The sequence below is a fragment of the Talpa europaea genome, assembly GCF_964194135.1.
Source record: "Talpa europaea genome assembly, chromosome: 11".
NCBI classification, from domain to species: domain Eukaryota; kingdom Metazoa; phylum Chordata; class Mammalia; order Eulipotyphla; family Talpidae; genus Talpa; species Talpa europaea.
In genome coordinates this window covers 77,186,923-77,330,548 of record NC_140078.1, presented here as the reverse complement: position 1 = coordinate 77,330,548, position 143,626 = coordinate 77,186,923, and the positions used below count along the sequence as shown (strand labels likewise).

At 44.8% G+C, this 143,626-nt stretch overlaps 4 protein-coding genes across 9 annotated transcripts; 2 read left to right on the top strand and 2 right to left on the bottom strand.

Annotated features, from left to right (window-relative positions):
* Positions 1–48,247: 48,247 nt before the first annotated feature.
* On the top strand, positions 48,248–87,418 carry WDR48 (WD repeat domain 48; the record flags this gene model as incomplete). Of its 5 annotated transcripts, none has more annotated exons than XM_084246999.1 (19): positions 48,248–48,295; positions 59,584–59,724; positions 61,950–62,028; positions 62,614–62,669; positions 62,784–62,913; positions 64,857–64,945; positions 65,286–65,387; positions 71,129–71,353; positions 72,121–72,195; positions 73,015–73,117; positions 73,931–74,028; positions 77,807–77,914; positions 78,465–78,561; positions 78,995–79,090; positions 81,288–81,393; positions 82,351–82,438; positions 84,844–84,920; positions 86,509–86,701; positions 87,323–87,418. In XM_084246999.1, 19 exons carry the CDS (start codon positions 48,248–48,250, stop codon positions 87,416–87,418), a joined length of 2,007 nt encoding a protein of 668 aa, XP_084103125.1. The 5 variants fall into 5 exon arrangements, with proteins under 5 accessions (XP_084103125.1, XP_084103126.1, XP_084103124.1 ...); XM_084247000.1 differs by having other exon boundaries at positions 62,587–62,669; positions 77,807–77,872; XM_084246998.1 differs by having other exon boundaries at positions 62,587–62,669.
* Positions 87,419–90,982: 3,564 nt separating this feature from the next.
* Positions 90,983–100,086, bottom strand: GORASP1 (golgi reassembly stacking protein 1). 2 transcript variants are annotated; one of them, XM_084248099.1, is made up of 9 exons: positions 99,944–100,086; positions 95,649–95,729; positions 94,920–95,123; positions 93,647–93,733; positions 93,387–93,517; positions 92,893–93,130; positions 92,068–92,227; positions 91,489–91,641; positions 90,983–91,262 (listed from the first exon to the last, which is right to left on the bottom strand). In XM_084248099.1, exons 1-9 carry the CDS (start codon positions 100,004–100,006, stop codon positions 91,012–91,014), a joined length of 1,368 nt encoding a protein of 455 aa, XP_084104225.1. In that variant the 5' UTR covers positions 100,007–100,086; the 3' UTR covers positions 90,983–91,011. The 2 variants fall into 2 exon arrangements, with proteins under 2 accessions (XP_084104225.1, XP_084104226.1); XM_084248100.1 differs by lacking the exons at positions 94,920–95,123; positions 95,649–95,729.
* TTC21A (tetratricopeptide repeat domain 21A) lies at positions 100,005–131,152 on the top strand (the record flags this gene model as incomplete). The annotated part of the gene is made up of 30 exons (XM_084247799.1): positions 100,005–100,085; positions 100,167–100,331; positions 101,601–101,730; positions 102,770–102,880; positions 103,549–103,715; positions 104,243–104,365; positions 106,221–106,378; positions 109,249–109,333; positions 110,387–110,485; positions 111,866–112,058; positions 115,620–115,717; positions 115,897–116,097; positions 116,750–116,879; positions 118,563–118,720; positions 118,917–119,129; positions 123,017–123,255; positions 124,033–124,105; positions 124,214–124,324; positions 124,601–124,739; positions 124,907–125,010; positions 126,103–126,291; positions 127,226–127,336; positions 127,980–128,061; positions 128,885–129,035; positions 129,282–129,443; positions 129,548–129,740; positions 129,823–130,047; positions 130,619–130,739; positions 130,905–130,972; positions 131,075–131,152. 30 exons carry the CDS (start codon positions 100,005–100,007, stop codon positions 131,150–131,152), a joined length of 4,158 nt encoding a protein of 1,385 aa, XP_084103925.1.
* Positions 131,153–135,241: 4,089 nt separating this feature from the next.
* Positions 135,242–139,426, bottom strand: CSRNP1 (cysteine and serine rich nuclear protein 1; the record flags this gene model as incomplete). The annotated part of the gene is made up of 4 exons (XM_084246551.1): positions 139,202–139,426; positions 137,133–137,392; positions 136,318–136,632; positions 135,242–136,222 (listed from the first exon to the last, which is right to left on the bottom strand). The coding sequence occupies exons 1-4, from the start codon at positions 139,401–139,403 to the stop codon at positions 135,242–135,244; spliced, it is 1,758 nt and encodes a 585-aa protein (XP_084102677.1). The 5' UTR covers positions 139,404–139,426.
* Between the last annotated feature and the right edge of the window lie 4,200 nt (positions 139,427–143,626).

Sequence of the window (143,626 nt, the reverse complement as noted above, 5' to 3'; positions counted from 1 at the left end):
GCTTAATAACTATTTGTGAATGAACAGAACTGCTAACCTCCACAGTCCTAGTTCTGGAAAGTCTTAACAGGTCCTCCTTTATAAGATCACAGTCTTCATTCCCACACTCCCATCTTTCATTTCTAGCCCTCCCCTCCTAAAACAAGCCCTTCTTGCCACCACCACTCCCCTACCCTGTCTGTCATATCCAGTGCACCATCTGACCCAGGCCTTTCCTGGTAGACTGTCCACTGCCCTGCCCAGGCCTGCACCCACTCTGAGTACTGCTAAAGCTGCCCTTCTCTTGCTCATTTTGTTTTGTTTGATTTCCTCCAAAAGCATTAGACAAAACTTTGGTGTAAGAGTTTATTTGGAGAGTGATAACAGGAAATATCCTCACTTCCTCACAGTAGTGAGGGAGAGAGGAATAGAAGGCTAGGAAGGAGGAGAAACCAATACACTTGAGATGATTAGTGTTGTGGCAAAATGGGGCTCAGACTCTCTGGAGACCCTCGTACAACCATGCAGAATGTATTTGAGAATTAAGAGGTTGGACATTTATCCTCTGGCTTAGATCCCTTATCGATTAAGGCTTGTCCACAGGGGCATGATGGTAATCAGCCTCTAAAATGGCCCAAATGACCTGTATCTCTGCGATTCATGTTCTTGTGTAGTCCCATCCCAAACTGAAAATATGCAGCCAATACAATATTGCAGAAGTGACATTGTGTGATTTCTGAGGCTCAGACACAAAGGGCAATGTGATTTCTTCCTTGTTCTCTTAGCTTGCCACTCAGGAGGAAATGAACCACCATACTGTAAGGACACTCAAGCAGCCCTAGGGATTCTATGTGAGGAATTGCTGAGGCCTCTTGCCAATAACCAGAACCAACTCATCAGCCAACTTACTAAGCTCAGTTAGGAATTAACTTCCCTCCACCTCCAGACTCTGGGCTATCCCTGCTCATGGGCTGAGAGAGAAACTTTGGAGAAAGCTCTAAAACAGCAAAGCCAAGAGAAGTATGAGAACTCTTGTGACACAACAGTGAAAACTGCTCCATTCTCTTCCACAGTTCATTTTTTATATCTATGTTCCTTGAACTTCAACAGTTCATTCCTTGCACCTATATTTAGCACTTAGTTCACTCTACTTCACTTTCTGGTATGTTCTTTCAGTTGCAAGTAACAAGATCCTAACACTAGCATACAGTACAAGCAAAAAAGAGAATTTATTGGCAGGAAATAGGGGTGTCATATAGAATCCAAGAGAAGAGAGGCTGCCAGCTCTCATGGAATAGAACCAAAAACTGAAGACTAGCAGGAAACTCAGGAAGACTTATCTCTCCTCATCTCTTTTTTGCTGTTATTTTGTCTTTTTGTTCTCTTTTCTTACTATGCACTGACTTTTCTAGACGACCTGATAGAAAATAACCATTCTCCACCACTGAGTTTACATGCTGATCCCTTTCATTTTCAGATACAAAAATCCTGGGGAAGGAATTTGACTCTGAACCAATCAGTAAAAGTCAGGGAACAGGAGGTCAGGCAGCTCCCACTGTCAAGCTGCAGAGGAGTCAGGGAGAAGTGATTCCTTAAGAATTCTCAAATGCGGATAACACCAACATGGGAGTGTTCGAAAGAGTAAACAAGGCAGAACGTGTAAACATCCATTTGTACACTTAACTACATACAAAGGTACAACTTTATTGTTATTTGGAAACCAGTATAATGTAGAGGGGAAACACACAGACACAGACACACACACACACACACACACCACACGAGAGACTTAGCTACCTAATAGCTATGTGATCGCTTTTGAAAGTTTCTCTGCATCTCCGTTTCTTTATCCAGAAGTGGCAATGCTAACACCTGCTATGCCAAGAATTCATAAGATTTAAATTATGAGAGGTTAACACTTTGTAAGCCGTAATGTACAAGCTAAAATAAATGTAAGCTGTTATATTAAGAATTTACACGTGTGGTCTTCCACTACCTAAGTTGTTTCTACCCCAACACAGACATAAATACACACATGCTCCAAATCCTTTATACCCCCCACAGTCCCCACCATATTTAAGCTCCAGCCAGTTGTAGCTCAGTAGGTTGCTGACCTATTTGTTCAGGGGGGAGAGAGGGAGGGAGAAAGGCAGGGAACGAACAGGCAGGCAGATAGGCATGCCGCCAGTCTGAGGCTGGGATAGGTGGCCAAGTCTATATGGAACCCAGCAAAGGGACTGGCTGGAAGTCAAAAAGGATATAATTAACTTAAGTATCACAATAAACTTGTAGTCACGCTTAATAGGTTTCAAATATTTTCTCAATTTATCCTGGCTTCATTCTTCTAGGCTTGCCCTGATTGGGGAGGAAGGGAAGAGAAAGAGACAAGAAAAATCTTAAAGGGGCAGCACCGCCACACGTGGTAAAAGCAGTTTAGATTTGGAATAAAAACACAGCGGCCTGCCCAGACTTCAGATATCAGTGGTGCCACTCTTTAAGGCCACAGAGAGGAAGGGAGTTGAGCTGTAGCAGCAGAAAGAAACACATTTGACCTGGTATGAAGCTGCCTTCCCTGACCCCCTCACCATCATCCTTCCCTATGGTCCCTTAGAGGATGCAGGTGTGGCCCAGGGGCTGCAGCTCAGTATCCCCTGAGGAGGAACACACAGTTGTTTGGTCATTTTGGCTTTCATTTTTGCTTTTTCCTTACTAGGCAGAAAGTGGATGTTAGTATTCCTGGAGCAAACTTTGAGACATCTAGAATTGAATTCACAAGTGCATAGAAGAGACACAATGTCTATTATCTGAAGTTCAGGTTTAGAACGAGAATAATTCTTTGTCAGGAGAAATCAGAAGTGTTTCCACCTGGGTTCCACATGTGACTTTTGTTGTTTCATGCCAAAGCTTAAACTCATGACATTCACCTGTCTGAGCCCCAAAACCTCCCCTGGTTGCTACCCCAAGGGTACTTGGATCCATGACCATCTGTTACCATTAAGAGATGTGTCTTTTTTTTTTTAAAGATTTATTTATTTATGCATACAAGAGCTGGGGTACAGGCCAGAGATGCGGGGGTGAGAGGATCCACCAGAGACAGAGTGGGGAACAGAACAGGCAGACTGACTGAAATACACTGCTGAGGGGAGCAGCGGGCGAGACAGGAGAGGTCTGCTGCACCATGTGGGTTTTTCTCTGGCCGGCCAGGGATCGAACTCTGCGGATTGCTTAACCCCTTGCGCCACCAGGAAGGCCCAAGAGATGTGTCCTTTGATCCATCGCACAGATGTTACCTTCCTGTGTCTCTGCTGTCACTTATATCTGTGCCTGCTGCCCCTCACTCTGGTCCTGAGGGGGGAGTATGGGGAGTCTCTCTTGGCCATTACCAATTCCACCAGACATTTGGTTATTTCTATTCACCTCAACTTCCTACCATTTTTCCTCTTGGGAATGAGGCAAATTTCTTTCAATGCCTTAAACATAACAGTTTCAAAAATGCTCCCTTTTACTTTTTGGCACTTGGGGACTTACCCTCTATCTTAGGCAATTAATCTGAGTATTTTTCTCTAAAAAAAAAGTCCCTTCACAAAAGACATTTTAGTGAAGTGAAGAAATGTGTCTTCACCTCATTGAATTAGCATAATTTGGAGTTAAAAGTAATATTGTCTTATTTAGCTTGATGTCAATTTTATATCAAATTGTTAAAATTAAAAGCAGGTACTGGAAATCTTTATTTTTTTGGTTCCATGTATTTTTTAAATTTGTTTATATATACTTTATATCATTTTTCATTTTTTTTTAAACAAAGTTTGCTTTCTTTTCTCAGGTGTAGTCTCCATAGACTTTCCACTACCAGTTCACACGTGCACCATCACTATGGCTCCATCTTCCCTCTCTCGTTTTTTCTTTTTTTTTTTTTAAGATTATTTATTTATTTATTTATTTATACAAGCACTGGGTACAGTCAGAAGTGTGGGAGGGTGAGAGAATTCACCAGAGCCAGAGCGGGGAGCAGAGCAGGCAGAAGGACCGAAGTACACTGCTGAGGGGAGCAGCGGGCGGCAGGAGAGGTCTGCGCGCCATGTGGGACATTCACCGGGTGGCCGGGGATCGAACCGGCGCTGCAGAGGCTGTGGGCAGCTTCGCAACCCAGCGCTCAACTGCTGCGCCACTGGGGAGGCCCCCCTCTCTCATTTTGATCCCTTTCCCTCCTCTCCCCGGCACAATATCTCTTATTTATAGTTGTTTGTTTATTTTTATTTTGTTTTTTATTGTTATTTTTTCCCTAATGCCTTATTTGGCTCCCTTATATTCCTCCTATAAGTGAAATCATTTGATATTTTTCTTTTTCCTTCTGATTTATTTCACTGAGCATAATGGAAATCTTAATGTTTCTTGGGACCTGCTTTTTAAGACATTTTAGTACTTTAGTTTGGAGAAAACTTGAAGTGTGTACATGCCCCTAGGTGGCTGGAGAGTCAGACCATTGGGTTCTGGCAGATTCTCCAGTCCAGCCTGTTGTCACCTTGGGTCCTCGGAAGGCCAGTGAAACCTCTTCCCTGCAGCACCCGGCAGGGTGTTTCCTTCCAAGAACGGGTTAACACTGGGGCTATAGGCATGCCTGACCTCGGGGACCTTAATTAAGAAGAAAGGCCAGTGAGGGGGCTCCCTCATCGTAGGTTCTCCTACCTTTGCAAGATTGTGCCCTCCTCCTCCACCATCAGGGATCCAAAAAGGACTTAAGGTAGGAGCAGAGCTACCAGAGTTTCAGCTGGGGGACCCAAGTTCTCACAGCCTTTATGAGTTAAAACTATGACCCCTGCTACCCCAGTTGTTATTATTACCTCAGCCCCAAATACAGAAACAAAAGTGTCTGATGAGAGCCCCTAGAGCCCAGCTGTGTACTCACACTCACTCCATCTCTCTCTCTCTCTCTCTCTCTCTCTCTCTCTCACACACACACACACACACACACACACACACACACACACACACACCCCTGCAGAATAGAGACATGAAAGCAAATGACCCAGAAAATCTAAAACTTCACCTGATTTCCTCTATAAGGTCAAGCTTCCCACACCCCCACCCCAAAAAAACACTGAGGCTAATAAAAGGAGGCTCACAAGCCAGGTGATTCCAAAAAGGAGGGAAACTAGCAAGCGGGCAAAGGACCCCCACTAGCCAGTACTGACTTGGTTAAGGATCACCTCCCTGACTTCATCTCGCCTGCCCTCATGCCAAATGGAGGCTCATGTCCAAATTCACATCTGTGTTCCTGCCAGATCCCAGCATGGGCTGCCCTCTCCTTTTCTTCCTCCCCAAATCCACATCAACATTTAGAACTCAGTTCGAGTCCTCTCCTCCAGGATACTCGTCTTAATTCACTGACATTAACAAATAAATTTAGTCCCCTTCTTCCTCCCCTGAGCATTTCATGTTGGAGAAGCCTCCTGTCCTCAGGTTGAAAGCTTGTCCAAGGTAAAGATTCTATCCTGTTTCCCTGTATATCTCAGCACCAGCCTGGAATTCATGCTCATAAATTAACATTCATGTTGCCTATTAAATGGGATGAAGGACGGGAGATAGGAGATGGCGCAGCAGCTTCCAGAAAGACACTGTGCCTCAAAGCTCCAAGAAGGCAGGAGGGAGGGGAGGGAGGAAGGGAAGCACTCACTAAAAGCTTATGGAATACACAGAAGAGCTGAGCATCAGAACACAGACTCACTTAAAAGGGCAAAGGAAACACTAGATGGCTGTTAATGGTGAACTGATATGATAAATTATTACTTAAATCACTCAGTTTCACTCCTTGTTGTTATGCACAGTTAATTGGAGAGGGGAAAATGCTAGACCTCTTTGAATGAGGGTGGAAGGTAGGTGCACTCTCAGACTTGTAGCTTCTCCAGGACCACAGAGCCATCGTGTAGGGCTAACAAGCATTGGGCCAACCTCATTCCCCAGCCTTCTGGGTGGCCTGGTTGCATTCACTCACATTCCAGGTTGTGGAACTTGACAGCCAGGTGGCTGAAGAGAAAGAGAATTATAGGGGTAGTTGAGTGGCAGGAGGTCACCTAATGACTCCTTAGGTTCTGACACCAACCTTACATCCCTCTTGGCCCCACTCAGCTGTCTCTCACCCTTAAGGAAGCCAGGTGGCCTCTATAGCAGATTCAATCTCTGTTCAGAAACTTTGATCTTGACTTAACAGTCAAGATTTCTTTCCTATCCTATTTACTATATATCCTGAATGCCTACTAAATTACAAAGCACTTGGGGAAGAGAGGTCAAAGGAGACATAGAGATGAGTAAGAAACAACTTCTGCTTTCACTCCATGGGGAAGACAGACATAAGCACATATTAACTGCATAGAAAAAAAATCCCTCTAATCCTTAATTTAAGACATGAATGGGTTAGAGTCTGGGATTTTATTAATAATCCTGTGGCCAAAAGGAGAAGAGGCAAGTAAGGCAAACCTGATAACACCATCAGCAAAGACAGAAATTTAAAAACATAGAGCTGTTAACAACAAAGATTTAACAAGTAGTGTTTATGTGACCATTAATTAGCCAGCCTTGACAAGTTATGGTTATACGATAAGGGAGCCAACATTCAAATGGGGAACCCACATGTCTACAAGGTAGTTTAACAAACACTACCAGAAAACATTTTTATGATTACAGAAATAGAAAGAGAAAGTGGTAAGATACAGTTGTATAGATGTCAGTTTGCAGACCATTTCTCTTTTCCTAAGCACAACTTTCAATTTATATTTAATCTTATGTTTAAAGACTATTTTCAACTTTCAGTTTTATTGCAAGAAAAAATTTTAATTGCTATACTCCTTTCAGTGAAGCTTCTGGGTAACTAAACATTACCTCAGGAGAAAAAGCTTTTTCACAAGTCTGTTAATTAGTAGCTCATAGCTTCTCCTTGCAGTTAGTACCAAACATATATTTACTTCTTTATTTCTCTGATTTTATACATATATACACACACAGCGGGTACTCAAATAGTGTTGTTTTGTTCAAAGTTGTTTTGTTATCACAGAGATGAGGGGAAAAAATCAATTTCCAGCGGGGCCACTGTGTGTGGAGTTTACAGGTTCTCCTCTTGAGTCTGCATGGATTTCCTCCAAGTACTTTGGCTGCCTCCCACTGTCCAAAAAGGTGCACATGAGGTAGCTGTGTCTGATTTGTGTTAGTCTGAGTGTGTTTCTCTGTGTGTGGGGTTGGGGGTTAGTGTGCCCTGTGAAGGAAGGGCATCATGTCCAGGGTGGGTTCCTGTTTCCACCTTGAGCCCTGAGCTTCCAGGATGGGTTCTGACCACCCTAAGATCTGGAGGAAACAGGTTGGAAATGAATGAATGAATGAATGAGTCAATAGAAATTAGTGTTTAATACTGGAAGTATTTTGGACCTTTGTTTAAAAGTTTGGTGATGTTTTTGTGATTGTATTTATACCCCAGAGACTTCACACTTGTATTAATTACCCTATAGTAACACTGGTTTCATTATACATCATTTCTCCTAAAACAGCAGTTTCCAAGGACCTATGACGGAATGAAATTACCTATATCTGATAGGTGATGCACATGATATAATCTATCAGAATCAAAATGCTAACATAGAAAAGAATATGGGATACTGGTTTTAATATTAGGAAATGAGGAGCTTAAACAGCCTGAGTAACATTTCCATTGGTATGGTGAATTTACATACGTTCATAACCCTCACAGTCAAAACAACTTAAAAAGATAAAAAAATTAAAATATTTAAAAATCTTTGAGGACTCTTAAGGTAAAGAGGAAAAAAAAACCAAACCCCTGGATGGAAAAGGTGAAGAGGATATCACCTGACAAGCTCCATGCTAACTTACACATTCCTAAGAAAGGCTCACCAGCCAAGAAGACAGAGAAGCACAGTGGCAAACCTTTGAAAGCAAAGGGCAGAAACAAAGGCATCCTGAATGGGGAGAAATTCCAAATCACTCAAAAAGCACTTGAAGATGCCTAACACCAAAATGAAGCAGATGACTCCTGAATATGACCAATGGCACTCAGAAGATAAACCAAACCCCACAAATTCTGGGGAACACCTCCAGGTCTTCAGTGAAGCTAGATGCTGTTAATCTGCATCTATTCTACATCATAAATATCTGCATCCTGCTGCCCCACACCTTATTGCCCACTCCAAAGGAAACAAAGGCAGGGAAGACGCATATACCATAGCATTTATATGATAAAGTCTGCTTTATTTTGCCCTATCTCCTCCCTCAGCTCATTCTCTCCTTCGAGAAGTTGGGTTAGAGACACTTCAGAGCCAGCAGTGTGTTAATGGGGAAGGGGCATCCCCCGGCCTGCCCAAGTGGCTAGTTCTACCTTCTCCATCTATATCCACCTCCTTTCATCCCATTCTGGCCTCAGACTAGGAACTCCCTGAGTACTTGAATCTTAGCAGTCAATGTCGGAGTGAGAGGAGGGAAGAAGTTCAGACAGTCCCTTCCCACAAGTAGTCTAGTGCTAGTAGTTACACGTATGCAAGACCTTATGTCCTTTACCATTTACAGTAGATTTGGATAAAAATAAAAACAGGGTTGAACTTTCATTTCTGTCAGGTTTGAATTTGGAAAGTTGAGTACCTAAGCTCTTACGTACCTATAAATCAAGGGAAAAGGAGTCAGTCAAGGGAATTCCAACTCATAGACCCGAAAATAACACCTCTTAATATTAACCTTCAAGGTATGATCCTTCAAGGTGTGATTTCTATTGTCCTTTTAGCCCAAGGACTGGGAATTTTCTCCAGTGACTGGTGGATAGGTTTACTGTCCCCTCTCCCAGAGGATTGGATTGAGCACTGCCATGACAATTTCATCATCCCAGCTGCCAACACCTCCCCCTGCCTCTTATCCTAGAGCCAGTCAGAGTTCTGTGTGTCCGCTTCCATGACACATGAATTATTTGTTGTTTTTTAAATTGTATTTAAGGAGGAAGTGCCCCCTTAAAGGGTAGACTTGTAATAAATTGGAATTTCAAATAAACATTATATGCTTATAAAGAAAAAAAATAATAATAATATTTGTTATTGTTATGTGTTGAAGTTCCTGCCTCCATGGTCTTATGTGAGTGAGCTGGCTCAGATCTACAGAGAATGGACATGGAAATGACAGTATCTTGAGGACTCAGAAATTTCAGAAAGCTTGATTCTCAAAAACTTGTGAGCAATGTGACTTGCTGTGCCTCTGTGGTACCAGGAAGCAGTCTGGTCTCATAGGAGAAAGTGTGAAGAATCTCCCACACCACATCATTACATTGGAAAGATAGACATTGAGTAGGAAAGAGAAAATTTATACCACTAGGAACTGTAGGACTTTCCTACCTTGTATTGCAAAAATCCAGGAATAATTCATATACTCACTCATCCATTCATCAAATACTATTAAGTGCCTATGGTGTGTCAGGCACCATGCTTGATTCTGGAAATTCAATGGTGAGCAAAGCCAGGAGTGGTCATAACCCTGGTGCAACTAATAAAATATGAGGGAGTGACAGATGTTATCTGATCCTAAATACATGGAACACTGCCACAGGATAAGTGCTAAGGAGAGACCCACAGGACTCCAAAGCCTGGGCATGGGAGGATTTGGCACAATTGGAGGGATTTGTGAAGATTTTCAATATCTTACATTGATATTTGAGGAACTGGAAGGAATTTAAGTAAGCTAAGAGGGTAGGGAAGAGGGTTCTTGAACAAGGGAACAGCACATACAAATATCCAGTGGCTGCAGGAGGCACGGCAAGCCCTAAGGACAGAAAGACAGTTGTGGGCAGAATGGAAAGGACAACGGGATGAAAGAAGGGAAATGAGGCTCGAGGGGTCAGGGCTAGACCATGCCAGGTCTGTGAGTCACGGTCATTACATTTAAAGTCTAATAGCATCTTATTGTCTTTACTGTATCATTTATTTTAGGGTTATTTCCTCTTACTGGCAAGTATTGTTTTTAATGGATTAATTAATACAGAATTTTTAGAAGAATATACTTAAGATTAAAACTTAACTTGATTTAAATAAAGATAGTAAGCTAATAGTTACACAGATGGTGGGCAAACCTGGCAACAATTGCAAATATAGCACTGAAACAAATCTCAAGGAGGCAGAGTAGATGCTGAAGGAAACAGGCCTGATTGAAAGTTATGTGGGCCACCTCCTGCCCCCCAGCTCTGTGACCTTGGCACCGAATAGCAATGATGGTGAATGTTTTATATGGGTGGTGATGATAAATTACAAAATATTGTAGAAGCTTCTAACTGCTTGGCACATCATGGGCAATTGGTGAAGAGTCTCCAAAGAGGAAAAGAATTATCTAGAAGTACCAAGGATAGTAATGTGTGTGGAGAGAAGCTGAGGGTGGTTTTACTGTTCAAATATTCCTGGCAAGAAGTGACACAGATTTGATATAGGATGGTAGCAACAGGAGAAAAAACATGGAGAGAAGAAACATCCAGGCTATGCTTTTAAAAATGCTTTACTTTTAAAAATCCCCATTTACTGTGGTGTATATATACAAAGGAATACCACTCAGTGATCAAAAAAGATAAACTCATGCCATTTGTGGCAACATGGATGGAGCTGGAAGGGATTGTGCTAAGCAAAATAAGTCAGAAGGAAAAAGATAAATATTGGATGGTTTTACTTAAATGTGGAATACAGAGAAACCAAACAAAGGGTCAAGAAAAAGACTAAACTAGGGCCTCCCCGGTGGTGCAGTGGTTGAGCGCTCGGTTGCGAAGCTGCCCGCAGCCTCTGCAGTGCCGGTTCGATCTCTGGCAAGTGTCCCACATGGCGCACAGACCTCTCCTGCTGCCTGCTGCTCCCCTTGGCAGTGTACTTTGTCAGTCTGCCTGCTCTGCTCCCTGCTCTGGCTCTGGTGAATTCTTTCACCCTCCTGTGCTTCTGACTGTACCCAGTGCTTGTATAATAAATAATAAAAAAACTTAAAAAAAATAAATAAATAGTGGCAATATTGTAGACAAATTATGATAGCCAGACTAGACTGGTGGAAATTCATCAGAGTAGAGAAGAAACTCACTCTTTTTTTTTTTTTTGAGTAATCACCATGTGCTTAGCAACAGTAATTTCTCTTATGTTTTCTCTTTTATTTAACACAAATGAACATGGATCTAAATCCACTATCAGAGGTCTGACTAAAAGGATCTGAAGAAAGGCTTTCCAGAGGGTCTGCCTCTCACTCCTGGCTAGGAACCACCCCTCTTGAACGATCCACACTAGGCAGTGTCAGATATTAAATTACTTTCCTGGCTCCTTCTATATCTCCATGTAATGATAAATCACTACCTTTTGAGGAGGACAGCTCTTGTTAGGTAAAAGGCCTGCATTTGAGAAGAGGGGCCAGAGGAAGCTGAATTGTCCTCCATGAAAAATGGTAGAATTGAAGACCCTGAGTGCAAGCGAGGAAAAGTGCAAGGGAGAGGGGTGATGCAAAAAAGGAGAGACCAGGGGCAACATGTGAGGCATGGGCTTTGGGGACTGTTAAGATCAAGAGTGCACAAGTTTTGCTTTCAATGCTTTCTGTTTCTGTGGAAACACTCAGAGAAACAGGCAACCCCAGCTGCTCAGTGCACATATACACTGAAGGAGGCACCCTTCACACACAACTCCATGGATGTGAATACAAGCATCTCTTTCTGCTTTCCTGGAGGGGAAATAAATGACCAAGTTGCCTTGAAAAGAACAGAACCATTTACTTTACGTGGATCCTGGAAAACCCATGGAGTGTGGCACATAGAGAAGAATGGAGGAAACAAGGGGGATCGCTCCAGAGGTAAAGTGGCTTTTAAAACATCTTTGCAGGAAAGGAAATTAATGGGTGAACAGTGCAACAAAAGATCGAGAACCACTGCAGGCAAGTGTGGTTCAGTGATCTCAGTCATTAACGGGAGTTAGGAGTTGCAGCTACCACACGCTCACTGTGGAGCCCAAGCAGACCACTTTCCTCTCCAAGTCTGTACAGCAGTCCCCACTTTCCTCAGGGGATTTATTCCAAGACCTCCCAATGTCTGAATGTCTGAAACCATGGATAGTCCCAAGCCCACTTTTCCCCTATACATCCATACAAAGTTTAATTTGTAACAGGTACAGTAATAGATGGGCAACAATAATAATAAAACAGAACAATTATTTTCAGACGGTGGCTGACCTCAGGTAACTAACAGAAAGCAAACCCGCGGTCAGAGAGGTACTAGATAACATGGAAGTTGTAAACTAAAGGCACTAGAAGAGGCAGGTAGATGAGAAGAGAGGCAGGTAGATGAGAAGAGAGGTCTTAATAGGCTATTGCAAATGGTAACCAAGCTCAAGTATACCTGAGCCTTCAACAGATTTGGAGGCTTTTCAAGTTTCCAGTAAGTGACTGGGTCTGGCTGAGAGTTCAAGAATGAGTCAGATCAGACCCAGAAGCTTGTCCTCAGCTTTTATGGTCAGAAATGTCTCATTTATTTAACAAATAAATGAATTTTCCATGACTGCCATTCAGAGCAGCCTCTTCCCAGCATCAGGATTCCAGGGAAGCCAGATTAATAATCAAAGGTTTACTCACTGCGGATGGAGGCTGAGCCAAAGGGGACAGACAGTCGTAGACATGTCATGTTTATTTTCACTTTTAACCAAAAGTTCAAAGGTCTCTGAAATTTATGATGCAGTGTAGAACTGCTCCACCATAAAACAAAGGTGAGCTATGCCAGAATGCCAGCCATTGTGTCTCACCCCCTTAGTCACAGATAAACCTTGACACTGGTTTCCTCCTTTGCCTGTCCTATCAATAGACTTCCATGCTCCCGCCTGAGACTGTCATTAGCACATCACGGTTTCCAAGGTTACAGGTAGTTTTATGTGGCTCCTTATTTTACTCATTTGTTAAAACCCTAATCTCATCAACCATGTGTTTATAAGCCTTCTCTGGAGTTGAGCTTCCCATCTATTATGGAAATTGTTATTATTCAGGAATATCACTTCCTGATCTGATGGATACATGCAGAGAGTACAACTGTATCCTCTTGTAACTTAATTACATTTCCAAGAAGTATTCAGAAACACTGGGCTTAAGGTTGACTCCCATACCAATAAGAGCTCTGTCAGCTGAGAAGGACTGAAAACCAAAGCCAAGGGAACCAGTGTCCTCCTGGGCCCAGCCCTATGGCGATGTCTTCATGATCAGTCTTCAGTATTTTTTTTTTTGTCCTCTTATCCATGATCTCTATAAAGGGGACAGATCATCTGATTTTCAAGACCAAATACCATTGTGGATAATCCAAGCTATCATATGACCCAGCAATTCCACTCCTAGGAATCTGCCCAAAGAACACAAAAACATTAATTTGAAAGGATACCTGCACCCCTATGTTTTATTGGTAAATAGTTTCCAAATCTTACAGTAGGTAAGATTTGGGTAAACAACCCAAATGCCCAAAAATAGATGACTGGATCAAGAAGATGTGGTATATATACAATGGAATACTATTCAGTGATCAAAAAAGATAAACTCATGCCATCCGCAGCAATATGGTTGGAACTGGAAGGGATTACTATTTAAAAAAAAAAAAAAACACAAGGCCCCATTCGATATCAGGTTTTCCAGTGAGTGGGATGACTCTGACAAGGAATGCAAAGTGAGACAGTATTAACTCAGAAACATGGGTATGAGTGTTAGACAAAAATACAACCGAAGCCAACATGAAGCCCTTGTGAGCTGTAAGGGCAGCATGCTCAGGGCAGCCATGCTGCCTTCTCTGCTAGACAACACCTGGACCAGCTTAGGATGCAGAATTCCTGGAACTTTTAATGGGCATAAGGGGCATTTTCCACAGAGCAAGAGGAAATTAACCTCACTCCCAACAAAGTGCACAAATCATCTTGGCCCACTAAAGTGTCATTTTTCTTAATGGTTTAATGGGCCTTGAGTAAGCAGTAGGTGAGCCCCTGGCTTAAGTGGAAAAGTCTGAGTTTATAGAATACAGCCCTGCAGAGCTGAAGATGTAAGAGTTAACGAGGCTACTACTAAGCAGATTCAAGTGCCCCCACCTCTTTTTCTCTCTCTCTCTGTCACACACACCGAAAGAGAGAGAGAGAGAGACAAAGAGAGAGAGAGAGAGAGAGAGAGAAGGAGGGAGAGAGAGAAAGAGAGAGAGAGTGACACACACACACACCTCTGTCAAGTCTTTTTAGCAGTTACTCTGCAAGAATGGCTAATGGCCAGGCATGCCTGGGGCCATGTTCCTAACTTACAGTTTCTTCCAGAAGCCACAGGGTCTCTCCCATTACCTGAAACCTTTCAGGGACTCCTCCAAAGAAAGCAGGTTGAATATTGGGAAAGATAACCTCCCAAGAGACTGCCTCTCCCAAGGTGACCCAAGAGTCACCTCCCAAGAGCAGGATGCATAGGAAGGAAGCAGCTGTCTGAAGAGCTGTAACTTTACTCCCAAGATGGTCAATCTGGGCGCCAACTCACTCTAGGACACAAATTCTGCCATTGGCTCTCAAGATTTAGCAACTGCCCTGCCTATGGAACCAGTACCCAGTGCAAATAGGACTGCAAGGCCCCCACACATATATTATTAAGAATTTCAGGGCCTCCCTGGTGGTGCAAGGGGTTAAGATGCAACCTATGAAGCTATCTGCAGCCGCTGCAGCACAAGTTCAATTCCTGGCCAGCCAGGGAGCAACCCACATGGCACAGCAGACCTCTCCCGACTCACCCTCTGCTCCCCTCAGCAGTATATTTCAGGCAGTCTGCCTGTTCTGCTCCCCACTCTGTCTCTGGTGAATCCTTTCACCCCCACACCTCTGGCCTGTACCCCAGTTCTTGTATGCATGAATAAAAATAAATCTTTAAAAAAAAAAAGAATTTCAAAACAGTGACAATGCAGTATGAAACTAAGCACGGGTGGCATACACAGGAAGCCAGCTCTTCCTACCTGTTACTTCCCCTAAGTCCACAGCCTGGACACTTGCCATTGATATTCATCTCATCAGTTTCCCTAGATGCGCTGAACCACAGGACTCTGAAGGAGAATTAGTCCTCCTGTCTCTATTTATTGCCCATCTCTCACTCTCTGCTTAAGGAATTCTACCCTCCCACGCCCCTGGCCAGATACACAGCCTACCTGTTTCCATCACCAAAGTTTCTGGACGATCCCATTCTCCCTTTTTATAGTTCTCTTCCTTTCTTGGGCTGCAGTAGCATTCCTGTAGCTCACACCTACCCTCTTAGGTTACCAGCCAGTCTCTTCCTTCTCAGGTAGTCCTCACACACACATCTCACCTCTGTACAACCCTACCCCATACCCCTTACCCCCGCCACCATTATTCTCTATGCCTTCTCTCCATTTTTCCTTTCATTATCACCAAGCTCTGACCAACAAAAGAGTTCTGCCTGCAGCCTGGGAATATTCCAATCCCTAATAATAGTCCTGCTCAGAGTTTTATAGAACAGCTATATTTTAAAGATATTTTATAGTGATATAGTGAATTTTTATTTTATTTGTTTTATTTATATCAATAAGTGTATTATCTAAAGGCTATTTATTTTGTATTATATTTCTCATTTTATAAAAATGAGAAAACAGAAATGGAGATGGATGAGGTGACTTGTCCAAGGTCACATGGCTAGTTAGTAGCAAAGGCAAGACAGGATTCCAGTACCTGCTGACTCCAACTATAATTCCTAAAGTAGTTAGGGACTAATGGGGTCACAAAGGAGTAAGGGCAGAAAGGGATAAGATAATATGGTGGTTTTTAGAAACAATGACACATATTCTCCAGCACTATTGAGAGGTGGGGATATGTGTCCCTTCCCTTGATTTTGGTCAAGGCTACAACTGCTTCAACCAATACAATAGAGTGGAAGTGATGACAAGTCCAAAGGTTCTGCCTTTTTCTCTTGGGATGTTCGGCCTGGGGGAAGCCTCCATATAAGAACACCAGGCACCATGAGACCACAGTGCAGGCAGGCCACATGTGATGTTCTCATCAACAGCTCCAGCAGGCCCCTGGCTGACAGCCAACATCAACTACCATCTTGATGAGCAATCTTGGGTGTCCAGTCAGTTGAACCCTTAGAGGATTCCAGGCCCTGCTGTCAAGTGCTCCCCTGCCTACATGTCTTCCAGGTGAGACCTCAGGCATGGCGCCTCCTCATGATTGCCCTATCTGACTACTTGAAGCACGAAATCTGTGACTATGATATGGTTGTTGGTATTGTCTCCTAGCAGCCATTTCACTTACAGTTTGGGGGTGATTCACTATACAGCAGTAAATGCAACAGACATGTGACTTGCACATCTGTCCACTGATGTTTAAGTCATAAATTTCATATGGCTTCTTCTAACAACTTTTCAAAATTCCCTTAACAGGCAATGAGAAGGTGCACTCTTGGAGAACGTGCTTAGAGGGAGCAGGCTTCCCCCATCCTCATCACACTTCTTACTCCAGCCAGGTCCGCTTTCTGAAAAGTAGTGGACAGGCTAGGATTTCAACTCCAGTGCCATATTAACCTCTCTGAACTTAAGTTCTTCTTCTATAAAATGAGACAGAAGGAGTAATTCTCACTTCATGGATCTGTTGAGGGAATCAGGAAAGCAGAGGTGAAAACATGCTGTAGGAACTCTTCAGCACATTCTAAGGATAATCATTAGGGCCACCTACAGGCTGTTTTGTGGTCCCCCTCTGGAACCCCTCCTCCTGCCTTGATGCCTGGTAGATATAGCCTGGCTCCATAGAAATAACTTTCACAGCCCAAGCCATTAGCTCCACAAAGCCTCACACAGCTGCCATCCTTCCCTCTAGTTTGCACCTTTCCAATAAAAGCATTGCCTCTTGATTACAGGAGAATTTGCCACTCTAATTGACTTTCAGGCATTAAAGTTTTACTGAGATGATCTCAGAGGCTCCCTGGGGAGAGAAGTGCCGAGCATTGCTGCCCTTAGGGCCCTGGTGCTAGAGAGAGTTTCTAAAACTGTCTGCTCTAAAATTTTGACAGGATACCTTCTGGAGAACATAAAGAGCAGCTCAAACAAGGGAAGTGCTTGATTTCCCTCTCACCTTAGCCACCCGAGGGTCCCAGGCATCCTATTGTATTTCAAAGACCTCTGCCACCCAAGCAGGGTAGATATGGGGGCTTCACACCTGCACTCTTGCCCCAATTCTTTCTGCAAAGCCTCTATAGGGACACAAAGTGTACCTGGCCTGACAGGTACGCGTGACTGATGTTGAGACAACACAAAGCAATATAATTAGGTGTCAAATATGTGGTATAATCAGCACGAAAAGAGGTAAACTGGAGGAGAAGAGAGAAGCAGGGGTTAGGGATAATTGAGGAGGGTTTCCTAGTAGAAAGGAAACAAGTGATAGACCTATGAAAACAATAGTAAAACCTCTCTATGACTTGCTTTGTGCCAAGTCCTTTATATACTTCAACATGTTCATTCGTTCCTCATAACAATCCTTGGAGACCGATTCTACTCTTAATCCCCTTTTGCAGATGAGAATATCAAGGCATGAAAAATTTGAGTAACTCAGCTAGTAAGTGGTACAGCCAAGAAGTGGAGTCAGAAAGTCTGATTCGGGGTCTGTGTTCTTCACCGCTGCCTTGCACTGCATTAGTGCAAGGAGATGAAGAGAAAGGCTTCCAAGAGGAGATGCCACAAAGGCACAGAGGTGGGATTCTGCTCTCCTTTCAATGACCAATCACATCTTTCCTTTATCACCTGGGGGGTGGGGAATCAAATATGCAGCTGTATAGGCCTAGAAAAAAATAAGTTGTCCTTGATTATCTCTTAGAAATGGAAATGGAAGGGAGTGGAGGGAAGAGAGAATTCTTACCTTTCATTTTATACTCTCCAAATGTTAGGAAATGATGCCTTGGGTCACTTTTACAATTCAATGTTGTATTGGATAAAATGAACAAAGGTGCCCCCACTACTCCCCCGAGGGAAACAGCTGTTAAGAGAAAAAAGCAAACCAGCCAGGGCCAGTCCTGGGGCTATAGGGAAGATGAATCTTTGCATCCAATTCTCCACACAGAAGGAGCAAGGGACCCACCTTCCCACCAGACAGTGGGGGGCCATCCTTCTGGTACAGAACCCCAAACTCACCCTATTTTCTCTTCTCTCTTCTCTGAGAGTCCCCAAATTTCCACTCAATATTGTGTGTCTGCAGAGATCACAAAAAGAGCTGCAGGCCCATGTTTTGCAATTGTTTTATTTAAATGAGAACCTAAAGGGCCTCCCCTGGTGGTGCAGCTGTTGAGCGCTGGGTTGTGAGGCTGCAGCGCCAGTTCGATCCCCGGCCACCGGCGAGGGTCCCACAATAAATAAATAAATAAATAAATAAATAAATAAATAAATAAATAAATAAATAAATAAATGAGAACCTAAAAAAAAATAAAAAATTGGGCCTCCCCAGTGGTGCAGCAGGTTGAGCGCAGCACTGTGAAGCTGTTTGCAGCCTCTGCAGCACGGGTTCCATTCCCGGCCGGCCAGGGAGATCCCATATGGTGCGGCAGACCTCTCCTGTCTCGCCCACTGCTCCTCTCAGCAGTGCTTTCAGTCCATCTGCCTGTTCTGCTCCCCACTCTGTCTCCGGTGAACTCTCTTACCCTCTCGCACCTCTAGCCTGTACCCCAGCTATTGTATAAATAAAAAATAAATATTTTTTAAAAAATCAAAAATTCCATATAAAAATTGGTATTTCTTTTGACCAAACCAAAAGATCTGGCCGTTCTAGGCATGCTTTCTCACCAGGAATCTGGAACCTGGGTTAAGGCTGCTACCCCTTTTGATAGACAGGACTTGCTTCCAACTTTATCCCTCCCTGTATTGTCACATTAAAGTCAAATGTAATTTACATTGCATCTAAGCTATTGTTTTTCTTACAACTGGACTTCTTCCTTAGCTCACTCACCTGCTGGGTCCTAGTGAGCAAGTGGTTGAATTTGTGGTGTGGGGTTTAGATTGCAAATAATTTCCAGTGGTTTCACAACTCCATACTCCCCAAGATTTTTTAGTGCAGGAACAAAGTCCAACACACCCTGTGCTTTCCATGCATCCTCTGTAAGTGAAGCTGTCCACTGAAAGTCTGATCCCAAACACAAACTCATCCATCATGGTTCAGTTATAGAGTGAAGACCTTGATTTCAATCAACCCAGGACTGGCTATGGTCAAATCAACCTTGTAGCTCAGTGCTCAATCCCTTTCAAGAACGTTCTGTGCTTTTCTGCCTCAGAACATTAATAGACAACATACTGCTCTCCCTTAGGGCTACAGTTTTACTAAATATAATGGCTGACTTCTGTTATCTGTCTTTACAGCTGCATCCCTCCAGCAGATCTATCTTCCACCACAGTCAACTTCCCATTATGTCTCTCTCCTACATGCATATTACATGAATGACTCATGTCAAAAGGGGAATCCCTTTCCTTCCACCTCATTCATTTTAAGTAGTAAAAATGTGCTACAGTCAATGTGCCATGATAAAACTCTTTCATGCCTTTAATCTCACTTCCTCCTTACAGCAACCCCATAGAAGGGGCCAGGTCCCTCAATCAGAGTTTAGGAAACTGATGCACAAAGTTAAGTGACTTGCAAAGAATTGCACAGCAAAGAATCCAGCTGGGACATGAATCTAATCCAGTATTTTTTCTTAATAACCAAGTACAAGGTAGAGTTTGATTCTCAGGAGCAATGTCAAATACTGCATGGGGTCTATGGAAAGAGGAAATGAAAATTTTATACTCCTGAGACACCTCATTATCTCAGATCACCCATAATTGTGTGTGTAGGAGGTGACTGTGACTTCCAAGTGCTTAAGGATCCACCTGAAATTCTCTGGGATGCTCACTAGAGCACAGGAACTTTTCTGAAGGCCCTTTTGAGGAGTAACAGATCGCAAACACAGGTCACCACCGTAGTCTTTCTCACTGAAGAATCCAGGATCAAGGCTATGGGGACTGACAAAAAGGGAACCCTACTAAAAATGAAGGTGACTTTACTTGGTTCAGTCAAGTTACACCATATTTAGGTGTCTCTGTTATCCTGAAGTCAGTTTGGGTTGCTATAATAAATACCATAGATTTATGGTATCTATAATTGCTTAAGCAATTTATTTCCCGCAGTTCTGGTGGCTGAGAAGTCCAAGTTCAAGGTGCCAGCAGACTGATTCAGTGTCTGGTGAGGACCTACTTCATGATGTGCAGATGGCTTTTCCTCACTGTTTCCTCACCATACTGGGGGAGAGGGAGATAGCAGAGAGATTTGGAGAGAGCAGAGAGAGTTCTCTCTGCTCTCTTCTTATAAGGGCATTAATCCCATCATGATAATCCGACTCTCATGATCTCATTCAAACCTAATTACCTCCCAAAGGCCCCATATCCAAATACCATCACACTGGAGTTTTGGCCTTCAACATATTGGGGGAAGGAGGTCACAATTAATCCATAAAACTGACCTTGATTGCCTTTTCCCCCACTCTAAAATGATTAGTTTTCAATCATATAATTTTATACTCAATAGGAGAGAAATATGTTTCACCACGAGGGAAAAAGTATGCATTGATCATAAAACTAGGCCAACAAAAGTTTCTAGTCACTGAACAAAATTTCATTAAATGAGAGGGAGTCACCATAAATCCAGAAGAACTAGAGGTCTGTGAAAAATCTGCACATTCAAAGAAAAAAAAACAAAAACAAGTGTAAATTACCTTGCAGAACACTGGCAGTTGAATTAAAAAGATTTAACAGTAAAGGTAGGTGTAAAATATATTTGAAAAGTCAAAATGCAAGAACAGGAATCCACTGCAGCCCTCATTACATTATAGCCTGACAGCACATATAGAAGAGAGTAGGGACTGGTCCACAAAGAAAATACACTTAAAAATCAGAGTCCAGCAGCACATATGCAGAATCACCCAGCGTATGGGGCATCTGGCAGATGGGATATTGGAAAGCATGTCCTTTTCAAGGATGGATGCTTCTTGCTGTCATGATCAGCCATCCAATTAGCCCTCACTCAGGAACCCCAGGTTTTAAGGTGAGGTGGCTTCCAGGAAAGAGAACCCAAGGAAGCTACCATAAAGACTCAGTTCTCTTGGCAGTTCTGTTTTTCACTGTAAATGAATAGATGAACATCAGTCTGCATGGGCTTTGAACTTAAAAACCTAAGCTTTGAGAAAATTGAACAGAACTTTCCAGAATCTGACAATTATTCTATCTGGTCTAGTTATTACTATCTACCTAGTTATTAGCATTGCCTGTATATTCACTGCCTTTCCTTCCTTCACTGCAAAGATGGCCTTAAATTCTCCCTCTCCTTTAATCCACATCTCATTGTATGTAACTATGCAGCTTCTTCCATCAAGAGGTAGTTTTAACCCTTAATTGATATGACTTGCTTTGGCCAGCAAGATATAGTAAATATGATGCACACTGAGGTGTGAGAGATATTTGCATATTGGGACATATCTTCTGTTGCTAGAGTTTGGATATCTGAGACCACCACATGAACAAGCTCTGGCTAGCCTCTCAGAGAGTATAAGAGGTCATATGGAGAACAACAGGGCTAGCCAGATAATTGCTAGCCAGACAATTGCCAGACACATGAGTGCCAAACATGATCTGAGATCATACAACTTCCACCCAACCCACCAGCGGACCATAGAAAGCCAAGAAAAGATCACTCAAGCCAGCCTAGTCAAGAAGAAACACCCTGATGAGCTGCTAAGCCACTAAGTTTTAGGGTGGGGTTTGTCAGGATACAAAAGGTAACCTACACTCCTCCTAGTAGGACTTTGAATGAACTGTCCATGGTCCTGACTCAAATCAGTGCCTCCACTGTGCACTCTCTTCTATATTTAGAGACATAGTTACATTCCTTTTTCCTCTTCTATATCAAAATGTTTCCCGTTTTAATTAATCATTCCTACATATTACATACTATTTATCTCATATTTAAAAAAAAAACCCTTCTTTTGACCTTACTTAACTGTCATTTCTGCCCCAATTCTCTACAAATTTGCAGCAAATCTCCTTAAAAGAGACATCGTAAATGATGCTTAGAATCCAACAATTTTTGCTATCTCCAATTCCTTTCCTCCTGTTCTCTCTGAACTCCATCCCAATCAGGCTTTTGCCTATACCTCTGTAACAAAACTTATGTCCAAGTCACCAGTAACATGCAAATTGTTAAACCCAGTCCACCTGTTAAACTCAGTGCACATCTTCCTCGAAAATCAGCAGCATTTGACAGTTCTCTCCTCTCATATCCACTTTGTTCCCTTGACTTACAGGTTACCATACTCTCCTAGTCCCCCTCCTTCCTCTCTGGCAGCTCCATCTCAGCCTGCATTTCTGGGTTCCCCTACTCCCCCCAAACCCCTAACCTAAGAATGCCCCTGGACTCCAACTGGGTCTTTTCTCTCTTTTCTCTTCTCAACAACTGCTGGTGGTCTCATCTGTCAAAGTCACTTAACTACCATCTATCTGCCAAAGACAATCAATTTATATCTCCAGTCTATAAATCTCTCCTAATCTGTAAACTCATTTTAACTGCCTATTCGATGTATCCATTGGAATGTCCAATAGAACATATCCAAAGCTAACTACTAAGATTTTTTTTCATGCACTAATCACAGTCTTTCTTTTGCCAGTTTGTGAAAACCCAATCCTTCCAGTAGCAAAAATCTAGCAAAAAACAAAACAAGCAAAAAATCTTCCCTTATCCCCTTCTTTGTTTTACCTCATCCAATACATCAGGATAAACACTGGGTTTACCTTCAAAGCCAATCATTTCTTAATACTTTTTTTGCCTTCACCTAAATTTCAGTGATGATCAATTCCCACCTTGGTTGTGGCAGTGGCCTCCTAACTGACCTCCCTGCATCCACCCTTGTCACCTAATTTGCAAAATAAATACATTGAATATCTATAAATGAGGGATGAAGAAGGAAGGGATTTTCACAATTCCCTTTCAAAAAGGAAGAACTCCTTGCTTCAACAATCTTGTCCCATTAAAAGAGGATTCTCTGCTTTTAAAATATGGACTTTCTTCTCCTTAGAATTGACTCATTTTATAAATATTTTATCTACATGTACTGCTTTTTAAGAAATGTGGTTGCAGTGTTAAAGGGAGGAAGAACAGTCAGTTATATCAGCAGCTGAGCTTCTCACAGACAGCAGCGCCTATGAGCTAGGCCTGGATTTCTATGATCCAAGCCTGGAGCAAGCAAATGCAGTTATCACAGGGAAACTTCACTCCTCTGTGGGTAAGGAGCAGGCCCAGTGATCTGTAGCCAGGTTCGCAATCTCCACTAACCAAAGCCACAGCATATCTAAGATGCCTACATACCTAGTGAGCCTGATAAGCTTTTATAGGGTTGAAAAGGAGTTCCTAAGAAAAAAAGGTTTTTGAGGATAATTGGTTCTCAGAAAAGGTCGCTTTAAGTGAATCCACTAAATGGGCAGCAATATCTTATAGCAAATAGATGAGGAAGAAGTGGCTCAGGGTTTTATATTAAAAATAACTTAAAACTGTGATGACAAATTAATTTTATTTTCTATTTAACAACATTTTGATTATAACTGAAACTATGGAATAATCCTTAGCACAAAAAAAAATAAATTAAGACTTGCTTTGAGCGTGTTTTTTCTGGAAAAAAATAAGATAGCAAAATTTGACATTTAATCTTCACAGAAAGGTTTTAAAGAAAGTAAATTTTGCAGAATTGTCAAGGGCTTCATCACTTTCCCCCAGAATCTCTCCTAATTTTTTGATTTTTCAGTAACCCTCTTCTGAAGCCCCCACTGTCACCATCTTTGCTGATTCTTTCTTTTTCAATAGTAACCAGACAAATTCTGCCAGCCTTACAGTTCTTAGAGGTTTTCTAATAATTATTACATCAGTCCTCCACCATTACTTAAATTATCTTAATAAAATCCTGTATCTTTTGTAAGGTTGACAATTTTACTTTACAATTGGTTTGACTTAGTAACCACAGTAAAAAAAAAAAAAAATCTGACATTAATGTTCAGTGGAGGTAGGTACCAGTATTAAGTCAGAAGGAGGTGTGGATGGGGTCTAACTATATAAGGATCTGTTTGTGAACATTTCATGTTGGGATGACCTTTGCTTTTCAACTTGTAATTATGGGTACTCCCAGTAGTAAATATTCTGATAATGAGGATCCTGTGCACTCAAAAACAGAAATTAGCATCATAGGCTCTCAGTGAAGGGACTCCACTGGGAGTAATGTGAAGGGTTCACCCAGTAAGGGTGATCAGCTGTAATCTATGCAGTGCTGTAAGGGAGTGACTAAGGACCCTCTAGTGCCTGGTTTCTACACCCTACATGTTTAAGTCCTAAGCTGTGTCCAACACTTAAAGCTATAATCCTGGGGGTAAAAAAAAAATCTACTTTGTGACTACTGCCATCTACTGAAATTAAACTTCACTTCAATTTTATTGTTTACTACATTATAACTGACTCTAGGGGGCAATGATTGCACCCTATGTTTTTTTTTTAATAAATTTTATTTTTATATTCCCCATACAATTGCAAACCCCTTATTTTGACCCCAATGCCTCCCCTTCCCGTCCTCCACCCCCCATAGAGTGTCTCTGGTTCATAGTTGTTTGTTGATTTTGATTTTCACTTTCTTATGTTATTCATTTTCCTGATCCCTTATTTAAGTTTTCTAGATTCCTGCTATGAGTGAGACCATCCGGTATTTTTCTTTTTCTTTCTGGCTTATTTCGCTGAGCATGATCCCTTCCAGCGCCATCCATGTTGCTGCAAATTGCATGTGTTTATCTTTTTTGAATGCTGAGTACTATTCCGTGGTGTATATGTACCACATCTTCTTGATCCAGTCATCTATTTTTGGGCATTTGGGTTGTTTCCATAGCTTAGCTATTGTAAATAGTGCTGCTATAAACGTAGGGGTGCAGGTGCTCTTTGGAATGGATGTTTCTGTGTCCTTTGGGTAAATACCTAGGAGTGGAATTGCTGGATCATACGGAAGCTCTATGTTTAGTAGGTCCAGAAATCTCCACACAGCTCTCCATAGTGGTTGGACCAGTTTGCACTCCCACCAACAGTGCAGAAGAGTTCCTTTTTCTCCACATCCTCGCCAATATTTGATGTTGCTAGTTTTTTTAATATGTGCCATTCTCACGGGTGTAAGATGATATCTCATGGTAGTTTTGATTTGCATTTCCCTGATTACAAGTGATGTTGAACATTTTTTCATATGCCTGTTGGCCATTTGCATTTCCTCTTCAGAGAAGTTTCTTTTTAGCTCTTCTGCCCATTTTTTGACTGGATTATTTTCTTTGTTTGTGTTGAGTCTCATCAACTCTTTGTAGATTTTTGTGATCAGTCCTTTATCATTAGTATTGTGTGCAAAAATGTTCTCCCAGTCGGTGGGGTTTCTCTTTGTTTTGTTATTGTCTCTTTTGCTGTGCAGAAGCTCTTTAATTTGTTGTAGTTCCAGCTGTTTATCTTTGCCTTCACTATCACTGCTTTGGGTGATGTGTCTGTAAAGATGTCTTTGATGTGCATATCACGTAGTGTTTCGCCTATATTTCCTTCTATGTATTTTATGGTTTCAGGTCTTATGTCTAGTTCTTTAATCCATTTTGAGTTGATTTTTGTGTATGGTGTGAGATAGTGGTCAAGCTTCATTCTTTTGCATGTAGCGACCCAGTTTTCCCAGCACCATTTATTGAACAAACTTTCTTTGCTCCAATGCATAGTCTTTGCTCCTTTGTCAAAGATTAGTTGACCGTAAATCTGTGGGTTATTTCTGGATTTTCTATTCTATTCCATTCGTCTGTATGTCTGTTCTTGTTCCAACACCATGCAGTTTTGATGATTATGGCTTTGTAGTATAGTTTGAAGTCTCGGATGCACCCTATGTCTTGAACAAGTTAGGTCTGCTCTGAAAAAATCAGAGGAGTTTTGCAAAGTCTAGCAAGACTTAAAATCCCTTTCTCCTGTTGAGATTCTGGATTTGTTTCTGGTTTGGACTGGACTAAGTGGAGTCTGGCTCTACAAATCTTGAAGACTTGTATAATAACAAAGAAATTTCATTCTTGAAATACAGCTATCTTCAATATCTGACTTTGCATGCATTCTTTATACTGCTGGTTCCACCCTACCTTTCCATTCAGCAAACTGTTATCCCTCAAAATCAAGTTCAAATGTCCCCTCTAGAAAGACCTTCTCAATGCTCCACAAGTTGATCTCCCTTTCTTCTTTGTTTCAAATAAGTTTTCTTAGTTAGGTTATAACACTCACCACACACAAATTAGTTATTTAATAGCCCATTTCCTCCTCTGGACTCAAGCTGTTCAGTTATAACCATCATGGTTTAATTTTATTAGCATGTGTTCTGCCCCCTGGCACACTGAAAATATTCATTAGACATTTGTTAAGTGAATGAATAAATACAATGACAGTCCAAACAACCAAGATTATATCAACTTCTTGAAATGTTTTTTTCTAATAAGGTAAAATTCACATATGAGATTCACCACTTAAAATGTTTTCTAGTGGATAATCAATGACTTTTAGTATATTGACAATGTCATGCACTGGAGCTATAGCCACCCTAGTGGATATGAAATGGTATCTCATTGTGGTTTTGATTTGCAGTTCTTTAATTACTAATGATGTTGGGCATCTTTTCATGTGCTTATTGATCATTTGCATGCAGGAGTTCAGAATATGTCACCCCAAAATGTATCACTTTGGCATACTGATTATTTTCAATTAAAGGTCCTTGGGTGCAGGGACCTACCATTGTCTCCCTAAAAAGGATTAGATAAATATTCCATAAAAATAAGCATCAGAAGGGGAAAAGGCACCCTTAACAACAGAAACAGGAAATCTAGGACCAAGAAGGCATTATGAACAAATCTTATTACTCTCTCACCATTTTACTACCCTTAGTCCAATCCCCTTTGTCTTTTTCTGCGGCGCAAACTTTTTGTTATATTTTCATATGGTAGAAGGAGCATAGGAACTACAGAAACTCTCTTGGGCCTCTTTTATAATGGCATTAATCTCATTTGTAAGGGCTCTGCCTATGACCAACTCCCAAAGACCATAGCTCTTAATGCCATCACATTGGGCCTAGGATTTCTATGCATGAGTTTGAAGGTTTCAGACCATAGCAAAGAATGTTTTTCCTTTATAAGCCTCTGAGCAGGAGACTGAAAGAACCTACCCTGGACAATCTGATTAACCCAAGAAAAAAGACCTAGTGTTACTGACACTGAGGTTTCTTTGACAAATAGCTCAGCTAGATCATCCTCTAGTGAAACTCACAGTTGGTATGTCCAGTCAGGGTTTTCATGTCACACCACTGTACAACCAAGAATCACAGGCATCCAGCATGAATTCACATGAGAGATGGAGACAGAAAAGCAGGTAAAAATTAAAATGAAGAAAAGAGATTCTGAAAGAAGAAAACAGAAAAAAAAATTAATATCCTCAGACTAAGACTACTACAAGATGTTATAACCATGGAACAAGATAAAAACACTATTTTTTTAGGTTTTTTAAAAACACTATTTTAAAAAAGAACATTCAAAGGACTTTAATGCTATTGCCAGAAAATTTTTTATTCAATAGAAAAATTGGAAAATTGAAACAAATTTCACAAAAGTAAAGCAAAAATAAAATAGACACAGGAAAAAACTGGGGGAGGAGAGAGGGAGGGACTTAGAGAACATCCCAGAAGGTCCAACATCTGAATAATGATTTAAGAAAGTTTCAGAAAGAAAGAGAAGATTAAAGTGAGAATATCATCAAAGGAGAAATTCAAGAAAATTTCCTAGAATGGAAATTTAACAGAAAACTGTTTTTCTACACTTACAGCACTTCTGACACCAAATGTGTGGGATTTTTCCTCACATGAAAAAATTCTAACACAATCTGGAGTTAGCACAGACCCCGCAGATTAAGAATTCAGTCCCACAAGACTCCCCCACTTCAGACAGTAATCACAAGTAGTAGGTCCCCAGGTTACTCACCTTCTGTCTGATTTGGTTACAAATTGGGGTTTCCCATAACCTTTTCCTCAAGTTCAATGATGATTTGCCATAATGGCTCACAGAACTCAGGGAAACACTTTAGTTCATATCATCAAAGTATTACAAAGGTTATTACAAAGACACCAATGAACAGCTAGATGAAGAGCTACAGTGTTAGGTCTGAAAGGGTCCAAAACATGCACGTTTCTTAGGCATTTTGGGTGCATCATGCTCTCAGCTTTGTCAACCAGGGCTTTTCCAAATCTCTTTATTTAGGGGTTTCAATGGAGACTCTATTAAATAAATATTGTTAATTAAATTACTGACATTGGTGACTAAGTGGAGTCCTAGCCTCTCTCCCCAACCTGTAAGTCAGGAGAGTGTGGCTGAAAGTTAGAACCTTCTAATTATTTGATTGTTTCCTCTAACAATCAGCAACCCATCCTACAAGAGTCACCAAATAGCATAAACTCAAGTACAGTTGAAAGGGGCTTTTTATGAATAACAAAAGATGCTCCTCTCACTCCTACCCTCAGGAAATTTCAAGGGGCTGAGCAGCTCTGTGCTAGAAACCAGGATGAAGACCAAATACGTATTTCTTATTATATAGTATAATATCAGAAAGACATGAATTTAATGGACCCAGGAAATGGCAGGACACTAGACTCATACCAAGATACACTGTCATGAAATTTCAGAACACTGGAAACAAACGGAAAATACTAAAAGTTCCCTGAGAGCAAAATAATAGGACCAGGAATCACAATGGCTTTTGACTTCTGAACAGCAACATAAGAAGCTAAAAGACAATGAAGCAATGCATGCAAAATAAAAGAATAGAATCTGAAAAATGGAATCGACGTAATACTATTCAGCAATCAAAAAAGATAAACTAATGCATTTGCAGCAACACTGATGGAGCTAGAAGAAATTATGCTCAGTGAAATAAGTCAGCAGGGAAAAAAATATTGGATGGTTTCACTTATAGGTGGAATATAAGGGAACCAAATAAGGCATCAGGGAAAAAACAATAACAATAAAAAACACAACAAAAATAAACAGACAACTATAAACCAGAGACATTTTGCACAGGAGGGAGAGAGAGAGGGATCAGAACGAGACAGGGAAGAGACAGGGAACTGTGGTGATGGTGCACGGGTGAATTGGTGGAGGAAATTCTGTGGGAACTACACCTGAGAATAGAAAGCAAACATTATTTAAAAATGAACAATGATGTAAAATACATATAAATAAATAGTTAGAAGCTTATGATTTAGAGACCACCATCATAGTAAATTTGGAATTTTAAGTTTTGAATTGAGAAGTGGAAAGCTATAATATGCACGTTCTTAACTAGAAGAGGGAACATAAGAAAATCAGAAGGGTGGGAGTGCTAAGGGGAGGTATGTGTGGTATGAAGAAAAACCACTGTTCATTTGAGAACCACTAATATTTATAGGAAGCAGTGAAGGTAGAGTCAAGAGGGTGGTTTGTGGTTCTGAATCTGCCGGTTGTTCATCTAACCAAATCACTTTGTCTCAACTTCCTATTAAATAAGAGGGCTGCACTTGATGGTCACTAAGATTACAATTAAATCTAAAAATTATTGTACCAATAATATTCTGAATTGCAAAGGCAGGTCAGACTGATCTAGACAAGGACATTCTCTTACGATTTAAAATGAAAATAAAGTTGCTTACTGATTTTGATTTTTACTTTGTTATAAATAGTCCTTTTCCTGGTCCCTTATTTAGGTTTTCTAAATTCCTGCTATGAGTGAGAACATCTGGTATTTTTCTTTTTCTCTCTGGCCTATTTCGCTGAGCATGATCCCGTCTAGCTCCATCCATGTTGCTGAAAATTGCATGAGTTTATTTTTTTTTGATTGCTGAGTAATATTCCATTGTGTATATGTACCGATCTTCTTGATCCAGTCATCTATTTTGGGGCATTTGGGTTGTTTCCAAAGCTTAGCTATTGTAAATAGTGCTGCTATAAACATAGGGGTGTAGGTGTCCTTTTGAATTAAAGTTTCTGTGTCCTTTGGGTAAATACCTAGGAGTGGAATTGCTGGATCATATGGAACCTCCATCTTTAGCAGGTTGAGGAATCTCCACACAGCTTTCCATAGTGGTAGGACCAGTTTGCACTCTCACCAGCAGGGCAGGAGAGTTCCTTTTTCTCCACATCCTCGCCAAGATTTGTTGTTGCTAGTTTTTTTAATATGTGCCATTCTCACGGTGTAAGATGATAAAGTAAAAATCAAAATCAACAAGCAACTATAAACCAGAGACACACTACTGGGGGGGGACGTAGGGGAGGGAGTAGGATCAAAACAAGGGGCGTGGGAATTGTATGGGGACTATAACCAAGATGAAAATGCACACATTGTGCAAAAATGAAAAATGATGTAAAAAATACATAAAATAAAAAACAAAAAAAAGAAAAGAAAAACATTTTTAAAACAAAATAATACAGCTGACCCTTGAAAAACACAGAGGTTATGAGCACGATTTCTGTCCCCCACTCCATGCAGCTGAAAATCCACATATAAATAACCCTTGACTCCCCCAAAACTTAGCTACCATTGTGCCTTGGTATCTGCAGAGGACTGATTTCAGGATCCCAGAAGATACCAGCATCTGCAAATGCTAAAATCCCTTATAGTTGGCTGTCCCACCTAATGGGCATTTTCCTTTGGGTGAATCCAGGCTGAAAAAAAATCCACATGTAAGTGGACGAGTGTAGTTCAAACCCATGTCAACTGCATTGGATTAGGAATCTGAGATTTACAAATCAAAAAATATATCTATTCGTTGACTAAAACTATTGTACTGAATAGCTTCCTTACATGCAAATGCTATGAAATTTTTTTAGGTTCCTTGCCAATAGCTTCCTTGCTTCACAAATTCTATTTAAGATGCTGTTTTCTCTTCCTGGTCTCTATGTAGCTAGAAAAAAAAAGGACGAATACTTAAGTAATAAGTGATAACATTCATTTCTATGGTTTCTACTGCAATTAAGTTTCTTTACTGAGGATGGCTAAAAATGTACCTGCAGCAAGAGCTTGTAAATGCAAGGTAAATGCTTCATTAGGTGCAATTAGGGACTCATGAAAATAAATAACCGGTGACAGTCTGCGCTGCACTATTCATCAAAGAGCACTAACAGAGGTGAGAGGGAGCATTCTTTTTTCTTGTTAAAAAATAACCAAATGAAGAAGAAATCTTCAATAATGGTACTGCTTTAGAGAAAACCACCTTTAATGGATTGCATCACTAACCAGTGTCTTCTGATCCTCTTTCTCAGCAGATATAGCCAACACAGTTATGCAGAGACACATTTCAAAGGCTTAGCACACACACCACACTTTCACATACAAAGAGTACATTAGCTTGGCTATAGAGGAGAAACATCCCAATGAAGAAAATGCCTAGAGTAGAGAGGAAGGGGAAGAAATTCCCTGTTTTTTTCCTTTCTTTTTTCTCTGGTCTCCCACTAGTACTGCTCACAGGCTGAATTCAGCCAGAAGCCAGGTTACATGACAGTCTGGAAACTAGCCTGCAAGGGGCAAATTCCAGTCAACAGGAAAAGAGACAGGCAAGGCATCAACAAGCACAGGATCAGCACAGTCCACCCCTTTTGCTACCCAGCATTCATTCCCATGAATGGATCCTCTTCTGTGCACACTTAATTCTCACAAAATAACTTGATACTTCTACCTAACACAAAACTGGAGTGTAAGCACCTGACATAAGCTTTTTGATTGTAGTTCAAAAGCCTGACATTTAGCTTTTGATTACTGAGATATCCATTTTAAAAGACATCCATCTTGAATAACATACTGACTGCTAGAAGATACTGCTGCTAGCAAAACAAGTAGATAAGGCCAAGTAGATGAGGCCACCCCCATCCATGTTGGTCCCTCTTTCAGAGAGCTCAGGATTACCTAGATAACTTAACACTTGAGGAGCCTGCTTAATTTCTACTCTTATACTTTAAATTAGCCAATAAAGAGTTAAGCCAGGAAATCCTGACACTCCACTCTTGGACCTCCATAATAGAGCTCAGATCCATATTCATTCTCTCCTCCTGCTCTCCTCCCTCCCAAGAGACCTCACAGTGTGGACCTCAGAAATGCCATGTGTTCTCCAGGACCCAGAAATAATAGTAGGTCTTGCTGTTAAGATTTGCTAGGTAAGACTTCAACAATGCTCATCTTTTGACCACTTAATTCCCATTATTGAGGCAGCACTTTTCTGAGTTCTTGACACAGTGCACAGTGAATCTGATTGGTGAGAAACGGGCACTATTCTTGGCTCATTGTGAGCGCTGTGCACTATTACCTCTCATCCCTTTGGGTGCTTCTTTTCTTGGCCTTACTGTTTCCTCACAAACACTCACTACATTCTGCCAAGTTCCTGAGAAGAACCCTCTACAGGTCTCTGGGTTTCTCTGTGTACAGTTCTCCTTGTTGGTCTGTCCTGAGAACTCCAGCTGTTTTTTTCTCCTCCAGACTCCAAGAATACTTCTCAACTTCACAGTCCACTGGACTCTGGTTTTCTGTCTCTGTACCAAGACCAGGAAACTCTCCTAAGGAAGGGCTCACCTCCTTTGTTTGCCATCAGGAATCTTTGTCCTTTGGGCTTGATATTAAGTGTACTGAAGAGTGTTGTTTTGTAGGTTTTCTCTGTTTTGGTTGTTCAAGCAGGTAGATACATGGAGTTCCTGTTACTCCATGTGAATGGAAGTCCTCTCTATTGACATTTTTATTAATTCTTCACTTCCTTTGTCCCAGATAATTTGTTCATTTCCTAACCTTTGAGTAGAATGTTTAATTCACATACTGTCACTCTTATTTATAATGATAATCCTTTTCATCAAAGCTTAGCCATAACTCGTAAATTTTGTCATGTACAATTTTTCTTCTTATTATTGCTTTAATTTTCCCTGTAGAGAAATTTTTTTATTCCCCAATGGCTGGGGTATTTATTGTTGGATCATTTACATCATTGTGATTCTTAACTTGCAGTTTTCCCACATTATGATTAAAGGCTGTGGGGAAGCATACCCCATAGTGGTTAACAGCTTGAATTCTGGAATCAGAGGGCTGGAGTTTAAATCCTGGCATCTTTTTTCTATATGACCTTGGGGAGAGTATAACTTAAGGCTCACTTTCTTCATTTATAAAACTGAATAATCCTACCTCAGATGATTGCCTTGAGAATTATATAAATTAACACATGTAAAACCTTTAGGACACAGGAATTATTTAAGTATTATTTAAAATTTCCACTTGGGGGAATTCATAGAGAACTTCTTATGCTCAACTTTGGGTTTTCAATTGGCATGTGCAAGAATTTAAAAAGGATTTTCTCTGTAGATGTAAAGTTCAATATGGCAGCACATGCTCTGTGTGAGACTTAGCCACTGTTCCTCCATCTTGTGTATAACCGCCATCTTAGTATTTCTTAGTATTTCAAGTTTTGCTTACTCAAGACTAAATAGCCTGCATTCCAAAGAGGGTTTATGACCCCCACCCCACTCTGGTCTTATCTCAGACGGCCAGTCACAGTGGAGCCGAGTAATGGGTCTAACTGGCCATAAAATAGAACCAAGCAATGCAGGCCACTAATGGGGTCAAACTAGCCATAAAATAACTGTGGACCCACCGTTGTTAACGAATGCACCTGTGTAATCAATGAATGATGTACCTATGTAACTAATGAATGATTGCCAACATGATTTAATTTTAGAAATCTACTTGTACCCCTATATAAGATCCCTGTTCCCTTTGTTCAGGGCTCCCGACCTCCACCGTTACATCGGTGCGTGTCGAGAGCCTGGTCTCGAGCCCATAATAAACTCCTTTGTGTTCTTACAGCGGCTGTCTGTGTGTCCTTGGGGGCTGCACTGGTTGACGCTGAGCACAACACTCTGGAGCCTGGCTCTATGTATGCCCTTTTGGCACCTCTGAGTTTGCCTGCAGCTACAGTAGACAGTATGCTACTATCCCCTCAGGAACCATGCATCCTCAGCTTCTCTGCCTGAAGATGACCAGCAGTATTGGTACTTAACACCCTTAGAGAAAATGCTCAACCAGTTTCCTCACAAACAGTCACTACATTCTGCCAAATTCCTGAGAAGAACCCTCTACAGGTCTCTGGGTTTCTCTGTGTACAGTTCTCCTTGTTGGTCTGTCCTGAGAACTCCAGCTGTCTTCTTCTCCTCCAGACTCCAAGAACGACAGGAGAAATGGATAAATACCTCAGCTTTGCCATCTCTCAAGATATGAAATCTAAATTGCATCCTATACTTTCCTCAGAGGATCCCAGGAAAAAGTGAGCTTCCATTACCCATAGGGGAAACTTACTCATTTATGCATATTAAATGGAGTTTTCCTCCTTGTTTCAGTGTCCCTGCTCTTTTACTTCTGCTTCCTGAGATTTCCTCTTAAATAACCATCTGAACCAAGACCTTGCCTCAGAATCTGCTTTCTGGAGGAACACAGATATATCTGTATTAGATTACCCAGGTAATTGTTTTGTTCACATCCTCTAAGCAGTGGTTCTCAATGTCCTTTCATACTATAATTAACTGGAGAAAATTTTATCAAAATTCTGAAGATTGTTAAATAAAACACAAATCCGATTTAAGAAAGAGAAACTTTGTTCAAAATGATTATTATAAAATGAAGGGTGAGGAGTGGGAGGAATGGTTGCACTAAGGGGAAGATTATTGTAGTAGGGAGAAGCTCTGACCAAAAGACCTCTAGGGTCAGACAAAAAGAACTTTTATTCTATAAAGAGGGGCAAACAAGACTAGAAAGAACCATCTGTGTGGAATTGGGAAGGAAGGACGACCTATAGGATACTCTACAGGAGAATGTTTTACCTTAAGGCCAGGTTTTTCTTAGGAAAGGTTGTTAAGGAGTTGTGTGTGCCTCTCATGATAAAGGTAGGCCAAGGCTCAGCCACCTGGAAGGGAGAATCTTAACCAAAGTTTGGTTAACAACCATTTTATTTTGCTTGATAAGTGGAAACAAGTAGCTAGCAGCCTACGTGTGATGAAAGCAAGAGCTTAAGAGATAATGTCTATTATAAGAAAATATCTTTGTTTCAACCTTGGGGTATCTTCATGGCAGCAGCTCTGTTCAGTGGTGGAGGAAGCAGAAGAGCTGCAGACCTCACAGAGATCTTTTTGATATGTTTACTCATTTTATTTCTCCTTTGTGCCCAAACTTCGCTAATTTTTCTCACATTTCATTATAAGAAAAATAAAACCTTTAACATGAGTTCATTTTATATCTGCATGAGAGTCATGATTTCACATTTTTTTTTAGAATTATTCTTTCACAGTGTTTAGTAAATGGGTTGAACATACAACTTATGGAAAACCAACTTTATTTCTGTCTCTCAATGCCCTGTGTGAAAAACTGTATGAATGTATCAAAAACTCATTTATTTGTCCCAGTTATCCTACAATGCATCAATGGATATTCTTTTACTTGTGTTTTTAAGTCAAATGTAATTACACTTGTAGGATGAATTCCTAGACAAGGAATTGCTCAATCACTCTCCAGAGAGGTTATACCAACATATTCTCCTACCAAGAGTATATAAAATAATGGTTCTTCCACATTATCAAACTTTCAGATCTTTTCCGTTCTGGTAGGTAAAAAACTGAATTCTTATTAAAGGATATATTCTCTTCATTATGAATGAGATTAAGTACATTTTCATAAAATGTAAGCCATTAATTTTCTTTTTCTATAAGCTACCTATATATATGCTTTGCCCATTATATTCTATTGTATTTTGGAACTTTTCCTATTAACTTGTAAGCTTTCTTCCTAACTACACAACTACATAAAGGTAGTTGGCCCCTTTTCATGTATGTTGTAAATGTATTTCCCATAGTGGGGCTGGGGTAACCATGAAGACATGGTGCCAGGCAAGCAGGGTACAAATCAGTGGGCTCAGAATGTAGCTGCAATTATAAAGACTGCATTCTCTCACATATCCTGCCCTCCAGATATGACTGAGTTGTTACCTTCTCATTCACAGCAGCTCAGCTATGAAGATCTAATTGAAGTGCAAGAAAAAGGGTACATTGAAGAGTCACCATGGAAACTGCCCCTCCCACAGCATTTACCATTCAAAGGTTTCTGCTGGCATTCATGTACAACAAATTAGCAAAGAAAGATTTCCGGACTCACAACCCTAATGTTGAGTGCAATTTGAAGGTGCTTAGAGGCATAGGGAATACCTGTGCTTTCTATAGGGAGATTACCAGAAAAAGAATTGTCTTCAGTTCCGGCTTTTTGTTGAGACATTAGAGTGTGTTTTGTTTTTGCTGTAATTCCCCTTCCTTCCCCACCTTCTGCTAATGATTACCAGTCCATAGTGCTTGCTGATCTCAGAGTGGCCTTAAACAGAAGCTATTTGAAGACTAGCTCTGGCCTTGCCTCAGTGAAAGCCTGCACTCACCGAAGAGGTTAAGCTATGAATCTGGGTGAGAAAGGGTGTGCAGGGGACAAAACAATTCTCCTAGGAGGGCAGAGAGCTCAATGAAAGCAGGAAGAGAGGCTCTGCAAGGAGTAAAGACCCATGGTCACTGTTAAAGGCACCCAAGTCAGGGACCAGGCCTGGTCAGTGACAGGAAGTGATCTTTAGGGAGGGAAAAACCTACCAGGATTTCCAATTATAAAAAAATTCCCATGGCACAAGGAGACCATAGGTTTGGCCACTTTCAAAGGACACTGGGCATATATGTCAGCCTTAACCACTGTGGGCTGAGGATTGTTGATACCTCCCAGCCTATGACCCCTGAAATCTATGAATGGATGAGGGTGGCCACAGAGTCTTAGCAATTACTAAGGCTATAACAAAACTATCCCTAAAATAAAAAGACACCCTGCTGAGTGGGAGAAAATGTTTGTATATCACACATCCAACAAGGGGTTAATTTCCAAAATATATAGACAACTTATACAACTCAACAAAAAGAAAATAAAAATTCCAATGAAAAAGTGGGCAGGAGAACTAAATAGACACTTCTCCAAAGAAGATACACTGGTGGCCCACCATATGAAAAAATGTTCATTGTCACTTATAATTATAAAAATACAAGTCAAAACCACAATGAAATACCAGCTCACCCAGTGAGAATGGTCCATGTCAAATAAATAAATAAATAAATAAAAGCATGGCCAAGAGTGTGAAGTAATAGGAACCTTCTGGGGGTTGCTGGTGGAATGCTGTGGGAATGTAGACTGGTCCAGCCTCTGTGAAAATCAGACAGAAGTTTCTCAAAATCTTAAAAATAGATCTACCATGAGATTCAGCAACTCCACACCTTAGCATCTATCCAAAGAATATAAGAACACTCACTTAAAAGGATATATAAACTTCTACTTTTGTTCATTGCACCACTATTTACAATAGCCAAATTATGGAAATGATACCGGAATTGTCAGGCCTAGTCTCCCAGCCAGGAACGGATCCCAGGCTGCAGGGCAGTGCTGAGCCCCAGCCACTAGACCCCCACGGGTTGGTGTCTCACGAAGCTGCAGCAGGAACTTCGCAGACGCTCAGGCAAGCAAGCGAGAAGAGGCAGGTTTGTTTATAGAAAGAAAAAGTTTATTGAGGAGAAAAAAAGCAGAAATAAAGTGGGACTCCCAGGCCAGGGAACCAGGCCTGGGAGGGGCAAGGAAGCCAAAGTGAAGTCTTGTCTCAGGGAATATATACTTTCTTTCCCTGATTATTCTAAAGCTCCACCAGTCTCTTTGTGATTGGTTAGTTCTCGGCTGTCTCACTTAATTTGCTACTGAGTGGGGGATCTTCACATTCCTTATCTAACAGGTTTGTCTTTCCCCATTTGTTATGCTTATGGCTTTATCTTTAGGGCCTGGTTCTCCGGGATGAGCATCTCTACATTGAAGTTAAACAGCTGCCCTTCTAAGTTGTCCATAAATTAAACCACTCTCCATTTCTCTAGTCTCTACCTCCCTTTACCACCTGAAGGAAACCAGGACTAGCATTAACAATGTTGTCCTTGGTCCTGGGATGTTTGTTTTTCCTAGTGGAATTGGTTACTTTCCCTGGGTTGTCCTTATCTCTGAAGCCTCCCTAAATTCTTCAGAGGTCCCCTCCTGCACTGTCCCTAAAACTGCCTAATTCCTAGCTTGCCCTGTTTCTCAGAAACAACCCAAGTACCCAAAGAAAGATAGGGAATTAAGAAGATGTGGTAAGTATACACAATTCAACAATTAAAAAAAGAAGAAATCTTTCCATTTGCAACTACGTGGATAGAACTAGAGAGAATTATGTTAAGCCAAACAAATCAGAAGGAGAAAGACAAATACAGGATGATTTTACTCATGTGTGGAAAATAAAGAAACAAAGCAAAAGAAGAGACAAAACCAAAACAAAACAAAAAATTGAGGTGGCCAGAAAGGGAAGGTTGGGTGTGGCGAGCAAAGTGGGGAGGAATCCCAAGGGACTATGGTAGAAGATTTGGGGAGCTTTGATAGTGGGTGTGGTATGGTAAAATACATTTGAAGTGATGTGAATCTCTACAGTGCTGTAAATCATATGCAGTGCTGTAAAACAATGTTACCTCAATAAAAAATGATACAATTTAAAAAATGCACTAAATGGTTAATTTTTTTTAATTAAAAAATAACAATGACTGAAGTTGACTTTTCCCTCATTCTGGCCAGCTGGAAGTTAAAAATTATAATTAATTTAATTTTAAAAATCTAGCATGACATCTTTACATGCCAGAGTGAGTGGCATAAGATTCACAACCATTGCACACATTTTGGGTCTAGTTTTTAAGAAAGCTTTAGTCAGTTAAGCTCTTATACAAAAATCTCAGCACCCAAAAGTAGTTTTTGGGTGCTGTGAACACACCTCTGAGCTTCCACTGGCCTCTGCATCTCACCCTTGCCCAGGCAGCTGTCAGCCATGGCTTCTGGCACTGCGCATATCAGAGAGCTGCCTCTTCAGGCTACCACTGTGGTGGAGGGCCACCTTCAAAGAGGTGAAGCTTTCCCATTAGGGAGGAAATGCGTGGTCCTTCTTTTCTACCCATTGGACTTCCTTCATCTTTGTGTGCTCCTTGAGATCATCGCTTTCAGGGAGCATACAGAGGCCTTCTGCAAACTAGGCTGTGAATTCTGGGGTTCTCTATGGACTCTCAGTTCACTCACCTGACTTGGACCAACAACCTCCCCACCCGACTCCACCCTGGAAGGAGGGAGCTGTAGGCCCCTGAACATGCCCTGCTGGCTGACATAACCAGAAACTTGTTCCACGATTATGCTGAAGAAGACAAGGGCATCACCTAAAGGGCCGTCCTTATCATCGATGACAAGGGTGTCCTTTGACAGATCACTATCAATGATTTGTCTGTGGGGTGTTCTTTGGTTGAGGCCTGCCACTGGTCAGGCCTTGTAGTACGCTAATGAGCATGGGGAAGTCTGTCCCCCTGGCTGGAAGCCAGGCAGAGACACATTCAAGCCCAATGTGGATGGCAGCAGGGAGTAAGCCTAAACACAACTTGACCAGTCGGTGGATGGCAGGTTTTGGCTCCTGGCCCACACCTGTGCTGATACAGGAAAGGCAAGACCTGCTCAATCCTCAAGTCTGTAACCCTGGAGGGGAGGCCAAGGTCTTCTCATGTCTCTATCTGGGAAATGGCAAATATTGACCCCTTCTTTGGCACTCACCTACGAGGGCACAGACCTATAGGTAACCAAAAAGGGTGGGGAGAAAAAAAGGATGGGGAGGAAAAAAAGTATGTCACTGTGTAGTATTTCTATTTCCAGAAAGCTTCCAATATACATAAATGAAGAGCAGGATGTTTCCTACCCTCAAAAAAAGTACATTTGTGGGCCTCCCCGGTGGCACAGTGGTTAAGCGCTGGGCTGCGAAGCTGCCCGCAGCCTCTGCAGCGCCGGTTCAATCCCCGGCCACCAGGCGAGGGTCCCACATGGCACACAGACCTCTCCTGCCGCCCACTGCTCCCCTCAGCAGTGTACTTCGTCAGTCTGCCTGGTCTACTCCCCGCTCTGGCTCTGGTGAATTCTCTCACCTTCCTGTGCCTCTGACTGTACCCAGTGCTTGTGTAAATAAATAAATAAATCTATAAAAAAAAAAAAAAAGTACATTTGTGATGTAATGTAATGATTTTTGTTTTGCCCAGTTAGGAAACGTTTATAAATGCATAAGCTTTGTTTTATTTCCTTTTAGTTTTATAATCAAGTATGAATTTTTATGGAGCAAATACATTTTCTGAAAAAGTACTTTCACTGTGACATTTTAACAGTAGGAATTAAGTCCTATGCTAAGTTTTAAGGTCTGACTTGTCACATTAGAGCCAATGAGCCAAAATCCTAGACGCTTCTCTACTGCCCTCCAGTGGGAAAGTTAGACAGAGGTTGAAACATGGAAAAGAAAAGGGACTAGTTTATATTTCTAATATAGATACATAAAAAAATATATAGATGAGAAATAAAAAAATTAAAATTAAGAGATTTCTTCCCAATATATTCAGAAATGACTGAACTAGTGAGCAATGAGTTCTTTAGTACCGTACCTTCTAAGACTGGATTTAACCAGAGGATTTGCTGACAACACATGAATAAGATAGCACACAACTTTCAACAAAACCATCTTAAGCATTCTGAGTCTCTATTTACTTATATAATCTTGTTTTACTAAGCATATACTTATTTAATTATGATCTTGTAGTCTAATATATATGACAACACCTTTATTTCTGAGTAGAGGATCATTAAAGAGTTATAAATTGTTACACAGTTTTTCCATGAATCTGATTGATTCATGACTTGCATTAAAAAGTTTATTCAGCACTTCTGCATTATTTATAAGCAGCTGCTAAGTTTTATTCTTTATTAAATACATCTTTCAAGATATCCAAATTAATACATTAAGCACTAGCAGGCAGTGGTAGTTGCAAACCAAAGCTTGTATTTTATTTTTTAACAAATATATTAATCAAGACATATTTATTCTTCTTAAATAATTAAAACAAACAATCAAAAACCCAGAAAAATATTCATGTCTCCCCTTTGGTGAACCAGATGGCAGGTATGGGGTATGGATGATAGGAAGACATACCTGGCACCTTCACCTCCTTCAGTAAATGGATTCATCATGAAACCAGAAATCATGTACTTAAGCACGGGGTCAATCTGTACAAAGGCCTCATCATATCATACATCTTTTTCCAAGCTATTGAGAAAAAGAGAAAGAAGAGAAATGAAATTTCAAGCTGGATTGAAATTTTTAAAAAAGTGATAGAGCTTACTCACGAGACAATCTATCCCAGGAAATTACACTTTGGCAATGTTTCCCAAGCAAGGTGATGATTAAAACAATACCTAAAATATATTGAAACATATCCCCTACATACCAGGTATTATGCTAAGATTATTTCATTTACCTTCATAAGAACCATATGAGAAGTACCATTGTTATTCCATTTTCAGATAAAGAAATTTTAGATGAAGTAAGTTAATTAACTTCCTTATATGACTGATATGAGTAAGGACCAATGAACCTCCAAATTTCTTAATTTGACTTACCACCACAAAATCTGACTTATTTGAAAGAAGCCTTTTAGAGCTCTTATTCACTTTTTAAATTTACTGCATTCTTGTTAGGATGTTAAATTTTTTTAAAGATTTATTTATTTATGTATACAAGAACTGGGGTACAGGCCAGAGGTGCAGGGGTGAGAGGATTCACCAGAGCCAGAATGGGGAACAGAACAGGTGGATCGACTGAAATACACTGCTGAGGGGAGCAGCAGGCTAGACAGGAGAGGTCTGCTGTGCCATGTGGGTCATATCCCTGGCCAGGGATCGAATTCCGGTTGCAGTGGCTATGGGTTGCTCCTTAATGCTTAGTGCTGCGTCTTAACCCCTTGCACAGCCAGGGAGGCCCCAGGATGTTAAATTTTTAATGTTGTCTAGGAATTTAGGCAGAGGTTTCAAAATATGAGAACAATAAATAAGCATCACATCCTCATACATCTTAAATAAAGATGCCGCTCTTCCCATGCAGGAAATGCTAAGAGATTGTTGAAGGAATCCTGCCTTACACAAGAGAATGCAAACAATGAAATGAAGATCGATGAGGCTGATCATGAGAAATCTTTGCAGAGTTGTGAAGGTGCTAGACATTTCCCCTCCCCATGGAGAAGGGAGAGTACTCTAGTTATCTACCGCTACATAACAAGTTATCCCACCCACATCTTAGGCACTGAAAATAAAAAACATTTAGTGTCTCACTTAGCACCCTCAGAGCAGAAATTTAGAAGCAGTTTAGCTGAATGATTCTGGTTCAACGTTTTTATGAGGTAGCTGTCAAGATGTCATCTGACATATCAAATTGAGGTCATATGAACAACCTCTTGTAAAAAAAAAAAAAAAAAAACAGGAAAAAAGTGAGTAACTGTCTTTCTCACTTTCTGTTGCGTAAGCAATGCTCGACATCACACCATCAAACTGCGCAGAATTTCCCAAACACAAAAAGAAGACTCAACTAATGATACACATAACAATACCACCAAAATTTCATATGTAAAGTCATCTCTTTGACTGCCCAACACAAATACAACCATTGTTTCCAATGCTTGTGCTTAAAAAAAAAATTGTCACTTAAAATATCACAATTATCTTCATCATCAAACATGCACACACACGGTCACTCTCCAAGAATCCAATGCTTCAATTACCACACACCCATCCATCTCTAAGTCTAGACTTCCAGTTGACATCCATTACTCTGCAACTGAAGGACTAAATAATACCACACTCTACATGCAACCGTGAAGTAAAATGTCAAGAAAGAAAATAAAAGTTAAAGCACATCATACATCAGGAAAGAAAATATAAGATGACAGTTCCTATTCCTTGGCCTCTTGATAACGAGACCTTCACTCCATTTATGATTTCCTTTCTCTACTAGTCTTTCTATATTCCATTCTTTCAACTAGTACCTTCATTTCTAAAGTGCATGATTGGGCCTCCCCGGTGGCGCAGCAGTTGAGCGCTGGGTTGTGAAGCTGCCCGCAGCCTGGGTGGCGCCGGTTCGATCCCCGGCTGCTCCCCGGCCACCGGAGGAGGGTCCCACATGGCGCGTCCCACATGGCAGGAGGGTCTCTCCTGCCGCCCGCTGCTCCCCTCAGCAGTGTCCTTCGGTCCTTCTGCCTGCTCTGCTCCCCGCTCTGGCTCTGGTGAATTCTCTCACCCTCCTGCGCTTCTGACTGTACCCAGTGCATGTATAAACAAACAAATAAATAAATAAAACATGCCTCTATAAAAAAAAAGTATAAGAAAACAAAAAATTTAAAAAAAAATAAAATAAAGTGCATGATTGATGGGCCTATGTGTTTAAAGATATACCAGCAAACCTATTTTTGTTTGATTATCAATGTTAATTGCTCCAGCCAATACCTAAACCACCTTCTTTTGCTTATCCATACAAAATAGTCACATAGCTGTCTCAGCTCCAAGTCAATTGAATCATTTTTCAGACTGTATTGGAAAAATTCCTCTCTTCGGTAATAAGTCTCTAAAAGAGCAATATCTAGAATTTCAGAGAATAGAAGTTAAAAATATTTTAAGTGGGGGTCATTAGGTATAATACCCCTTTGTTCCTAGACCCATTAACTTTGCCTATGGAAGTGTAGTGCTTTTAAAACATATTCAAAATTCTTTGACATTTCTCTCATTAAAAATATAAGGAGTCTCCTTTGATACAGCCAGCCTAAATGACTAAGTCATAATGAATTGAATGAGTTTTGAAGTGATACCAAATGACTTTCACTGTTAGTTTAGAAAAGGCATTAACATTTCCACCTAGATTTCGCTCTTTGGGGATGCATACCAAAGGAACACAGCAATTATGTTGTGAGGAACCAAAGAGGGTATGGGAAGGCCACGAATAGAGGTGTTCTGACAAAAGGACTTAGCCAGTACCAGCATCAGTTAAAGACATGTGAAGGAGTGAGTCTTTAGATGATTCCAGTACCCAACTTTCCAGCTGTCTTAGCTGGCATCAAGTAGGAAGTGGAACAGAAACAAGCTATGTCCACCAAATCCTGCACAATTTCAGATTTGTATGTAAAGTAAAAATTGTAATTATTTTAAGTGACTAAGAAGTTTGGCAATGGTTCAACTGCCAAGTCATGGAACCAACCCAAGTGTCTGTCAACAGATGAATGGATAATGAAATTCTGGAATAAATACTAAATGGAATACTTTTTTCACATCTGTGAAAAAAGATGAAATAGTGGCATTTGAGATGAAATGGATTAACCTCAAGGTGATTATGCTAAGTGAAATAAACCAAAAATCAAAGACAGGTGATTTCAACAGATCGATGATTTCACTGATTTGTTGACTATAAATAACAACAAAAACAAACAAACACACAATCAGGTAATTACAGGAATAAATCTTGAATTCAGTGACAGACTGCAATGGTTACCAGATGGATAAACAATGGGGAGGGAGGAAGATGGGATAGAAGCACAGGTGGTTGGGTGCAGGGTGAATGGAACATGTGCATATGGAGGAGGGAAAGTAAAAAAAAAATTTGGCAGTGGTTATACAGCAATAGGTAACAGGAACAGATGGAAAGAGCACCAAATAGTGGACATCTGATGTTCAGAGCATATACTGCATTCTATAAGAGTGCATCAAAAAGGGTTATCTCAGGCCTCCCTGGTGGCGCAAAAACTAGGCCTCCCTGGTGGGCACAGCACTATGAGGCAATTCGCAGCCTCTGCAGCATGAGTTCGATCCCCAGCCAGCCAAGGAGCAGCCCACATGGCGCAGCAGACCTCTCCTGTCTAACCCACTGCTCCCCTCAGCAGCATATTTCATTCAATCTCCCTGTTCTGTTCCCCACTCTGTCTCTGGTGAATCCTCTCACCCCCTGCACCTCTGGCCTATACCCTGGCTCTTGTATGCACAAATAAATAAATCTTTTTAAAAAAAAAAGAAATATTAAAAAAATGGGTTATCTCCCAGAAGGTATCAATAAGATCAGATGCTTCTTGGTGAAAGAATATACAATTAGAGCAATGAATTCTATGGGCATTAGCCCACTGCAAAACTTCTTTCATTAGAGTGAGTTTCTTTTTTTTTTTTTTTTTACGATTTATTTATTTATACAAGAACCGGGGTACAGGCTAGAGGCGCGGGAGGGTGAGAGGATTCACCAGAGACAGAGTGAGGAACAGAACAGGTAGACTGACTGAAATACACTGCTGAGGGGAGCAGCAGGCGAAACAGGAGAGGTCTGCCCCGCCATGTGGGACCCTCCCCGGCCGGCCGGCCAGGATCTGACCGGCGCTGCGGAGGCTGCCGACAGCTTCACAGCGCGGCGCTCAACCGCCTGAGCCACCAGGGGAGCCCTTGAGTGAGTTTCTTGATCAAGAGCACTGTGTGATCAGATACAAAGGCAGTGTATAAAGCATAAAGTTCCCAGATAGTGGTGCTGACAGAACCACAGCAAACAGAGAAAGTAAACCTAAAACTAGAGTAAGTGTATTCCAGAAGTGTATTCCCCACTCCCTAAATGAGCCAGGAAATTCAATGAAGTTGACTTACCTCCTAGTGGCTGGACGATTCTCTTGGAATATAGGGTATTACCAGCAACTCAGGATTAGTCACTGCTGCTGGCCACCTAAACACTCAGCAGACTTGGTGATCCCATGCATAACTCCAATCCTGTGATCATTGCCATTTTGTTCATGATTCCACTGAGCAAACACAGAACCCGGGAGAGGAAACTGCATCTCATCCACAGAGTAGCTCATTTTATCTATATGATTCTTAAGAGTCATTCTGCAAGGTCCGTCAACAAATCCCTTTCCACACCTTCCTTGTCACTAGTTCTCCAATCATGTTCTTTTCATGTCCTTGATCCACTGCACAAGCAACCTTGGACAACGGATTCTGACCATGAATTATCATCCAAGGTTATCTCTTTCAGGCAAAGTGAACCTTAAGACATATAGCTGGAAATTCTGCCCACGGAAAGAACTTCTGCCCATTGAAAGACCTTCACAAATTCAATGTTCTCCAGGTCCAAAGTGGGACTACAACTACATAACAATCGTGTATTGTGCAGATCAATAGTCTTGCATAGTACCCTGGCACATCATGGGCACTCAATAGATATTGTTGAATAGTTTCTTTTTTTAAGGCAGAATATATCCCTCCTCTGCTTAAATCTCTTCAGTAGCTTTCCATTGATCTAAAAGATCCTGCTGGACGTGTCATCTGCATACTTCTTCCCTTTGTTCTCTGTTTGTACTCAATACCTGTGGCCCTCAATTCCTGGCATGTTCTATGACCTCTCTGATTTAGTCTCTGATTTATAGTTGCCTGTTAATTTGTTGTTGTTGTTCCATAAGATCTTTACTCAAACTGTTACCCTTCCTTGCCTAGTTAACTCCTTCTTTCAGATCTTGACTCCAGGATCCTTTCCTGTCTCATCACCATCTTTCTTCACTATATTTATCTGTGCGTTTAGTTAATTCCTGGGACTCTATAGTCTATGACTATATACACTCACCCCTGGGTCCCCAGCACCTAATACAGTGTTTGGCACTTAATAGTGCTAAATAGTATTTTGTTGAAGTGAATGAATACATGAATGAATGGCTGTGTCTGCAACAAAATGCAGTATAGTTTATCTACAAAGTATCATTGACAATTTTACTTAAAAGCTCTCTGCCATCAATTTCTAGTCCTCTCATACACTTTTAATTTAAAAAAATTGGCTAGAAAGGAATTTTTCAAAGCATTAATTCTATACTAGCACTATACAATAGAAATATGTGAACCATGTATATAACTTTAATAATAGCCACATTATAAAAAATACAAAGGCATCAACCTTAATATTAATTATGAAAACCTTCAGTTTTACATAACTGAATACATCTAAAACATTATCATTTTAACATATAATCAATATGAAAATTATTGAGCTGTTACATTCTTTTCCTTACACTGTCTTCAAATTTTAGTAGGCTTTTTACAGTTGTATCATACCTCAACTTAAAGCAGCTGTAGTTTTAAGTGTTAACAGCTACAACGTGGCAGTGGATTCTGAACCAAATAAGGGATTGGGGGGGGAATAACAATAACAACAAATTAACAGGCAACCATAAATCAGAGACATTCTGCAGGGGAGGAGGAGGGAGAGGAATCGGGATCAAAACAGGGGCGGGAAGAGCACAAGAGACTATGGTGATGGTGCACTGGTGAACTGGTGGTGGGAATTCTATGGGGACTACACCCTAGGGGATAAAGCAAACATTGTATAAAAATGAACAATGATGTAAAAATATATAATTAGATAAATTACAATATACAGTCTTTCTATAAGAAAGAATCTGACCAATCTCAGCACCTATATAGTGTCAAGAAAACTACTTCAAGTCAAGCTTTCATCCAGAAGGTTCTAACCATCTCAGTATAAGATGATTTAAACCACACAATGCAGGAAGAACCAACTCCTTTGGGATTTGTAACTTACAAAGTTGTCTCTGGGAACAATTTTTCCTTGTGTGTGCTTTCACTTTCCTATAACATTTTTTTCTCTTACTTAAATGGATACTTTTTTCCTTGTGAATCTGGGGGCTACCACTTCCCAGAGATTTCTGTTTCTCCGTTTAAGTCAGCTTATAATCCTCTGCATTCTTAGGTACTACAACGGTAAATCTTTCAGCTTCCTTAACTGCCTAGTAAAGTTGGGGGTGGTGGGGTCCATTCAGTAGCTATGTCCAGCATTGTTTATCCTTTTCGGCTCGTTCCCTATGCCTGGGCCTCCAAAGCAGGCAAGCGGGAAAACTGCTGGCCAGGGTTTATGCTCCAACAGCTGGATTTGGATTGCCTCCTTGCCCTGGAAAGCGGTTCTCTGTCCGCCTGCATTATATGCACACACGGTTTTGTTTCAGGGTGCTTCTACCTCACCACAGAGCATCCGGTCACAGGGTTGCACACCGGCCAGCACCTGCCCTCAACCCTGCCACGCGCCCTCCGCCGAGTCGGGGAAGGCGGGACATCCGCCCGGCTCGGGCCGCTCCGGAAGTGACGTAGGAGTGTCAACATGCAAGATGGCGGCCCATCACCGGCAGAATACAGCAGGGCGGAGAAAAGTACAGGTATGGGAGACTGGCTGGTCGACCTCTCGGTCACGGCTGGCAATCCCGGGCCCACCTCCAGCGAGCAGACGCCTCGGGCCGCGGTCGGACGGGGTGGCGGCTTCGGGCGAGCGGGACAGGACACGATTGGCAGCGAGGGGTGGGGCCGCGGCGCTAACGGCTTGAGGAAGGGGCGGGGGTGGGATGGGGGCTGCCGACGGGGCCCTCCGGGGCCGGATCCCGGGTGCCTCAGAGGCAGGTTTGGAGCTGGAGGTTGCCGGCTGCCCGCTCTCGAGTAGGCTTGGTTTTGCGGGATCGGGATGGGCTTGATCCCCGCCCACCTGCCTCGGTCTTGCCTTGCCTTTCTCCACAGCGCTCTGCCCTAGCCGCGTCAGAGCGGAGGCCTCCCCGCGCTTCCCCTGCGGGCGGGCGGCGGCGGGGCGAGTGGGCCTGTGCGGGGGCGTGGCGGGGCTGCTGATTGCTGACTTCCCTGCGGGGTTTCTGCGGTGGATTCTGCACGTGGGAGCCCCCGTTGTCTTTTCTGCGGGAGCTTTCTCCCGGGTGAGGTGGAAGCGACGTGGGAGTGTACTGGTGTTAGTGGGGAAATGATAATTCCTTTGCATTGGGAATTTAACTCCCTCTTCGCCATTTCTGCATTTTCAAGGATGCAACCTTGAATCTGTACCGTTTCTATAATTTATTATCCTAGGGTAAAGAGTTATCTAACCTGTCCGTATGTGCTTTCTGCCTTTGTAAATCCACTTTTGCTTGGGGTACGTTTAAGAGTTATTACTACCTATTTTCAGTGATGCCGGGAGTGAAAGCTCTATTATAGGTGATTGCCTGCGGGTACACAGTGTATAGTAATGACGGTATGGTGCACTACTAATTCATTAAACATTTACTCAGCACTGGTTTGGGCCCAAAAATGTGCAGAGAATTCAGAGTCTAAGTAATACCCAGATTTTCTTTATAAAATATGCATTATAAGTAGTTCTACAGGTTGATATCAGTGATTGTTTGATAGTCAGGACAAAGGTTGCTTTTGCTTCAGTAAGGAAGTCCCAGCAAAAGACTGTAAACCATAAAGTTTTCTGGGCCGTTCATTTTATTTTATTGATCTCATTGGTAAGTACAAAGTACTGAACACTCACTATATATTTGTCGAATATATATAACAAAAGTAAAGTAACAAAAACTAAAATAGCTTACCCTGTTAGATGATTTTTAAGTGCTTTGTGTGAGAGGATTTAGGTAAACCCAGCGTCCAAGCCAGTGGTAAGAATGTCTGCTCCTGACTGAATTATGTTACAAAATTATAACTTCATTGTATTCTTGACTCTAGATTGCTACACACCTTACTTTAGTAGAGATAGCTAATCCAGCCTCTCAACTTCTTGTATTTAGACTCAAAAGTACAGAGTGGAGAATAATATGTACATTAAATTACACTGGGGGAAAAACTGTGTGTTTTAATAAGCTGAATGTGAACCATCTCGTGGAAAGTGAAAAAAATGATGATTACACTCTTGCCGGTCAGAATACAATACTCAGGGTTTGGGCCCTTAGCCCCTTGCTCCCAAAAGCATTCAGATAATCAGATTGGTGAAATGACTTAAGTTCCTATGAAAAGCATTCAAAAGATTAGCCAACTGAAGGGATGACTCAGTGAAAGTGTTTTATGTGGTTTTGTTTTTTTTTTTTTTAATCAGTGCGGGTTCTTTGCAAAAAAAAAAATAATAATAATAAAACCCAAAAAAATACAAAGTAAAAGTGATTTATTTTCAAGAAAACTGTGTACAGTGTGATATATAATCCTTCGCCAGGGTTTATCTTTCCTCTTTTTTTTTTAATTGAGTAAAAGTTGGTTTATATTACCATATTTGTTTTAAGGTTTATAGATTGAAACCTGTACAAATGTATGTTTCTACGCCAAGCCTGCCACCAGAGCCCCAGTAGTCTCCACCAGGCTCCATTGAACTCCTTCTGTCCACCCTGCTTCCCTTCCTTTCTGGTTGCCTCAGTTTTGCAGTCAGATGTCAAGGGTTTGTTATTTATGGCTTTGTTTTTGTCTGACCCTTTATTTTGTTTCTCTTTATTCCACATATAAATGGTACCATCTTCAATTTTTCTTTCTCTTGATTTATTTCACATAACATTGTTGTATCCAGTTCTACCCGTGTTTTCACAAATGGCAAGAATTGATCTTTCCATTTTTTATAGCTAAGTAGTATTCCATTGTGTGTATATACCACATTTTTCTGATCCACTTCTTCATCCTTGGACACTTAGGTTGTTGCCATAACTTGGCTATTGTAACTCTTCAATAGACATGTGATATATAGTTCTCTGCCACAATTTTCCAACCTGAGCACTATTGACATCTTGGGCTGTACAATTGTGGGGAAAAGGGAGAACAGAGAAGGGTGTTGTTCTGTGCATTGTAAGTTGTTTAGTTTCATTTCTGGGGCTTCTACCCATTGGATGTTAGCACCTCCCCGGTTGTGGTAGCCAAAATGACTTTCCTGTAGGGCAAAGTTTCCATTAGTTGAAAGCCACAGTTCTGTACCTCTTTGTCCATATGTATGTGATTTATGTGATTTTTTTAACTCTATGTGGAGTCGTATTATTCAGTTTTGTGTCTTACTGTTTGTCATAATTTTAAATATACATTACTGTTGACCCAGTTGACATCTTGTGATGGTCAGAAAGATAATCAATCAAGTGTCAATTTAGATATATAATGCATTTCCCAAGATATCAGAGCAAATCCTTCCACTTCCTTCTGATCCCTCAGTGTGATGATTTTCCAGCAACCTCAGTCTGTTGCTTGACTCTGTATCTTTCCTTCATTTATGGCCTTTTCCCTCATTTGCTTCAGAATTCTTGGAGAAAGCTTGGGCAAAAGTTACTTTTGTTCCAGGCTTAGGAATGGTAATATCATGCCCTACCATTCAGTAGTTAAAGAATAGAAATACTTGGCTTTCCATAATAGAAGAATTCTCTTGGTTGGAAATGACCCAAAATCCAACTTACCCAGGTTCACATAATGAAAGACATATTAGTTCACATAAATGAAAACTCAAAGAGGTAGTGCTAGTTTCATGAAAATTTTGAAACAACAGGCTCACTTTGACTCTATACCCTAAGAAAAGATGTAAAGAAAACTTCACCATTGGTCTGCCTACGGTTGTCCTGTTCATTCCCCAGTTCCAGATGTTCCCTTTTTAAGGCATGTGACTGCACCTATCCCAGACCTCATGTCTTTTCATGACACTATCCAGGGTAACAAAGAGTCTCTTAAGTAGCCCTTGAACAGTTTCTCCTGCTACTTGCTCATTTTGAGAAAAATATGGAGAGTGGGAGTGGGGAGTGGCAACCAGCAAACATCTTTTTGTCAATACGTATCCTTCCCTGCCAAATATCTGGTAATTCTAGACCTATTTAGAGCTCAGTATGGTTTTTCCCACTGATTCTAAGTCTCAGATCTGGGTTGGTTGGTTAATCTTTGAGACTTTTTAGGGAAATTAGAATAGTGCCAAATCCTGGCTTTTCAAGAGCAAGGAAAGACCCTTCTTTAACAAATTAGCCAAATGTCAAAGGTGACGATTTAAGTATAGACTGCGTCATAAAAAATTCAGTGCCATATGACACCTGTTAGAACGGGGGCCAACAAACTTTTTAGATAGTAAATGTTTTAGGCTTTTCAGGCCAATCTGTGTCATAACCACTCAGCTCTGCCATTATATTGTGAAACCAGCCACAGATGATACCTAAATGAGTAGGTGTGATCATGTTCCAATAAAACTCTTTACAAAAACAGGTCCTTGGGCTGGGTTTGCCTCACAGGAGGTTTTGGGTTTTGGTTTTTTTTTTTTAAGTCTCTGCTTTAGGAAAAGGTGAGGCTAGAATGTGTCCTATTTTTATTTACAATACTACTTTTTAGAATACTTCTTAAAATCAACACTCTTGAAATAACATATCAAAAAGTCATGGTCCACAAAATTCAACAGGATGTATAAATTATTGATATTTGGCCAGTTTTTCTTGGCCAAACTTAGCCTTTTTTTCTTGGCCAAAGTTAGCCTTATTTAGCTTTATACACATATATGATTCCACCTATAGAAAGTTATAAAACAGGCAAAACAAATCTGTGGTTTAAAACTAAATGAAAGGTCAGATCTAGATCGCCTGAGGGTGTTGTGTAGGGATTGAGAAGAGAATGGGAAACTCTAGATTAGAGAGAATGTCCTATATATCTTGGTAGGGTTTTATATTATACAGGTATATTCGTTTTTCACAAGTATGTTTGTACAGTTGACATGTGTACATTTCACTCTGCATTTTTTATCTTGAACAATGAACTCTGGTGATAATACATGCTGAAGTATGTATATCAACAAGTTGACATACAACTTGTTTTGAAAGACATGGAAAATAAGGTGTCTTATTTTTGTAATTAAGGTTACAGACCTTAAAATGGAGGTATTACCCTGGATTGGCCCAGTGATCATACAAACCCCTAGAAACAGAAAACTTTCTGCAGCTGGTGGCAGAAGTCAGACTTGAGATATAAGAGGAATCCTTCATTGCAGGAGAGGATCATAGAAAGCTCGAGAAGGAGTGCAGCCTTTAAGCATAAGCAGCAAGGAAACAGGGCACTCTGCCCTACAATCACTAGAAGCTGAATTCCACCCACAACCAACTTGGAAGCAGACTCTCCCAGAGGCTCCAGGAAGGAATGCATACCCCCTAATTCTTATTGATTTAAGCCTCCTGAGAGACCCTGAACAAATGGACCATCCTTGCCTCATTGGACTTCTGACCTTGTTAACTGTGAAATAAGAAATGGGAGGTGTTTTAAGTAACTAATTTGGGATAATTTATTATGGTAACAATAGAAAGATAATCTGATTATCTCTTGAAGTAATGGTAACGAAAGATATGTTTTTCTCCTTATTGCTTTTACTCTCTGGCACATTGCCAATAACTCTAGCAGCATTTCACCTTGAAATGTGATCATCACTTAAGTTCATTCCCACTATCTGATTTATTTGTTTTGAGTCCCAGGTAGTTGCTAGAGAAATTAAGCAAACAATGTTTTCTGTGCTACAAATACTAACAGTGTAACTTAAATATATGCTGCTGGAGGACTACTCTATTATTTTTCTACCTGTCAAAGTCCCTTCAGTTGGCTCTTCCAAAATGAATACCACTCTCTGCAAGTCTGTTTTTCCATCTCTTGCAGATTTCTTATTAACACCCTCTTCTCCTCTTTTAAAAAGGCAAATCAAGGCCATCAGATATGAGTTCTCAACTTCTCTGCCTTTGCTGCACTCTAGACTTGTCTAATTGCAAATTTTCCAGGACTGTGTGCACTCATTTATTGATCCTATAGCTAACACCTTTTACTTTTTTTTTCCCTTCATCTCTTCTGCCTACAAAGCTTCCCTAAATCTTAGTAAGAACCTTCATTTGCTGTCACTTCTAGTTATACTCTTTCCCCCATTAGAATGAAACCTCTGGGAGGACTGTTGTACTCACAAATGTATCAGCATTTGGAATGAAGTCTGACAACTGCTGGATGTGTAATCAATGTTTGTTAAAAAAATTAAATCCTGTGGGGGCCTCCCTGGCGGCGCAAGGGGTTAAGTGTCTTTAAAAAAATTAAATCCTGTCTTCCTTCTATTTTTATACAGCCAATTTTTCCCCTAGCAAGTTTTTAACATGTCTTGGAACATATCACTATACATAGTTAGCTCATCTTCATTCCTTAATGACCACTCAGAATTTATGTACCATAATTTAACCACTTCTTCATTGAAGATATTGCTTTTGTTTTTTCCATCATACTAAAATTTACTTTAAAAATAATAGCAGGGCCTCCCCTGTTGGCGCAGTGGTTGAGCGCTGGGCTGCAAGGCTGCCCGCAGCCTCTGCAGCTCCGGTTCTTTCCCCAGCCACCGGCAAGGGTCCCACAAAAAAAAATAATAATAATAGCAGAGGGGCCTCCCTGGTGCACAGGGGGTTGAGATGCAACCTATGAAGCTGTCCACAGCCACTGCAGCACGAGTTTGCTCCCCCGGCCTGCCAGGGAGCAACCCACATGGTAGACCTCACCTGGCTCGCCGCTGCTCCCCTCAGCAGTGTACTTCGGTCAGTCTTCCTGTTCTGTTCCCACTCTGTCTCTGGTGAATCCTCTCACAACCCTCCACCCCCTGCACCTCTGGCCTGTGCCCCAGCTCTTGTATGCATAAATAAATGGATTTTAAAAAAAATTTTAAATAATAGCAGAGTTATAAAATAGTAAAGGAAGTCTTACAAAACTAAACCATAGAACAGAGATAGATAATACAGAATGTGTAAAAGATGAAAGATAAGTTTGAACGTTCCAACAGCTGACTGATGGGAGTTTAGAAGGAACAAAGAAAACAGATGGTTATTAATAACTATATAAAAAAATTTTATATAAAAAAATTTCACAGAACTGCTGAAGTGCAACAATCTTCTTGATTTAAAGGGCATTTCTAAATATATAGCAAGATTGATAAAAGAATCAAATCAAGAAACATTGTAGCCCCAAGGGGGGGGGGGAGATTTTTAAGTTAGAGGGAGGGGAAAGGAGGACAGTGAAATGGGAGGTGTACAGGGAAGTATGAGAATGAGTTCACTTTAAAGTTTGATAAGGCAGAATAGCATTGAATTCAGTGACAGCACTGGATGCTAGAAGAAGTTAGAGCACTGCTTCCAAGTCTGTGTGTGCTCCATAGTCTCTATTAAAGGAAATGTGGGCCTCCCCGGTGGCGCAGCGGTTGAGTGCTGGGTTGCGAAGCTGCCCGCGGCCTCTGCAGCGCCGGTTTGATCCCCGGCTGCTCCCCGGCCACCGGAGGAGGGTCCCACATGGCACGCAGACCTCTCCTGCCGCCTGCTGCTCCCCTCAGCAGTGTACTTCGGTGCTCCTGCCTGCTCTGCTCCCCGCTCTGGCTCTGGTGAATTCTCTCACCCTCCCGCGCTTCTGACTGTACCCAGCTCTTGTATAAATAAATAAATAAATCTTAAAAAAAATAAAAATAAAAAAAATAAAGGAAATGTGTAACAAGAAAAACAGATAAATGGCCTTTTGAAGCCCCAGAGATTCAGAGAGACTGAAGTTAACATTGAAGCCAGCATGTTCCTGATAGCTTTTCAATGTCTGATTTTTGCAACAAATATTTATTAAATGTCTTTTATATGTCAGACATTATAATGAAGATAGAGTGGTAGGAGGAACAAGGTAGGCTCTCTGCTTGCCCTCTTACAGCTTTTATTTTTTTTTTAAAGATTTATTTATTTATTTATACAAGCACTGGGTACAGTCAGAAGTGCGGGAGGGTGAGAGAATTCACCAGAGCCAGAGCGGGGAGCAGAGCAGGCAGAAGGACCGAAGTACACTGCTGAGGGGAGCAGTGGGCGGCAGGAGAGGTCTGCGTGCCATGTGGGACCCTCCTCCGGTGGTGGGGAGCAGCCGGGGATCGAACCGGCACTGCAGAGGCTGTTGGCAGCTTCGCAACCCAGCGCTCAACCGCTGCGCCACCAGGGAGGCCCTTACAGCTTTTATTTTAATGGAGAAGAGTAATAACAACAAAGGTACATAGGCATATGGTAAGAACTGTGAGGGAAATTTGTAGGGTAAGTGGTTGGGAAGAATTTTTGTAAATGATCTGAAGGATGAGGTGAGCCATACAAAATAAAATCTGGGGGAAGACTATTCCTGTGGAGGATGGAGTGGTAGCGAATCTTCTTGACACAGGGAACTGTAAATTGGAAGATCCTTAGTGGGAACGAGTTTGATGTGTTTGAAGATCCAAGAGGAGTCTGGTGTAGATGTCATCAAAGAAACTGGGAAGTTAATTTGAAGTTAGTGTGAGGTTGCAGGGTAGAACCAAAGTGTGCAAGGGCTTTAGACTTTGAATGTTGTGAAAAACATCAGGAAGTTTTCAGCAAAGAAATACATGCTTTTATTTAAAAATTTTCTCTTATGAGTCATAACTGTATTTCCTGCCCTCAGGCTTTGTGAGATACCCTTATATTCTTATGTTAAATTCTTTTTTAAAAAGTTTAATTTAAAACTGGTTTGAGTAGTTTTCAGTTACAGTTGCTTGCATCCTAAAGACTAGGTTAAAACAGCATCCTTGTTTGTGGGTCGGTCATTTTCTTTTTAAAAGGTTTCCTTTTGGGGATCTTTGTTCCTCTTTCTGTTGGCAAGTTTGACATAATCTTTTTTTTTTAATATTTTATTTTATATAATTCTTACATCATTTTTCATCTTTGCACAATGTATGCATTTTCATTATGGTTGTAATCCCCATACAATTGCGCAAACCTCCCCCCCTTATTTTGACTCTGTTCCTTCCTCTCCGCCCCCCCCACCCCATAGTGTATCTTTGGTTTATAGTTGCTTGTTGATTTAGATTTTTACTTTGTATTGATTAGTCTTTTTCCTAGTCTCTTATTTAAGTTTTCTAAATTCCTGCTATGAGTGAGACCATCCGGTATTTTTCTTTTTCTTTCTGGCTTATTTCGCTGAGCATGATCCCTTCTAGCTCCATCCATGTTTCTGCAAACTGCATGTGTTTATCTTTTTTGATTGCTGAGTAATATTCCATTGTGTATATGTACCACATCTTCTTGATCCAGTCATCTATTTTTGGGCATTTGGGCTGTTTCCAAAGCTTAGCTATTGTAAATAGTGCTGCTATAAACATAGGGGTGCAGGTGCTCTTTGGAATTGATGTTTCTGTGTCCTTTGGGTAAAGACCTAGGAGTGGAATTGCTGGATCATATGGAAGCTCTATGTTTAGTAGGTCCAGAAATCTCCACACAGCTCTCCATAGTGGTTGGACCAGTTTGCGCTCCCACCAGCAGTGCAGGAGAGTTCCTTTTTCTCCACACCCTTGCCAACATTTGTTGTTGCTGGTTTTTTTAATATGTGCCATTCTCACTGATATAAAGAGCTGATGAGACTCAACAAAAACAAAGAAAATAATCCAGTCCAAAAATGGGCAGAAGAGCTAAAAAGAAACTTCACCGAAGAGGAAATGCAAATGGCCAACAGGCATATGAAAAAATGTTCAACATCACTTGTAATCAGGGAAATGCGAGTTTGACATATTCTTAATGTTTTATAAGGAGTCTGTGTGTTGTCAAGACAGACTTTTCTTGTTCATATTCATTAGTTTTCCAGTTAGATATTTGTCTTTTGAATTTATTGGTGTTATTTTTGACAACCAGAAGGGTTTTTTTAAAAATATCTTTTTTTTGGGGGGGGGGACCCTCACCGGTGGCTGGTGATTGAACTGGTGCTGCAGAGGCTGCGGGCAGCCTCGCAACCCAGCACTTAACCACTGCGCCCAGAGGAGGCCTTTTAATAATATCTTTATTGAGATAAAATTCACCTAAATTCACCCTGTTAGGTACAATTCAGTGATGTTTAGTATACTCACAAAGGTGTGTGCTGATCACCTCATTCCAGGACATTTTCATGACCCTAGAAAGAATCCCCATGCCTATTAGTACTTACTCCCAATTCTCCTCTCCAAACCCTCGCCAGCCATTAATCTACTTTCTGCCTCTCTGGATTTACATATTCTGAATATTTCATATAAGTAGAATCATAAAATCTGTGGCCTTTTGTAGCTGTCCTCCTTCACTTAGCATGCTGTTTTCAAGGTTCACCAGGCTACAGCATCTGTCAGTACTTCACTCCTTTTTCTAACTGCATCATCATATTCCATTGTGTGGCTGTACCACATTTCCCTTATCCTTTTGTTAGTTGATGAACATTGAGTTGGTTGTTTCCACTTTTTGGCTATTGTGAATAATTCTGCTCTGAACATTTGTGTACACGTATGAAAGATTTGACTTGTATTTGTTCAGATCAGATTTGTCTTTTCCTTTGCAAAGGTTGCTCTCTTGTCATGTTAGCAGAATCATCTCTATATAAAGATTTGTATATTCTCACCTGTGTATTTATGATTTAACTATTAAATTTCAACTTTTAATACATATAAAAATTAATTTTGGTTGAAGATTTGGAGAAAGAATATGCTATTTGGGGCCTCCCCTGGTGGCTCAGCTGTTGAGCTGGTTCATTCCCTTGCCACTGGCGAGGGTCCCACAAAAAAAAAAAAAAAAGAATATGCTTTTTCCCTATAGGATTACTAGGTAGTCCTTAATAATTTATTGAATAATTTAGTAATCCCTCATTGACTTGAAACACTTTATATCAAAACGGAATACTAATAGCAGGAAAATATGTTTCTGAATTTTGTTTTATTTGAATGATCCTTTTATGTATTTCTGTTGTGGTACTCCTTGGTAATTCTGATAACTTTGTGATACCTTTAAGTATCTTTAAGATCTTAAGAGAATATCCTTCCAGTTATCAACATCTTAAAAAAAATGACTGGATATTCCCCCCCAAAATTATTTATTTTGCCAACTTCTAGTCTAGGAAGAAATCTAGTAGGACTCTGAGTTAGCAAAGAATTGTTAATTTTGAATCTGCCTGTGTTGTGGTATAGCATCTCTCCTTCATTCAGGTTCTTCCTTTATGTACCTTGTTCTGTGGATTCCAGGTTTTCCTTGCAAGTTGTATCTCTAGGTATTTATTCTTATTGCTATTACATTTGGGCTTCCACAAACTCATTATATTCTTAATAGGTTATTTCATTGGAGTTGAAAAGTTTTGCTTTTGACTTCTAACCAGCTTGTTGGACTTTTCCTTAAATGTAAAGGAAGCATTTTATTTGATTCTGTTGGGTTTCACACAGAGCAGACTGAGTAGCAGTAACAATGTAGGGCAGAGTGCTCTGAAGCTGAGTGATACTATAGGAACTCAAAATTTCATTTTGCATGGCAGGTCAGGGAAAGCCTTTTTGAGAAAGCATCATTTAACAAAATCTAAAAACTGCAGTAGGAATTAGCCAGACAGAGTGGGAGGAAAAGCTTCCAAACAGAGGGAACCCGTATGTGTGATGTCTGGATGTACAGTATGTACAAAGAACAGGAGCAAAGGGAACAACATGAGTGGCAGAAGAGGTGAACAAGGCATATCTAGTAGAGTAAGCAACAGGTTTCTGAGCAGAAGTCAGAAACATTCCAATTTACATTTTTAAGAAATAGCTCCAGCTGCTTCGTCATTCCTCTCTGAAAAGTAGGTTTTATATTGTAAGACATGGGGTTTTGAATTTCATATGGACCACTAGTAGGATCCATATTGTTATTTCATGTTTGTAACTTCCTAAAAGGTACATCTTAACATTTGTCAGGTTTCCTATGTTATTCGAGATGAAGTGGAGAAGTACAATAGAAACGGAGTGAACGCCCTGCAGCTGGACCCAGCACTCAATAGACTTTTCACCGCCGGCCGAGACTCCATCATAAGAATATGGAGTGTCAATCAGCACAAGGTAAGGCATGGATTGAGTTTACATTTTAAATCTATACTTAGTAAACTTTGGTCTCAGCTTTCATAGTATCAGATTTAATGTCTTTGAGCACTGAATTATTTAGTACACTCTATAAAGAAACTGTAGGGCTTCCCTTGGTACTGCAGCGGTTGAGTGCTGGGCTGCGAAGCTCCCCGTAGCCTCTGCAGCACTGGTTCAATCCCCGGCCACTGGCGAGGGTCCCACATGGCACGCAGACCTCTCCTGCCGCCCGCTGCTCCCCTCAGCAGTGTATTTCGTCGGTTTGCCTATTCTGTTCTCCGCTCTGGATCTGGTGAATGCTCTCACCCTCCTGTGCTTCTGTCTGTACCCAGTGCTTGTATAAATAAATAAATAAATATTTTTAAATGAATAAATAAATAAAGATACTGTAACTAGAATTCTGTAACCTTGTGAGAAAAATATCCAGGGAAGTTTTATAAGTGTTTTTAGCTAAGAGATTCCATAAATTAGGTTTGTGATGAGAACTCTCTATAGGAACAAAGAATTGGTATATTAAGAGAATTACATTCAACAGTTTTTCTTCCTGTTTTATATGTTCCCAAAAAACTTCCTTGGCAACCCTTTTCAGTGCTATTAAGAGAAAGTTGAAAATGTTTTTACATTCAAAATTCATCTTGAACAAATATTTTACTCCTTCATTTGAAAGTGATTGGGGTGCCCACAAAACCCATAGGTCCTTATTAGACAATATTAAGGTTGGTATAAAAATAAGAAGACTACTCAGAGTCTTTATTCTGGAGAGTAAAAGTCTGCTTTCTGAAGCAGGGAAGGGTATTTAAATACATGTAAAGATAAATCCCCAAATGGAAAGAAACACTCTTTGTATTTGTTTGAATGCCTGTGTTGTGAATGACATAGCAAAGAAGATTCAGGGAAGGAAAATGAGCATTTATGAAGTTGTTAACTATGTACCAGACACTCTTGGAACTGTAATATCCAGTATGATTTTAACTCTCACAATAGATCTTCTATGCGACTGTAATGATCCATTTTCATAGCGGGGAAAACAGGCTCAGAGCAATCCATGGTGAAATAACTAGTAAATAGCAAACTATAAACGAGTCAACCCAAAACCCTGATGCTAAACCTTGTGTTTTTAAAAGTCCATGTCTTTTTAGCAACTATTTGAATACGATGTTCAATCTACAATAAAAAGCTACTGCTTTGCACAGTTGCTGGATAATATTTCTTTAAATGGATGTTGGTCCAGTGGGTTTTGAACATTGTAACCAGTGGAAACAGTGGTAACCCCATGTCAAAACATGAAAAGTAAAAAAAAAAATTACGACTTTGAAGTGCTTTTTGGAACTTATGTTTGAATTTGTATGTCACCTTTCTGGGAATTTACCTTATTTCAAACAAGTTAAACACTCATAAGAAGTAACCCAGAAGAATGTAGAAAGCTGGCTTTCATGCCCTCCTGAAACATCTTTATTCTGATCTTCATTTTATAACAAAATTGAATGGCATCATTTCTCAGACAGTCTTTTAGAGAATGTCTTAAAGTGCCTTGAACTTGCTTGTTTTAGGTGTAGAATGTAATTAATTCTGTTAAGGCCTCTCCTGGCAGTTAAGCCAGTGGAAAGGAATAGAAGAATCTTGAGTTACTGAATTGAAGTGGTGATATGGGTAGTTCTCCTTTTGCCCTTGCCTCCCATTTCTCTGAAGGACTGTCAATATCATGAGGAAAACATTTAATTCAAAAGGTAAAAACAGCATGGGGAAGCTAAAAGCAAAAGTGTTTATCTGCCTTGCAGTCATCCATGCACTTTACCTCACTCATTAGCCTCATTTCCTGCTGGCTACTGTGACCCCTCACCTCTACTGATTCAAATCCTGCCAGCCTGCAGATTTGTTCCTGGCCCTTCATTTAGCACTTTGTGTCACATATAGTGCCTAACCTAGATCTTGATGCCCTTTCCACCACAAGGCTTAAAAATAAAGCACTTATCCTGGAAACCTATAGTTTCATTAGTAATAAAACTGTCCTGAAACAAAACTTCTATGTAGCATTCATTGTCTGAAAGCTCAGCTGTTTGATGAAATTCTAGTTTGAATTCAGTTGTCAATTTTAAGGCCATAAAGCAGTGTGTCACATAAATTGAATAATATAAACATCTATAATTGTGTTAGAGCTCATCTTATACTATAAACTAATGGCATTCTTTTCTTTTTAATTTTAGCAAGATCCATACATAGCATCTATGGAACACCATACCGATTGGGTAAATGACATTGTGCTCTGTTGTAATGGGAAGACATGTAAGTATTTCTTTGGATTATTGGGCTTCTGGAAATTTTTAATTCAATGAGGTATATTTTTCAAGTAAAATTTTTATGACGGGGCCTTCCTGGTGGCACAAGGGTTTAAGACACAACCTATGAAGCTATCCACAGCCACTGCAGCACAAGTTCGATTCCTGGCCAGGGAGCTACTCACATGGCAGAGCAGACCTCTTCTGACTCACCTGCTGCTCCCCTCAGCAGTGTATTTCAATCTGCCTGTTCTGTTCCCCACTCTGTGTCTGGTGGATCCTCCCACCCACCACGCCTCTGGCCTGTGCCCCAGTTCTTGTCTGCATAAATAAATAAATCTTTTAAAAAAATACAGTTGGTTGTAGACTATATAATGGTGTGTTTGTTTATGAATGAACAGTAACAGATATTTGAAGTAATGTTAGGAATATTATAGTCAAGTATGTATATATCTGTGAATGTGTGTGAACATTAATCTGAATCAGTTCTACATTGTGTTAAGATAAATCTTTAAAACAGTGTTAAGTCATCCTACTAAGGGATTTGTTAATTCTTTTCTTCTAGTAATATCTGCTTCTTCTGATACAACAGTAAAAGTATGGAATGCACATAAGGGATTTTGCATGTCAACATTAAGGACACATAAGGTAAAGTAACAAACATATTTTTCAATGTATTTAGTATTAGGATTAGGAGCTTTATATGACTCACTTTCTTATTGATCTATAGAGTAGGTCATAGTATATATGTTTTTGTTACAGGATTATGTAAAGGCCTTAGCCTACGCCAAGGATAAAGAACTGGTAGCATCTGCTGGGCTGGACAGACAAATATTCCTTTGGGATGTGAACACTCTCACAGCATTGACTGCCTCAAATAACACTGTCACAAGTAAGGTGTTTGAAAAATTTCTTTGAAAGTGATCTAAGATGACATACATGAAGAATGGTTTACAAAATATCTTTGATAGGTTTGCATCAAGACTGTTTACAAATGGGGAGTTCCACCTACAGCTTCTATAGCTAATTCCCACTACAGTCTAAAAACAGTAATTTCTCCAGGTATAACCTGGTTGTTTTTGTACATGTGCATGTCTTAGCTCCCTAGCTTAGTGTAAATTCCTGCAGGACAGGAGAGTCTATCTTGTTATTACTTTGTATATTCCCTAGCATTGCCTGGCCCCAAACTACACACTCAAAAGATTTTATTGATGGAGGTGATGACTGCCTGACAAAGTAGACAGTGTTTGACTTTTTAAAGTGTTACTAAATATTAAGAGACTTTGGGGCCTCCCTGGTGGTGCAGGCGGTTGAGCGCCGCACTGTGAAGCTGTCCACAGCCTCTGCAGCGTGGGTTCGATACCGGCCGACTGGCGAGAATCCCACATGGCAAAGCAGGCCTCTCCTGTCTTGCCCGCTGCTCCCCTCAGCAGTGTATTTCGTCAGTCTGCCTGTTCTGTTCCCTGCTCTGTCTCTGGTGAATCCCCTCACCCTCCCGCACATCTGGCCTGAACCTTGGTTCTTATATAAATAAATAAATCTTTAAAAAAAAAATTAAGAGACTTTGAGTTAATGGCCATGGTGGAAAATAGCCAAAGGAAAGAAAGAAAATGTTCTTGGTGCCTATTTTGTAAGACACTTTCAGAGAAACCCTGAAGAATCCAGTGAATTCCCAAAGAGTACAGGGAGGTTATAGGGTGTTTTTAGAAGGAATTCAGAGACTTTCACAGCAAGTTTACAGCGTGCATGCCTCAACAGCTAAGAGAATTCAGATTACTGGGTCAGCCCCATGGAAGTCTAGACTGGAAACAGCCTCATCCTTGGCCCATCCTACTACAGTTGGGTAGGCCAGGTGTCAGAAAGACTCCTAGAAACACATTTTGAGTAAGCCTTGCCTGGAGGATCTTGGTTTAGGATGCAGGCCTGAGCTATCTAGATCCCTACCTTGTAATTCCAATTTGCTTAATAGATACAAGTTAGTATTATTTCTATAATCATAAACAAACTTATGTATCTGTTGCAGAGTCTGTACCCCTAAAAAAAAAAAAAAAAAATCAAGGAGAGCAAGGCGAGAAGTGTTTAGACCTCACATATTTTCCTGGGAAAAGGGGAAGATGCAATTTTTAAAAATTACAAACACTGTTCTCCCAACTTTTCTCCTTGGCATATACAAAGTTACATTAGAACTATTTTAGCTATGTCAATGTGATTATGCCTTAGTCATGTCAAACTAGACATTTTTCATTTTTATTGACACATATGTATCTTTGACTATCTTTGTAAATTAGGATCATACTATATAAACAGCTTCATATGCAGTTCTTTTCATTTCAATGATAGACTTAATAGTCAAAGGGTATGAACATGATTCTGGCTACATATTGCCTAATTTCCTTCCAGAAGAGTTGGATACCAGAAGTAATGCATGAGAGTGCCATTTTACTGCATTCTTTTCAGAAATATTACCTTGTGTTTTATCTGATTTGGTAGGTGAAAGTAGTATTTTTGTTTCCTTGAATAATAGTAAGTGTTTACATATTTTTCATTTTTATTGACACATATATATCTTTGAATATGTGTTACTTATACAGATATCTTGATTGGCAGTGCAGTTCAGTATAGCTGGTGTTTATGTGCATTTGTTTATGTTCAAATCCAGAGGTGGTGTCAATTTTGGTAACAATATTTTTGTTTAGAATTATTTCCATGATAGGTAGATTTTTTCTAAAACAGTAAAGATAAGATTTTGTCAACCAAATAATTAAACTTGCAATGTTTGCTAAGGACTAACAGCTAATAATTTTGTTAACATTTATCTTCATTAATCCTTAACAGCTTCTTCTTTAAGTGGGAACAAAGATTCCATATATAGCCTGGCAATGAATCAACTGGGAACAATCATTGTATCAGGGTCCACTGAAAAGGTAAGGAGGTACTTAAAAACGTGTATTTTAACACTAGGAAACAAAGAAGCCAAAATAATTTGATCTGTGTGATTACTAAGTACCTACACAGTGGTTGTGCTTGGTGGATGTCAAAAGATTTTATTTGTGCTTGGTATGGTGATGGGGAAGCAGGATATATGGGGTAGAGGTCTGTTTTTTGACATTAGAAAGGCTTTAAAAGCCTATCAGCCTTGGTGTCCATTGACAGAAGCAGTATTTTTTTCTCAGTGTAATGTTTGTTGTTTGACTTATCAAACTCATCTTCTATTTATATTAGATCTTGTCTATAATTTGTATAATATTTTGTTAAAATTCACAGGTATTAAGGGTATGGGATCCAAGAACATGTGCAAAACTAATGAAGCTTAAAGGACACACAGATAATGTGAAAGCATTGCTGTTGAACAGAGATGGCACACAGGTATGCAGTTTCCTGTGGACATTTACCTAATGACCTTGTCAAAAACTTCACACAGCAGAAATTTTCGCACTTTGTATGCTATTGAATAAATTGCTTTGAACTCAAAGCCACAGGTATTATAAACTGTGACCCAACTTTAAGTACTTATAACCCAATTGCACATTTTAAAATTATTCTGTTTGCATCACTTTTAAATAAAAGCAAAGCAAGGAATTTCCTGAGAGTAATTAGAATGCAGATGATTATATGCAATCTTGACACGTATCTCCTAAAAATTTTTGAATGGTACCTTGTGTGAAGAAAAAGGAAGCTTCGATATTGAAGTCTTTCTTCTAGTATACTAAATGGAAAGTTTTCTCACGGTGGGTCTGACTTTGGGCAAATCTTGTCAGTTGGCCATGCAGATGCAGTTTATAACTTTCAAGTATCTAACATACTACTTAGAGTCCACATTTTAAAGAAAAACATTTTGGTAATCTTTGAGCATGTATTAATACTCAGCTGGCTACATACTTTTTGAGTTATAAATCACAATTCTATTTGTTTTGTAGCAGTGGAAAAATAATCTTTCATCAATGTAGCTGATAAGAATCAAGAGCCCATTTTGTGTTATGACAGACCTCTGCCATCTGCCCCTGTGCCCTAAGCCATGTATTTCAAAGGGCAGGGGATAAGTTCAGAGCAATTTGTAATCAATTGTAATGGGGTTAAAAGAGGGAGATTAGGGGCCTCCCCGGTGGCGCAGCGGTTGAGCGCTGGGTTGCGAAGCTGCCCGCGGCCTCTGCGGTGCCGGTTCGATCCCCAGCTGCTCCCCGGCCACCGGAGGAGGGTCCCACATGGCGCACAGACTTCTCCTGCCGCCCGCTGCTCCCCTCAGCAGTGTACTTCAGTCCTTCTGCCTGCTCTGCTCCCTACTCTGGCTCTGGTGAATTCTTTCACCCTCCCGCGCTTCTGACTGTACCCAGTGCATGTATAAACAAAACAAACAAACAAACAAATAAATAAACATGCCTCTATTTAAAAAAAAAAAAAAAAAGAGGGAGATTAGGAAGATGATGAGATGAAAAATACCATCAGTCTGTTACTCCTGTGGAAATTATGGCATGACAGTTACTCATATATGAATTAGAGAAATCTTTGTTCAGAGGTGAAAGGAAGGTTTGAAAAACTAGCCAAAGGAAGGAAATCATTTTTCAGAACCAAAGACTTGGGGATGTGGAAGGATCTCACTGTTAATGTGGCCTTGAGGAAAGGGCCTTAGTTTACTAGTCCCACTTTTGTAGTCCCAAGGTGAGACTCACATTCAGTTTGTTTAATTGATGAGAGCTAGAAATATTAAGTATATTCTGGCTTGTAAACTATGGCATTTTCTAAAGCTCTTGAGTGCCTTTGCTACCCCATTTTCATGTGAGTCTAAGAAAACTAGTGCATTTGGCTCCTCACAATTTCCCAGTGTAACTGGTAGGCTGCCCAGGCCTTGTTCTGTTAACTGTGTCTGGGTTTGGACTGTATGGGACTGCCCTTAAGTAGGCATTGTGGACATGATGGTTTCCAGGAGAGGGAAGGAGAGCTATAGAACTCTGCCTTTCTACTACACTCTATGCCTTGTTTCCTAAGTTATGAATGTGCTTTTTTAATTTTACTTAAGGTGATTTAAATATTACATGTATAGTTACAGGTGCATTTCACTTGAAGTCAGCTACAATAACAGAAGCAGAGATAGCTATGTGGCACTACTTTAAAAGCTGCCTGTCAGCCCTAAAGTACATGATTAAGCAGATGTCTTTCCTTCTCTAATTTCTTCTCCAACCATTTTTCTTATTCACAACTATAGACAAATTTAACACCCAACAATGCAGCATTTTTTCATTAAGAAATTAATCAACAGAACAATTATACTACTCATTTGGGAAAAAGACTAGAGGGAAAATTTATTTACTGATTCCCAAATGCTAATAAAATAGAGGAGATAGTTGTCAGGTATTGTACCAGAGTATATATTGCATCCTGCTGAGTTGCGCTGTAAGCCTTTAATGTGGGATCTGGTGGCATTGTAAGTCAGGGACTTGTGGTAAGATATGTATAACAGGCCAGTTAATCATATGAACACAAACCAGTTTCCTCATTTCCTTTGTATTTAAGGTCTGTTACTATTGCAATTGTTTTTGATTGGTGCCTGCAATGCTGACAGAACCCCTGACTTTTTATTTCTTGTCCTTGGCTCAGGCACTTGCTTGTGGATCTGGGACAACCTGTTGTCTTAATATGAGTCAGTCACGTCCTTATGTGTCACTTACAGGGTTGTCCTAGTAATACAAGTCTTGTTGAAACTAGCTTTGGGTCTGCAGTGTCAGAGTATTAGGCCATCCTTGCCCCTGACTTACCTTGCCTAATAGTGTATGAGTGACAATCCCAGAAATACTTGTTTAGATCAACAGCAGCCTGGCCCCAGTACACTGGTATCTCTCATCTCCACTGGCAAAGCACACATCACTTGGTCACAACTATGGAATCTGTGTCCCCTAAGTTTAGTGGAACCATTTGGGGCATGCTGTCTTAGTCCCAGCAGTCACCTTAAAAATAGGGCATCTTCATGTTTATCCAGTGGAAGGGTGGAGGCGGTGGGAAACGTTTTGATGACTTCTCTAGCTCCTACATGACACTAGACACTAGAGTGCCTATAAAACAGGAAATTCTTAGGGCCTCCCCTGGTGGCAGTGGGTGAGCACTGGGCTGTGAAGCTGCCTGCAGCCTCTGCAGCGCTGGTTAGATCATGGCCGCCAGCAAGGGTCCCACATGGCGCAACAGACCTCTTCCCTACCCCCCCACCCCCCCACCCCCCGCTGCTCCCCTCAGCAGTGTATTTCTTCAGTCTTCCTGTTCTGTTCTCCGCTCTGGCTCTGGTGAATTCTCTCACCTTCCTGCGTTTCTGACTGTGCCCAGCGCTTGTATAAATAAATAAATAAATCTTTAAAAAAAAAAAAAAAAGTAAATAAAACAGGAAATTCTTTAACCAGACTATAAAAATGCTGCCTACAAGTTTGCCAACATTAACAGTGATTCCTCTCTGTTTGGGTGCCCGATTTTTGGAATACTGACTATATCAAAGGTGATTTTGTGTTATTTACCAGGGTTGATGAAACTCTGTGTTTCCTCATCTGCTTTCAGCTGTTCACTTGGGTTTAGGACTAATCTTTTTACTGTTGCAATTGCCCAGACTGTGAGCTCTTCTAACCCCTGATCTTTGCCTTCCTTTTCTTTTTTTTTTTTTAAGATTTATTTTTATTTATAACAAGAACTGGGGTATAGGCCAGAGGCATGGGAGGGTGAGAGGATTCACCAGAGACAGAGCGGGGAGCAGAACAGGCAGACGGACTGAAATACACTGCTGAGGGGAGCAGCGGGCGAGACAGGAGAGGTCTGCCATGCCATGTGCGTATCTTCCTGGCCGGCCGGGAATTGAACCCATGCTTCAGAGACTGCAGACAGCATCACATCATTGTGCTCAATCCGCTCTGCCACCAGGGAGGCCCTGCCTTCCTTATCTTAAAGTTGTCAGACCTTATTCCCTTAGAAATATGGTCTAAGATCTGAGTGATCAAAGCTTTACTTAAACTTTTGCCATCTCAGAGTAGCATCTCTTCCTAGAATGGGGAACCTCCCTTGGCCTCTCCCTATCAGACTGCCACAGCTCTCCCACACACATAAGGTTTCCTTGCGACCTTATTCCTGACAGTTTTGCTATTGGTTAGTCTCTTGGTTTCCTTATGAATTGGCTAAAATCAGTTATTAAACCACTGCCACTCCTGGCAGCTGTGGAGAAGTCTACTAGTATGTGCTCATTTAATTAACATGTCCAGAGTTCTAAAGGCCCCTTCCAGTCACAAGACATGCCAGTAAATCCTTGACTTGCCGATGGCCTCAGATATATAGACACTTACCAAAATCTCCAAAATCACAGCCATCTTCCCTTCTTTGTACCTCTTTGCCTATTTAATTTCATACACAGCAGTTGCTTTCTCTGACGGACCAGTTTTTTCCAAAGAAATGAAATCACTACAGTAACTGGTGGAGAACACCAGGCATGCTGAATGCAACTGAGCAGGAGCTGATTCAGCCTCTTCCTGTCAGATTCACAGAGTGCTCAGCCCTAATTTGTGTGCCAGCAGCTTCTATGTAGTTGTTGCACTGAGCTTTCAGAAATTGCTAGATTGGTAATGTTAATACTGAATACTGGGGACCTCCCCGGTGGCGCAGCGGTTGAGCACTGGGTTGCGAAGCTTCCCGCAGCCTCTGCAGCACCGATTCAATCCCGGTTCAGTCCCCGGCTGCTCCCCGGCTACCGGAGGAGGGTCCCACATGGCGTGCATACCTCTCCTGCCACCCTGCAGCGCCGGTTCAATCCCGGTTCAATCCCCGGCTGCTCCCCGGCCACCGGAGGAGGGTCCCACATGGCGCGCAGACCTCTCCTGCCGCCCGCTGCTCCCCTCAGCAGTGTACTTCAGTCCTTCTGCCTGCTCTGCTCCCTGCTCTGGCTCTGGTGAGTTCTCTCACCCTCTGGCGCTTCTGACTATACCCAGTGCTTGTATAAATAAATAAAAATAAATAAAAAATAAATTAAAAAAATACTGAATACTGAGGATCCACATTTTATATTAATGGATGTTGAACTTGAGGTTCCTTTGGGAAGTGCCCAAAGTCCCAGTGAATGAGTGATAAGACTGGGATTAAATTTTACTTCTGGGCCTCCCCGGTGGCGCAGCAGTTGAGCGCTGGGTTGCGAAGCTGCCTGCGGCCGGTTCGATCCCCGGCTGCTCCCCGGCCACCAGAGGAGGGTCCCGTATGGCGCGCAGACCTCTCCTGCCTCCCGCTGCTCCCCTCAGCAGTGTACTTCGGTCCTTCTGCTTGCTCTGCTCCCCGCTCTGGCTCTGGTGAATTCTCTCACCCTCCCGCGCTTCTGACTGTACCCAGTGCATGTATAAACAAAACAAACAAACAAACCAGCAAACAAATAAAGCATGCCTCTATAAAAAAAAAAAAAAATTTTACTTCTGACTCTAGTCACTAGACTCCAAGAGAGCTGGCAGACCATCAGGAATTCTGAGCCATGAGAGAGGGAACGTGACAGAGGTGTGACCAGGGCTCCAAAATTCTTGCTGACCTAATGCAATGTTTGTCAAACTCAGTGAGCTAGAATCACCTGCAGATCCTGTTGGAACACAAATTGCTGTGCCCCTCCAGAGTTTATGCCTCATTAGTTCTGGAAGGGACCTGAAATTTACATTATTAACAAGTTCTCAAGGAATGCCAATGCTACTGGGAGCCACACTTTGAGAACCACAGCCCTGTGCGGTCTGCTACCTTGGCTTCAGATTCTTTCAAACTCACTTAGTAGTAGATAATTTGAACAGGACTTGCCTGAAGGATTTGCTAATAATCACAGGTAGCCCAGTCAAGAGCACAAAAGCAGTTTTACTCATGCTTTCCCTGCTTGAGTGTGTGCTGTTGCCTCAGTTGTATCAGCTATTGGAGCATGCTTGTCAGAAACCTTGTCAGAGGGAGAAATACAGCTTTTGAGGTGTGCTTGATAGTGTAGAGTCAGGAGAGAGGCCAAGTGCACAGCACAGGCAAGCAGGAACATTTTGGCAGATTTCTAACTTTTACTTCGTTCTAACTTTTTATTTTACTTTGTTTCTTTACTTTGTTTTACTTTATTTCTAACTTTTACTTTGTTTGTACAGTGCCTTTCTGGCAGTTCTGATGGCACAATTCGCCTTTGGTCCCTTGGCCAGCAGCGATGTATAGCAACGTATCGGGTCCATGATGAAGGGGTCTGGGCTTTGCAAGTCAATGACACCTTTACACATGTGTATTCTGGAGGAAGGGACAGAAAAATTTATTGTACAGACCTAAGAAACCCTGACATCCGGGTGCTAATTTGTGAAGAAAAAGCACCAGTTCTCAAGGTACGTCATATATTTCAGTTTTGTAGTTAAGATTGTTATATGTGTTATCTAATCTTTATTAAAGCAACTGTGTGAGTTTAAATGAAATATTTTACCATTTTTCTTAGTGTTCTGTAGAACAAATTGTGACTTGGGTATATCAGGGACATACCTAGTTCCCTGCTCGGCAAGCCCTAGTGAGATTGCTTGGTGCTGCTCCTGAGCTTGCCTGGCTTCCCTGACTTGTCCTCAGAGGAGAAATATGAAGAGTGATTCCATTTGTGTAATATGTCCATGCATATATGTATGTCTTTATATGTACAGTATTTAAAAAATTCAGAAGGATACACAGTAAACTCTTCATAGGTGTACTGTCCTTAGGAAAAGGGTTAGATTGTAGGAGTACTTTTCATTTTTGCTGTTTTGCTAGAGTATTTTTTACTAAAAACATGTTCAAAGAAAAAATAATTTCATTATTAAGAAAGAACATAACTAGAGTAGCAAAATCAAAATTACGGTAAATCATCCTTTTGAACCCATTTAGGTCCCTTAAGGTAAGCACACTTAAAACTAACTTTATGTCAATGTTTTGGGGCTTTGATTCCTTCACCAAAGAGACTCCCTCATTCTGTACCTCTCTAGCTTTTAACACATGTTCTGGTATATAGTCAACATGCAACACACAGATGTTGAAGGAAGCAGTTGATATTTAATGATGTCTAGCTAATCCTGTCAGTTCAGAAGAGCTGACATTTTCACAAAGCATTATTTTTGTGCTTTGTTTTCAGATGGAACTTGACAGATCAGCTGATCCCCCTCCTGCAATCTGGGTTGCAACAACTAAGTCTACAGTAAATAAATGGGTAAGTGAACCACTGTGTACTTGGCAAAGGATTATAAATATGTGGTTGTTATCACAGATCTGCCAAATAGTTGTATCAAAGCCTCAGTGTAATCCTAATTCTCTCAGCATCTTTGGACAGCGGCAAAAATCTGAAAACCCTGTTGAATACAAGTGTATTCCTAAGGATTTAGGTATAGTAAGTATTACCCAATAAAACTAGTAAATATTAGTGTATTTTCTTACCTTCTGAAGCTGCCTTTGAAAATAGGCAGCCCAGTACCAACAGCAGGGAAACTTGCTGGGGTTCTGTTTTTCTAACAAGAGAAAGCAGAAAACTGTACTTTCAAATTTATTTCCTTTTTCTTTATAGTATAAAGATGAGGGTTAAATAATAGAGGATAAGCTGAGAAAAGTCTCAAAAGTACTGTTAATTCTTAAATCTTAATAAAATAAAATGTAAGTTTTCATGCTTACCAGACTGTGGGTAACAAAAAAGAAAGTGTTTGCATTTATTTGCATTTGTATACAGGTTGTGTCTTTCTCAAGCACTTGTGAAAAATGTTATGATCTTATCTAAATTTCTTTGTGCCAATTTGAGATCCTCATAACTTTATCTGGAAGAGTGCCTATGCTGCTCTCCAAAGAACTGGATTCTGTTCCTTGTTTTAATATTTTTTTGTTTGAATCACGGTAAATAAATATACTTCAGGACTAAGAATTTTGGGGTTGGTATTGTTATTGTTTGCTGTTTTCATTTGTTCTTTATTTTTCTTGCCACTTTAAACAGATTAGCAAAGCCTACAAAGCATAAAATGATTAAATAATTTTGTTCCTTTAGACATTGAAGGGAATTCATAATTTCAGAGCTTCTGGAGATTATGACAATGACTGTACAAATCCTATAACACCCCTTTGTACACAACCTGACCAGGTTATTAAAGGTGAGTAAGGAAATTAGAAGGTATTGTACCTTGATAAGGTTAGTTATAGTTACTGAGAGATCCATAAAAATAAAGGAGATGACCTTTTACATGTAATTCTGATGTTCACAAATAGCATATTAATTTATTCTTAATAGAAGAAAAACTTTTCAAAATGCTGTTTGGTGACTTTAAAGCGAACTCTCTTTTGAGTTCATCTTTTTTCTCAGCAACAAAATAGTCATGGCCTTGGTAAAGCCAATAGCCACTTTGTAAAATGGGGTTAAAATTGTCTTTTGGCACCAGCCAGAAAGGGCAGATCTGGTTCATTGAATGCTACGTGCTGTAACTGGAGTGGCAACTTTGATTTAATGTCAGAGTCTGGGATTTAGGTATTGAATGTTACATTCATCTGCAGTTCATATATGTGTCTGCTGTTGCCTTACCATTAGAATAGACTATCCATTCACAGGCATAAAACAGAGAATAAAAAACAAAAGTTAATGAGAGATGGGACTAATTCAGAGGTTTCACTGTATCATTTGGACTTTGACCGGGGGATGAAACTTGTTTGCCCCTAACAATTTTTCCATAGTATCCCCTTAAAGTGAGGGTTTTTAAAAATCTATAATCTATTATTAAAATCAGCTTTTCTTTGATTGGCCTGAAATTGCCTTAAATATAATTGTGTAGTCTTCTGAGTTACCTTCTCCTTTCTGGTGACTAGTATAATTTATGTTCTGTTATATACATGCCAGTCAACAATTAATGCCATGCTGTGAATTTAAAGAATTGTTTTACTAATTGTATGGTGTTTTTTTTTTTTTCCTTTAGGGGGTGCTAGTATTATTCAGTGCCACATTCTTAATGATAAGAGGCATATATTAACCAAAGATACCAATAATAATGTGGCATATTGGGATGTATTGAAGGTGAGTACCATTTTTTGTAATAACTTATAGCTTCTTATGTGAATATTACATAAGGCCATACTTTATCCTTCTAGTCATCTGAAATTTGCATGGAACCATTTTCTCTGCTTGGTATGTAACAGACTATGTTTTTTCCTGCCTTATCCCAGACACTATTGAGATTTGATCCACATGAATTTTGGGAAAGCTGTGGGAAGGTGTTGTCCTGTGAATTGTTGATGTTCAGCAGCATTTCCTTGCATCTACCCAATAGGTGCCTACCTCCCCACCTATCCCCCCACTTCACAGTGGCCATCACATTTACCTCCAGACATTGCCAAATGTTTGAGGGGAGAAGAACGGACAAAATCATCCCCCATTGAGAACCACTGGAGTGCACAAAATAAGTTTGTTTATTAGGATTTACAGCCATCATGAGCATCATTCACAACTCTGCATTATTGTGATGACTCCATCTGGGATGGTTGAGATATATTAAGCTGTTCAACTGCTTCTCAACTACACAAAAGAATTTATAGCCCCACTGAAAAGTTAACCTGCTATTAGAGTTCTGACAAATGTCCCTGCTTAATATGGTTGATATATTTATTCAACAGATATTTCCTAGGTTGAATGAGTATTGTGTACAAAGAATTATTTGAAGAAAAGTCTGTATGAATCCCTTTTGGTAGCAGAGATGAGTGGGGAATGTGAGGGCCTTACAGAGAAAGACTAAGCATCCCAGGATATTTTATGGGCAAAGGCAGTTATGTACAACTGGAGAAATAGAAGAGCTTGGTGGTGGTGAAATTTGTTTGAATCAGGGCTTAAATGGTTGCATCAGGTAAATAATGGAAGAGAATTTTAGGAAGGAGTGAGTAAACGACAACACACAGAAGAAAGAAGGTATGTACTTACTCAAAGCAAGGTGAGCAGTTTTCTTTAATTGGAGACTAAAGTGAATATAAGGGATGAGTAGGGGTATGAAATGAAAGATGAGATTCAAGTCATTTCCCAAAGTCTTGAATTGCAAGCCCTGGGGTTGAGCTTCCTTTGGTATTTTCTAAAGAACCTTAATCTTATATGGTCTGAAAGCAAGAAAAGCCCATATTTAGAACTGTAGTAGTCTGTGTAATGGGAAAGAAACTGGAAGACAGGTATTGGGTATATTATAAAGGAAAAATTGACAAGACCTGGTATTTTAGTTAACCTCCCAGTTATAAGGAATAAGGATTCACTTGCGTTAACTTCTGGATTTAAAGAATAAGATAAATACGTTTCCTCCTGGGAAAGGGGACTATATCTCCGTAGAATGTTGGCCTGACCTACACTTGCCCTCTTGTGGAAAGTCAGTTACAAAACAGTTACTTGGTAAACGTGACATCCGAGCAAGAGACCCGAACAAAAATCCATTTGGTTTTTCTCTACTACAACAGAGATATGCTTTGGTATGTTATAAACTGTGTTTTGTCCTGCCTTGTCCTGGACACTATCATCACTAATAAATACCTCTGTATTTATTCCTGAAATGTGGTAGCACTTACTTCTTGGTGATGTTAAAGGATTGTTTGCGAAGTATTTATCATAGTGACTGGCACCTGATGGCTAGAGGCTGTTGCATTAATTCAGGTGAATTGTCATTATTAGGTATTTATCTGCACTGGGATGGGAACAAAGGAACAGAAAAAAATTAGAACAATATATCAGCCTATGAATAAGGGCTTAATTAGACATGAGAGTGAGTGACAATATTCCTTGAAAGTTAGTTGGCAAAAAAGGAATATAAAGAGAAGGAATGAGCAGAGATGAACCCCAGGTTTCTGGATTACATAGTGTGGTGAGTGGAAGTAATATAGGGGATTATAGAGGGCATATGGCTTGTTGGGAAAAGGACTATGCTGAGAAAGACAACAAATTTGAGTTTTTATGGGATGTCTGGGTAGAGATGTCTGTTGAGCAGACAGTTGTACAATCCAGTGCACAGATGGAAGAGCTTGAATTGGTTTAGCAGCCATCAGCATGTGGATTCTAATTGAGATAAGTTTTCAAGTAAAACATCTACACTGAACAGAGAAGAAATTAAGTCGTCACTCTTTCAGGGATTATTAGAAAAAGAGGAAGCTATAAAGGTGTATAATAAAAGTAGTAAGAAAACCAAGAGCCAGTAGCAGCTTAAGAACTAATTGAGCTTTTCAGAAGGAAGCTTGTAGTTAACATCAGTGACCTGCCGAAAGTTCATGTAAGCTATGAAAGCTATGAAAGTTCATGTAAGCTATCTGTACCTGGATTTGGCCAATAAAGAGGATCGTGTCTGGGGAGAATGGTCTTTGGGGAGTCCTCAAGGCAAAAGCCAGGTGCAATGGGGTTAGTAGTAATTGAGAAGTGAAGAAACAGAATTTGAGTGGAAACCATCTGTGATGAAATTTAACTTTGGTGAGTGGGCAGGAAGAGACCTTAAGTAACTGGAGAGGATTTAAGGGCAAGATGGTTAAGGGAAGGTTCTGTTGTGGCGTTTGGTATTTTTGAGATGAGAGAAATTTGAACATGGTTTACTGCTCTTAGGGAGAAAGCAGTAGAGAGGTGAGCAGGTTGATGATGGTGCAGGGTTCCCAAGAAGCAAGAGGTGAGAAGATCCAGAGCACAGCAAGAAGGGATACCTTTTTCCTTGCACCAGGAAGAATGGTAACACAAAGTTACAGGGATTTTGTCAATGGTGCTCTTTGTTTGTTTGTTTGTTTGTTTGTTTGATAAATAGAGATCAGTCTTGTGCTGAGTATAGTAGGGAAGTAACAAGGTCAAAGATAGGAGAATAAAGATTTAAAAAGATGTTTGTGGAGTACTGAGTTTGGAAACAGAAGAAACTAGGTAGCATCAATGATCCAGTTGAGGTTGGGGACTGCACATTTATAATGGGAATATTGTCAAAGATTGGAGAGACCTTCATATCTTGTGTGTTGTTCATGTGGGTGTTGATGTTGTGTAGGATGAAAGCAATAACTCAAGATGCTTTGCAAGACTTTGAACCAGAGCTCCAGTCCCCAGTGAATGAGGAAGAATGACCATTACTAGATACCAGTGAGGAAAAGGGGGAGTTTTCTGCAGCTAAATGACATGAGCCTCAAAGAAAGTTTCTATCTGGCAGTAATGGACAGTGGTCTCTATATGACTTGTAGGGCCTGTGGGATGTGAGAGAATAAGAGTTGCCTTTGAGAAGATGGCTGGTGAAATGGAACCCTCAGGAAAGAACCAGGTTGCTTAGTATCAGGAGGTGGGAACATTCTGTGATGGGTTCAGGATTAAGATGAGCTGTTTAAGGAATTGCTGCACGGCACGTTAGTTCAGGACACACTTTTAGAGAGCTTGCATACTTAAGAAATGAGAGAAAAAATAAGGATTTTAATGGTCAAGAAAGACAAAATTGCTGCATATATTATAGCTTGTCTGAGAGTAGCTAGCTTCAAGTCCTCTTAACTGTTATTTTTCCTTGAAGATATTTTTTACTTCCTTTGACAATGCTTTTGAGTAAGTGTGGTATTGTGTTTTATCAATATCAGCAAAATTAAATTCTAATTTCCCACCAAAAGGATATTTTGTATTTTTTAATTTAAAATTTTAACAGCAGATAGTTATTTAAAGGTAAATGCTTTAAGATAAACATAATTGACCACAATCTTTTTGAAATATCGTTTAGACTATTTTTTTACATAGAAAAATGTGAAAACATAAAATTTTAAAAAGCTAAATCAGAAACAAATTAATTCACCACTTAAATTGGCTAATTATACTTTTTAATAAATAGGCATGTAAAGTTGAAGATCTGGGCAAAGTGGATTTTGAAGATGAAATTAAGAAAAGGTTTAAGATGGTGTATGTGCCAAATTGGTTTTCAGTAGACCTAAAAACAGGGGTAAGTTAACAATTGATATTTTGTGCAGTTTGGTATTGTTGTAAATTTCTAATACAGCCCCAAATGAAATACTTTTTGTTACAGAGTTCTATGTTGTTGTTTTTTTTTAAGATTTATTTTATTTATTTAAGCATACAAGAGCTGGGGTATAGCCAGAGGTATGGGGGAAGGATTCAGAGGAGAGCAGCTGGCGAGACAGGAGAGGTCTGCTGTGCCATGTGGGTCAGCTCCCTGGCCGAGGATTGAGGAGATTGAACTTGTGCTGCAGTGGCTGCCAAAAGCTTGATAGTGCTGAGACTTAACCCCTTATGCCACGAGGGAGGCCCGAGAGTTCTATCTTCTTAAATATAAAAGGAAAAAATTTTTCATTAAACTTGAAAAATGCTTTTTGGTATCACAGTAAATCGAATTGTATTTACATTGAGTCTCACAAAGCAGCTTTTGGTTCTGAGACTCTGGCTTAGCACTTCAGTCACAACAGAAGAGTTAAGAGACTTACTTGGAATATGTATTCAGTGGAATGCCATTAAAAGTTTTTTTCATTTGACAGATGTTGACTATTACTTTGGATGAGAGTGACTGTTTTGCCGCTTGGGTTTCTGCAAAAGATGCAGGCTTCAGTAGCCCTGATGGCTCAGATCCAAAACGTGAGTTTGAATGTCCTTCCTGGTCTGCCACCTTCTGAACAAGGTGGATTCGTGCTGTTGTTTGCTGTGCGCTCATCTTTATAGAGTCTGCTATTTCTTGTTGATTGTATCTTTGGACAGAATTTTCCTGAGAATATGGACATACAATAGAGTTCTAGTAGCTCCTTTACGTGGAAATAACCCTTTAAAGAACGTAATTCCTGATTTTGTTTATTCGTTTTTAATGAAAGGCTATATTTGAACAACCAAATAGAATATGTTTGCTCCATGCTTTAAAATTTTATAGACTTGACAAAAACTTGCTTTGGCATTGGGTTAAGAATTTAACGCTATAACATGTGACACCTTATAATTTTTATTTTTTCTCTATTTCTGGGTTTAAACTAACAGCTTTCTTTTCCATTCCTTTTCATTTTAATTAACTCTTCTACAGTGAACTTGGGAGGACTTTTACTTCAGGCACTCTTAGAATATTGGCCTAGGACACATGTGAATCCAATGGATGAAGAAGAAAATGAAGTGAACCATGGTTTGTGCTTTTATATCAGAATAATTGATCAAATTTTACTTAATTTTAATTGGTCAAAAATTACTCAGAAGTTAAAGATAGGTTATTTGTTGTTTTAAGAAACATTTTAATCATTTGCTAAATTGTGATAAAATATTTGTGGTGTGCCCAATTTATTGCCCTCCATTCTACATCCCAAAGTAAGAACATCCATCCAGTCTCATTTGAGATTCAAAGAGAGCTTTGCTCAAGCTAGAAGGAATAAACCATTTGCTGCCCCCCCCCACCCTCCCGACCTTTCTTCTTAGAAATAAGCAGCTATTTTCCACAGATATTTCTCAGACTGTCCATCGACTGGTGGGATTTAGCTCTAGAGCTGCATCAGAAAGCCAGGTTTGCCCTTATATAGTCATGTTTCATGTTGGCCTGAAGTGTTTTTACCATCTGGTCTGGTGATCTACCTGGTGTTGGGTCTGAATGTTTCAAAAACTCAAATTCCATCTCAGCGCGTCAGGCTATATACTGAGTATGTGTTAATGAATGTCTTTGAGGGCATTCAAAAGATGTATGTGCTGCAGACAGTCCACTAACTTTCACTGGGCAGCAGAGGAGAATATATTTTGAATGATGAGTTCAACTCAGTTTGGTTAAAGAAAGGGGGCAGGGGAAGAACTTAAAATTTCACAGCTTATATGTATCCCATAGCCAGTTGACAAATCCTTGCATCCCATCTACTGCTGAAGGGCTTACTCAGTTGAAGATAATTTGAGTTCTCTGGAGATTCTGCTGAAGACTGCCTACTCTGTGGTCAGCAATGATGAGGACCTCCTGCAATAATTTCATTCTACCTGATTGATTTGTCCATAATGATTTTTGGAGTTTAAATCTCTTTTGTAAGGATGACATGCTTTCCTGAAAGGCAGGTATTATGTCTCTGTCAGAGAAATGACACGGACCCCACCCTTGGTGCTTCTCTTTGTCACCTGGTCCATTTCATTCTCCATCAGAATTGTACAGTGGACTGTGAGCCAGAGAAACTCAACGGAAAGATCTTTCCATAGAGGGTTGAGAAAGCTAGGTTCTGGTGTGAGCTCTTCCACTTATCAGCTACTAGCTATGAACATATCCTGTTTTGGGCTTGTTCTCCTTTATGACATCTATGACGGCTAGACAGGATGCCATCAGAGACCCCAAGTAGATGATAAAGATTAAGTTATAAGAAAACAGTGGTATGCTCAGCATCCTTTGAGAGCAGGCTTTGGTTGTGGGAGTAAGAAAGAAGTTAGAGGAAATCCCAAATCACCCCTGAAATCGAACTGCCAAAGTACAGAAAAAGGGACAAGGCCTGACCACCTCCTGAACCAGCTCAGAACACTGCATGCATCACCTCTCTAGTCATCTGCTGTACTTATACCATAGCCAGGGGAGGTGCTTAGATTATACTTGGGGAGCAGCTCAAGTGTTCAGAGGCCTATTGTGATTTGCAGGATGGCGGTAATAAAGATAAATGGGCATAGACCCCATCCTTCAGGGACTAAAATTCCAGTAAAGCAAAGAGTCTACTTAAAGCATTATGAGATCAGAAGAAGTATTGGACACTGTGAGAGACATTTTGAAACTGCTGTGGATCTCAGAGGCTAAAATTGCTTCCACTTTCATTAGAGTAGTATTTATGAACAAGTTGGCACTTAGGTCAAAAGATTACAAAGAAAGTGGAGTAAATGAAATTTGCAAAGAACAATAAAAATGAGCTTATGGCCTCTCTGATGATTTTAGTTTTCACTCGTACTTCTGCCATTAATTATGACTGCCATTAAACATTTAAAAAAAATTTTTTTCTATTTTCTGACATGAAGTATTTCTGAGTTGGTGTCCCACAAAAAAAAAAAAAAAAAAAGGCAGATTATCATTTATAAACAGGTTGCCCTAGGCCTCTGTGGCTGCAGTAGATGGTTTTGCTTTATATTTCAAGTCTCAAACATTAATCTCTCTTAATCCTCTAAAATGTAGTCACTTCTCATAAAGTGTATCACAAGTTGCTGTATTTCTTACTTTTAGTTATTTAAGTGGTTCCTTTTTTTAATTTTTATTTCTAATTCTGGCTAACATGGGATTTTTTACTTTAATGATGCACTATTTGAAGCCTTATGAAAAAAAAAATTAGAATCTGTTTTTAGCACTAACTCTGGATACTGACACCATCTGCATCTTTTCCTAGTAAATGGGGAGCAGGAGAACCGAGTACAGAAGGGAAATGGATATTTTCAAGTGCCACCCCATACCCCTGTGATCTTTGGTGAAGCTGGAGGTCGCACACTCTTCAGGTATGGGTAAGGGGGGCTGGCAGCCTTGCCTAAGAAAGCATCCCATTTGCTAAGAAACACTGATTCAAATCAGGTATTCTAAATTGTTTAATATTGACTTACAGGGATGTCAAGGATTTGGAAGCTTTTTCTATCTCCATGAGGTAGTTAAATACCTGATGATGCTATTAGATCACATTCTAGTTAAGAGCTGAACCTCTACTGTTAGAATGAAGTTGATACTTTGCCTTAAGGCAGCAGCATCAGTGGTTTTTGCAGGAAACTTACTTTCTCTCACTTAACCCAGCATGATTACCAGAATCAGGGTACAGCTGGCATCACTGAAGCCCCTGCTCACAAGACAGCATCAGTGTAACTAACTTCCCTTGGATGCACCTAGGCAAGATGGACTGGGCTGCTCCTGGGGACTGTGGTGCCTATAATGGCTTAATATAATGTGCTTGGCAGTCCTTTCTGAGGTTCTGCAGGGACAAGCTGGGCTGACTTCACCTCCAAGTTGCCAACAAGGCTCTGGTGAAGCCAGAGGGGAGAGCTCACTAGTCTTCTGTAGGTCCAGAGGAAGGAAAATGCTTGCCTTGACCTTGAGCCCAGAATTCTTTTCCTTTTTTATAGTTTCCTGAGCATATGATTATTGAAAACATCCTAATCCATGTTACCTGTAGAAGCCTGTGTCATGTAACACTTGTAGGAGACCTTTCTTGAGTGCTTTACCTACACCCATGTTTCTTGTTAACCCCCAGGACTCAGAGAGGCAGCTGAAGTATATGTCTGGCCTCAGAATCTGAGGGCCTGAGTTTAAGGTCCTCCTCTCCCTCTTAGCTGAGTCCTTCTGCCTGTCTGCACTTTATTTCCCAGCTGTCAAGTGGGGGTTATCCTAAATGCCCTCTAATGTTTGTTGATAGTGATTATGTCACTTCTGCTTGTTGTGTAACTTACTACCTGATTGGTTGTCTTTAGGCTGCTCTGCAGAGATTCTGGAGGTGAGACTGAGTCGATGCTTCTTAATGAGACGGTGCCACAATGGGTAATTGACATCACTGTGGATGTAAGTATCCCTCACTCCCACTTTACTCTTATTTTTTCTAAATCATTAAGAACTGCTTTAGATTGTATAATCTTAAACTTAAATAAATAAAAAAAACTAGACTGCCAAGTGGAGTCATCTTTCTGTTTCCCTGCAGTTCCAAAGTTGCAGAAGTATTGATAATTATTCTATATTTGTTTATATCTTTGTTGGTTTTTAAGTATAAAAAATAATATATGCTTATTAAAGGGAATAATAAATGAATAAAGTGAAACTCCCTTACCTTCCCCAATCACTCCTCCTTTTCCATTCACTTCTTGTCCTTCTCCTCAGAAATAGTAACTATTAATAGTTTAATTCATGACCTTTAGTACTGTTTTCTGTGCATACACAAGCATATATTATTTGTGCGTGTGTATACGTGTATATATATTATATATATATTTGTGTCTACAATTCATTTTATTTTGCACAAGATCTATTACAATACTGTTCTGCAACTTGGTTGTGTGTGTGGGTTTTTTTTTTGTTTTTTGTTTTTTGTTTTTTTTGCTTAAAAAGTATATCTCTGACATCTTTTCATGTCATACATATGAATCATTCCTTTTAATGACTGCATAGTATTCCGTTGTGTAAATGTGCCATAATTTATTTAACTAGTCCCCTATTAGTGGACATTTAGGTTGTTTCCAATGTTTTCTATTACAAACAATGCTTCAGTGAACATCCTTGTACATATATCTTTGTATACTTTTTAGGATAAATTCCTAGAAGTGGAATTGCTGGATCAAAGGGTATGCACATTTTAAATTTTGATAGATATTGCCAAATTGTCCTCCACAAAGGCTGTACCAGTTTACACTGTCACCAGCAGTGTATGAGTGCCCATTCCCCCATACCTTCACCAACGCTGGATACTTTTAAAATTTGCTTAAAGATAGGCAAATATTTTCTCATTGTTTTAACGTGGGTATTTCTTTTTTAGTATGTAATGAGGTTAAACATCTTTTCATATTGGCCATTTGTAATTCTTTTGTGACCTGCCTGTTTGTATTCTTCATTCATTTTTCTACTGAATTATTTGTCTTGTCTTATTGATGTATAGGAGTTTTTCATATGAGTACTAACCCTTTGACTATTGTGTCTCTTAATTAAATTGTTACTTTGTGATGCTTTTACCAGGCAAAAGGTTGTCATTTTTATATAATCAGATTGATCCTTTATGGTTATGAGTTCATGTCTTGACTAAGTATTTTCCATTCAAAAGAAGCAAAAGTACTCTGTTTTAGCATGGTTGTGATGTTTTTATGTCTACATATTTAATCTGTTAGAGTTTTTTTTTTTTTTTTTTGATGTGAAGTAGGATGCTAACTTTCTCCAAAAGGATAGCCAGTGTGCCAGCACAACTTAACTGAATAATCTGTCCTTTTCCTACTAATTCAAAATGCTATTCTTATCAAATACTAAATTTCTATATACACATGGGTCTGTTTCTAGACTCTCTTATATTCTTTTGATCTATTTTGTATATTCCTAAAGCCATATGAAAAGAGATTTAATCTCTAGAACTTTTAGAAAATTTATTTTCTGTCCCAGATATACCTCAAAGAACTAAAAGCCAGTGTGGCACCTGATGGATATGCTATGGTCTTCTCTAAATCCGAGCTCTCTATAAATCACTTCTTCCTTTGAGTGTGCAACTCACCTGGGATGCATTGCTGACTTTAGGCCTATGTCTTATTCCTGAGAGGAGACATCCAGACAGGATAGGACATGGAGGCTCGGAGAGATTTAATACCTAGAGAAAAGATGACCAGTTAATTTTATCCTTTAAGTATGTGGGTTACTTCCTGGTAGACCTCTAGGTGGCTGGCTGAAGTTTCCACTCTTGCTTAAAACCTCAGACCTCACTCTGATGTCAGAGGGAAAGAGAGAGGGAGGACCTGATTGGCCTTTTCAGTTGGATGTTGGGCCACACCAGCGTAGAGTGTATGGTTTTGCTCAAAGATGAAAGTTGTGGGGTTTCTCTCAAAAGACACTTAAGTTTTTGTTTGGACCTTGAGAGGGCAGCCCTAATAGTTTAATGTAGAACTGAGATTTTGGTTTGTATGGCTTAATAATTAAAATTTAAAAATTCTCACTTTAATACCTTGCATTGTCATTTGAGGAGAGCCATGCTGTAATTTCATATTGCCACTGACATTACATATAATTTGTCTTTGCATATCTTTTATTTCAAAACTAAATATACTTTTCTGATGTTTTCTCTAAAACTGGCAGATAATTCGATAGGTTACTATATATTTCCTGAGTCATTTTTAATTATAAAATAATGATTACTTGTAAATCATGTTTTCCTGTTGACATCATTTTAGTTTACCAGCTAACAGAAACTATTATACCTTGTTTTACTTTTACTATTTCAGAAAAATATGCCCAAATTCAACAAAATTCCTTTCTACCTCCAACCTCATGCATCTTCGGGAGCAAAGACCCTAAAAAAGTAAGTAAATATAGTGTCATATGATACCTTGATCTAATTACCAGAGAGAATTCTTCTTTTGCTTTTATAGCAGAGTAGGTATGTTAACATTTTATACATTTATAATGTAAGAGCATTTTACAGGTTTATACATTTATCAAGTACCTACTGTGGTAGGTTGTAGATGTTCAAAAGTAAACAAGACATGGATTTTGCCTTTTACCTTAGTTCATAGTTTAGGACACAAACTATGTGTCCTGTGTATTATAACTATTTTTATTGTGGATACTTAGAAGTGATGAGTATAACCGAAAGAAGGGAATTTTTGGGTGGAGCTTTCTAGAAAAGCTTGAAGGGTATGATATTTGAACTAGGCATGTGAGGATGGATAAAATTTCCAAAGTGAGGTATTGTAGGTCCAGGAAATGGTTTGAACAGGAATTTGGAAGTGGGCGCATATAGGAGATAGTGAAAACTAGTAAGGACTGGGGTAGCTGCAGCATAGGATGGAGATGGAAAGATTCTAGAGGTGAATGTCAGAAAGGATTTCAGAGGTTTCATTGATGCTATATTTGAATGCCAAGTCTTAGAGCATGCAGTAATACCACCATGATTTTGAGCTGATATAAGCTGAGGCCCAAGGTAGGGTCTCAAGTCAGGAAGAGCCAAGAGAATTGTAGTAGTTCAGGTATAGAATGCTAAACTGTGAACAGCATATCTATCCTAGCAAGTAAAGTCAGCAAGACTTTTTAAAACCTTTGTTACAGAAATTTTCAAACATACACAGAAAAGAAGATAGGAGAATGAACTCCTATCTTCAGTAATTAATAATCCGTGGCTAAATATTTTGCTTTGTCTGCTTCTGATTACCCTCCCACCTACTTGCCTACACATACACATATAGGACTATTTCAAAGCAAGTCTTCTATATCACTTGACTAATAAACTAAATTCAAGATGACTTTCAGAGTTTGAGCCTAAGCTACTTGGTCTGACCATTATGATTTTGACCATTAATTGACATCAGAAATATAGATGAAATAGGCTTGGGGATGAGGAAATTGATGAGTCTAGTCTTAGACATACAGAGTTTGCAGTACCTATGGGACATCCAACTGGAGCCACTTAGCCAGCTATTGGGTTCATGGGTCTAGAGTTAGGTGGAGACTCAAGGTTTCAACTGGGGCATCATCTGGTCACAGTTGAAGGCATGGCTGTAGGGAGGGAAGCCAGGGAGAAATGTGCACAGAGGGTATTCAAGCCTGGTAAGCCTTGGGGGCCACTTTCTCTTCCAGGAGCATTTAGTGTGCTCATGCTCTGGGAAAATCTTTAAAGGGAGTCATACCCAGCAAGCTGTTCTTTATGTATATGTAAATTTTAAGAATGTGTATTTAAATCTTGTTTAGTTGTACATAATGTGCTTCTTAGGAAGACACTATAAAAAATGTTGGTAATTCTAAAAATGGATTAAGGCCATGACCAAAAACATTTATTGGTTTATGTTTCTGTGGTGTGTTCTATCTTTATCGTTAACACCAAAGAATATAGAAGAGATAATATCCGGTGAATTGAGTTCCCTGATGTCAAAATCTGCCCTTACGTTTTATAGAGATAGACTCTCTGCTAGTGACATGCTCCAAGTTCGGAAAGTAATGGAACATGTTTATGAAAAAATCATCAACTTGGATAATGAGTCTCAAACCACTAGCTCTTCTAATAATGAAAAACCAGGAGAACAGGAAAAAGAAGAGGATATTGCTGTGTTGGCTGAGGAGAAAATTGAACTTTTGTGCCAGGACCAGGTAAATGGACTTGAGGACCACAGCCCCATGTTCTCCCAGTACCGGTGCCCAAAGAGTTACGTAGTGCGGTGTGATGGTGGTTCCCAAGTCTGTTGCCTCTGGGGGACTTCTGCTTGTAGACTCTGAGGAGCACTGCGTCTCTCCCATCTATTTGTGAGGCCTGTTCTGGAGGGGTTCTTCAACCAACCCTAAAGCATCTGTTTACCCTGGGGAGGTTTTCGGGAAAGGGACACAGATTTAAATGCACACACAGACAAATGTGGATGTGCTTGCTGGTGGCTCTTTGTTCTGACAAGAAAAAGACACATGATCGTCTTGATTTGCAGAGCAGCATCTGCCGTGTTAAAGATTGGAAGTGGAGGTGGGTGGAGAAGTGGTGGAGCTGTTTTAAGTCAAGATGCACTCAAGGCGTTTCTTCAGAGGAATGGCTGAAGATGGTGTTTCTGCACATCTCACTGTGCCCGGGTCATGCCTGCATGCATGGACGTGGTATCAGCAAGAGCAGGCCACCGGGCATGGGCGAGGAGAGAACAAGCTGGATCCCCTGATGACAGTCCCCGATTTAACAATAAAGGTCTTAGATATTAGACTTGACATTCTCTGTTATTTTTTGCTATTCAGGTTTTGGATCCAAATATGGACCTTCGAACAGTGAAACACTTCATATGGAAGAGTGGTGGTGACCTCACCCTCCATTACCGTCAGAAGTCCACGTGAAGGGTGGGCGAACGCTCCTGGGTATTCATTTACTGACCTTCCTCTATGGCCCCAAGAGTAGTCCTAGGAAGCCCACTGAGCCCCAACGGGAGCAAGACTTCTAACGGCCGATTTGGTATGGACCGAGATTCTCTTTCAATTGCAGTGACTAATTGAGATGTAATATAGAAACCAGTCTCCATGTGTAGATTAAGCTATCCCTTGGGAGGCAGGGTGCAAGAGCAGAAGAACCCCGAGCAGACTGTCTTGGGAGATGTACAGAGAACTGACCACAGGCCAGCACAGACTTTGCTTCCTCCCTTTGTTTCAAAGGACCTTATCTTTGTTAGCAGTTGTTAGAGACACATCGGTAGGGCCCATCTGTCACTGTGTTTCAACTTTAAACCTACATGCTCTGTAGCTTTTCTAAGAGATTACATTCCATTCGTGCAGTACCTATGAAGGCTTTTCCAAGTTTGTCATTAAAAAACAAAAAAACGTTATCACCATTTAAGACAGTTCTTTTTAATAGGAATTTGCCGTTGCACAATTCAAGAGCCAGCCCATTTCACAATAAATGATTATCATTGGGCTTGTTTTTAATATTGCATCTCAGATGTGTTCTTATAGAGAGATCTGTTGAAATTTCAGGTGCTGGATCATAACACTTGGCCCACCAGGCCAGAGTATACCCAGCCCATACCCAGTGATGCTGCACACTCCCCACCCCCACCTAGTGCCCTGGACGGCGCCGCCACAGGGGCACGCGCCCATCCGCTCCTTCCTCCACTGTGTCCAGTGTTAGCACAGGCAGCGCCAGATGACACCACAGGTTCTAACTCTGGGTGAGAAGCATGACACCACCAAACTTAATGCCATGACATTTCTAAATTCATTTAGAAGCTACTTAAAATTCCTGGTGTCAGAATAAAAGGATATTATGGTGAGTTAATTTGATACTCATATCCTGGAAGTACACGTTTGGTTTTCCAATTTTATATGCAGGTTTCTGTTGCTACTGTGCCTATATCCAGATTTCCTTTTACTCTTCGAGCAGTCTAAAGCTTTCATAGAATCATTTGGATCTTGTACAGACTATAAGTTATTGGGGATAAATACTTCAACTTTTGGTGGAAGAAAAAAAACTTTGGATTCTCCCCAACGTCATTTGTATTCAGAATAGATCAATGGTCCACCCCCATAAAACCACTTAAGACAAGCCTCGTGTATGAAGCCAGAAGCACAAGTGCCTTCAGCGGGCAGTTTATTCCAGTCCAGTTGCCTCCCCAGCTTGTGTGTGGCCTGTCCCCACAACAGCAGGGACTGGGGAGGGGGTAGGGAAGGTTTTTCTTTTCTACATCTTCGCAGGTTCAGCTGGAAGCAGCTGATGGGCCTGGGTCCAGATCTGTCTGAGATACTCCGTCTGCACAACTGTAGACAGGGCTCCCTCACTGCTGGTCAGCTGCCTTTGGAAAGTGGACCAGTCATTGCCTCTGGCACTTTGAAGATGCGAGCAAAGACATGCCACATTTCCAATGAGTCTTTCTCCCTCGTGCAGAAAGCAGCTGGCTTCTTTTTTAAATCCTTTCTATCTGTTGGATACGACAGTGCACTTTTGGTGCACATTTTTTAGCAATAGTTGTGAATTAATGGCAAACAAACAAACAAACAAAACAGAATAGCTCATTTACCAGCCCTCGGTTGTGTTTGCACAAGGGGCCCTTGGGCTGCAGGATCGGGCTCTGTTGGGCAACTTCGCCCTGCGCGCAGAGCCTCGGGCAGCTGTGCGCCCTCCTGTCGTAGCTCTCTGACCCCAACCCCAGCATGGTTGTACCTTTTTCCTTCCAGTCAAACCAGTAATAGTTTCCAGAAAACAGTCTGCAATGCCAAAAGGGTAAAAATCTGTATTTCACAGTTGTATAGAATAAAGGCTTTAGTTAAAATATTTCAAAGTGTAGTACACATTTATTTTTCACTTGTCATTTTCCTTCATAGCAGATTACAGAGAATGAAACTTCTGGTTTCACTTACCCTGGAAATAGTTAGCATGGATAATCATTTTAGCCCCCAATTTAGGGTGAGGCGGGGTGTGAAAGTGAGGGAGGGAAGAACCAGGAGCCTTGGGCAAGGGCGAACTTTCAAGCAGGTGACCAGTCATGGGAGCTGCCTCAGCACTGCTGGGGCGATTCTGTTCTGCGTCCTGAATTCTTATAGACCTGGGACTCCCAGACAATCCAGCAGTCAGGCTCCAGCGTGGACTTTGAACACAGCGCCTCCCTGTTCTGGTAGGCTTGGCAAGAGCTTGCTTTAAATGTAGTCTCAAGCCTAGAAACTTGAAGTGTTGGCTCCTTTAGGCCCACCCACTCCCCCACCCCAAGAGCTGATTGTCCTTATCCTATAGAATCTGTGAATTGCCTGTTAAGTGCAGACATTACAAATCAAGAGGTAAAGGTGGGAATTTTCAATGGGCAGAAACTGGAAAGACAAGGCCAAAGGCAGGTTTCATGGTAGCCATCAAGGAGTGGGGGAAAGGTGAGGGACCCTAGCCAAGGCAGAAGAGGACGCCAGGTGTGAGGGGCTGGCCTTGGATGGAGCCCTCGTCTTCCTGCAGGAGGGCCTTTACCCACTCTTGCAAGCCCCTCATCCCCGCCTTGGGCTGGGAGTAGTGTGTCCAATGGACTGGCTTGGAGTCAGCATAAGATAGTGAACTTTAACTTGCAATTTTTATTCACCCCTGAGGCTGGCTGGCTGCATTGTACATTGCATTAAGAGATGGTTGTGTAAGTTTGGGAGCTGCCAGGAGTCACCACGGGGACTCCCAGGCCTGTGGGCTGTAAGCCCTGGAGAGGAAGAAGCATCGTGGTCCAAGCACAGGTGAGTCTCTGCTGAAGAACTTAGTGTTTCCAAGCCCTCTCTCCCAGGAGAGGTGGGCAGATGCACTGCCTCTCTCCACCTGTCAATGGCATGTTAGTAGCCTGAGCACCTGCACGGCGGCACATTGGGATGAGGGCCCACGATGAAGTTAGTGGGACTTGGGGGTGCTTCCCAGTACAGATGGGGCTAAGCTGTGAGCTGTGCAGGGAGAGTCTGTGATTCAGCAAACATTCCGCACCAACCCCTTCCTCCCTCGTCTGTGTTCACATCTGAGCGTATGTGAACCTTGTTGCCTTGGTAACCAGAGCAGGTGCAAGCACTGGCACTAAAGGTGAAGAGCCAACAGATGTCCTTCCCCCAGACGCGTGGCCTCCTCTTACTACCCACTGAGGCTCCATGCCCCACCCAAATAGCAAAGAATCCTTTCATCTTCTACCCCAGCTCCTGCAAACTTATTCAATCTGGGGTACTGCTCCCAGCTGATACCACCCCAAAAGCACTTGAGATTCTCAAACAAGTGCTCAAATCCCCAAAGCCAGTACCATTAGAATAAATGCTGGAGGGGAGAGGTGTCATCTCTTAGAGTGGACACAGCAGCCCCCACCAGCAGCAGTACCCACATGTCACTCTGAGCAGCGGCCTAGGGAGCTGAACACACCAGGCCATGTAATATGGCCCTAGCTGCCTCCCCACATGGGCCTTGTAAAATGCCATCAGTGGCCTTGTCACAGCCCGGGGTATTATTCCAAAGTAGAAAGCTGGGCCTGACTGGCAGCCCCCTCAGCCTCTGCCTCAAAATCTGGGCTCTCTGTACTTGCTGGCTCCTCAGCCTGAGCTTCAAGCAGCTCCGCAGACAGCCCATCTTCTGGTGAAGCTGTAGAGTTGAGGCTGTCAGGAAGAGTCAGCTGAGGCAGGTGGTCCAGTTGGGCCTGGACACCTGGGCTGTCCAGGAAAGAGACCTCAAACTCGGACCCAGACCACGTGGCCTCACCTGCAATACAGAGAGTGGGGCTGAGGAGGCCTTCAGAACCTTGGCCTAGGACAATAACCCCACTGACCCCCCACAATTCCCACCCCAGATGTTCATGACAGATAGGAGATCTAGTGTACAGATGCAACCTGAAGGCCACCCTAGAAGGCAGCCGAGGAACTCAAGGTAGCCTTCCCAACAAGCCAGGGTCCTTCCCAGAAGGCTTTAGAAGGTGCTGGCCGCTCACCACCACGCTCATGAGAACTGCTGCTGGAGCAGACATCCTCTGGCCCTGAGGCTGAGACAGCTGTGGAGGCCATCTCTGTGGAAGAGGGCAGGCTGGGCCAGACACTGGTGTTGCCGTTGTCCAAGAGGGAGATGCCTGACACATCCAGGAAGCCTGGAGAAAGGGGTACAGTTGTTGCCAGTGCAGAACCTCTTCTTCTGGAAGGCCAGTGCCCTGAGGTCCCCCCGCCTTGTTCCTGGGGCCTCTGGCCCAGCTATGAAACTAATCCCCTCAGCCCAAGGTGAAGCTCCTACCCAACCCTAAAAAGGTTCCCTACTGCCTGCTTCTGAGGAAGAAAAGGGGCCTGGAGTTAGGTACCATGAGAAGAACACCATGGCAGAGGGTCTAGCCCCTGTTCTGGACCCAATTTGCTGTGGGAGCAGATCACCTCTCTCCTCTGGAATGCAGACCCCTCCCCCCCCATTCAAATATCCAGATGACTGAATTCTCTGCAACCACTCTGAGAGAAGAAGGGTTGAGGCCCTCTTCAGCAACAGGGTTGCGGGTCCCTCAGCCACCTTTCCAGGGCTTGCTTACTACCTGGATCCATGACTCGCTGTACTGGAGGGGGAGGCTGAAGAGGTGTTTCCATGGAACGTGGCAGTACCCCGAGGTCAACGCCTGGAGCACCATCATGGCTAGGACTCCCAGTCCCCGGAAGCTGTTCCTTCATGGAGGAGCCAGGGGCCTGCAACAGGGCCTAGGGGAGCCAGGGAAGAAGGAACAGGGGTGGGCAGTCGGGACAGTGCAGCTGACACTTGCCACATGAACACTGCTCTGTCCCAAGGGGCAGCTTGGTGACCTGCCCCTTCTTCCACAGGGAAAGTGGAGTCGGGCCAGAGGGGCCTGGTGGCCTCCCCTGCAGGGCTGACATGAAGACAGAGCACTCGTCCTACTCTGCTGAGGTGCTCCAGGTGCCCACGATTGGGCCCCTTCAGTGACACACCTCATGGATGCCCTATTCAGACCCCAGGCACCAGCCCAATGCCCAGAGTCACTTGGGGGACCTGCTTTACAGCTATGAAGGCAGGGCTAGCACCCCCCTGCAGACTTGGCCATACCAACCAATCTGGAGCTTGATACCCAGAATAAGGTTCTGGCCACCTCTGAGCCTGCTTCCCACTCATGAAAAAGACAACTCATGCCTCACCCTCACCTGCAAACCCACGTGGCAGGAGGGCCAGAAGGTTTCACTGTCCCAGGGTGGGGTTCCCCTGTTCTGTTCCCACTGGGTCCAAGAAGCCAAAGGGCCTCCCAAGGGATAGGCCCCTAGTGAAGGTGGCCTCTGGAGTCCCCTCCCAGCTTGCAGGCCCTGCCCACATGAAGCTCCCCTCTGCCCCTGGCTGGTAGGTGGTCCCCACATACCTCCATGTAGTCACCCTGCCTGGAGTCTGTCTCTGTACCAGGAGGGTCAGGAAAGTCCTGGAGGATGGATCCGGGTGGCAGGCTACCAGGTGGTGGGCTACCAGGTGGCAGGGCACCGGGTGTTGGGGCACCGGGTGATGGAGTACCAGGTGGTAGGCCACCAGGTGGCTTCCGGAGGCAGCTGGGAGGCTGCGTTGGGATCCGGTGCAGATACCCGTAGCCGATACCACACCCCAGACTGCCAAAGGCCAGAAACATTCAATATAGGGGCTTCCCCCAGCCCTTCCTATCTCCCCCACCGCCACATCACATCCCTTCCCCAATAATCAGCAGTGAGGGGCTGAATGGGCGCCTCCTGAGCTGATGGGCAGCCTTAGGACCCCTAGGCCCAGGGCCCAGCCCCCCACCCTCACCACTGGACTCTGGAGGTCCATGCCCGTCAGTCAGGGACCACCCAGGGCTCCACCCTGCAGCCCTCCAAGCCCCGGAAGTACCTGCCCTCTCCACCCCAGGCTGCGTTGGGAGTTACAGTCACCTCCCGGCAGGAGTCGGACTCAGAGTTATAAACCATCAGCTTCAAGGGCCTCCCCTCGTGGGACTCAATGAGTGTAAAGAAGTCTTCTGACTATGACAAACACACAGCGACTGAGCCCTGCTGCCAGCACTGGGACGGGAAACCTCAACAGAATGAGACACCTCCCACGGGCAGTACCCATCTCTCCACACCCAGCCAGGCAAGTCACAGGCTCCTCACCTCCTGGAGGATCTGATCTGAGCCAACCACATAGTCTGTGTAGGGGCGCAGGCCAGCAAGGGAGGCAGGTGAAAAGGGTTCCACATCCTGGGGAAAGAAAAAAAAAAAAACGATCTCTCACTCCTGGGGGGTGCAGAGTGGGGATGGATGGGGGAGGGAGCAGCCTCTCCAGGTGTTGAAGGACAAATCCTGTCCCCAAGTCAGGAGGCTCCCACTTCCTGCAGTTCCACAAAGTTCCCAGCAGAGGGCAGTATGATGGCACAGCTCCCACCCCAGAGCTCTGAAATCTGACCTGAGTTCCATTCCTGGCCCCACCAACTGCTAAAATGCGTGACTGGGAATAAAATACTTAACCTCTCAGCCTCAGGCTCCCCAAAATCATAAGTAGGCTATGTAATACTTATGCATAAAAATCTGAGAAGAGTTTTTAAATATTATATGTGAAGAATGAAAACCAGGCCTTGGCCTACAGTCAATGGCACAGCTGTTACTACTGCAGGCATGTGGCTGGAGACCCTGGGGAAGGGCGGGAGGCGACAGTGAGTGGAACCAGGTACAAAGAGCACTGTCTCACAGTCTCCCAGGGAAATGTAAAGGGGTTTGTGTCATCACCCATTTCACTCAAGTACAAACTGAGGCAGCTAAAAGGTTGAGAGGTCTCCTGCTCGAAGTCAGCAACAGAGGAGGCGACAAACCGAATCAGCCCTTTCCAGCCCTGGACCCTCTCCTCCCACCAGGCTGGAGAAACAACACTGGAGAAGCTGGGCACATCAGCAAACAGACATGGCACGGGTGGATGCGTGACTATGAACAGACACTAACAGCGCTGTCTGTGACGACTCAAGTCACTGCAGTTGTTAAGGTTCAGATCCAGGGGCCCATCCAGTGCCCAAAGGTACTTTCAGGGGACCTGCTCCATGCTACCGAGTATGCCAGAAGAAACTCAAGACTGATGATCACAGCCACATCCTAGCAGTACCACCACCTGTCCGGTAGGTGGTGTCGCCACCTTTCAAAATTAGAAGCCAAGGTCTAGAGGGTATGCTAGTGCCCCAGGTCACAGGGCAAACCAGAGCAGGGCACTGTCCGCTAACGGGAAGCCTTTCTGGGACATGGCATAGGGCAGACCCTGGCTTCGGGAATGCTCTAATAAACAGGGGCTCTTGGCTCTCCCAGCTGCCCCTCATACACCCCACTTCCTGCCCCCAGCGGCCCCCCTCCCAAGTGACTAGCCCACCTTCCCAGTATGTTCACATTTGCCCCCAAAACTCACCAGCACATGCCACACGTGCTCGCTAGCCCTGCGGAAACTGCAGAAGCGTACGCTGGCACCCAGCAGGCCCTGGCCGCCCCACATGTTGCTAGGCACCACCTCCACCTCGCGCACTTTCATGGTCTTCATATTGAACACCTCCAGCTTGACAGGCTTCTCCACATTGGCCTTCAGCAGCGCCCGCAGCGTGTCATTCTCCTTGTTCTGCAGGGAATGCAGGGCTGATTCCTCAACCCCCCCTCACTCTCGGGCTGAGGCCTTTGGACAAATCTGGCCAGACACAGGGCCAGGGTCAACTACCTCAGTAGATGGCCTAGGGCAGTGGCTGGCCCAGTCCACAGGCCAGGCCTGAGCCTGCAGCCACTACAGCTCTCACTACCCTCAGCACAGCTAAGTCCTCCTCCTTCAGCTGGCCTGAAAACACCACAAGGATGCAAAGAGCCAGCTGGGTCCAGAGCCCAGCAGTGCTGCCATTGGCCAGAGTCCCATACCTTTCATGCTCCGAGAGGCAGTTCCGTTAGGCCTTGTGGCCAAGAGCGCATTTACCTCTACTTCACCCCAGAGAGCTCAGGAGCTAAGCTGGGCTGGGCCCCTGTGGGGCTGAGTACAGCACTGGAAGAAGAGAGATGGGGCTGGGCCTCCCTCCAGAAGGGGAGACAGGAACAGGGCCAGGGTCCTCAGTAGGACAGGAGACACAAAGCAAGGCAGAGGCACAATGGGGAGTCTCACCAGTCTCGAGTGCCCAATGGTGATGATGAAGTCAAAGTAGGGCTCCAGGCCAGCCTGCTGAGCTGGGGAGTTCTCCTGCACCTGTCCCAGGGCAGAGGCCCCATTAGTGTGCCAACTCTCCCACATGGCCCCCCTCAGTTTCAGCAACCACCCCGGCCCCCACCTCCCAGGTGGATGCATGCACTGGCCTCCAGCCTCTCCAGGCCCAGCACCGCCTGAGCTTCACCAGGCCCATCCATGCTCTCTGAGGCCTTCTGGGCACAGATTTTGCTCTCGAGGAAAATGCTTTTTTCCTAATCACTATCCACTGATTGTACTTGCTGAGCGGCCTCCTGCCACAGTCTGGCGGACCTGGGGGCTATCAGTAGGCCACCTGGAGACAATGTGGGGCAGGCCTGAGGGGATGTTCCCCCAGAGGGCTAGGCTGGGGTGCTGGGAAGTCAAAGGTTTACCCTAAAGGTTGACACTGACAGGGAGGCCCCAGAGAGATGGCACCAGGGCTGGCCCAAAAAAGAGTAGGGAAGGCAGCCTGGGTCAGATCCCAGACCCTATGGTGACAGAGCCAGGCTCAGTCTAGCAGATGGGGGAGCTGCTGAAGAGACAGACCCCAGGCATAGGAATGAGCCCAAGTCAGAGAACAGGGCAAATCCGGCCTCATAATCTAGCTCCACTTGCGCCAGCCATGCCCAGCACAAGGGTACTCTCTGCATAGAACTCCAAAATCACTGTCGTTTCCAAAAGCATAGACATCAGGCCTTGCAGCCATGGTGGAACTCCCTCCCAAAGGCCCCATTTATAGAGCCTCAAAAACAATGTGGCCTTTATCCCCAGCTCTGACCCTGAAGGCGGGGCCCCAAACCCTTGGGCTTTTGGCTGTGAGCACTTGATGCCTGGCTGGTCAGGTATCAGTCAGGCACCAGCCCCAAGGGCACAGGGCTCATGAGGTCCCAGGTTCTGCCCCTTCCGGATGGCTCCGCAAGGGGGAGGCCCTACACCACCTGGTCCTCCAGTAAAGCGCACTGCCGAGTCTTTGGCCCAAGGCCAATTTGTCCTTGTAATTAGGACACTCTTCTGGCAGAGTCATCAACTGAGTCCTTCTTGCAACCTCCAGAAACTGCCATGGCTTCCAATGAGAGTGAGCCAGAAACCAACTCCAGCCCCAGCTGGTCTGGTCCTGAGGGTACTACAAGGAGAGCCCTGAGTCCTTCAGGGAAAAGCTGGGACAGCTCTCTAGGTGCTGGCTAATCAGAGACAGCTAGCAAGGAGTGCTTCTCTGGGTGCAGGCAACACTCCACTTCCTGAGGTCAGGCCCCCTGTTCCAGAGGCCAGTGCCACCAGGCTGTCTGCCCACTACCCTTCCCAACATTGTGTCCACTGCTGTCCATCATTAGTGAGGTCCAGAGACCAGGCCCCCACTCCCCAGGCCTGCCCTCTCCAGCCTACCCTCCTCTCCTGGGGCCTTGTCAGGCTGTACTCCACACCCCTCACCCTGGGCCTTGTCATGGCCCTCCACAGTGAAATAATCTAGGGGCGGCCCATTGTACCCCAACTCTAGCAATAAGCAAGGCTCTTTGTCCAGCTCTCCCTAGGGGGCTCCCATGGCAGCCGACCCAGAAGTCCAACAAAGTGCTGCTTTCATAATAGCGCTCCCGCCACCCCCCATTCCCCATGAGGGAACCTAATGTGACTGACAGTGACAGCAGCTGCCACCCAGGGTGGCTGGTGCCAGGGAAGTACACCACCTGCTTTCCCAATCAGTTAACCCCCTTACTAAGCCCAATGTACAGAGGAGGAAAAGTCCTCAGTTACTCAGTTATCTGACCCCAGAAAGTCCAAGCCAGAGCTTGCTTCTCACCACAGCCCTACGCCCCAGTGGAATCCTCCACTGCTCCAAGTCGCTGAGGGCAGAGGTTTCCCCCAGGTGCCCAGCACACAGCAGGAATGATAATATCTGTAAGGTGGCACGCTTGTTCTTCAGTTTTTGAAAATGGAAGCAGGTAATGTCATACCCCCAATACAAACCTCCTGCTGTCTTGCCATCTCAGAATAAGATCCCAAAACCTCAGGACAAGAGGTAAGGTCCCAGGTATGGCCTCCCCGGTGGTGCAAGGGTTAAGACGCAACCTATGAAGCTATCCGCAGCCACTGCAGCACATTCGATTCCAGGCCAGGGAGCTACCCACATGGCACAGCAGACCTCTCCTGACTCGCCTTGCTGCTCCCCTCAGCAGTGTATTTCAGGCAGTCTGCCTGTTCTGCTCCCTACACACACACACACACACACACACACACACACACACACACACACACACACCAGCTCTTGTATGCATAAATAAATAAATCTTAAAAAAAAAAAAAGAGGTAAGGTCCCACCTCACTCTCGACCCCCTTCCTTCCACCGACCACCCTGTGCAATGCACAGGCCTCACCTGCTTGCTTCTCAGACACAACAAGCATAGTCCCAACTCAGGACTTCCGCCTGCCCAGCAGACCCGCCCCACTCACGGCTGTGCTGTCCAGGCTTTCCCTCCTTCCCAGGGACTCCTCTCCCCACATGTCTATCTAAAACAGTACCCACTCATCATTCTTTATCCTCCTCCCCTGCTGCAATGGTCTACCTAGCGAGGATTGCCACCTACCACTTTTTGTCTGTCTCTTTTCTCTCTCTGCTGGCATCCAGGTGTAAGCTCCACGGAACAGACTGATGTCTGTTCTGGTCACTGGTTTATGGCCCAAGCCTAGAACTCTGCTTGTGCTCAAATATACCTGTTTTTGTGAATGATGCTCTCCAATCCCCACTTCTCCACGCTGTCCCTCTAACTGACTCTTCTTCTCTTCCCACCTACTGTGGCCCTACCCCCTCCCTTCAGACAATATTCTCAGTTCCTTCTGGCTGCAGGCACCACAGTCCACCTTTTCTGGCCTGTGATGATCTCACCATGATGCCTGCTAGGAAAGGCTCCTCACCAAGCACAAATCCTGTCAACTCTGGTCCTTGGAGCCATCCTGGTCTCCCTTTTAGGAAATCCCTTCTTTAGCCCTCCCCCTGGAGTTGATGACAGAACCTTCCATCACAAACAGAGCCCACTCTGGGCCTTCCTGGTGGTGCAAGGGGTTAAGCACAGCACTATGAGGCAATCGGCAGCCTCTGCAGCACGAGTTCGATCCCCAGCCGGCCAGGGAGCAACCCACATGGCGCAGCAGACCTCTCCTGTCTCGCCTGCTGCTACCCTTTGCAGTGTGCTTCGGTCATTCTGCCTGTTCTGTTCCCCGCTCTGTCTCTGGTGAATCCTCTCACCTCCCATACCTTTGGCCTGTACCCCCAGTTCTTGTATGCATAAATAAATCTTAAAAAAAAAAAAAAGAGCCCACTCAACAGCCAGGCACCAAAATGACAAGCTTGCCTACCTACACCCACCTCTGCACCCATCCACGTTGCACAAGGAAGAAGGGGATCCCGTCCCACTGTGTACCCTGATGGGTGACCCTCCTGCCCCCCTCATCCACCCGACAGCCCCTCCCTCTCCACAGCACAAATCTCCACCCCAAATCTCTATCTGGCTATGGACCCCTCTCCTCACTTTCAGGCTACAGGAAGCCCACTCTGTCTCCACTTTCCCCAAGACAGCTCATCCAGACCTCGTGGCTCCACGGAAAAGTCATTCTCTCCTCAGGTCCTCCCTACAACGTTCACCTGGGCCAATCCCTGCCACAAACGCGCTTCCCTCCCCTCGCCTTCTGCGCCATTCTCCGGCTCTCCCGCTCCCCACTCTCCCTGGCAGGTTGGCACCCGAGCAAGTCTCTCCAACCCTGTGACAGGCCAGCGCGCCGCACAGAGGTTACCCCGACCCGCAGGGCCCCAGGGCGGGGACCGCCGGGGCCTCGGCATCGCCGGCTCAGGCTCAGGCCCAGCAGGAGCGCAGCACACGGCAGGAGCCTCCTAAGTGCACGACCGCCTCCGCCCGGACCTGCTGCAGCCCTCACCCAGGACAAGTGCAGATCCGGGGCGGCGCGGCGGACCAGGAACCGCTCCGGCTTCCTGCACAGCTGGCACCTGGGGGTGGGGTGCCACCCCCACCCCCACCCGCACCCCGCGCTGGGGTGGGCTGCGCCGGGCCCGCGAGGCCGCGGAGGGGCTGGGGCCAGGGGCGCCGCGGAGCCGCCCCTCAGAGGCGACTCCCAGCGCGCAGGGGCCCAACCTCCCCCCGAGCAGCCGCCCAGAGGCCGGGACCTCGCCGCGGCCGCCCGCGGGCCAGCGATGCCCGCCCAGTCCTCGGCGCCGCGGGGCGACTCACTCCGTGCAGGTGGAAGCCCTCGGTGCCGCCCGCCGGCTGCTCGGCGCTGGCGCCCAGGCCCATGGCAGCCGCTCCTCTCCGCTCCGGCGGCGGCGCCGGCGTCCAGAACCGCGGCGCAGACCCCGCGGGCCGACCGGACCCGGCGCCACCAGCGCGGACTCCCTCTCTCGGCGCTTGATTACCAACGCCTTGTCACGTGGGCGCCTTTCTCTGACGTCCTTAGCAACCTGCCCGCAGCTCCGTTTCCAAGGACGCGCGCGCCTCTGACTTCCGGCCGCGAGAGGCGTGCCCAGGGTCCGGAGCCTGGAATACAGTTCCGCGCGGCACCACCGGATCCGGACTCGGAGCCGCGGCCAAGAAGATGAGCAGCAGTGACTCCTCTCTCATGGTGCGTGGTCCGGGCTGTCTGGCCGCCCCTTCTGACCCGTACCAGGACTCCCTCCCGCCCCCTGCCGCTCTCCTGTCGCCTCTCTGACCGCTCCTGCTGTTGCCTCTACCAGCCTTTCATTGACCCCAGCTGCTACAGGTGGTCCTGGCTCTTTCTCGCCTCACTCTTCCTGGAGAATGCATATCCTCCAGTGTTCTCTTTGCACCCCGGACCCCAAATCAGCATCCCAGATCTGACCCCAAGCGCTCCCAAACAATGCATCCCAAACCCATAGCCATCTGATCTTCCCCTACCGTCTGTGCCTCTTCTGTGTCCCCCACCTCAGAAGATGCCACCACCACTTGATCCTCCAGCCTTAATTGGTCCGCCAGCCTTAATTCTCCAGCCCAATCTCCTGATCATATCAGCAAGAAATGTCAGCTCCTAAGTGTTTCCTGAAATCACCCACTTCTTTTTATCACATTTCCCCCCAGGCACCCGCAACAGTTTCTCTCCTGACTGGTTTATCTGCTCCCGCTCTCTTCACCAACAGTTCCCCTACCACCACCACCTACACACACACACACACACACACACACACACAAACACACACACATACACATACACAGCCAGAGTGGCTTTTGCAAAAACACACATCTGAACACCTCCCTCCCCTGCTTGAAACCATTCCAACTGCTTCCTTTTACCCTTCAGATGGTGTCTGCACCCTTTCATATGGCCCACAAGGCTGTTTACAATCCAACCACATATGATCCCAACCCCAACACCCACAAACCTTAGGGGAAGTGAGACTATACTTTGAAATCTCAGCCCCCACCACTACTGGGTGACCTTTGTCAAGCTATATAGTTCCCATGAGCTGTTCAGCTTCCTTGACTGTGCGTACAGAGAAGATGATGCATAAGATAGTGGATGCCAAACCCTTGACATAGTTCCCAAGAGGTGGTTAGCCCATAATAACTTGTAACCTTATTGGTGTAATATTTCTTACCGGTGCTCTCTCTTTACCTTTACCTTTCTACTACAAAGTCTGAGTTGCAATGCCCACACACTTGAGCCAGAATCTGTGGATAATCCCAAAACAGTCACCACCAAACTCCTTCCTGGAGAAATAACCTTGGACTAGAGTGGGGCTCCAAAGAACACTTTAAGGCTGCATGTTCACTTTCTCATCCCTTTCCAGAAATGAGGGTGATCAGGGCATGGAGGCTGGGGGAGTGGGTCAGAGAAGGGACTGTGGTCATTGCTACCGGGTCTTCCTCCATGCAGGCTGGGATCATTTACTACAGCCACGAAAAGTACTTTCGCCATGTGCAGCAGGCCGCAACTGTGGGCCTGGAGAAATTCAGCAATGACCCTGTGCTGCATTTTTTCAAAGCCTATGGAGTCCTCAGGGAAGGTAGGGACTCCTCCTTGTTGCCACAAACTGGCACTGTACTCTGGCTCCACCAGCAGGCCTCTGCTTCGTGGCTTCATTGGTATCCTCAGTAGCTACATTCCCAGGTAAACCCACAGAAACCTGTGTAATCAGTGTCTACTTGATCTTTGAGACCTCAGCGAGCTCTCTACCTTTGCTCTGTGCCTTCAGTTCCCTATCTTTAAAATGAAGGGCAGGGCCTCCCTGGTGGCACAGGCGGTTGAGGCTGCACTGTGAAGCTGTCCACAGCTCTGCAGCTCGGGTTCAATCCCAGCCGGCCGGGGAGCAACCCACATGGCGCAACAGACCTCTCCTGTCTCTCCAGCTGCTCCCCTCAGCAGTATATTTTGTCAGTCTGCCTGTTCTGTTCCCCACTCTGTCTCTGGTGAATCCCTCCTGCACATCTGGCCTGTACCCTGGTTCTTGTATAGATAAATAAATCTTTAATGAATAAATAAATAATAAAATGAGGGGCAGAGAGATAGCTGTATGATTATTGAATTAATCCCAGGCTTGGAAGCTGAGAGCCTATAGTGCAGGAAAAAGAGGAGGAGGTAGATGTGGGTCCAGAATGGTGCAGGATCATGGAGAGGGTTGGGGCCCCTGAAGTTGCTGACTTGCTGACATTCAGAAGGTGGTCCCAGGTGGGCTTAAAGGGGTAAATGTAATTGGTGCCTTTTAAACAGCAAGCTGGGGATCTCAGAAGCCTGAGGTCCTTCTCCGGAACTGAGCCACAGTTAAAAAATTCCAGCCTCAAAGGTATCCCTACAAGTGCTAATAGGTGCATCTCTCAGCTCCATGCCCTCCAACCCCTGGAACCTGGACTATGGGACCAGCAGCCCTTTCAGGGGCTTTAGTCTTCAATGAACTTGGGCCATTCAGGATATTTGGGCCTGTTAATCCTCTGATTCTGGGTAAAACCAGGTGGTGTTCAGCCTTGGGTCAACCCTGAGAAAGGTCCCCATGTGACTGCCCTCTGGGCCTGGAGCCAAAAGCATAACCACCTGGGCCTTCTTTGTAGAGCACATCCAGGATGCCATCAGCAACCTGGAGAGCATCCGGAATCACCCCGAAGTGACCCTGTGTTCCATCATGGCGCTCATTTATGCTCATAGGTGCTGTGAAACCATTGGTGAGTACAGTCATGCTCAGCGAGGTCTAGCCAGCTGGGGAAGGAGCCCAGGCTCCACACACAGCCCATCAAGGACTGCCAAGGAGGTGTGTGCATGGGTGACTGCAGATGCTCTTGGCCAGTGAGGAATGCCTGCTGTTCCCCTCTAACCCCCCACCCCACCCCAGACCTAGTGAAGACCCCATGCATGGGCCCAATTGAGTGGGAGCCGTGGTGAGAACATGACAGTGGAAGGAGTCTTCTGGATCCCTGCTTTCCTTTGCCAAGATCTTATTGGGAAAAGTTAGTCTGATATACGTTCTACCCCTCCTCTCTACCTCTCTAGATTCAGAGACAGATTCCAAGAGACTACAAACTGCTACTTCCCCACCAGAAAGTCGTGTGGGCCTGAGGCTGGGGATTCAGGCTTGGTCTGTCTCAGCACACTGCTGGGCACAAAAGAGAAAAGATAAATCTCAGGCAGTAAACCTGGGTCAAGGCCTGGGCAGCTCCTGTGACATCCCAGCGGCCACTGTGGTTGGTTTCCAGGCCCTGGATTGGGGTCTAGTCAGCTGCATGTATTGAGGGAGGCTCAGAATATACAGAGGTGCCTCCCTGGGTCCCCAATGCCCGCTGCAGGACCAGGCAGACCTCCTCACCCTGAAATAAAGATGTACTCGGATTTACAGACCAAGAAGCCATTCAGGAGCTCGAGAGCAGCCTGAAGGAAATCCGCAAGACAGCTAGCGGGTCTGCACTGTACTACGCTGGCCTCTTCCTCTGGCTCATGGGACGCCATGACAAGGCCAAGGAATACATCGACTGTATGCTGAAGGTCTCCAGCAACTTCAGAGAGGTACCTTCCTCTGACATCTTGGGGAAAACAGCTACAGAAAGCATTAGCTTGCGCACGCACCACAGCTCGGCACCTGTTCCCCCGCAGAGGGCCTGGGACTGGGGTGGGCCACACCCAGGCACTGAGGAGACCCCAGAGTAAAGTCAACCAGCAATGGCAAGACAGGCAAGGGTGCTGTAGCAATGGGTAAGAGAGCTGTGGGGTCAGGGGTGGCAGGGGCAGGGCCAGGGGTTTGGGGGGTGGCCCTGACCCCGGCCTGGAAAGTCTGAGGGCCTTCTACAGGAGGATCCTGCTAGACTGAGCTTTAAAGATTAGTGGTAGTTAATCAGGTGAAGGATTGGGGCATTCCAGGCAAAGAGACAATGGGAGCAAAGACCTGGCAGTGGGAAAGAGAGTAGGGCTGCCCTGGGACCTGTCAGATTCTGGAGTGTGGCGTGACTAAGGGGGGGACATGAGGCAAGAGGAGCAGGCTGCCCCCAGGCCTTGCAGGACTGAGGACTTCATCTGTTGTCTTGTTCTCATGCTAGGGCTACGTGCTCAGAGGCTGGGTGGATCTCACCTCAGATAAACCCCACACTGTGAAGAAAGCCATCAAGTACCTGGAACAAGGAATTCAGGACAACAAAGATGTGCTGGGGCTGATGGGCAAGGTGGGCAGAGAGGGAGGGAGTGGGAGTATCCCTGACAGGCTCCTGGAGCCAGAGACCAGCTGGGTGAGCCGAGGCCAGACCCTCCATCTGCAGGCCCCTTACCTCCAGGTCTCACACTCGTTGCCGCACCTGTCACTTCTGTCTGCTGAGGGGCCCTCTCAGAGTCTGTCCTCCTTTGACTCAGGCTTTTTTGCTTTGCCTTTTGGTTTCACTCCCTCATTCACTGCCCCTTTTCTCTGCACCTTTCTCTCACTTATCCTCTTCTCACATAAATTCATTCGTTGGAGGTGAGGAGAAGGAGGTATGCTACCTGTTTTGTACTTTCTGAGCTTAATTACTGATTTTTTTGTTCTTATGTAACTCTCATTGAATCAATCTATAAGAGAAAAACTATCCTCCTATTCACTTCTGGTGATATAGATCTGACAACGTGACTATATGCTCATTTAAAAAACGCAAGTCTGAAAAAGTCTGAAAAGGTTGAAAGATGAGTGAAAATGCCCCTTGTAGCCCTGTCATGCCCAAACAACTCATGTTGGCATCTTAATGTCTCCCCGTCTTTTTTCTACGTGTGGGTTCAGGTGTGCCTTAGTTTTCTGGAAAGCAGACGCCTCAGAAGTGGTCATGCAGGAGGCTCACCAGGGAGTGCCTTGGGACCAGCCCCCATGAGGAAAGTGAAAGTGGGTAGAGGGTGAAGTTGGACGGTGAAGCCAGCACAGCAAAGGCCTCAGCCAACTCAAAGGCAATCCTGGAGCTGGGATGGCCTTCACCAGCCCCCTCACTGGCGAGATGCAGAGCCCAGGCAGCCCTAAGGAGCCCTGTGACCTGGTCTGAGGCAGCTCCCTCCTGCAATGAGCCATCTCAGGACTGAGGCACCTCTGAGAGATCTCTGCTGCCCACTCTCCCCATCCTGACAGGGCTTATGGCACACACTACCGGGTGGGAGATGGTGTCGTTACTGAGTATAGTTGCAATCACAGGGCAACTTCTCATTTGTTTTCTTTCCTTCATGTAATATTTTGTCATTTCTAACATTATATAAAACCCACCCCCTTTGGTGTGGCCTAATGTAATTTACTGACCCACTCTCCTCTGGTTTGGACCTTGAGATGGTTTCCCATTGTACATTGGGAAAGAATACTGCTGTGAATGCTTACACATAAATCCTTATGCAGAATAATCCTCTTGTTTTTAATGAAAGGCCTGTCTCATAATGGAGGGTGGCTGTAGGTCTCACATTAGCCATTTGTCCAGAGTCCAGCTTCAAGGCTTTTAGGAGCATTACCTTCTGCCCCTCAGACACTGTGTCATCACTGTCACAGGAGAACCTGGTGGCCAGCACTGGCCTGCAGAGGCCAGGAATCCTGCCCAGTGGGCCTTCACAGAGAAAAATCACAGCCTTGCTCTAGAGGGGACTGCATGCAAGCCCTAACTTGGAGCTACTGACCTGGGCCCCAGGGAGCAGTTTTCAGTCATGAAATTCAGGAAAGTGAATGGGAAGCGAGTGGGCCATTTGTGGACTTGGCAAGTGCCCACCCAGAGGCCCCAGCTGTCCCTGAGGGGTGACCCCTCCTTTGGCTTTGCTTTCTCCCACACCTCCCGAGTTTCCCATGTTCAGGGCTTAGGTGTCTCCCCGGAACCCCTGCCTTGACCATCCAGGAACCCAAGACTGCTGTGAACCTGGACTTGTCACTGAGTGATGACTCCTTCCTCGGGGAGTTCCCAGGACATCCTTGCCCAACTGAGGGGACCCACAGTGCCCATGTGTCAGGCCCTGTGCCAGTCCTGGTGGAGACTCTTCCCCCGGCTGCCTTCATGCGCCCTGGTGGACATACTTCTCTTGGGCTCTTGACAGGCAACATATTTCATGATGCAGCAGAACTACACTGGGGCCCTGGAGGTGGTGAACCAGATCACCCTTGCCTCAGGGAGCTTCCTGCCCGCCTTGGTCCTGAAGATGCGGCTGTTCTTGGCTCGGCAGGACTGGGAGCAGACTGTGGAAACAGCACACAGGTGAGAGGTAGGGGTGGCCCCGCATCACAGCACAAATGGGCCGCTTCATTCCTTCCTAACTGAAGGTGCTGCCGTATCCCCGCTGTGCAAGGTGGGGAGACGGGAGATGCTGTGTAAGGGATGGAACCAGGCATTAAAATGGATGTTTGTAACAGAGGAGTTATGAATAATGATTTCACCATATTAGGGAGAGGGGGAGCATTGATGTAAGCCACTTACTGTCATAGCAGGAAGCCAGCGGCTGTGGCCTACAATGGAAAAATCAAGAAATAGGCAGACCAAGAAGTATAAGCAATATTTCCAAGAAAGGTGGAACTACCAAAAGAAGCCAAAGCAGCAAGAGTTATGGGAAGAGGCTGCCCCTGAAGAGTTCTTCTGAGGAGTGGAGGGCAGGGGAAAGTAAAGGGAGAGTGGGATTAGGAGCTTTGTATTATTTAATTCTTTAAAGCTCCAAGTGTGATATAATTTAATAGGGAATTTAAAGGGAAAAAGGTATCAGTGACTGAAGAAAGACTTAATAGCTGGCAGGGCACATGAGTAAAGGGAGCAGAGAATTCAGGAGTTATTGAGACTTGTGGAAAGCAGAGACTGCTCTTCAAACATATCCTTGCGAGTCGAAATAAAGACATTTTTGAGGGGAGGAGTATCTGATGGTTTTTTGGAAATGAACTTCCCATGATAAGCAAAGCTTACCTGCTCAAGCTCTAATGCTTTGACTATTTTTATCACATAATTCTAAAATGTAGAATGTTAATTTTCTCCAAAAAAAATGTGAATGGACTACTTTTTTCTGACTGACTGTGAGTCATTATTATGAGTTATTACTAAATGGTGTGGTCATGTGCAGCATAGTTCCAGGAAAAAAAAAAAACAAACACACAATCAGGGGCCTCCCTGGTGGTGCAAGGGGTTAAGTCACAGCACTATGAAATTATCCACAGCCTCTGCAGCACAAGTTCAATCCCCAGCCAGGGAGCTACCCACATGGTGCAGCAGACCTCTCCTGTCTCGCCTGCCGCTCCCCTCAGCAGTGTATTTCAGTTCATCTGCCTGTTCTGCTCCCCACTCTCTGTGGTGAATCCTCTCACCCCCCCACACACACACCTCTGGCCTGTACCCCAAGTCTTGTATGCATAAATAAGTAAATCTTTAAAAAAAAAAAAAAGGCACAACCAACTTCTTCTTTCCCTGTGGAAGAATGAGAACTCCTGAGATAACTGAATTTGAGTCTCAGAGAGAGGTAGTAAATGGAAGGTGATTCCACCCTGCCTGTGCCACGTGTGGGCCCTGCACCTCCTCTCTCAGTTTACACCTGGCCAGTGTCCTTGACAGGAGCTGAGTCAGGAACTTGCTTTGGAGGCTTGGCCTCGGGCCAACAAGATACCTAGAAGCACCTGGGTGAAAGCCACATTTACTGGTCAGCCGTGGGTGTGCTGGGCTGGCCTCCCTGCCGGGCCCCTCTGCCTGCACATGCAGGAAGCCAGGATTTGGGGCTAATAGTCTGCGCCCAACACCCTAATGTCTCCCCTGTGGGGGCTTTCATAGCTACTGGAGTTCATGGAAGTTACTTTTGTTTTTAAAATCTCTGTACTCTCATCTCTTCTCTAGGTGTGTTTCTCTTTATCTCTAAAATTAATTTTTTTCTCTCATTTTTTTCTTCATGAATATTAAAATAATTTTTCTCTCTTATTGGTCTGTTTAAAGAACCAGCTTTGCCTTTTGTAGATGCTATTATATCTTTGTTTTCTAATTTATTAATTTCTGCTCTTAACTTTATTTTTTCCTGTGAACTTCCCTTGTAATTATTCTGTTGTTATTTCTAACTCTGGAGTTGGGCGCCTGGTTCAGCCGGTCTCAATCTTCTCTTAGACTCTATTTAAATCTGCGATGCCCCTCAAAGTACCATTTTTGCTGTAGCTACACATGTGGGTGTGTAGTAGTTTCAGTATTATTTGGTTCAAATAATTGTCTATTATACATTTTGATTCTTCTTTCATCCATAAGCTACTTTAAAGTTGCTTTTTAAAATTTCCAAGTGTATTTGATTTCCAGTGCTTTCAGTCATCATAAATGGTCATAAATGCTTTCAGTCATCATAAACTCTTTGAATGTTGACTGTACCTAATCATATTGGAATTTTGCATGTTAATTCAAGTAAACCTCTCTTATACAGAGACCATTCCCTGAAAAATATAGTTTCCTATAAAGAAACAGAATATTGAAAACCTTGTAACATGATCAGAAGTTGTATCTTCACAGTGATGTGTGTTAACAAGAAGTTCCTTTCCTGTCTTAGAGCCGCAGACTGCCCCCCACCCTAGCATCTCTCTGCCTGGCCCCCAGAACAGACAGGCTACATGATCATGTTTTTGTTAAATGAGATACAAATAGGCTTCTGTCCTGAAGACACCCCAAAATAAGTGATTTAAATAGCTTAAAAAGTTATTCCTATCTCAGGGAAAAGTTTGAGTGGTAGTCCAGGACAGGGAGGAAGCTTAACTCTGTAGGGTCCCAGGCCTGTTCTGTGTCACGGATCTGCCCTTCCTGGGTGTTGCTCATGTGGGCCACTTCCAGCCAGCAGGAAGGAGGAAAGGGCAGCAATGGAAAACCTACTGTGAGAACCCACCTGGATATCACCCTGAGCACTTTCACTTCTATCCTGTTGCAGGGTTTGGTCACGTGGCCACACCTAAGCTGCAGAGGGAAGCTGGCAGGCATAGTCTCTATTCCAGGTAGCCATGTGCCCCGCCAGTTTGGGAGTTTTTTCCAAAAAGGAGAAGGGGAGAATGGACTGTCAGAAATTGCTAGCACACCATCCTGTCCTTACCTGTGAATGCTTTCAATTCATGTGGCTCCTCTTCCTGTTTCAGAATCCTAGAAAAAGATGAAAGTAACATTGATGCCTGCCAAATCTTAGCTGTGCATGAGCTTGCAAGAGAAGGGAACAGGACCACAGTAAGTTCTTTGAAGCCTCCAAAGTTGAACTTTGAAACAAACAAGCCAAGGAAGAATCCCTCATAGCCCCCCTCCCATCCCCAGGGCCTTGGAAGATGATTCCTAGATCTCTGTTCCTTCCTCTCACACCCCCTGTCAAGAGCTGGCCTTGTTTGTTCTTTGGGCAATACAGTTCCAAATAGGGGGCAAGGATGACTCTGGTCCTGCCCAAGCTACCTATTCAACCCCAGGCAGGTGTCTACACCTGGATAAGTCCCAGGGTCCTCATTTGTAAAATGGAGATAAGTGTCCCCACTTTGTGAAGTTACAATAAGGACAAAATGAGAAGACAAGTAGGAGAACTTGGAATAGTGCCTGGTGTCCGTTGACAATTCAGCCGATGTTAACTGGTAAGAAGTCTTGGTTGCATTGAAGATTTTAGGAAATGCCATGTTTTCAGGGAATAGTTAGGATCACTCAGGTATTGGCCAGGCAGTATCTGGCCCCAAACTTGTTCCTAAACCTTATAGTTTTCCAAAGAAACCCCAAAGAACCCTCAAATGCAGTCAGAAACTCTAATAAAATTCTTAATGAAAACCTCAGGGTCCAGACCGGTTCTTATTTTCAAAAAGAGTTTGTGTTTTCAGCCAAAAAAATTATTTTTTTAATAAATGCAGTGAGTGTGGGGCAAATCAAGAGTCTCAAAGGGGTCATGATGAGAAGAGGAAGCTTCTGGTTGGGTTTTATGGAGTGGGGTGAAGTGGAGCGGACAGTCCATACTTGGGAGGGACCCTCAAAAAGGACCACAGCTCAGTCTCTGGGTAGGAACAAGACACAGGCCTGACTTCAACTCTAAGTGACCCCAGAACCCTGAGCAGGCTTTCTGGGGGTCTTGCCTGAGAGCTAATCCTAGGAACAGAGTTAACATTTAATGGCTCTCCTTTGCCACCACCCCAATCCCTGGGATCTACTCCCCACCCCCTACCCCAGGCTGCCTAGTTCTAGCTTTGCTCAAACTTATTCATCAGAGTAGACCCATATTGCCTCTGACATTGTCTGTTTTGTCCCCTGCAGGCTGCTGATCACATCAGAAATCTGATTAAGGCACTAGAGAAAAGAGAGCCCCAAAATCCAAGCCTCCATCTTAAAAAAATTCTTGTGGTTAGCAAACTGGTAAGAAGGTTCTATCTTGGTTTCTGAAATGGTGCTACTTACTATGTTCTTTAGAGGAGAACTGTGGTCCCCCTGGAAACTCCCTGCCCCTCCTCTCTCTGGCTCAAACTTCACCTTGTAGGGTAATGCCCCAACCCTGTGACCCTTAGCTGGCTCTGGCCAATAACTTTTTTTTTTTTTTTTTTTTTTTTTAGAGGCATGTTTTTCTTTATTTATTTGTTTGCTGGTTTGTTTTGTTTATACATGCACTGGGTACAGTCAGAAGCGTGGGAGGGTGAGAGAATTCACCAGAGCCAGAGCGAGGGGCAGAGCAGGCAGAAGGACCGAAGTACACTGCTGAGGGGAGCAGCGGGCGGCAGGAGAGGTCTGCGCGCCATGTGGGACCCTCCTCCGTTGGCCGGGGAGCAGCCGGGGATGGAATCGGCACCGCAGAGGCCTCGGGCAGCTTCGCAACCCAGCGCTCTACCGCTGCGCCACCGGGGAGGCCCTCTGGCCAATAACTTTTAGCTGTTAGACCGGGAGGCACCTAACTTGAGGAAAGAGGGCAATATTATAGCTATTGTACAAATTATGCCCAATTCCAACCTGGGATGCTGGGGCGCCCAGTGCCATCCTGTTTCTGCAGAAGTGACCTGGGAAGGAGCCTCCCCTGGTGGCGCGGCGGTTGAGCGCTGGGTTGAGAGACTGCCCGCAGCCTCTGCAGTGCTCGTTTGATCCCTGGCCACCGGTGAGGGTCCCACACACACACACACACACACACACACACACACACACACACAAGAAGTGACCTGGGAAGTCTGGTTTGCCCAGGCCTCTCTGACATCAGGCAAGGTGCAAACAGATCAGTCTGCCAAACCATCTGTCTCTGCCAGACCCTTCTGCCCAAGGGGTCATTTACCCAAAGCAGGATAACTAGAAGGACTGGCTAGAAGAACAGGGCAGCTCGGGGTCTCGGGGACCAGGACTGTGGAGCTGAATGCCATCAGGACACCATCTTACCCCATATCTGTGTCTGAGTTTCTCTGCCTGGTGCTCCACATGTAGTAGCTGGGAACGTGCCTCCTCCAAGTATTCAAGGCCACTCCTCTCAACTCAGAGAGCTCCTCTCACCCAGTTTCAAGTTTCAGAACACCTCTAAGAGACGCATTGGACAATTACTGTGGCCAGACAGGCGATGGGTCCCTCGGAGCAGCATCCCTGGGGCTCGAGGCAGGTTCCACATGTGTGGCCAGTGGGAGATTCTACACACTGATCTGCCTAGACACAGAGCTCAGGAAAGCCCACCCCAAGCCCTCCAGAGTACCCCGCATTTCTGACACAGCCTTACTCAGATGGGCAGGACTGATTGATCCTGAACCCCCATGTCTCTGTTCCTTACAGTGTGGGAGGCACCAGGCAATGCTGCGACAAGTGTGTACCTTCATTGAGCACACCTTCATGGCCACACCCTCCTATGGCAGTATAGCCGCAGAGCTGGGCTATCTCTTCATCCTGCAAGACCAGGTGAAGGAGGCGTCTCAGTGGTACTCGGAGGCCATGAAACTGGATGAAAACAGCCTGGCTGCCTTGACAGGTCTGTGCGGGTGGGAGCGGGGCAGGGTAGGCGGGGAGGGTGCCTCCATGGGTTCAGGAGAGAGGTGCGGCAACGTATTCTCCACAGGGGGCATGAGAATTTGGGACACATTTCGGTGACTCCACAAGGACAGATGTCAGAGGCACAAGAATTCTCAGAAGTGTGGTCATAGCCACTCTGATCTCCATTAGACCCTCCTGTCCACACTCTAATACCTGGGGTGATTGACAGCCTGTTTCTGTGCCTGGCTGGTCTGGCCTCTTCTCTGGCCTCAGCAGGCCTGTGTAGGACACAGTGCCTCTCCCAGCACCTCTTACCCAGCCTCACCTCTGTTGACCTTCCCTCTGTAGCCCCTGAACTGAAAGTTCACAAGAATGAGTAGTTTTGAATTTTACTTCCCTGTCTGTCCAGATGCTTCCCCATCTCTTTATAGCAAATGTCAAATGCATTTTCCAGAGCCCAGTTTTCAGGTTACGCATTTTTTTCTTAAGCCCTCAAGTCCATGGCCTCTGGAAAATTCTGAACCAGCAATGTTTAGTTTGGTTCAAGGAGGTGTAGGGTGTTCAAGGTAGCCTGGCTTCTGGCCCTGGCGCTGTCTGTTTTTCTGAGAGAGAAGTAGCCACTACTCTCTCACCCCAGGCTCCTCATCAGTGAGTACTTGTCAGAGCGGTTGATCTTGGTTGGTGAACACATCAGGCTGACTCCTCAGTCCATGCCTCTTCTTCCATTCTCCTATCCACCCCCCAAAATAATGAAAGGCATTTTAAAAAGCCAAAGAGTCCGTTGCAGGCCTAGAAACAAGGAAAGGCGCCCACAGTGGACCAGAAACTTTGAAGAACATCACATTTCTAGAAGCTACAAAGCAGGTAGAATCACATACATGGAAACGTGAAACAGGTCTGGAAACCACCAGAGTTGCGGGGGAAGGGGAAAAGAAATGAGTAGATGTGCTTTCTCCCAGAGTGTTCCAGGAGGAAAAAAAAACATAAATTCAGGGTCAAAAGAGGCTGGGAGCAAAACATGCCATGGGGTGGTCCCATGACAATGGGAGGATGGATCACTGAAGGCCAGAGAATGGAATGCAGGAGGTTCTTGCTGCAGGAGGGAACAGAGCAGAGCCCCCGAGGACTTCCCACTACCAGCAGCAACATGACGGACAAAAAGACCGCTCAGCCCACAGACAAAATCCCCTGAAACCTTCCTCCACCAGGCTGAGTGATTCCCTACTTCCTTAATCAGGGGAGAGCCCCCACCCAAGTGAACTAGAAGGGAAGTCCACTGGTTAGAACGTCCCATGCTCTCCAGCACTGACTGAGCCTATTCCTGGTGTCCCGGAGTCATTATCTTATGTAACCTATCGGGGAAAATCAGTGACCTTAACAATTTAGGACTCTGCCCAGGCTGCTAACACCCGTCAGTTTAGTTCTTTTGTAAATCTGCTAGCAATTTGAAAGGGGCCAAGTAGAACGTGCAAAGCCACTCTCTGAAGAGCAAAATTAAGTCTGGTTTCAGAAAAGATTTTTCCCCATCTCCAGTGTTTGCAGAGGCTGTTGTACCAATAAGTCAAGAACATGCTAATATAAAGTTACAAAGAAAGAGAGTGAGTTACTGAAAATTAAAAATGTGATTGCAAAGTAAAAAAAAAAAACAAAAAACAAAAAACTCTATAGAAGAGCCAAATAGTACTATGGATATAATTGAAAACCAAGAGAGTGATCAGGAAGACAGTCGGGAATAAAGACACCAAGATGGCCAAAAATATGTCTAAAAGAAGAGTGAATACCAGGAAGAGAAGACATCTGTCTTCCCAACATCGAGACACATCACAAGACAACTGTACCTGAGTCAGCTGGAAGCCAATGCTGAAATTCAGAAAAAAGATAAATGGGCAGACGCAGGTCTTGTGAGAAAGAAGGCATATAAAGCCAATAGATTTTCAGTAACTCATGGGTGGACACCCGGCCATCCACTGTGTAAAAATAAAGGCAAGTTCCCAGGTTACATCATTCTTGAAAAAGTATTCCAGGTAAATTAAGTATATAAAATAGAAATTAAACTGGGTTTGGGTTCCCCAGGGGATTCTAAGCCTGACCCCAAACTCAGAAGCTGTGAAGGAAAATACTTCACCGACTTGACTACATAAAAATGTAAAACTAGGGCCTCCCTGGTGGCACAGCGGTTGAGCGCTGGGTTGCGAAGCTGCCCGCGGCCTCTGTGGTGCCGGTTCAATCCCCCGCTGCTCCCCAGCCACCGGAGGAGGGTCCCACATGGCGTGCAGACCTCTCCTGCCACCCGCTGCTCCCCTCAGCAGTGTACTTCGGTCCTTCTGCCTGCTCTGCTCCCTGCTCTGGCTCTGGTGAATTCTCTCACCCTCCTGCACTTCTGACTGTGCCCAGTGCTTGTATGGACAAACAAACAGACAAACAAGTGAATGAATAAAACATGCCTCTATTTAAAAAAAAAAAAAAAAAGTAAAACTAATGGGTGGCTAAAGACACTGTGAAAATAGGTAGAGAGTAAATGCAAACAAAGTGAAAGATGTTTCCAATGAAGGGCTAATAATCTTAGCATCTAAAGAGGAAAAAAAATCACCTCAAAAGAAAAACAGGCAAAAAGCCAGGAATGTGAAATTTACAGTAAAAAAAAGGCTAGTACATATATAAAAAGATGTTCATTCTTCCTAGTAATAAAATCATGTGAGTTAGAGCTTGTATCTATTTACTCTTTAGACTAGGAAAGAGTATGGCATGTCTTGAAGGTTGTAGGGAAAGGATGCATTCAAATTCTTGGTGGTAGTATTTTTTTTTTAGATTTAGATTTCTTTTTTATTTATACAAGAGCTGGGGTACAGGTGAGAGGCGTGGGAGGGTGAGAGGATTCACCAGAGACAGAGTGGGGAGCAGAACAGGCAGACGGACCAAAAGCACTGCTGAGGGGAGCAGCAGGCATGACAGGAGAGTTCTGCCGCACCATGTGGGAATCTCCTTGACCTGCCGGGAATCGAACCCTTGCTACAGAGGCTGTGGACAGCTTCACAGTGCTGTGCTCAACCCACTGCACCACGGGGGAGGCCCTTTTGGTAGTATTAATTCAGATACCTTAGCTGGATTGGTTGGCTTTATCAACATTTTAGATATGCATGCCCTTTGACCCATCAACTCTACTTCAGGAATTAGTACACACAAAAATATTCACCATGACATTGTAATATTTAAACATTAACAACAAACTTAATGTGACACGAGATGCCAGAGCAGTAGTTAAATAAGTGATTACATCCATGATGGAGTATTTAGTCATCATTAAAGAGAATGGGAGTAGATGGTTTGAACTGATGGGAGAATATGTGTCTACATTAACAGCCTATTAATGTTTAGAAAGGAGTTCGAAGGGTATATCCCAAATTGTCAATAGTGTTACCTCTGAGAGAGACTGAAGCTGGGGGACAAGCCAGAGAGGAAATATCCCCCTCCCTGACACCCCTTCCTTCCACCATCTCATCCCTGCTCCTAGCCTCTGCTTCCGAGCTCTCTGCTCATCCTCGTTCTATCCCTTTCCCAGGCATGATCTGGTGCCAGATCTTAGACGGTCACCTGGAGGAGGCTGAGCACCAGCTGGAGTTCCTGAAGGAGGTGCAGCAGTCCCTGGGCAAATCTGAGGTCAGAGCTGGGGGGGAGGGGAGGGGCGTGGGTTACTCCAGTATTCTGTCCTCCCCCATCCTGCCCTCCCCTACCTCCAGTTTCTCGTAGAGCTCAGCCAAGATGGATTGGACTTCCTTACTCTGTCCTACCGGCTGCCCCAAGGCATTGGTTCCCAGACTTGGGCTTGCCTCCTACAGGTGCTGGTTTTCCTCCAAGCCCTTCTGGCCTCCAGGAAGCACATGGGGGAGCAGGAGGCCACCGGGCTCCTGAAGGAGGCGGTGGAGCTGCACTTCTCCAGCATGCAGGGTCTCCCCCTGAGTTCAGAGTACTTGGAGAAACTGGACCCCCTCTTCCTGGTCTGCATTGCCAGGGAGTACTTGTTCTTCTGCCCCAAGCAGGTTAGAGGGAGGGGTGTCTTCAGGGCAGGGGTCTGGGGTGCCAGTCACCAGGCTGGTCTGAGCCTCGGGTGGTCGGGGAACCCAGTGCTCTCAAGCTGGCACATGTAGCCACCACTCATCTGGGAGTTGCTCCAGGGGAGGTGGGAAACGAGGCCCTGCATCTAGAACAAGCTGCCAGGTGATGCCGCTGCTGCTGCTGTCCAGGGACCTCAGTTGGAAAAGCAGGCACTGGCCCATGCCCCTGCCTCTATCCTAGAGAAGAACCGGGCTTCCTTCTTTGCAGAAGTCTTCTAAGAAGTATGTTTGCCTTTACTTGTTCATCCTGCTTTCCCAGCCAGTCAGGATTCTTTGTGGGCAGGGACCGTATCTTACAGCCTAATATCCCCCCAGTGCCTTGTAATGAGTCATCCCACAACTATTTATTGAGCGCTTTTCCATGTGCCAGACAGCAGCCCGGGTGCTGGGGAGACGACAGTGAACAAGCCCCCTTTCTCTGGGGCCTCTGCTCTGGAACTCGATGGTGCGGAGTGGACACGTATAATCAATATGAGTCCAACAAAGGAAAATTCCTTCTCTGAGAATGTTTTCTGGGAGCTCTGGGAGTCTCTCTCGGAAGAGGGCAGATTCCCAGCCAGACCCTGTGTTCCTACAGCCCCGGCTGCCAGGGCAGATCGTGTCCCCTCTTCTTAAACAAGTTGCCGTCATCTTGAATCCTGTGATCAAGGCAGCACCAGCTCTGATCGACCCCCTGTATGTGATGGCTCAAGTCAAGTATCTCTCAGGTGAGCCCAGGGTCCTCAGGGCCCTGAGGTGTACTGGGATGGGGGTGGGGAGTCAGTGTCCACAGGATCCCAGTCTAGGATACTTCACACAGAGACACATAATCCCTCACCAGGGCCGCCTGCCCCTTGTGGCCTCCAATCCCCCAGAAACCTGACCTCCCTCACCAGCAGGGGTCTCCCCCCACCCAAGAGCGGTCTGCTGATTGCCTGCTTGACCTACACGGCTGATGTCATGATGTTGCTGAACTTTCCTTCCCTCACTGCAGGCCCTGCTCTGGTGCTGGGGTACAGTTGGGTTCAAAATAGGCTAAACTTCCCTCATGGAGTTTGCATTCTGCTAAGGGGAAATAGACCATAAGCAGACACTAAGCGCACTGGACTGTTCTGTCAGGACATAGTAATGTGATAGAGAAAATGACAGTAGAGATGGAGGAGATGTGGGATGGGGAGGGGTGTCAGGGAAATGAGGTGGGGGTAGGATTGTGCTTTTTACAAGATTGTCAGGAAGGTCTCATGGGAAGTGAAAGCCTGTACCTTTAGGCTTCCAGAGCCTCTGGGCCAGCACAAACACCCTTCCAGCTTCTCTTGGGCCAAGATCCAAAGGGAAAGAAGGGGAAAACCCTCCAAGGTACCCTGTTGTCCTTGATGATGTTCTCTCTCCCTGTGTCTTCTCCCCTGTTCCCGATGACTAAAAGCCAGGCCAGTCTCCCATCTCTGGTGTCCTGAGGCCTTCCAAGGGCTGTGTCTATGTTCCGGTTCTGTGTCTATGGGCTGCACTCTGCTGAGAGTTCCCCGGTCTTCCTCCTCTGGCCTCCCAGCATTCGCCTGGGTGCCAGGTCTACCCACAGCTTCGAGGTCTCCTGGGTACAAGGCGAGGGCAGGAGCACTCACGCAAGGGTGCTGGCAGCTGCCAGCAGGTTTATGGAGAAAGTCAGTCAGGTCTTCAGCTGCTTGAGTTGCCATGGTGACATCTTCACATTTCTGCAGCACATGGGGAAGGAGCAGGGAGTTTAGGACCAGAAGCAGGTGTTCCCCCAGCTACCTGGTTACTGACCTCCAACAGGAGCTGTTGAGGAACCTGGCTACAGAGGGAGGAGGGCTCTCCTACTAGCTCCTGGCACCTCACCCTGCTGCTGCTGCTCCCCCCACCCCCACCCCCTTTTTCCTCAGGGCCCACATGGCTGCAGGCAAGCCTCTCAGCCCATCCTGGGCATTCAGAGCTCAGCTGTGGGAATCAGGGCCCTGGATTTCAAAGCTGACTCTGTCCCTTCCAAGCCAACAACTTTTATCACTGGAGCCACAGGTCCCACACCTAAAGGACAAGGATAATAACACCCACCATGCAGGGCGAGCAAATAGAAAGCAGCCTCTCTAAAGTGCTTTGCACACATTGAGCATAGATCAGGTGCTGTCTAAGTCATGGCCATGACACTCACTGTTATTATAGAGTTTTGTTACACCAAGGTTTGAGTTTCCTGACTTTTCCCTGGATCAAGGCAGTGGCTGTGTAGTTCTCTCGTTTTAGGAAGAAAAGGTGGAGTAAAGCAGAACAGAACTGGGTAAAATGACCAGTTGGCATCCTTCTGGGAAACAGAACATGTAGGCTTCATTTTGCCGTTCACATATTGTGTCCCGGGAATCCCCAGAAATCCCTGGATGCAGAGGTCTATTTATTGCTTCCAGGAGAGCTAGAGAATGCCCAGAGCACCCTTCAGCGCTGCCTGGAGCTGGACCCTACCTTTGTGGATGCTCACCTCCTCATGTCACAGATCTACCTGGCTCAAGGCAACTTTACCATGTGCTCCCACTCCTTAGAGCTGGGCGTCAGCCACAACTTTCAGGTGGGGGTCCTCTGCACCGGCAACGTCAGCTACCTGTTGTTCCCACTTGCCTTGGGAGAGTAGCCTCAGGAGCGGCCTGCAACCCTCAGGCCTCCTGCTGGCCCAATGACAGGGCTCTGGTGGCTGTCTCATCCCCGTGCTGTGAGCAGCTGTAGTGGTGAGCTGGAGCCCCTCACTCTGCTACATACCCCTCTAGGTTCGAGACCACCCCCTCTACCATTTCATCAAGGCCAGAGCCCTCAATAAGTCTGGGGACTATCCAGAGGCCATAAAGACACTGAAAATGATCGGGAAATTACCAACGCTGAAGACAGAAGGCAAGAAGTTCCGTGGGCCCTCTGTGCAGCCCCACGAGAGGGTCTCCATCTTACTAGAACTGGCAGATGCCCTCCGGATGAATGGAGAACTGGTAAGAACTGGGGGGACGCCAGTTCACCACCACAGCTGCCTGCCTCCTTTGGGAATGAGGCATGCTCAAAGGCCAGTACAGGCCTGGAACTAGGCTCTTTGATTCTGGCTAACGTTTACCTGTGCTTCACTGTGATACTTTAAGGAGAATCTCTATCCCCTGCCTACAAGGCTTCAGTAGCTCCCATTGTCCTCAAGTCTGAACCCCACTGAGTCCTGCACAGTCTGTCCCCTGCACTAAATCCCCATTGGTGTCCCCATGAAGATCTCGGATAGGTAGTGCACTCAGGTCCATAAGGCCTCCACCAGCAGTTGTGTAGACTAAGCCGTGCTCAGCTCCAGAGGATGCCTGCCACACCGTAATCTTTATAAACAGTCCCCTTGGGGTTTTGCAGTGTACCAGCTGCTCGACTGTACAAGGCAGGCCCGGGTCCTCCCACATGTGGCTGGGCAAGGCAGAAAGCATCTGGGTTGGTACATCCTCAGCTGGTGCACGGGAGCAGTGGGGCCAGCAGAGAGGAGCAAGGCCTGGGGGAGGCTGGACTCCACATGCTCCTTTGGCCTCACTGGCTTTACCTGCTTACATGTGCCCCATAAAGGAGTGGCCAGTGCAATGCCAGGACCCACCGTGAAAGCACCAGTACTGGGCATCCAGCCTTCTCCTGTGACGGTCCTGGTGCAGAAAAGACACCAGCCTGTGAGGTCTCATCTTAAAGATAAAAATTGCCTTCTAGGCAAAGATGAGAATGTAGAATGTACATCTGCCAAAAGGAACGAAAACGTTTAAAGTAGAGGAGGAATCTCCATCTGTAGCAAAATGAAGGGACAGCTGCCTCTAAAAATAGTTGATTCAGCCAGTCATCGATTCACCTAATTTACTGCTGTATGCCAGGCACTACTATGGGGCTTTCAGGAGTTACTATTTTGGGAAGAGAGAAAGCAGGGTGCAGCTGGGTAAGGGACCTGAGGTTCCTGCATTTCCTTAAAGTTTTCTGAACTGGGGTTGTGGTCAAGTCTCAGGAAAAACAGGGACATTCCTAGAAGAACCCAGTTCTACCCCACAGAAGGGCAGGGCTGCTGAGCAAGGACCCCTGATGAGATGCTTCCTTGGCTTTCTCTGTTCCAGATTTCTTTATAGGCAAGGTGGGCCAGAGGATAGTAAGGGGGGAAGTAACCGGAAAACCAGCTACTAGCTCTGCTGAGACAACAGAGCTGTGAATTGTGAGCTGTGGCCTTCACTGTGAGCCAAGGGGTTCCATCCTGACCCTAGCTTCTCATAAAGGTTACCCCCAAATGGAAGGCACACAGAAAAGCTAAGGGGAGAGGTGCATGCTCCCTTGCCAGCCTAATTCCTGTGTAAAGGGCAGAGTTAGAGGGAGTTCTTCCTGTTGGAGGGTGAGTGGTGACCGGAAGGGCTCCAACATAAAATTATAGGTTATAGGTAGGGGGTCTGGGGACGATAGAGAGAGGAGAGAAAGAGGGGAGGGAAAAGGGAGACAGAGAGAAGGGGGATAGGGCAGAGGAGAGAGGGAAAATATGACAAGCAAAAGACAAGTGCAGACTTTGGGAGAAAAAGTATTATAAAAAAATAGAATTTTTTTTTTGGTAAAAACTTTCCTGTATTCAATGAAAATAAAAAGAACATGAAATTTTACAAAACGATCTTAAAGTAGAGCACTAAAGTTCTTCCTAGTTAGATAGGGAAGATGAAAGGTCAGCTGGCAGAGTTAAGAAAGTAATCCTAGAAGACATAGGAGACCGTTGTAAAAATTATAACCCCCTGAGACACAGCAGGAAGTTGCCTAAACTACTGAACCTCTCGGGCTGAAAGAAAGGGTTGAGAAGCCAGGAAAGTGAGTGAAATGATTTGAAAGGGCTGATGGGTAAGACAGACCCATAACAGGTATCCAGCAAAGGCATAATCAATGTTCCTGGAGACAAGAGAACATAGGGAGCAGAGAAAACATGGAAGACATAAAAGAAAACTTTAATGTCTTTTATATTCCCTTTAGGGAATATATGAACCAGGAACTCAGAAAGGTACTCTGTGTTGGAGGAATAGAAGTAAATTATAAAAACCAAGAAATAGCTTAATAGTAATATCCTAATAAAGTTATGGCCATCAAGAATTAATAATATATAGGGCCTCCCCGGTGGCGCAGCTGCCCGCAGCCTCTGCAGCGCCGGTTCGATTCCCGGCTGCTCCCTGGCCACCATAGGAGGGTCCCACATGGCGCGCAGACCTCTCCTGCCGCCCGCTGCTCCCCTCAGCAGTGTACTTCGGTCCTTCTGCCTGCTCTGCTCCCCGCTCTGGCTCTGGTGAATTCTCTCACCCTCCCGCGCTTCTGACTGTACCCAGTGCATGTATAAACGAAACAAACGAACAAACAAACAAATAAATAAAACATGCCTCTATAAAAAGAAAAAAAAAATCAAAAAAAAAAAAAAGAATTAATAATATATAAATGGAAGTTCCTGCACGCATTAGGTAGAGAGATTGTTACTCACTATGAGGAAAAAACCAACTTGACCCCAGACTTTTACTCAACAATATTAAATTCAGGAAGACAATAGAACCATATTTATAAAATGTTGGGGGAGGGGGGTGTGGGAAGATGACTCCCAGGCTAGCTTCCATAGATAACAGCAATAAAGGACACCCTATAAAATGGAATAACTTAGGAATTATGGTGTTAAATTTTTCTCAAAAAATCTACTTGTAGATATAATTCAGAAAAAAGACCAAAATGTGAACCGAAACCAAATTTTTATGAGTGGAAAAAAAATCTGAGTTATAACAGTACAGAATTAAAGCCAATTAAACATAGGGCTAATCTAAATGAATCTAATTACATTGAAATAGCTATAATAATTTTGACTCTAAGCCAGTGTAATTGCTAAGTTCTTCAAATCAAAGTTATTAAAGTCAAAATACTAATTATGAAAAAAGTCAAGGAGGGTAGGTGCTAATATTTTGTACACCATTATGAAATAAAAGTTTACACAGACAATTTCTTGATAGAAAATTTAGTAGAGTTAAAAAGAGACAATTTTAGTCAAGTCCACAAATTAGTCAAGATTTGGGGGAAAAAAGCAGCGCCATATGTCAAAAGAAGAAATGAAACAAACCACAGCAGCATATAAAACTGAAAGCAAAATATGTGGACATGGGTCCAAGAACACAGGCCTGTGGTAATAAAAGTGTAAATGAAACAAATATTCTTACTAAATAAAAAAAAAAAGATATTCATAGTGGTTTAAATACAGGAACCCCTGCTATCTACACTGCAAAAACCAAAAAAAAAACCCAAAAAAAAAAAAAGGGGGCAAAGATTGAGGAAGAAATGCCTGTAAGTTGAATGAAAGGCCCAAAACACCAAAGCGGGAAAAGAGAACAGCTCTGCTAAATAACCAGCCGTGCAAATATAATGAAGATATTCAAATAGATCTTCATGGGCCCAATACCATAATATTCAAATACACTGTCCAAACGAAGCAAAGTACAAGGAGCTGCATCCATACATCGCCCGTCAGAAGGAATTGCCAACAGACTTTAGGGAGCTAAGGAATAGGCAGGTTCTTCCTGTTGGGAGTTTCTATAGCCCCAGCTATCAGGGCACCCCCTGTCCTCCAGCAACAGTGGCCATGGCCACTGAAAGGCTCTCCCTCCTGCCACCAAAGCCACTCTGCAGGTGATGTGGACCATCGTTGTCTTGGCTTCCATGTAGCCAGACTGCTCCCCACTATCTCCATGTTTCATTTCTCCCCCCTGGGGCAGGAGTGGGAAGGGGGATTGCTTTAAGTTTCCTAGGAGAGGTTTTATGTGTTGTGAGTCCACCTGAGGTGGGTGACAGCAAGTGGAAGGTCTATTGGGTCCCCCTGTCATAGCACGAGGCCACCAAGGTCATGCAGGATGCCATCAACGAGTTCAGCGGCACGCCAGAGGAGATCCGCATCACCATCGCCAATGTGGACTTGGCCCTGAGCAAGGGGAATGTGGACATGGCTCTGAGCATGCTGAGGAACATCACACCTAAGCAGCCCTATTACACAGAAGCCAAGGAGAAGATGGCCAGCATCTACCTGCAGACCCGCAAAGATGTCCGCCTCTACATAGGATGCTACCGGTAAGGCCCAGGTAGTGCACTCACCTGTCTCACCTGGTGTCTTAGGGAGTGTCTTCTCCAGATTGTATTCTTCCACCTGGGTCTCCAGAACACGCCCCTGGAACTTCCCGAGGGTTAATATCTGACCTTGGTAGTTCAGCCCAGCTCATTGCTCTATCTGATGATACCGAAATGAATCTACCCTGAGGCCTGCTGACCCCCACCCTTGGTATGGCTCACATTCTGATGGGAACCCACCTCTGCCCTGTCCTTGTCCTGTGCTTGTCCTTGAAGAAATGTCCAGCAGCTTAGATATGACCCATATGAGGAGAAGGGGGAATGGAGAACAGGAATTTCAAGCTCTTAGGTGCTGCTTCTGTGCTATTGACATTGGACCTCAAGGATACCTTCCTAGACCCTTAACTCAGGCCACACTCCATCTAGGTGACTGAGGGAGGAGGGGTGTATTGGGTAGAGGCGATCCCAGTGCAACAGGAAACCAATAGACAATGGAGAGACAGGGTCACACTGGAGTTTTAGAAAAAGGAATGTAGATACCTCATGGAGTGGGGTCTTCAGGGTTGGGAGTGGAGCTCGAGGGATGGGTGGAGGCTCTGGCATAGTCTAGATAATACTGGAAAGCCTGAATGTAGCACAGTGCTTTATGAACAGAAGGTTTTCAATAAGTATTGGATGATGAATGAATGAATGAGTATCAAAATTCATGGGAAAGAAGAGAGGCACTCAGGAATATGGCAAGTGCACAGGCCTGAGATAAGCTTCTGGTCACCCTTACAGGGAGCTCTGTGAGCAGCTACCTGGCCCCCACACCAGCCTGCTGTTGGGCGATGCTTTTATGTACATTCAGGAGGTGAGTGAGGGTCTGTCTCATGGTCTTGCCAAGTGGCACCCCCCACCCCCACCCCCCTGGCCTCACTTCTCCAGTAGGGAAGAGAGACCCCTGACACTTTCCCACCAGCCCGAGAAGGCCCTGGAGGTCTACGATGAAGCCTACAGAAAGAATCCACACGATGCCTCTCTGGTCAGCAGGATTGGGCAAGCTTATGTGAAGACCCATCAGTACACCAAGGTCAGGAGGGCTGGGTGGAAAGGCTAGTGAGGGCCAGCACAGCAGGGCGGTGGCTGAATTTCCACCCACAGAGTGGGATGCCAAGGGCAGAACTTGGCAGTTCCCCATTATCCCTCACACTTGCCCAGCTTAAGCTCCAGGCCAACTGGGAGGGCCTTTTCATCTTAGACTTCTGTGTTCCAGAGGGGCACACAGGTGTGGTGGCCACAGAGGGGAGCCTGGTGTGAGGTCAGTGTAGAACCAGACCTGATGCCAATATTTCCTATTTGCGCTCAGGCAATTAATTATTATGAGGCCGCCCAGAAGATTAGCGGGCAGGACTTTCTGTGCTGTGACTTGGCTGAACTTCTTCTGAAGTTAAAGAAATTCAATAAAGCAGAGAAAGTTTTGAAGCAGGCACTGGAACATGACTCTGGTGAGGCAGCATTTTGACTCAGCTCCACCCTCCCCACCCCCCAACTCCCACCCCCTAGCCCCCCAGCTTTTGGAGCAGGCCTATGGGCCCCCCTCCCAAGCCAACCCCCACCATCAGCCCCAGCTTCCCCGAGGCCAGAAAACACTCATTTCAGTTTTCGTTTGCAGTCAAAGACATCCCATCCATGATGAATGACGTCAAGTGCTTACTTTTGCTGGCAAAGGTTTATAACAACCATAAAAAAGAGGATGTGATGGAAACTTTGAACAAGGTAATTGACAAGTAGACTTGAGCTGAAAACGACAGGACTGGTCTAGAAGGCTCCAAACCTGACCTGACTTCCATGGATTCCCCAATCCTTGCTCATCACTGAGGGTGCGTGCACCCAAGTGCTCCAAGTGAGGCTGGGCTAGAGGAAGCAGGGAGCAGGGCAGTGTCTTTGTCCTCAGGCTGCTGGTGATAACAGACAATGCAGCTCCCATGCATTGAATGCTAGGTGCTGGGTCTGCCCTAGGCTTTTTGCTTTCTTACTTAATTCTCAGTATCCCTTTGAGATAAACACAGTAACACTCCTATTTTAACAGATAAGGCTCAAAGAGGTAAAGAAATGTTCCCAATATACTGCTAGTAAGTGACAGAGCTGAAATTTAAACCTGGTCCAGCCCTTTCCAACCCCTATTCTTTCCCCACTGGGCTGGGCCTGATGGGAGAGCTCCTTGTCATTCCTGCCACATCTTCTACACTCTTTCTAACTAAGGGTGTGGCCTGGCACTTGTTCCTGGGGTACAGTCTGTGGTTCCAGAAGGAGAGTCTACTCCGATTGCTGAAGATGATTTATCCCATTTCTCACTGGATCACCATTCCTCTATTTGACCCTTGTGGAGCTGAGAGATGATTTTTGCCTGCTTCTAGCAGCTTAAACTTGACATCATTTCTTCTTGTCTCAATGCGCTCTGGTTACTCACTTGATCATTTGATGCTCTGGATCTTTGTGGGGGCTGCCTCAAATTCCCAGCAGGACACTATTAAGAACAAATCCATCCATCAAATGTAGCCAAAGCGAATGAGGCACGGAGTGTACAGGTGTAATGGAAACAGGTAAACAAGTCAAATACAATAGAGTGTTTTGTTTGAGTGCCGGGCCTGCTTCTGCTCCTGTTCCAGAGGCAGTGCCAACTTGCTCCTGAGTTCTCAGCCAGTGGCCTTGCCTTTCTAGAATGACCCAGATTTGCTCAAGGGCATTTGAGATGCCGTTTCTAACAGTGCTGGCTCTGAAATGAGAGCCTGGAGACCTTCTGTGAATTGGCCTGAGATCTGATACATCAGTCTGGGTTTCTGATGCTGAGCTTATTGGTTTCCCAAGGCTATGGACCTCCAGTCTCGGATACTGAAGCGTGTTCCCCTGGAACAGCCAGAAATGATCCCCTCCCAGAAGCAACTGGCAGCCTCCATCTGTGTCCAGTTTGGAGAACACTACTTGGCAGAGAAGGAGTATGCCAGGGCGGTGCGGTCGTACAAGGATGCCCTCTCCTATTCACCCACTGACAACAAGGTGGGGTCCTCAAAGTGAGACCTTGCCCCTGCTCCTGCTCCTGGGCACAGGGCCTTGCATGCTCCGTGGTCAGGGGAAGAGGTCCATTCCTTCCTCCTGCCTCCCCAAAAGCTGAAGATACAAGGGATGGGGAGCCCTGGTGTGGGGCACCTCCTCTAGTTGACCCTGGGACCAGCATGACCGCAGACTTGCAGCACTTTGGTCAGACATGTGTGGAGGGTGAAGTGGGAAAGACATTGCTGAAAATCACATTAGTTTTCATTTTCAGTGACGTGAAAGTGGGGAGACAATGAGAGTGTGGCTGCTGGATGCTCTTTGGGCATGAAGGCCTGGCTCAGCTTCCAAGGAGGTTTTTAGAGTTGTGTGGGTGTGTGGCTCCAGATAGGGAACAGCGGCTGGCGTTCATGCTCAGAGTAGATAAAGCACTGAGAGAGCCAGTTACTTATTTAATATGTTATCATTGAACAGATTTCCAGTGTGTGGCAGGCTCTGTGGTAGGCCCTGCAGACACTGTGGGGCAAGGTGTAGTCCCTGCCCATAGCAGGGCCTCAGGCATGGAGGTAGAGATAAATACCCATGTAGTTCTAACACCAGGCCAATATGTGCCCACGTGTGGGCCCCGGACACTAAAAGCAACTCAGAAGAAAGATATTACCTGCCCCTGGGGCCTAGAGGCCTTCTCAGAGGCTATAAGGTTGGGGCTGAGCTGATGGATGAGTACAAGTTACCCAGGCCTTGACTTTCAGGGCGGAGTAAGTAGAACACAATGTATGACGGGAGCATTGGGTGGGAGAAGTGGGGGGCCTGGAGATTTCAGACATAGTTTGAAGGCAGAGCTGATAACAGTGGAGTAGGAGAGAATGAGCCATCCATCCCAGCGTTGTCCCATGATGTCTGTTGATTGTATCACTTACTATATCTGCTCTTGTTCCAGATAGTGCTGGAGTTGGCTCGGCTCTCTCTGCTCCAGGGGCACCTGGACTTGTGTGAGGAGCACTGTGCCATCCTCCTGCAGACCGACAAGAACCATGAGACCGCCTCCGTGGTAAGAGCCCCAGAATCTCCTCCCTGCGCTGCCAGCTCCCCCAGGTCACACGCCAGCTGCTCCTATCCCCTGTCACCTCAGACGCCTCGCTGACCCGTCCCTGAGGGGTGGGGCGCAGAGGAGACAGAGCTGGGCCTGCTGCCCTTCAGGCTGGTGGGCTGGCAGCCTCCACCCCTTGGGTCAGCCTCAGAGGAGGTGTGAGGTTGGCTCACTCCAGGGGAAACCACACCCACTGTCGGTGAGGGCAAGGGAGGGACAAGTTCTCAGGGCTTCGGGAGTGTGTGGGAAAAGCCCTCCCCGTTCTTCTTCTTCTCTTCATCGCCAAGACCACCTCCTGGGCCACCCAAGGAGCAGGGGAGGCCCCCAGTCTACCTCCACTGCCTAGAGCTGGCAGTTGTCAGATGTGGGCGGGGAGGCTGGCTCTGCTGGTGTCTGCTCTGACCTTCCCACTTCCATCCTCACCCCAGGTCTCCCCCTTCCCACGCTCTCACTTCTGGGCTCCTCCTGTGGCAGCTTCTCCCAGTACGCAGAGTGGCTGCTTTGGAAGTCCTTATCACCTCCCCCCAAGTACCCTCCAGCTCCCCCACACCCAAGCAGGCTGCTGTCAGGAATTCCAGACCGACCGTTGTGTGTTTTCTGCTAGATGATGGCCGATCTGCTGTTTAGAAAACAGAAATATGAAGCTGCCATCAATCTCTACCATCAAGTCCTGGAGAAAGCGCCAGGTAACAGCCTGTGCCGAGACCTTCTGCAGCACTTTCCTCCAGTGAGGGCTGCTCTCCCTGAAAAGGGTGGGCCCTCTCCCCTCCTTCCTGACTGGGCAGAGGAAGCCCCTTCCTCTCTGATTGTTCCCAGAAAGGCAGGAAACTGATAAAGACCTGATGGAACGTGCTGGCCCTCTCTAAGTCCAGGGGGCCAGTTCCTGGCCTCCGGCAGCACAGGGCTTGGCACTGGACCCAGGACAGCCTGTCTGTCCCCAAATTATGGCTCAACATAGCTGTGACCTTCTGAGGTCACAGCTTCCTAGAGGTTGCTCAGAATTCTTCCCTGAGATGTAGCTCTATTTCTACTTACCTGTTCTTACTGGGGAAGGGGCTAAAGAGGAGGCTCAGACTGAAACCACGAGGGGCCAGAAGCCCCAGGGGATCACAGCTGTCAGGAGTGTGAGTCCTGAGCCAGGTCCTGCCCAGGTCTGAACCATGGTCTTCTACTTACCAACTCTGTAAACTTAGTCAGATCACTTGACTTCTTTGTATCTCCATTTCCTCAACTATTGATATAAAATGGGAATGATCAGTATCACCTTGATTATGTAGTTTGCAGGTAAAGTGCTTAAGGCTAGGTGCCATGTAAGTGCTATGTAAGGGGTAGCTGCTATTATTACTACTTTCAAACACCACTATTTTTCTCCCAACACTGGAGACCAGTGGAGACACTGCAGCTGCTCAGCCCAGGTGGGCAGTGTCTCATGGGCCTCCCTGTCAGGCCACAGCATCCTACCCAATACAGCTATTGAATGTCATAGCTGCTCTTTTTTTTTTTTCTTAGACAATTTTTCAGTATTGGATAAATTGATCGATCTGCTGCGAAGAAGTGGCAAACTTGAAGATGCCCCACCCTTCTTTGAACTGGCCAAGAAGATGTCCAGCCGTGTGCCTTTGGAGCCAGGATTCAACTACTGCAGGGGCATCTACTGCTGGTAAGCTGGGCAGTGGGGGTGTGGCAGCTGTGGGCTTGACGCTCTGCCCAGTAGGCTGCTGGGCATCTTTTTGCTCAGGGCTAGCACAAGGATGGGAAGAAACTCTGCTTCCAGATCAGAAAGCCCATGAGACCAGTAATTCAGCCCCTGCTCTGTGCTGATTCATGGAATGGCCCCAGTGTGTCTCTGCATGCTTCGGGTCTCAGTTTCCCTATCTGATTCTTGGTGTTTCTCTCCTCTGCACAGGCATATAGGACAGCCCAACGAAGCCCTGAAGTTTCTAAACAAAGCACGCAAGGATAGCACTTGGGGCCAGAGGGCCACCTACTATATGGTGCATATCTGTCTGAACCCTGACAATGAGATTGTGGGCGGAGAGGCTTTCACAAACCTTGTGGCTGAGAGCAAGTAAGGGTCCTGGGGAAGGCCCAGTGAGACCTGGGGGGATGGTGGGAGTACCTGGTTGAGACCCTGAGGCTGGGGGGCTACAGTTCTGAATCCCATGCCCACAGCACCACCGATAGGAAGGAGTTGGAGCAGCATGGCGTGCGCACTGCTGAGAAGCTGCTGCGTGAGTTCTACCCACATTCGGCCTGGGGCCAGACCCAGCTGCGCCTGCTGCAGAGCCTTTGCCTACTGGCCACCAAGGAGAAGACTAACATGGAAGCAGCACTGGGCACCTTCATCGAGATGGCGCAGGCTGAGGTGCGCGGTGGGAGTGGGCCCTGGGGGGCAGGTGAGGCCGAGGTCCCAGCATTCTGACACCTGCCCCCTACCTGGTGCACAGAGGGACAGCGTTCCAGCTCTGCTGGCCATGGCCCAGGCGTATACGCTGCTGAAGCAGGTCCCCAAGGCACGCACACAGTTGAAGCGTCTGGCCAAGGCCCCATGGGTGCTGACCGAGGCTGAGGACCTGGAGAAAGGTTGGCTCCTGCTGGCAGACATCTACTGCCAGGGTGGCAAGTTTGACCTCTCTTCTGAGCTGTTGCGGCGCTGTGTGCAATACAACAAGGCAAGAGGATGCACAGCCATTGGTGCTGATGAGGACGAGGGTAGATGCGGGTACTATGGGTGGTGGGACAGGAGGGGCTCCTGCCTGGGGCAGAGGAGAGAGGGCAAGGATCCTGAGGAGAAGAGACAGGACTAGAGGGAACACCTGGGTGAGTCCTACCTGCATGTGGTGGATGGGTATGGGGAGCACCACAGAGACTCCACAAGACAAGAGGAGGTACGCTGGGTCTGGCAGCTGGAATTGGGGACCTGGGAATAGGGGAGAGAGTTGGGAAGGCTTCATGGTTTCAAGGGTCATGCAGGGGCTGATCCAGACAAGAGGGGCATTTGCATGGCAGAACAGGAGGGCTGGGGGTGGGGGAGAAAAGGGGTCATGCCAATGACAGATTAGCCAAAAGAAGACTCAGTCCACCCCTTAAGAGAGGTGAGGGGTGAAAAATGCCCCTGGAGTCCCTGAGTGGTTTGGATTAAGACAGCTCACCATAGTCCCTGGCTCCTGCCATATCCCACCCTGGTGCTGGGACCGGATGTGGCTTCACCTCTACAGAGGCTCTGACCAGCTTTCCCTGCAGTCCTGCTGCAAGGCCTATGAGTACATGGGCTTCATCATGGAGAAGGAGCAGTCCTACAAGGATGCAGCCACCAACTACGAACTGGCCTGGAAATACAGTCATCATGCCAACCCTGCTATTGGTAAGGCAGCCAGGCAAGGTGCGTGTGGGTGCAGGAGGTCACTAGACAGGGGACACACTGCCCTGACTGCAGAACTTAAGACCTGTGCTCTGGCTGTTGGGCGAACCAGAAGGGTTCGCAGGTCATCAGAGTGCTACCATCTGTGTTCTCCCTGCCCCTGGATAGGCTTCAGACTGGCTTTCAACTACTTGAAGGATAAGAGATTCGTGGAGGCCATCGAAGTCTGCCACAATGTAAGCCACAGACGCTGGCGGGGGAGGGGCTTGTTGCAGGGGCCTAGTACAGCGGCAGGGAGCCCTACCTCATGCTGCACACCCTTTCTTTCTTTGTCTCAGGTCCTCAGGGAACACCCCAACTACCCCAAAATCAGAGAAGAAATTTTGGAAAAGGCCCAAGGGTCTCTGAGGCCCTAGCTGTGGTCAGTGGGAGCCAGGGTGGGTGGGAGCCAGCAAGCTACAGAAGCTTCATGGAGGGGGCGGGAAGTGGGTTAGTGAAGAGATTCAGCAAATGACATTTTCTTCCCTGTTTCTGTATTGTGTGTGGTTTATTTGAATTACTCCTCACTGGTCTAAAGGGCATTCCAAAGCTTTATTTATGTTTTTAAGGTCAAGAAGCAATTTTGTTCCAAGGAAGAAAGACATCAACCAGCTTAACTTCTGCTGGGCTTATGGGCAGCTTTTAATGGGTCCTACTTTTATCTACAGCTATGTTAGCCCACAAATGCCTCCCCTCTTCTGGCTGGTCCCCAGAATTCTGGAGCTAAAGAAGCAGTTGCTCCTCCCTATCGCGCTACCCGCTGTGTCCTCCCTGGCGGTGGGCACAGACAGGAGACCAGCTGCAGAAGGCCCCAGAACTGCTGCACCACGGGACAGAGACCATCACACTGCATGTCGCAAAGCCACTGGTGCACCCTGCCCATACATTCTTTCTCCTCCTCCCTAGGACTTCAGCTGGCCTTGGCAGGTCTGGACCTATTTGGGACTAAATTGCCTGTCCATAGGCTGGAAACACATCCCAAGAACAAATAGTTCCCACTTCAGCTTTTGTAAAAGACACTGATGAACTAATTCATCCTCCAGAAAGCCTTTTAATCCCTCAGGGGACAAAAGCAGTGGTCCCTGTTTAGATGCATGTTAATTGTGCCAGCTGAGAGATCACCTTTGTTGTTTTCCCAGTACCCCTCTCCCTGTTTTTCAGGATGGCAGAAATGGGCTAGTTGGGCCTCAGGGGAAGGAACCCCCACCTGGAGTCAGGAAGCCTAGAATCCCCTGTGGCCTTCCTAAGACCCTTCCCTTCTCTAAGCCTGAGCCCCCATCCCGGGGCAGGAAATCCGACTCGATCTGTGTGTTCCCAAGTCATGGTACAAATCCCTGCCAGTGATGTACAGCAAATAATTTAATGTTTAATAACTGTGTGTTTAAATCACTCTTTTATAGTTTGTATTATATAAGAAAAACATCTAGCACAGCAAAGTCATGAATTTGTGGATGTTGTTCCACACAAGTTCTAACTTGTAAGCATATGGGCATAAAGTAAAACACTTAGGGGGAAAGAATTAAAGTAAAATACTTTGTATGAGTAGAATGTAAATATGGCATAGTTTTCAAGAGAAGTGACTAGGACTTGGGAGAGTAGGTGGGTAAGGGTCCCTTCTAGAGCAGCCCTAGTTGGCCTTGATGGCTGCAGCCTTGTTTTTATAGAGCTTTGTTTTTATAACATACTGCTGATCACATGTTTAGGTGGCCTGTAAGTATGAGTCAGTGGTCTGGAACCTTCCTCCAGGTTCCTACCATCATTCCTATGGGAAACCCTTCCCTAGGATCTGCTTTACAATCCAGTTTCTTGAGGGGGGTTGCATTGAAAGGCAGGTAGTTTGTATGGTAGATGATGCTGTAACGATTGTGCATTAATCACATATTTATTACTGCGAAATCTACTGTCTTCATTTTTTAAAAAGATTTATTTATTTATGCATACATGCAAGAACTGCGGTACAGGCCAGAGGTGTGGGGGGTGAGAGAATTCACCAGAGACAGAGTGGAGAGCAGAACAGGCAGATTGACTGAAACACACTGCTGAGAGGAGCAGCGGGCGAGTAAGGAGAGGTCTGTTGCACTATGCGGGCACCTCCCTGGCTGCAGATAGCTCCATAGGTTGCGTCTTAACCCCTTGTGCCACCAGTGAGGCCCCTACTTTGTCTTCATTTATCTTTATCTTTTTTTTTTGATTTATTTATTTATACAAGAACTGGGGTACAGGCCAGATCCACGGGAGGGTGAGAGGATTCACCAGAGACAGAGTGGGGAACAGAACAGGCAGGCTGACGAAACACAGTGCTGAGGGGAGCAGCAGGCGAGACAGGAAGCTGCGCCGCCTGTGCCAACAGGGGAGGCCCTTCATTTATTAAAAAAAAAAAAAAAAAAAAAAAGCCAACAAGTGACCCTGTGGCCCTAGATGGGGCCATAGTCCAGCCATGGGGAGGAGCCTGCAGGATGATGGAGCTGCTGGGGGCTGCACAGTACTGAGACCCAAGACATGGGAGCAGAAGTAATTTAAGTCACCTTACCAGACGGAAGAGCTCATTTCGAACCCAGCACTCTGCAGCTATGCTCTAACCAGGAAGCCTGGAGATGAAATCAGGGCAGCAAGAGGACACCCTTCTTTTTTTTGGCTACTTGTGCGAATCGTTATTTTAACTAAGGGGGAGGTCGACCTTCCTCATCAGACCCCCAGACAGGGGCTCCCTAGGGCAGGGTGTGGCCTGGTGCTCTGGCCTGCAGGGACAGGTCAGACAGGTCTGGCTGGTACTGATGGATGAGGCTCTGCAGCTTCCGGTGTGGTGCTCAAGCCTCAGGGACTGCAGGTACCCAGCCCCACACTAGGCCTCCATCGGCCACATCCTACTGCCCACACCTAGGGGATTGACTTTACCTTCAGAGCCAAGCCTCAGCTCAGAGAATGGGAAGGAGTGTGCCTGCCCTCACCCCTCCCTAGCAGACAGCCTTGTCTCAAAAAACTACCTACAAATGCTCCCCATCCCCACCCACCTGACCCGCTGAAAAGAAAAGGGTTTTCATCCAGAGGAAATACTGCTCCATCTGCCCAGCTGGCTTTCCATCTCCCAGTTGACTGGCCTACCTGGAGGGAGCGCCAGTGTGTTGAGTCCCCCACTCCTACCCCCAACACAGCCTGTGTTCCAACAGCCTGCAGGGCCTGACTTCCTCTCCCCCCCCCACCATCTCCTGAGGGGTATACCCATGCTCCCCATCCCACAAACACAGACCACACTATTAAAAATATAGCCTCTTTATTGGTACCTGTAAGCTCAGGTACAAGGTGTTCCCACAAGCACACAGGCTGGGAAGGCCTCCTGGGCATGAGCCAAGCCCAGAGCCTGGGCTTCTTGGCACAGACACAGAGAAAAATGAATAAATTATAGTTCTTCTAACACTCAGGAACAATATAGAAATTATGATACAAAATTCAGCTTCTGCAAATGAAGGGCTTAAAAGCCATAGGAATTACCCCTCGCTCCGGGCCAACTGGCCTGAAGGTATGGGCAGGTGGCCCAGGCTGGAGTGCAGTGCCCAGAAAGCCCTGAGATAGTATCAGGGGCATGCTATGGACCCTGAGGCAAGCCCCTTGCCCTCTCTGGGCCTCCTGCTCCCCCCTCCTACACTTATGGACCCAAAATAAAGGGTTTTGGCCTTTCAGGAATGGGGATGGGGCAGAGGACAGGAAGTAAAGGGTAAAGGGGGTCGCATGGGGCAGAAGAGAATTTTGGTCACAGATGGACAGCCCAACCCCTCCCCCTGCCCAGATGCTGTCCAGGACCAGTCCCTGCCTGCTCAGCCATCTGGATTCAGGCAGCAGACACAGTAGGCCATAGGGCTTGAATCCATACCTGGTCTACACACACCAAAGCCCTGCCAAGGCAGAGCTGCGGGACTAGAAGGCCCATTTGACACAAAGTTCATGCCCCACCCTGACCCCAGCACTGCCCACCAGCCAGAGGGGAGAAACCTAAGCTGCTTAGTCTCCAAATAAATTATGGAAATAAATTAGTCTTCACAGTCCAGAGGATTCAGCCACCCATGGGTCTATGGCTCAGGGTGGCGGGAAAAGCCATACAATGTGACTGATTTCAGCCCGTCTCACCGTCTCGGGCTAGGAGCATCGCACGAGACTGAATAAGTCTGCAAAGCTCCAGAGAAGCCACCTTCCCCCATCCCTGGCAGGTGCCATGGAAGTAGAAAAGACTGGGCATGGGGGTAGGAGCAAGAGGTATGTGAAAGGGGAAAGAAACCCCTTCCCTACCCTCTCTTTAGCACAGAATGTTACAAAAATAAATAAAATCATTCCAAAGTGTTGCATGAAAACCCGCAGTGCCCACACTGGTGAGTCAGCCAACGGGAGACTGTTACATACAGACCTCAGGGAGCCCCTAAATGACAACAAAGCAGCAACAGGGCTCCTGGGGCCAGGAAAAGGCACCCCAGTCCTCACACAGGCACAGCTTCTATCAGAGATGCTGGGGCAGTGTCCTCAAACAACTGGCTGTCCACAAAGGGAGCCAAGGCCTCAGCAGCGGCTGGCTCAGACAGGCCCACAATGGACTCCAGGAAGCAAGTGCTGGTATCCCCAGGTGGAGAGAAGGCAAGCAAGGGACAGTAGGGTGCCTCAAGGCTGTCCAGACTATCAGACACCTTCTGGAAGGTGTAGTGAGGCCCCAGACTATAGTCTGGCAGGGCCTGGAACAGCTCAAAGGAGTCGCAGGAAGACAGGCTGAGGTCCACTGAGCTGCTCTGGCCACCGTCCGTGCTCAGTGGCACTGAGATGCCAGGGAGGCTGCCCTCTAACCCTTCAAAGCCACCATTTAGGAAGCAGCTGGCATCCAGGTTGGCATTTTCATCCAGGATGCCTGATGTGAGGCTAGAGCTGGAATAGCTGTGAGTCCAGCTAGCTAGGCCATTAGGGTCGCCAGTACCAAAGATGTCAGCTGGGTAGAAGCAACTGAGGTTGTCGAGGCTCCCCACACCCCTTTCCTCCTCCTCCTCCTCCTCCCCACCCAGGTCAGAGTCACTGAAACTCAGGATCCGTGCCAGGCTGTCGTCATCCATGCTGGGCTGGAAGCCAGGGCCAGGCAGGGTAGGGTGTGCAGGATCGTCCGGGGCCTCACTAGTGCCTGATGCTGTGGAAGAGTCGGTCATGTCGCTGCTACTGCTGCTGTCTCCCAGCTCACTGCTCACAGGTGGCTTGGCCAGCGAGAAAGGAGGAGCCACGACCTGGGCCCCAGGGCTGGGTGGCCCATCCTGGACGGGGTCCTCCAGCTCCCCACAGCTCTCTGCCCCCTGCTCCAGCCGCAGGCGGGTGAGTGTGTGGAGGAAATGGGTCTGAACGCGTACCTGATTAAACTCTACACGGCCCTTGGGGTTCTCACAACCCTCCTTGCAGCAACCACAGGGGAATGCTGTGTGATCCATCTGCAAAGAAAGAAGAAGCATGAGTGAGGATCCTGTGGAGCCCAGAGAAACCCCTGAGTTCAGGTTTCCCTTCCTAGCCGGGTCCCGCACCATACCTGGCACTTGATGCCTGCCAGGCTGCAGCTGCAGGTCTCAGGGTCACAGACTCTATCACAGCGACACCCACAATCCTCCCGGGACTGGCGCAGAGCCTGCAACTCCCGCTTCTCCTCTCGGTCGATCCTCCGCACACCCGCAGCCCGCAGCAGAGCCCGCCTCTGCCGTGCTGGATAGGGCTGTAGGAAGTTCATCTCCTCCAACCGGCCACTGGCCACAGCCATAGCCAAGTCTTCCTCCACAGAGGCATCATCAATGGCATCCACTGTAAGTGGCTGTCCGGCTTCTGTCTCTGGTGTCCTGCTGTCTGCAAGCTGCATGCACAGGAGAGAGGATGGATGTGAGCAGCACCTTCACAGCCAGCAGTCACTTGACAAACACTCCCTCATAAGCTTACTCTGGGCTGGGGGCATGGTGGATACCACAGAGAAAGGAACAGCCAGGAGCACTGTCCTCAGGGCATTTTCAAGGAGATTTCCTATCCCTGTCATTCCCCAGTTTCTGAACAAACTCCATCCAGCAGGCAGATAGCTACACGGACCCTAATATCACATCAACTCCATGCACCTCCTCCCCAGTGAAGTCACAAACTCTGGCACTGTGGCCCCAGGACTACAGCAAACACGAGCCCTTTCGTGCCCTACTAGGTAGATGATCCAGGCAACAGACCCTGATTAAGCCAATCACTGCCCCGTGGGCCTCTCTCCCCAAAATCATAAGGGCAGATCAGAACCCACCCAGATGCCTTACTCCCCTTAAGGCTAAGGTTTCAGCAGCTTCTTGAACTTGTGAGCCATGGAGAGGGGTTTCCTACCTTCCACTGAAGCATCTCTAGCTTCTCCTCCTTCAAGCGTAGGCGGAGCTTCTCGTACCGTGCCTGGGCTTGCTCCTGTGTAAACTCAGCCAAGGAGAAGCGGCGGCAGGCACTGTGGCGAGAGGCCATCCCCAGAGTGCAGCCGCCACGGCTGGGCACGCTGGTGAAGCCTTGGCACCGAGGAAAGTAGAAGACGGTGATGCCATCGAAGGCTACTCGGCCTGGGCGCTTTCGGGGAGCCTGTTTCAGGATGGATGGGGCTGGAAGGCAGACAGGGAAGGCATTAATTGATTCTCTGTGAGGTACAGCAAAACCCTACAGGAAGATGATGTGAACTGTCTCTTCACAGTTCTCCATCTCTACCCTCCCACCCTGAAGAGAAAAATGGATCTGAATTTGGGAACTGGGTTGCCTGGGATTGGAGCTGGTGAAACTGAATACTACACCTACGTCAACATTGGCTTGTTACTTATTTACCAGTCCCAATGATCACTTGTAAGATTAAATATCTTATCTTTTATTAGCCATTTATAGGTCCTTTGTACATTAAAAAAAATTTGATTTGTAGGTAACTCTTTCTATATGAGAGAGAATCATCTGTCTAACCTATCTGTGTAAATATTGAAGTCTTTTTTGGTTCATGGCATTTTATAAAATAATTTCTAAGGTTTATGTAATCAAAATAAACTGATCTTTTCCTTTATAGCTTTTGCATTTTGCAACAGGCTTAGAAGGCCTTTCCTTTAAAAACTATTGATTGTGTACTGATTAATGAGTTAGGTAACAGTATATTTGAGATATATATCAATCTATTATTGCTTTTAACCTTAGGTTGAACCCAAGAAACTACTGTAAAATAGTGACATTTTGGTAATTTTACATATTTCAACTTAGTATATTAATTTTCTGGCCTGCTACCTAAGGAAATTCCCTTCTAAAAGATTTTCTGTTTATATTCTTGAATTTACCCGGTAGTCAACCATCTGCAAACAATGGCAACTTTCACCTGTCCCAATCTAACACACTTAATTTTTATTCTCTTTGCTAACTCAATTGGCTGGCACTTCCTGTACAATGTTAACTAACAGTGGTGACAGACAGCATCTTCACCTTGCTCCTGACTTAGTGGAACTGCTTCCAATGTTAACTCATTAATCATAATGCCAGCCATTTGGGTTGAGACAAACTTTTTATTATTCCAGGTAGAGTTCGCTTATTCCTCTCTTACCAAAGGTATGATCTAGAAGAACACTACATTTTATCAAATATTCTTCCAGCACCTTCAGTGGCTTTTTGTGTTTCTTCTTCCGATGTAGTCATTTGGTAAATTATAAAAATGGACTTACAATATTAAGCCATCCCTGTATTTGCAGAATTAACCCATGATAGATTAGTCATAAACTAAATGTATAATGTATATTATATATTTTTAATGTATAACACACAGATATGCATGCAATACATAAACAAAGAGTATCATATCTGTGGTATTAAAAACCTCATGGGGACGGGCGATTCTGTAAAAAACTGTCTAAGAAGGTTCTTTGGGGTTGAAGGAGACATAATAGAAAATGAAGCTGAAAAACCCTGCTCTAGGGGTTTGGAATCAGAATTACCAAGTTTGAAACATAAATGGGGAAAAAAAATCTTTCGCTATATTCAGATAGAGCCAAACAGCATTATGACAGGAGGCACCAGCCTGACAGGCCCCATAGTGGACAAGTGTGGGCTGTGGAAAGTTCAACTGGTAAGATACAAGTTGGAGAAATGAAACTAGAACAGAAGGGAGTGGCCAAGCGGGAAGGAGCTCCACTCTGGGGAGCCCCATCCTGAACATGACTTCTGAGAGAGGAGTCCGGAGGCCAAGGGGAATGTAGTCCAGTCAGTGCGAGTGCCTCAGGGAAGCGGCTACATTATTATGGGAAGCAGACAAGGGGGAGCCTAGTAGGGAACTAAAGCTGTGCAGACATGGGCTACGGGGGTCCCCTTGTCAGGGCCTCCCAATTTCATCTTCAGGAAGGAAGAAGGGAATGGGGTGGGGGAGTATTCCCAGGGGAGGGAATACTCACGGGTGAAAGTCTGGGGACCACAGAGCTTGCGGGAAGGCAGGGGTGTCTGATCCCAGGCACCCTCCTCATCGAAGTCCCAGGCTGGGGAGACTGAAGAACTTGGGGAGCAACAGCGAGAGTGGTGGCCAGAGGAGGAAGATGAGCAAAGTGAGGAAGAGTCATCATCCAGCTGGTCAAACTTCCTCTTCAGCAGGCCAGTCATGGTGGTGTAGGGGTACTCTGGGGTCTAGGCAGAGAGCCTGGAATGGGAAGGAGAAAGCTCTCAGTCAGGTCATCATCTCTCCCAGTTTCCCTCCCCACCCCACCCAGCCCAGCAACCTGTGCAGGAGGGCTCATCCCGAGGAGGCTTCTTTGCACAAGACACAGCTCTGAGGTCCAGACCCTCCTCCCGGTGCTCACAAGACTCCCACCACCTCTCCCCAAAGCCTTCCTAGCACACTGCCAGGCACCGTCCCCTACCTCCCACAACCCATCCCCACACACACACCAGACCAGCAGATGGACTGACAGACCTCCCTGGACTATCTTATTCCCCGACAGGAATCCTGGGGGCTGACTCACTGGCTGGGTGATTCACACGGCTCGCATCTGTGTGCCTTTGTGCGCAAGGCCGTCTGTACAGACTGCACAGCCCTGCACAGCGGCTCTGCTTCCTAGTCGCCGTCCTCCTGCCCCCACACACCCACAGACAAGCCACCCCGCACACACCAATGGGGGCCCTCGCCGCGGGCTAGGCTGACTGGGGGGCTCTGGGAAACGGGCTTTGACACCGGCCCCCTTCCCAGACGCTGGACTTTCCTGAGCCCCTCCTCTCCCAGTGGAGCTGCTGGAAACTTTCCCTCAGAAACCCCCGCCTGCAGAAGTCCCCTGCCTCCAGGCCTGACTGTGGGACAGCAGCCAGGAGCACCTAGGCTCTGCGTCTCTTTAACATCCCTGTCTAATCTTAAAAATCCATCTACATCTTGCTGATCACTCCAGTCTCTTACCCTTTTTGTCTGAATTTACTTCCCATGGAAATTATTTTTTCCCCTTTAAAAAAAATAAAAATCTTCCAGTGAAACCAAGAAACTGATTGACCAAGAAACTGACTGACCCCTTTAAAAATAAAACAAAGCAAAACAAAAAAACCCCTTTCTAGTGAAACTGACTGTCCTGGCTGTAACTTGGAGCACCCTAGGACACAACGCTGTCTCTCCCCTGGGAGAGTCTCAGTCCTCTCTGCAACAGTGAGACCAGAGACTTCTCTCAGCCTGGATGGCCTCATCTAAGTGAAAGGGACTTCGGCCTCCTTCCCCTAAATGCCTTGGCAGTAACAACCCCTTCCACTGCTTGGGAATCCCCAAAGGACTCAGGCCTAAGGACTGAGCTCAGCTACCTTGTCTCTGCCGTGCGTCCTGTCCTGTGGCCGTCAGGCTGGGCCCCCAGAAGGTCACCAGGAAGAAGGGGAAACGATGCAGCGGCCCCAGTGCTGGGGAACCCCTCCCCCACTGCCATCACAGGAAATGAGAGAGAACAGGAAAAACCAACTAGAAGGCTGTCAATCTCCTCTGCTCAAGGTGTCCTTTCTAAACTCCTCTACCCCTCTTTTGGCCAAGCCTCCCTGGAAGTACCTGGATTCTGGAGCGTGCGCTGTCAACCTGCTAGCTGTCCACCTGCTAGCTCGATAAAATTCATCCCAGCAACAGCCTCTTCTCCCAGGGAGTCCCAAGAGAAGCAAGAGAGTCCCCCCTCCCTCGTCAGTCCTCCACTGGGCCAGGGGGAAGAGAAGGCACAGGTGTTTCCGGGGGCTTCTCAGTGGGTAGTTTTTCAGGCTAGGCACCCTCCCCCCTTCCCAGGGTCAAACCACAAGTAAAAACAACCCGGTTCCCAGCTGACCTGCAGGATCTCCCTGGAGATGAGAGAACTCACAGCCCAGAGCCTAGCAGACACACATACAATCCTGCAGAGCAGACACTCAGGACTCACACATGCACAAACCACACCCATCCATCTTGTCCCCATCAAGTCCAGCTGGGAGACCCCATCCTTTTCCAAATTCTAGATGCATCTATAGGAGGCTGAGTGCCTCCCTAATTACACATCCAAGCCTGAGACCACCCCAAAACCAAACTGGAGTTCTGCCTGGCTATCCCTTAGAAACAAAACTGTGCAGGCCCCGATTGAAACCCCTGTCTCTGCCCCCCCACCCCCACCCATGCCATCTGTTCCTCTTCCTGTGTTCCCTATCTTAGTAACAGCACTGCCACCCACCCAGTTATTCAAGCCAGAAACCTGCAGTCATCCTCAGCTCCTTCCTCCCCCTCTCTCCATCCATCTCAGTCACCCAGTCCTGGAGTACACATTGGCTCGCTTATCCACACGGGGCCAGGGACAGATTCAGCAGAGCACAAAGTTCACCACAGCATCAATTTAAGAGTCTCGACTTTAGAACAAGACTGTGGAAACTGAACCCTGGCTTGGTTACTAATTGGCTGGGTGACCCTGGAAAGGTTCCTTCACCTCTCTGTACCTCCAATTCTTAGTCTTAAAAGCTCATAGGCTGGGTAGGGATACATGAATCAATACATGTCAAGTTCTTAGGACAGTGTTAAGTGCCTCCTGAATGAGCTCCCAGACACACACAGCACAGATGAATCTCACTGACAGCATGCTGAATGTTAGAAGCCAGGCACAAGAATACACATGAATGAAGTTAAGAAAAGGCAAGTCCAGTGAAGATGCAAGTCAGAATAGGAGTGGGGAGCAGGCACTGGGGACAGTCATGAGGGATCTTGGGGGGGGGAAGGGATGAAATGGACCCTTGATCCAGACAGGTCCCCTATCTCTGTTCCCCCCACCCATTCTTTAGACAGAATGACCTTATTAAATCAAATATCTACCTGACTCCACCATTCTAAGAATCACTCTGCAGCTCCCCTTAGGGGAGCCCACCCTTACAATCAAGTCCAGAATTTCACTAGAAGCAGGCCTGGCTGCTGCCTCCCCTCCCTTCCCGACTTATCTTCTAAGACTCCCCAGGCCCTTCTATATACACCTGCTGAACTTGCAATTCACCTGATGGCCGTGACCTGCTCACCTCCAGCTTGGACAAGCTGGAACCCAGTCTCACCTCCCTTTAAAAGTCCTAAGGGGCTGCCTGAACACCCTCTACTTCCCTCACTGACTCTGGGCTCTCATCAGCATTGGGAGTTCATCACAGTCCTTGATCTCAAAATCCTCCACCCTGTAACAGCCTCAAGCCTCGGCCTATCACAGTTAAAAGGGGGAGGGGGGAAGAGGGAGGGACACATGCCCACTCTCCTGCTGTGCCAGAAGGTTCAAGTAAGAATGATATCCAGAAGGTGGTATCCCTGAGCAGGTGAGCGAAGTTCAGGCTACCAATGTGGGCATCTCAGGAGGCTCCCTATCCCAAGAACAAACAAATGGAGAGAGATGTCAAGAAGCAAGTTCAAGCCAGACACCCAGGCTCTGCCTTGGGAGTATCTAGAGAACGGGAAGGTCAGGTGAGGGGGTGGTAAGCTCTGAGGCAGTAAACAGGGAAAAAGGCCTTAGGGAAGCTACAGTCAGGCTGCAGGGTCTAGTGATGAAGCCCTAGCACGATCTGCAGATCTGGGATGAAGTGACAAATGATTTCCTCCCTGAGACTCCTGGAGTGCGGGGAAGTTAGATAAATGCCCCTGGATCTCATACTCCACTATCCCACCTGGGAATCCAGAGTCTGAGTGAGACAGAGGCAGAAGATGAGACAAAAAGACTCAGCCAGAGACAAGGAGAGGCCAAGTCAGAAAAAGGAATGAAAGATAGTGAAGGAGTCCAAGGAAAGTGTCAGACAGTGAGTCAGAGGGTGGGGGAGGGGACCCTCAGTAGCTACCCAGGAATCAAGATCCTGGCCATGGCACTGTTCCCAGGGTGAGCACAGCCCCCTCCTAGGGTCCTGGAGGAAGGAAAAGCAATTCTCAGGAGCTGGCTCAGACAGAAATACCACACCCCCAAGGAGCCTGGAGACAGGCCCTGAATCAAAGAGAACCACGCTTCTTCCGCGATTTGCCTGGGCCCTGAGAATCAGGCTGTCCTCCTGCTACCACACACAGGAGCTGACAGTCCCACAGGCGGATCACGGCTCCACTCTACTCACCGCAACTATCTACACACTCAGGCCACAGTGTGAATCCAGCAAAGGTCACTTCACCCTGAACACCAGGCAAACAAAGGCTTTGGGGTGGGGGTGGGGAGGCAAGGGAGGGGGGAGACTTGTCTCTGACAAGTCCCACCAACTCCTGTGCAAACCTCAGCAGTCCCAATGCCCCAGCCCCTGGGCAGAGCTGGTATTGGGGAGGGGGGTACCTTCAGCTGCCTCCTACCTCCTCCAGGAATTTGAAGAATTTGTCCTTTAACCTCAGAGCCCCACGCCTTGGCCAAACTGAG

Coding starts and splice junctions, on each gene's coding strand:
- GORASP1 (XM_084248099.1), bottom strand. CDS start 100,006: ATGGGCCTGGGCGCCAGCGCCGAGCAGCCGGCGGGCGGCACCGAGGGC. Junction 93,518..93,646: donor CAGATCAGATCCTCCAGGAG/GTGAGGAGCCTG, acceptor TGTTTGTCATAG/TCAGAAGACTTCTTTACACT. Junction 91,642..92,067: donor ACAGCGAGTCATGGATCCAG/GTAGTAAGCAAG, acceptor CCCTTTCTCCAG/GCTTCCTGGATGTGTCAGGC.